General features: G+C 42.1%; 3 protein-coding genes across 4 annotated transcripts; all 3 read left to right on the plus strand.

Annotated features, from left to right (window-relative positions):
* Positions 1–4664: 4664 nt before the first annotated feature.
* Positions 4665–47774, plus strand: LOC114701403 (ovostatin homolog). Its single transcript, XM_028881490.2, has 36 exons — positions 4665–4836; positions 5139–5322; positions 5819–5975; positions 7651–7703; positions 8434–8454; positions 10318–10486; positions 10963–11047; positions 12616–12733; positions 13774–13885; positions 14168–14277; positions 14610–14768; positions 15657–15884; positions 16894–16948; positions 18110–18255; positions 18794–18943; positions 23829–23999; positions 24756–24903; positions 26477–26579; positions 27058–27286; positions 27942–28071; positions 30800–30918; positions 31604–31655; positions 33012–33095; positions 34027–34203; positions 35768–35849; positions 36460–36616; positions 39208–39282; positions 40536–40701; positions 41431–41642; positions 42691–42900; positions 43909–44033; positions 44643–44733; positions 45213–45281; positions 46586–46685; positions 47337–47412; positions 47622–47774. Exons 1-35 carry the CDS (start codon positions 4733–4735, stop codon positions 47387–47389), a joined length of 4404 nt encoding a protein of 1467 aa, XP_028737323.2. The 5' UTR covers positions 4665–4732; the 3' UTR covers positions 47390–47412; positions 47622–47774.
* Positions 29949–30558, plus strand: LOC114701404 (mitochondrial pyruvate carrier-like protein). Its single transcript, XM_028881491.2, has one exon. It carries the CDS (start codon positions 30029–30031, stop codon positions 30380–30382), a length of 354 nt encoding a protein of 117 aa, XP_028737324.1. The 5' UTR covers positions 29949–30028; the 3' UTR covers positions 30383–30558.
* Positions 47775–58799: 11025 nt separating the features above from the next.
* On the plus strand, positions 58800–103899 carry LOC114701425 (pregnancy zone protein-like). Of its 2 annotated transcripts, none has more exons than XM_028881511.2 (36): positions 58800–58953; positions 61828–62011; positions 62830–62983; positions 63123–63175; positions 64519–64539; positions 65454–65622; positions 66471–66555; positions 68079–68202; positions 70007–70121; positions 70772–70881; positions 73836–73997; positions 75670–75897; positions 76683–76743; positions 80661–80803; positions 84578–84727; positions 85831–85995; positions 87576–87672; positions 90138–90297; positions 90666–90894; positions 91458–91584; positions 92010–92131; positions 92336–92387; positions 95623–95706; positions 96194–96370; positions 96609–96696; positions 97194–97350; positions 97995–98069; positions 98349–98526; positions 99049–99272; positions 100094–100312; positions 100487–100608; positions 100992–101082; positions 101600–101668; positions 102051–102153; positions 102913–102954; positions 103729–103899. In XM_028881511.2, the coding sequence occupies exons 1-36, from the start codon at positions 58868–58870 to the stop codon at positions 103749–103751; spliced, it is 4449 nt and encodes a 1482-aa protein (XP_028737344.1). In that variant the 5' UTR covers positions 58800–58867; the 3' UTR covers positions 103752–103899. The 2 variants fall into 2 exon arrangements, with proteins under 2 accessions (XP_028737344.1, XP_037059998.1); XM_037204103.1 differs by having other exon boundaries at positions 90168–90297.
* The last annotated feature ends 40280 nt before the right edge of the window (positions 103900–144179 follow it).

Genomic DNA, 144179 nt, shown 5'->3' on the forward strand with positions numbered 1-144179 from the left:
AATGAATGACAGATTATTGTACAGGAATTCTCCTGCTAGGTTTTATCCTTGCCCGGTTAATTATCTGAAGGGCTTTCAAAGTAATATTTACGTGGTAGGCATTGACAAGAAGCCAAAGATAAGAGGAATTAGTGACTTTGTGTTATCAGAACTTAACGTCAGCAACAAAAGGATTGTAGAGCCATTGAAACCGATTGTAAATGATATCGTATCTTATACAACAACAGTCATAGCAGTTTGGCTGAACATACCTGATATTTACTGTTGCAGGAATAAGTCAGAATCGGTGGAAATTAGAACCGGCCGGAGGCAAACTCAGACTGAGCAAGAGAGTGTGTCCCCCTTAAACATATTATCACTGTGCCACAGTGATATGATACAGAGTGGTGGAAAGATTGGTGTGTTCAACACAAGTCACAGTTAAAGGTAACCTTTCAAATATCACCACAGAAACCGCAGTGAATTTAGCATTGAGCTTGGAATGGTACAGGGTCCCATTCCAAGCTCAGTGGCCCGAGGAGCATGGCTTGAAGAGTGATCGGGCTTGTTTGAGATTGCCCAGACCCACCCAGCTGCGAATATTTCAATTTATTTTATTTTAGTTTTTTTTCCATGTAGCAAGAAATAGAAAAGATAAACAGGAAATAGGACACAGCTTCTCAGTAGCTCTCCTGTCCTTCAAAGTATTAAAACTCAGTTTTATAATCTGGGAATTGATATGGAAAGAGTCTTACTCAGGGAACTCACTTTCATCTTATAAACAGAGAGAAAGGGTCACACCTTTTCCTTCAAATTAACACACAGACTCTGAGTTCAGCTTGTTTGTGGCCTATGAGCTTCATTATATTACTTTCCTTATTTCTACCCAATCTCAACTTCTGAAATTCATATCTCAATGTGTCTTTGAGCCAACAAATAAGTCTGTGTTGAGAGGGCGGTGTTAGCTGAACGTGAGTGTTTTGCTGAGTCTGTGTTTCTGTCAATCAAATTTGCAGCTTCCTGCGGAAGGATGGGGATTTGGAAGATGAACTGCATGTTATAAATGATTCCTTATGATTTTAGGATTCACACACATCATGTCTCCAACTTGTGTATCCACTGCTCCAAGCTCTTGGTATTTTCTCTAGTGTAAAACTGAAGTTAGAGATTCAACGTGTCTTCACTGATGTATTGTTGGGCATCTTTAATAAGGTTCCATTTCATATTTGTCGGTCTGCCTGGGTGGAGTGATACTTTGGATTAGGGGATGCTTGGCAAATGGAAGGGTTAAAAACTTGAGCTTTGTTTATGAACTTGGAAAGCACTTGGTTCTGCACAAGCAGCCAGGTGGATGTACTGACTTGGCCCGCCTCGGAAGCACCTGTTTCTCCCCCAGTTACCTCTCTTCAATCACTTGTCCACAGTTGCACGTCATGCCCGGAAATTTCTTGTCAACAATGATGAAGTGATGTGAGAGTTAAGCATCTGGGAACAAAGGGGCACCTCGACTTGTAAAACAGCTTATTGTTCAAGAAGGAAAGGACTAGCTCCCTTTCAAAGGATTGCCACATGAGGAACTGAATAGTTTTGTTTAGTTTGAAGCATAATTAGCTGCCTATAGGTTACTGGTCTTGGGTAATACTGCAGTTGTGTTGACTTTACCATTTCATAAAGGGGAACTTGAAATTCAATGTTCTCAGGAATGCCAGGATAAACATCTATTTTCACTCTTAAAATGGACTGTGATTAATTATGCTGCTGGGAACACCAACAAAAGTTTTAAAGCAGGTAATTCCAGGACCACTTTGTGGTGCCTTGCTCACATTCACAGTGGCCAGGGAAACACACACATGCTCCCCTAGGCCTGCAGCTCTGACCAGCCAACTGATGATGCAGACTTCCCCATTCTCTATTCCTTTTCTAAATGGATGCATTATGCAATTATATCATTGCCCATGATGCTAATATCACCCACATGTTATAACGATTCCTGAATTTCTGTCTACATCTCTGTTCCCACTCACGCGTCTTGTTATGCATGTGGCCTACTGGCGATAAATTCACCTCCTACTTTCTGTGGACCCTAAATCCTCCTTGTCTATTTTGGTCCTTGTCTTGCTGCACTAAGTGCAGCAACATTCACCTCGGTGCCTGCTTGACTTCCTCCCCTCTTCAATCCCTATCAGAACAGCTTCAATTCTAAGAAGTAGGATGAAAACCGAAGAGCAATTGCCCATGTTGAGGCCCTTGATGTTGCCAGCCAGGATTGTCTTTGAGCAGTTTCTGTGGTTTGAGGTTCCCCACCACCACCATTCTAAGTCTACCTTCCTGTTTTCTGTGGAATATAGGAATTATTATACTCATGACCTTTTTTTTTTTCTTAATAACATGGTCTTACTGTGTATCCTGGATTGGTCTTGATTTTCTTTCCTACCTGCAAAATTTCTAATCATTCCAACATTTCCAATCCCCAAACACCTCCTTATTAAACTCTTCAGTAATGTTCTCATTCATACGGTTAATATGATTCCACAGAACACTGATTATAGTTCCAAAACAAATTATTGTTTGTATCAATTGGCATTGACATCCTTTGTTTGCATATTCCTCTGAAGAGCCAGCGAGTTATTCTTGGTACTGCTCATGGGGTTGTCACAACAACTTGGTACAGCCCAAAAACCCTCACAACATGCATTCTCTCATACCCTGGAGTTATTTTTCTGCTACATCACTTATACTGGTTACAACAGTTACCTGTGTGCTTAGCTATTAAATCTTTGTCTTTCTGGTAAGATGATCGCTTCAGCCATTTATATTTCCCTATTCATATCTACCACCTACCATAGCACTAGTAGATTAGTAGATTAGTGTGCATTCAATAAAAAGCACCCTGAGTAAGTACAGCCGTGGAACACATTGACCCCTGTGGTATTGAATCTCTCAGGTGATTATAGGGACAGAAATTTGTACTACTGTCCTCACTGACCATAGAGTCACAGTTGACACTTCTAAAACAAAAGACAGGCTGAGAAGAAACAGACGTGCTGAACAACGTTATATATGACATGAGCGAGCTCGGAGGTTGAGACCCAAAGGCCCTGAACTGCCCCTTTTAATGCTTAGATATGATGAGCGATGAACACAGAAATGGGACTGGACCAAATGTATGTGACCTCATGCTAACAGAGGAGATAACACAGCAAAGCCTGTGTGTGGTTCTCCTTTGTCTCTTTGTGTGATATAACTGGCTCCTAAGAACAAAGCAAGACTCCTAGAATGAGATCCTTAGGTCTACTATCCGTTGAGGTGAATCACAGGATTTTTTTTTTATAGCCAATGGTTAGTCAGCTTTGCATCACTACCAAAAATACCCGAGGCAGCGAATTTTATAAAGAAAAGGGGTTTATTTAGTTCTTAAGAGCCTCAAAGTTCATTGGTTTGACCATTGGTGATGACAGCACTGGATATTCACCACACCAAGGCTGAGGTGCTTGTGTGTGGAAGATCTTAGATTTCCAAACAGGAAATCCCTTCTAAGGGGTATCTCCAAAACATAAGGACCTCCCACTGGGCCTTACCCAGCAAAGGTCCACCATCTCCCAACAGCACCACCTTGTGGGCCAAGTATTAGTTATAATGGACCCTTGGGGGACTGCTCACATTCAAACCAAAGCAGCCAGCCCTGAAGGCTTCAGGGCTGCCTTTTCGGAAGAGGGGCTCTCATTTCTATGACTCCTTTCAAGAGACAAGAGGCCTTAGATTGTATGGCCCTCTTTGGTGAGAAAAGGGAGCAAGAAAATGGAAGACAGCATCTTCGGGCCTGTGCTGTCCAGAGTGCGGTCATTCGGGACAGATTGCTGAGACTCAGTGTGACAGGGTGTATCTGACTTTGTTCTTTTTCTTGTACATCCTTAGGCTCAACAGAACCCACTGAGAATACAAGCATGTGGCATAGTGCCCTTTCCTATGTTTATTTTAGGTATCATAGGTACTTTATTTTATGTTAACTGAAAGTAAGTTTGCATTCACCCCCTGATATCTTGATGTAGCATAAAGGCCATTAACTCAAGAATCTATTCCTGAATGAAACACCTCCCTACCTCCCTCTTCTTCCGTTCATTCCTTCCTTATCCTCTTTCTTATTTCTTTCCACCTTCTCTTCTTTTCTCCACTCTTTCCTTCCTTCTTTCTGTGTTTATTTCTTTCTTAGTATTTGATTCATCATGCCTTTAAATACAGAAAATTGAGCCCTGTTTATAAATGATTTTCTTTTACGTTATGAGATTATAAAAGAATAACTTGGCACATTCAGTTACCCATAAAGTGAGTCTGTATGAAGATGTGTGATCCTGAACACATTTTCCCTTTGAGAATCGTATTAGGACAATGTTTTGCCGAGATATTTTCTTCCAAGTGTTCCTCCCTCGGTAGTGCTGCATTGCAGCTGCTGTCAGCCCCACGTGGAGGATTAAAACAGTATGAACTCCTGCGTGTCACACAGCTGCTTTCTTTGTTTTTCTCTTCTTCCTGTCCAACTTGCACAACTGACTCCACGCAGGCCAGCATCCAGCGAACTTTAGCCGGAAATTACCCCTGGCGAGGTAACAGGAGAGGCAATGTAAAGTGATCAGTCTCCAAAAGGTAATTGATCTTCTATTCTATGAGACTATAAAAGCAATGACAGAGTTAGCACAAAAGGAAGGAAGGAAAGCGGAGCACCTAGGTAGCTGACTTCTGGTGAAAGGAGGAGAGAATGCTTCGTTCAGAGTTACCCGTGAGGCGCTGGGACAAAATGGTGCCTACCATTTTGCTCAGTGCCCTTCTGCTTCATCTCGCTGATGCTGTGGCTTCAGAACCGTAAGGGAATTCTAAACTCTCTGTATCCAAGTACTGGCAATGCCGTCTCATTAAATAGATTCCATGTTAAAATCTGGTTGGTTCATTATTCTAATTCAACTTCAGTGAGTGTGGGTTTGCCCTCCAAGTGTTGAGCAAAAACCAAGTGCTGAGAATGGATGCCCTTAAGACACCATTGTGAGCATCCGTTTTATCATAATCCTGCCTGTGAAAACTGTACAGTTTGGGAAATCCTTCCGTAGCTCAAGTTGCTGTTTGTGGACGGTCGACTTGACCAAGTGCTGACTGTTCTCTTTGTGCAGGCAATACATCCTGTGGGTTTCTTCTGTGGTACAGCGTTTTTCCCCAGAAAAAGCCTGCCTTCATCTTTTGAACCTCAACGAGTCTGTGTCCTTGAGCGTCATCCTAGAATATGATGGATCCACTACTACTATTTTTGACCAGTTCGTGGAAGCGGGGAACTTCTATGCTTGCACAAATTTCAAAGTGAGGCACCAAATTTAATGCAGCAGGAGTGCAAGTGGGAATGTGAACTTACTCTCTTAAAGTTGCTTTTCAATAACAAATCTTAATTTGGAGTGATTTGCAAAATCTAGGGGGGAAATGTGAAATTTTCAAAAGAAGCAAAAAAAAAGGAAAAATTTTAATGTGCAGCATATATTGCTGCTGTTGTTGACAATTTTCTATTATAGGAAATGATAAGGTGATTGCCATTTTAGAGAATGAATGTGTTTCATGGAGTCTAAAAGGAAAATGAAGGTTAAGGGTGAAGGGCTTTGGCTCGGGACAACATGAAAAGAAATAGACAGCAAGAAGACAGGAACCTGGATTTATTTTAAAAGACCCTTATACCGAGTTAATAATTTCAACAGGTGACCAGTGAGGTTTTTGTTAGGAAGTAAGGAGTTTATAAGGCTTGGACTGTCTGACCATCTAAATTAAGACACGCAATCTTCCCATCTCTGCTCTTCTACATAAACAGGTGTCTCAGACATCCTCGGAGCAGTTGGCCTTTGTGACATTACTTGCTCAGGGAAACACTCTTAAAATCTCAGAAAGGAGAGCTGTAGCAATCGCTGCTGAGGAGAACGCAACTTTTGTGCAGACAGACACACCCATCTACAAACCTGGAGACACCGGTAATTCCCTTTAAAAATAAATTCTCCAAATCAACATATAAAATTTAGTAAAGCTCATCTTTGATGCCGTTGACTGCTGTCCTCCCGTCATCTCTGGTTATAAGATGGTGTCCTTAGACCAGGAGCTGATGTTCATAAATTGTATACAGATCCTACTGACAGGACTTCATGGCACAGTGGTTCCCAGCACAGAAGGCAGGGTGTAATTGTTTCATCTAAACCACTGGTCCATAACATGCCTATTTGACAAGCTCATTTGTTTTCTTTTTCAAGCCAATTATTTCATCTTTGGAGTAGAGATAATGAAAGTTTCTCGGGACTTTCAGGGAAGAAATGAGAGTCGTTGTACGAACAGTGCCTATCACAACAAAGCTGTCACCAGCAACATTTATGGGTTCTATTGTTCTATTTTTATATTCATGATATAACACGTGAAAGTCAGACAGAGCCTTTCTGCTTTCTTTACAATTGTTCCAAGCTATAATTCAAAGCAGCTTGCTTCAAATTTTGGCTCTGTTAATCAATGATTGACTTTTGACAAGTAAATTCTAATCTTTGAGATTTAATTTCTTCATTTGTAAAATTAAGGGTTTAGAGATGAAACCACCTGTGCATTCTGTCCTGATTTTTAAAAATAGCTGAAAATAGACTTTATTTTTGCTTAAACAACAAACATTTATTATTTATGGCAGTTGTAGAACCTGCTGATGCCACTGTGTGTGTCAGAAGTGGTTTCCTCCAAGGAGTCTCTCCTGTGCTGTGACTGACATGACTGTGTCTGGGGCAGGGGAGTTCCTACAAAGAGTCTCTACTGTGCTCTGACTGACATGGCCATGTCTGGGGCAGGGGAGTTCCTCCAAGAAGTCTCTACTGTGCTCTGACTGACATGGCCATGTCTGGGGCAGGGGAATTCCTCCAAGAAGTCTCTACTGTGCTCTGACTGACATGATAGTGTCTGGGGCAGGGGAATTCCTACAAAGAGTCTCTACTGTGCTCTGACTGACATGGCCATGTCTGGGGCAGGGGAGTTCCTCCAAGGAGTCTCTACTGTGCTCTGAATGGCCAGCTTATGCAGACTTCTTTCACTTTTCTTTTATAATTAAAGTCAGCACACAAGACAGTGAATTTCATTTTGACATTTTCACATATAATATGGCAAAGATAATCCTTAAAGAGAGATGTTCACTTCCTGGTATCCTCTTTACTGCTCTTATTAAAATATTAGAATGAGTGGTACATTCACAAGAGCCAACATCTTTCATTTGTAGTTCTGTTAAAGTAACTTAATTTTGCTAGCATCACTTTCAAGGAAAAATATACTTATCCCCTCCCATAAACGTTTCATAGTTGTGCTTCTGTGGATAATTCTGTCATTAAGTCTGTTCCAAGATATCCCAGTCTTATGTCTTATGGCCAATAGGGTAAAAGTTTCTAACGGTAGCTGGTGTCAGCATTGGAGACAACAGGAATCATTAACAAAGGGACAATAAATACAATAAGAGATTTTCCCCCATGGACTCCTGACATCAAAGGGTCAAATGAGAGCTAGGGGGAAGGGGATGCAGTATGCTGTGATGGAAAAGCAATTAATTAAGTACGTATTTAAAAGCAATCATGGCTGTAAGGTGGGAATCACAAGAAGAACACTTTATGGCCTTGCCTTCTCTCCTTTTAGTTCACTTTCGCATTGTGACACTGAACACCTGGCTCAAACCTGTTGACGACGTGGTGAGTCCATGATTTCTGATGGTACAGTGAAATTCAAATCTACTAATCAAATCCATTGCTATACAAAGCACCATTCGGGAATGTAAGTCAGCGTACTTCAGATGCCTACACATCCGTGCTTGTTTCTGTATTATTCATGATAGCCAAGGTACGGAACCAGCCTAGATGTCCATCAGCATATGGGTGGATAAAGCTGATGTGGTGTATGTACATGATGGAATTTTATTCAGCCATAAAGAATGGAATTAGTCATTTACAGAAAAATGAATGGAACTAGAGTTCATTGTGTTAGGTCAAATTAGCCAGACTCAAAAGATAAATACCATGTTTTCTTTCATATGCAGAGTTATATCCAAACACACACACACACACACACACACACACACACACACACACACAGGAGACATGAAACAAGATATCATGAAGGTAGAGAAACGGTTCTAAAGGGAGAAGGGACAGAGAGAGTAGGGGAGAGAGAAGGAGAAAATACCATGATTTCTCTCATAAGGGAATCTAGACTTAGCTATTTATTCACACACACACACACACACACACACACACACACACACACACACACACAAGCGAAGGGGGAGGTGGGCAGACAGGAGAGGGTAAAATGAAGTGGACCCAAGCATGATACAATGATATACATGTGTGAAAACTTGGGGGCAATACTATTTGGCAAAAGAATATCTCACTAAAGTGTTAATCTGTGTTTTTTTTCTTTCAGTACCCTTTAATCACCCTTCAGGTAAGACATCTACTTTCCATATCCAGTTTAAACCATCCAGATTAGGAATGGTGTGCTTCCAGTTTTTAGTTTTATATAACTAAAAATTAAGATGACTGAAACAAATGGTTAGAAGTAGGTTTAAAATATAATTTAAAAAATTCTGAAGATACCTAGGAATACTTATTTCTTGTCCACGAATCCTGAAGAGTAATGTGCCGGGAATTTGAAAACAGAAACTTGTTTATTTTTCCCCAGTGTATGTTATGGTTCTAAATCATATCACCATTGATGAATAAACATATTTTATTGATTTTTATTAGATGTCTTGCACTTATTATTTAATTGGTTGTGCTTATAGCTTGCTTGTAAATAGCAACCAATCCCTGTATTTTTTTTTCTCTGCATACAGTATGTATTGCCATTATTAGTGAACTGGAGGTTAATATGGAATCTAGGCTCATAATTCACAGTAATGTGGGCAAACACAGATACTCACAAACGCCCAAGTGACCTGTCTGATATTTGGATGCCTTAAGCTTTTCATATTGGTAACATCCTTAAAATGACATGAATCCCAGGTCAGCCAGTCTCCTGTTCTCTGCATTACTCAATAGTTTGCTTTCGCACCTGATCCGGCTACCGCCGTGTTCTGTCGAAAGAAACACAAAGCTCGATTAATGTTGACTTAGATGAGTAAAAGTTCACCATTCACAAGTCACAACGTGTCCGTGTGGGCACTCAGAGCAGCACCGTGTTACCCAGTGTGGTGGAGTGTGGTGTTTTAGCCTCAATGCACATGAAGTCTGGTAGTTTAGAAGTAATTTATTCTTCTCTGTGACATCCACTCACATCTAAGCCAGTGTGGGGTCTCGTGGGCAGCCCTGAAGGAAAAGAGGTCTAGGATATTGAATATTCCAAACTCTAAAGCGGAGGGAACAATTCATCAAAACGTTTGAAATAGTCTGTGACAGTTTTGTTTCCTTACATAATCTGTTAAACACGATCTCTTTAAAGAAAACTTTTGAACATGATCTCTTTAATCAGAGTTGGAAAATGCAAAATATTTTTGGAAGTAAACTTGTGTATGGCAAGGTGCTCACAGCAAATAAAGAAGATTGCATTCTAATAACTGTCCCTGCTTTTTAAAATCATAGAAATTCTACATGGTTGTTATTAGATAATCCAGACCAGGTAGAAATTCCTGACAAAAATAATTTTCAATTTTATCTTTAATTAATTAAAAAATAATATTTTAATCAAGTTAATTAAAATTGGTGGCTAATAAAATTAATAATTAATAATATATTGATTTAACTACATGGGTATTTTGCTGGCATGTATGTATTTGCACTACATGCATGCAATACCTGTAGACGCCAAAAGGTGGCGTCCGATTCCCTAGAACTGGAGTTACAGATGGTTATGAGCCACCACGAAGGTGCTGGTAATAGAACCTAGTCTAGAAGAGAACTAGTGCTCTTAACCACTGAGCCATCTCTCCAGCCCCTGTGAGAGTCATCTGAAATGTTTGTTAGGATTGGTGTCCCCTATATACTCATTGATTATGAGTCCACTCTGCTTTGGGAAGCACTATTCCGGACTAAGTGTGTTGAATTTTTAATTTCTTGATTATACTACTCTGCTTTGGAAACATAAAAATCATAGGTGTCAGTTATAAATTATTTTTCATATGAATTTTAGTTTTATGAGAAACATCAATTGAATTTGAATATGTTGGAGTAGTTATATGGATTTGAGGTCATTAATTAAGCATTATAGTAGTTCATTCCTTACTTCCAATAACTATGAAGAACATTCACAATAAGAAAAGCATAATTTTCACACGCAACCTCTGATTGTCCTTTATTCACTGTTTTCAAGGATCCCGAAAACAACGTGATTTTTCAGTGGAAAAATGTGACCACTCTCAGAAACATCACTCAGCTCTCTTTCCATCTGAGTCCAGAGCCAATGTTTGGGGATTACACAATTGTCATAAGAAAGCAATCAGGAATGACAGTGGCGCATCAATTCACCGTTAATCAAGATGGTAACCGAGTACTGCTTCTGATTCTCCTACAGACGAGTTCAAAGCAACAGAACAAAACTTTTTGGACTCGGGCAAAAGTACCTGAAGTCACATTGGGTCTCGGCTGCTTGCTTTTCTGTCGCATCCGGAGTCCTTTCTTTGCCCAGGTCTTGACTCGAATCCTTGCCCAACTCTCCCCTCACCTAAGAAATATCTCATTTTTTGAGATTCAGATACTCTCCTAGAAAAGATGGAAGAGCTAAAATATAAAAAAGAGTGCATTTTTGAGGCTAGCCAAAATAAACAAAAATAAACAAGCCACCACCAAAAACAAACAAAACCCACAGAATAATTGATCTTTAATGAGGTACCATCACAGACCCCAGTGCACCTCAGGGCTCTTGAAGGAAAGCAGCATGCATAAAAACAGTTTGCTCTAGATGCAGGAGCTTTACTGTCCAGGGATTGTCAGCTGAAGTGTGTTTCTTTGTTTTCAGTATTGCCCAAATTTGAAGTTGAGGTCAGTGCACCAGGGACAATAACTATTGCGGACGATCAATTTCAAGTGACTGCATGTGCAAAGTAAGTGTTCACTCAGATTTATCCCCACAGGGTAAACTAATGTAAGTTTAATCATGAAATGCTAGTTATACACTTTTAGTAAACTTATTGTAGAAAATTTTAAATGTTTGATAAATATAAAGAAAAGCATAAAAACAAACTACAGTATATTCTACCAATCATATTATAGCTGACTTTCCTCTAATACTTTGTGAAAATTTCCCCCAGTTATATTTATTCTTTTCTTTCAAATTTATCTAATATTTACAAAACACATGTCTCCACGTTTTGCTAGTCTTTCTATCTATTCCAGTTCCTTACCTTGTAAGCATATCTTCGTATGCGAATGGCAATTTTACTTAATTATTGTTCTACTGTATAACATGTAATCTGTTACATTGTACTTTCTAGTAATTAAAACATTGGTAGTAAGTATCTTCTGAAAAACTGTGTAATAGCCTGATTTAGAACTGAAAATTGTTTACTTAAGAAGGATTTCACTAAAGGTCAAAATGTATACTATTCTTTTAGTCTTTTAAATGTCATGTTGCTTACCTAACTCCAGCTACTGGTATGAAAGAACGTACTGGCTTCACTGAATCTTTACTGTCATTGAGTGTTCTCATTTTTAAAAAGGAAGGGAGGGAGGAAGGAAAGAAAATTAGCTATCAAAATATCATAGAAATAAAGAAGTTTATAATTTAGTTTGAATTTGAGTTCCCTAACATAAAAACATTTTATCTGCTCTTGGGAACATTTATCTTCTATTTGGGAAATTATTTCTGACACTCTTTATCCTTTCTGTGATATCTTTTTTTTTTAAATTGAACAATAATGTAAAACAGCTAATATTCATTAGATGTCAGCTACAAAAATTATTCCCACAATGTCATGAGATGGGGGTTGTCATCAACTCATTTTTATAGTGAAAGATAAGCCATGAGTATTGGGGTAACATCAACGTTGTGAATTTTCTGATGACGGATAGTTACACCTGGGCAGTTTAGCTTCACAGTTATTCTGTCGACTGATAACTGTGCCATCCTATGAACAATCACCCGATGAGAGCTGTTGAATGCTTCAACAGGAGACAGAGAAATACTAACCTTTGGATATTTTTGAATGTTGAAGCTGCAGTCTGGAAAGGGCTACCTGGTGAACACATGAGGGGGTTCTTCATAATCTCCCCCAAGGAATCTTGGAATCAGGTCTGTCTCTCTCAAAGAAGGATCATGACATTTCTGAGTTTCAGTGCAGTGTTCCAGAAAGCTCATTTTCCAATACTTCTGACAGATTACATATATTTTAAATTTTTACTCATTAAGTTTTTCTTCACTAATATTTTAAATCATCTAAAACTGAATGTAACTGTGAACTTGGTTTTGTTTGTTTGTTTGTTTTGAAAATCAGTCGTGTCCTCTTCATAAATCAAATGCCCAAATTTGCCTAAATTCTGTGGAGAAAATAGCCTCATAGCTGATTAGATGGAAGCACTCAGTTCAAGGCTTCATGTTTGATTTCTGATGAAGTCCATACATGTCACTATGATTCTGCCCATTTGTGATCATGGATACACATTTTCTCACTAGGTACACCTATGGCCAGTCTGTGCAGGGGAAAGCCCAGATCCGAGTGTGCAGAGAATTTTCCTCCTCTGGGTATTGTGAGAGTGATAATAAGGAAATATGTGAGCAGTTCACTGCACAGGTACAGTCCATGGGCTTGCTCCACAGGGATGTTCTCACTCCGCTTCTCAGAGTGATTTTATTCCTCTTACAAAAAGATTCACAGCACTTTCCTTGTGTGGCTCCAGAGGTTAGAGCTAAGTGAGGTGAAGAACATGGAGATAACACGATGTTTAAAATAATGCCTTGGCTTCTAGGTGCTTTTTCCTGTAGGTTTTTAGACCTACAAAGGAGCTCGTTGGTTTCCTTATGTTCTGTACTATCTGGATGGTCTCCACAATCTTTCCTTGGAGGATCCTTTCTCAGGCATTTCATTTGGAAACAGCTGCAATCCAGAGTGTTCTGTGTGCATAGACCTCTGTTCTCCTCCATTCTAAATCCTGTTTATGAAAATCTCACCTATTCTCCCAGGTTTTATCATCATTAATATATTTTTGTCTATAAGTCATTGATCTTAATTTTCATCTTTTTAATTCCTTTTTAAAATATATTTTTATCCATGTGCAAGCATATGTCTACATGATGGATGTAATAATACTGCCTAGACCAAGTGATAGTTTTGAGGGTCAAATGAGTTAGTGTACCCTTCTCATGTCTAAACTAAAAAAGTTAGTTTTTAAAAAAATAATTAAATTTACATTTTTTAAATTATTGTTGTTAGTAGTGAAAAAGTACATTTCCCCTATTTCAAATAATAGACCTTAACAAGTATTGATGTCCTTCATTTAAAGGGTGTTGGTCCATCTGCTGTTAGTGTTTCTTCTGGGGGTAGGGGCTTCTTAATTCTTAGGATATGGTTAGCTTTATTCTCCTCCTTTAATTGTTTCATGCCTACGTTACTTTGAGAAGAATGTCCTTGAGTCTGTAAAGTATGGATATCTCCCTCCTCTTGATGTACATCTTCTCCCACTCCATCTTCCTGCTTTAACTCTTTTTTTTTATTGGTTCAGTAACTTACTGAGGGAGACCTGGGTGTGCAGGGATGGGATGTACCCGTGCTGAAATTCCATGAGACTCTTGGATCCCTAACTTTTTTCATTATTCCTCTGTTTGTTTTTTCAGCTGAAAGATGGCTGTATTTCTCAAACTGTCAATACAAAAGTCTTCCAACTATACCGCTCTGGATTTTTCATGGCATTTAATGTTAATGTAATGGTTACAGAACTTGGAACAGGTAATGATAGTATTTTATGGACAACTTGGGAATACATGGTGGCCCACGAGAAAAAAAATGGAGTTAGTAACATCATTTATTAATTATGAATTAATTACTGCTCAAAATGGTAAAAAGAAGCATCTTTAAAGGTGGCTTTGTGGGGAATGGAACCACTGAATCCATAGCCTCACATCTGCTTAGGCAACAAGCATTCTACCACTAAGATACATGCCCTGCCCTGATGGAGTTTGTGCAAATGATTAATTCCTTCCTGACACTATGTTTCATAATTTCTTACAGGTGTGCAGATCAGTAAAACACACCCTGTTTTTATTACGTCAGTGCTTGGCAGAGTGAGCTTTGAGAACATGGACTTTTTCTACAGGAGAGGGATCACTTATTTTGGAACCGTAGGTTTGACTAGACTTTTAAGAGGACCTTGTTTTGTTTTCTTTGTCGACAGATTATCCCTTGAAATTTTCTAGACACTCTTTTCTAGGTTCACAGTCCACTTTTAACATTACTATGTCTGGTATGTTTGGAAAGTTCTAGGCTAAAAGAAAGCCGTGTATAAAATGGCAGCCTCTCCCGTTTCATATGTAAACACATCTATACCGTTAGTTGATGGATATTTCTAGTCACTGTAACTTCTGTTGAGTGATCACTATCATGAAATGAAATTTTCCTGTAGAAATGAGAAGTTTTGTGTCATAAGAGCGTTAACATTTCTGCTTTTGTACAGCTTAGATTTTCTGGCCCTGATGATACACCGATGGGAAGCAAGCTTTTGCAGCTGGAGCTCAATGGCCAATTTCTAGGAAATTATACCACAGATGGGAACGGGGAAGCTCGATTTTCCATTAACACTTCAGAGATAGTCGATGCACAGATCAGCCTGAAAGTAAGACACCCAAGGGTGGGCAGAGACTGTGAGGGATCCCGCAGAGGCCCAGTGCTGGGGACTCAGGGCATGAGAAGGCTCTTTCTTAGAGGGTAGGGTATTTTCTGTAACTTGCCTGTCCCTTACTGAAGGGACTCGCTCAGAGCAGAGTTCAGACAATGAGATACTAGTGTTCTCTTACAGTGACTCTATCATGACCAACATTTCTGCTGTGGAAGTAGAAGCAGCATGTAAGAAGATCTGTTCTCTTCCCGGACATAATTCTGTGCATAGATGGGAGATGCTATGAGACCTCCTTCCTGTTAAACAGTTAAACAGTTTGTCATGGCTCATGTACAGGTGGAGGACATAGAACTTATATCCAGTTCTCTGACTAATTAAAAGTAAAAAGCCAGAACATAGTAGTGATGCCTGTAATTAAAGGTAAAAAGCCAGAATGTGGTAGTGATGCCTGTAGCTCTAGCACCCAAGATGCTGAGACAGGAGAATCTTGAGTTGCAGGCCACACTGGGCTACATAGTCAATCATGCCCCAACCCTCCAGCATACGTACTTACAAAATAAAAAACCTAACAGTTCACTGTTGGTCCAATTAGACAGTCACATATCCATGGTCATTTTTTATATACAAGAAAGAGAGAATGGCATCATTATCTTACTTTGCATGAGTCAGTCCTCTCCTTCCACCACAATGGCCCCACAAATCAAGCTTGGATGGTCAGGCTTGGTAGCAAGTGCCCTTGCATGCTGAGCCATCATCCAGCCTCCCAGATAACAGCTGTGAGCCAGGTTCCTCCCTACTGACGAGAAGCCTTGCTTGCTCAAGTATACCCCTATCTTTGGAAGTGTCCGTCATTCTAAAGTCTTTCCTTTGTTCCTGTCATGTCAGGCGGTGTATGTCCGACCTGGAACCTGCCATCGTCCCAGCTGGCTGAACCCTCAGTATTTGGATGGCTACTTCTCGGTCTCCCGCTTCTACTCCCAAACCAACAGCTTCCTGAAGATCGTTGCTGAGTCCAAGCAGCTCCCGTGTGATCGAGAGAAGATGGTTTCCGTGCTTTACTCCCTAAACCCTGAGGCCTACAAGGATGACTCAGGTGTAAGCTTCTTCTATTTGGTAAGTCTCGACTGGTGGATCTGTCTACTCAGCACAATCTGGTTGAGGAGGTGAAATCTCAGGTCTTGTTAATCTGAGTGAGCTCTATCTACCCACTTTGCTGTTGAATACTCCCGGCTCCAAGAACACAGGAACAGGCTTGCAAAATGGTCCCAGGCAATCTGGGACTCATATTGCAGCACTTGCTTCTTCGGCCAGTCCGTTATACTTCACATCAGTTATTTATGAGCATGTGTGAGGGTGAGTAACATGGAAAGTTCAAAATGATGAACAGTAAAGGAGGCTGTTCTCATTTCCTCTCATCAAGGCTTCCCGGAGAGAGAAACCAGACTTGGAAATTAAGACATTCCTACTTCCATCCCCCACTCTCTCCTAGCTGTCAAGCACGTGTGTCCACCTTGGACACGTTGTACAGACTCTCTAAGACCTGGCGTTCTCAGCTGTATATTCCTAACTGGAAACAATAGTGGAATCAATTACTCACCAACTGGAGTAGCAGGCTTGAGGCACTGTTAAAGAGTTTCATGTGTATCAAGTCACCTGGTCAGCCTTATGGGCATTCCTTCACATCCTGGAACAGAGGCAAATGGATAGACAATGGGCAGGCTAAATCACCAGCTTGCATGTGCATTAGATGGCTTCACAAAGTTTCTGGTATTTTCCCTGTTCCAGCCCAAGATGTGTGAAGTTCCCTTTTAATATTTGTTAGTGTAAGCTGCCTTGTTACAGGACAGAACAGTCACTAGATCAGTCCATGATGACATGACATGATGTTAGCTGAAATATTCACCCAGGGTCAGTCCACGATGACATGGTATGATATTAGCAGCAATACTCACACAGGGTTAGTCCATGATGATGTGATATAATGTTAGTGACATACTCACACAGGGTCAGTCCACGATGACATACATGATATTAGCAGCAATACTCACACAGGGTCAGTCCACAATGACATGATATGATATTAGCAGCAATACTCACAGAGGGTTTTCTTTGTCTGGTACAGGTGATGGCGAGAGGAAGCATCTTCCTCAGTGGACAGAAAGAAGTCAGAAGCCAAGGTAGATACGATGTACTTGCTTTGAAATATGCATCTTATCTTCATGCTTTTTTCTAGAAGTTAGGAAGGGCACTTATTTCCACTTGCAGTTGGAGGGTAGTAGATAGCATGGCTTGAGATAACATACGGAATAGTTTGAACAAGGAGATTGCTACCTTTCTATCATATCATCTTGTTCTAGTTTGCTTGCTGTTGCTGTATAAAACACTGACCAAAAGAAACCTGGAAAGGAAAGGGTTATTCATCTTATATGTCCATCATGGAGGGAATTGGGGGCAGGAACTCAAGGCAGGAACCTGGGGCAGGAATTGGAGCAGAGATCATGGAAGAACACTGCTTACCGACTTGCCCAGCCTGCTTTCTTATACCTCCCAACTCTATCTACATCCTACTTCACAAATGAGTCTGTCAGATACGCTAAGCCTATAGGCTGAAGATGATGCCTCAACTCTGTGGAGAAACCTCAGGTGACTGTCCAAGCAGCTGGCTGTTTCTGTCAATTCACAATTGTTTGGAAGTTGCTTTCATGTACTTCCTGTTTTTAATTTTGTTAGCTAATATTATTTCCTTCTTGGATCTCTGAGGGAGTTGAAGATTAGTTAGTTATAGTTGAAGATTAATTAGGATAGAATATGAATTAGATACAATAGGCTAGATAATGGAATTATTTTCTCTGATTTGTCAAATACAAATGAACTAGACATTGTTTAGGTATTTATTACTTGTATATATTGTATATAGTTACTGTACTTTTGTATATAGTTTTTCTTATGTTAGTTATCAGAACTGGCACAAACTGGAGTGGACTGGGCCCTCCCACATCAATCATTAGTCAAGAAAATGTTCCTATAGATATGCCCACAGGCCAGTCAGATGAAGGCAATTGGCTTCCTCTTCCCAGGTGACTCTAGTTTGTGTCAAGTTGACAAGAATTAGCTGGTACCATTTCTACCAGTTAATCCTGTATATTATAGAGTGATGTCTAAGACATTCCTATTGTAATATCGTCTTCGTCTGCATATAAGTCCCCACATCTTATTTGCATTTAAAGAAGGCCCAGTTTACTTTTTCTGTCCACAAACCATTCTCTTTCATCTAAGCAAACTCGGAGATATAAGTTAAAGCCAACACCATGTCGTATGTGAATTGCCTGTTTCCACAGCCTGGAGTGGAAACTTCTCTTTCCCAATCAGCATCAGTGCTGATCTGGCACCAGAGGCTGTCCTCTTCGTCTACACCCTCCACCCCGGTGGGGAAATCGTTGCCGATAGTGTCAGACTCCACATTGACAAGTGCTTTAAAAACAAGGTGATGCTTCTTATATCAGCAGGGTGAGCATTTTGCTTCCTGCCACCTCCTTTGTAACATTGGTCTTTACATTCGCTTATTGAGTGTGTATGTGTGTGTGTGTGTGTGTGTGTGTGTGCATGCACACATGCATGCATGCCCATGAAGTGAGCGTGTGGAGATCAGGGGACAGTTTGCAGGACTCCGTTCTCTCCTTCCCCTGTGTGGCTTCCAGAGATCGACCTCAAGCTACTAATAGTGCTTGGTAGCAAGCACTCTTACCTACTGAGCCATTTTGACAGCCCTGTCTCTGTCTGACCACCTCATAATCTTTACATAGTAATCTCATGGTTAAATTACTAAAGGATGGGCGTCGTGAATAGTTATCTTGAAGATGCCTGATCATGAGAAGCTGGGGCATGGTGGAAGGAGATATTCCTACAGGGAACTGAGAATGGACAGGAGAATATCATGATTTGTTTGGAAACGACAAGATTTATTCGCATTTTCTTCGTGTGTAATGATCTCTATCCTCATCGCTTTCCTTCCTCTACCCCAGGTTAGCATAAAATTCTCAAAGGAGCAGGACCTGCCTGGCTCCACCACCCGTCTACGTCTTCAAGCAGCTCCTGACTCCTTCTGTGCCCTGCGAGCAGTGGACAAAAGTGTCCTTCTGCTGAAACCTGAACAAGAATTGTCACCCGACATGGTAAACACCCTTGTTCCTCCGTGTCCCCGAGCTGGGTGGATGCACGCCTTGCCCTTCGCAGGATACCTTTACTTGTGATGGGACTTCTTGAAAGCATCAGTCTTTGCCTCTGTGCTCCTTCCTCAGTTACTAGCATAGGTCATTAACTACGCGAGTTTCCTGTCTAGCATTCACAGTAATGCAGAACACTATAGATGATTATAACAGGTTAAGAGCTCTAAAACAATGCGGTATTTTAAAATCGCAGTGAGAGAGTTTTTCAGTTGTCTCTGTGCACTTTGACAATGTCAGATTATAATATAAGTATATTACAATATACTTATATTAGATTATAAGTATATTATAATCTGACAATGTCAGATTATATTCTCAGCTATCACTAACTTCCTGGCCCAGGATGACCCGGGCCTATATTTATCTTCTTTGTACCAGCCTTAAAAACGGTTTTTTGTTTTTTTTTTCTGGGAGCCCTGGTTCCTTGAATATGAAATATTTGTCTAGTTCATCTTTTTTTAGGTAAAATACATCCAGTTGACATGTCATCTCTGCTCAAGTGACAGGAGACACGGCCCTGGACTGCATTTCTATTTATTATGTTTATTTCTCAGTTTTACATTCCATTCCACTGGATTTTCCTTTCCTATGTCAGTCCCACAGCTCTAATGATAAAGATTAATTTTTCAGTAGGAATCAACTCCTTTGGCCAGGGAACTCCAAGCTTCTTAATTCCAGGCCACCCCTTGCTCTTCTAGTTGATTTTTAATATCAACTTACTTCTAACTTCTTTGGCTCAAGGAGGGAATGTTGATGGGTATTTTCCTGTGATTGCCTGGGATTTACAAATTAACTTTAGCATTGCCCCCTGATGGGGGAATAGTCTAACTCAGAATTTGGCTTTTTATTTTTCCAAGTATGGTTTTTTCTGTCACTTATGAACTAAAGTGTAAATAGTTTTCATATGTAAATTCTTTGTTTATTCATAAGGGTGTCACATAAGGGTGTCATAACAATTCTGCTGCTGTTGTAAAAAAAAAAAAAAAGGTTTTCTCCTACATATTCTATTGTTACTTATGTGCCCAGCAGCTGTTCTGAATAATAATTTACATTTTGCTAAATTGCTAAATTCCTTTATTAATTGAATTATATTTTCATTGGTTCTCTGTTTCTGTATATTACATTGCCATCAAGTAGAAAGTTTTCTTTTTCTCACACTCCCTCCCTTTTCCTTCTTTCCTCCCTCCCTCCCTCCCTCCCTCCCTCTCTCCCTCTCTCCCTCCTTCCCATGCCTCCTTGCATGATTCCAGCACAGTATTCCATCATGGGGACAGCAGCATCCTCTCCTCATTCTTACCTAAGTAGAAACCACAGTGGAACTTGAGCTCCTAGTGACTTAGGTAGGACAGTCTCTTCACAACTTTCCATGCTTGTTTTATAAAAGTTGGTTTTGTGGAAAACGAAGGAAGTCTTTATGACTTAAGAAATATGTTCTCTGTATCAACAGTTATGTTCCTTTATGTTTAATTATATTTTTATACTTTTTTCCTTATTAGTTACCGGCTGGCCCATTATTTGCTGAGCTATCAGCTACATGTAAAGTGGATTTTGTAGGGGGTTGGTTTGGTTTGGGTTTTGATGCTCTGCCACATTATTCTTACTTATATTTTGTTGTTGCTGTTTTTACCAGGATTTTAAAAATCGGTCGCTTACATCAGTGTAGTAAAGCAGGTTAGATGTCTAAACCTTTTTCTCCGCTGTCACTGTCTGTCTGTTGTTTGCTGTGGTGGTGGACTGGAGCCAGAATGGGTGCATGCAGAGCAAGGACTTCATCGCTAAACTTTGTTCCCAGCCCTGCTCCCCACCTTCAACCCCCTGTAGCCCCCAATGTGTAGTGATTTCTCCATTTTCGTTTTTCAGAAATTTCTTCTTCTTCTGTTTACAGTTACCCTTTTGTGCCAAAAATTCACATACTGGAACTTTTGTAATTACATGTAAAAGACAATTTATCATGGATTACTCTGTTATTTTAGGTTATACTGCTTCATGTTCAGTAATATTTCTAATTTATAAAACCCTCCAGTGTATTGCTCTGCTCAGATATGAGTTTTGAAATGTTTATGTGTGTTAAGAAGATGTCATTCACGCCGGGCAGTGGTGGCGAACACCTTTAATCCCAGCACTCGGGAGGCAGAGGTAGGCGGATTTCTGTGAGTTCGAGGCCAGCCTGGTCTCCAAAGCGAGTTCCAGGAAAGGAGCAAAGCTACACAGAGAAACCCTGTCTCGAAAACAAACAAACAAACAAAAAAAGATGCCATTCCTATTATCAGCTTATTTTATACCTATGAATATATGTGTGTGTGTGTGTGTGTGTGTGTGTGTGTGTGTGTGAGAGAGAGAGAGAGAGAGAGAGAGAGAGAGAGAGAGAGAGAGAGAGAGAGAGACTCACTATGTAGCTCTGGCTATCCTAAAACTGGCTATGTAGACCAGGCTGGCCTCAAACTCACAGAGAGCCACCTGCCTCTGCCTCTGAGTGCTGGGATTAGAGGTGTGCACGATCATACCCAGCTTTGAAATTTTATTGTAACAACTTTCTCAAGAATAGTATGACTTCACTTTTTTCTTGTTTAACCTTGAAACCCAGGCAGTCATTCCAAGTAACAGCCGCTGACTCCCCCAGTGACCAGCTCAACCATCAATAGTCTTGACAGCTTCCTTCTTTCCTTTTCTCACATCTTAAAGTTGTATCTTTCCTTCCTTGGAGAACGTATCATGCTTAGAACTTTGTTTCTCTCTTGTTCCCTGAGCTATCCCAATTTCCAAGTCATCTTTTGGTTACCTAAATCATATTCTCTGCTAGCTTCCTCAGAAGGGCACATGAATTCTGTGACACTTTCATCCTCAGAATCATTCTTCTAAAGCCTTGACATAGAAGATGGGCATGGTGGTGGACATCTGTGACCTCAGCACTTGGGAGGTAGAGGAAGGAGGATCAGGAGATGAGGGCCAACCTCAGCTACTTGAGGCCTGTCTCAAAAAAACAAAACAAACAGAAACTTTTAAAAATAAAGCACAATGCCTTACTATGTGAAAGACAGGTTAAGGGACGATGTGCTTTTCTTTAGGGTTCCTGAGAACCCTGCCCCGCCATACCTCACCGTGAACATTGTTTTAAGGAACTGTGCCGTCAGACTAACTTATTTTCTGTGCTAGGTTATTTGATCTTTTTGCCTGGGGGCCTTGGAGGGTTCCCCCGCCCCTTCATAAATTTTAGTAAAATATCACTGAGGATTTATTGTGTGAGGAAAATTCAAAGCTTAGCCTGAGTTATGACTTTAAAATTAAGCATTTTTTCATTCTTCCCTGTCTTGAAATGTTTCACTCATGTGTTGGCTCTTTTTGATGTGCTCTCATGCTCTTGTGCTGGCCTGTGACCTGCTTTGATTCTCTCTTTTTTCCTTTGTTTCCTATCTCTCTTCTATCAGCTTGGTGTGCTGGGTGTGGTGGTGTGCATCTGTATCCTCTTTACTTGGCAGGCAGACACAGGAGTTCACGGCCACTCAGAAAACAGAAGCAAATAAACAATGGATGGTTTCTGTCAGTCGTTTTTTTCTTGGGGTCTTTATCTTTAGAGTTCATGTCTGATGTTTTTGTCATTTCTATTTCTTCCTTGCTTTTGCCCATTTTTACCCTTTTTTTGTTGAATTTCAGATTCGTGGTTTTTTAAAATACCTTGCGTGTCAATTTGGGAATATTTCCTTTATTCTGAAATACCTGAGGAATGCTTGTCTCTATTTGATAATCATTTGGGCTGAGAAGTTTCATTAGCTACGGTGTGTCCTCTGTTTTATCCTGTTGCATCCTCCCTTCCCTTCAGCACCAGCTCTGAGGGCCAGTGCTCTCCTCTGCTCACACCACTGTTCTCCATCAGTTATACCCACCTGATAAACACCCCCCCCCCCGTCAGTCATGCATTTCAGTGAATGGAAGCGGCCCCTTCACTCCAGGTCCTTCCCATTTCCTGGGAGCTATTGTGTCCAGGGAAGATGGTTCATGTTGTGACACAAGCTGTTCGAGTGTTTGTTGTTGTTGTTGTTGTTGTTGTTGTTGTTGTTGTTGTTGTTTTCAGAGCTGAGGACCGAGCCCAGGGCCTTGTGCTTGCTAGGCAAGTGCTCTACCACTGAGCTAAATCCCCAACCCCGAGTATTTTTTAACCAGAGTTAATTTGATATGTGTTTCTTCTCATTTCTTTGTGTCATTCTCCCTTTGTGCATGTAGTGTCTTACACTTTCCTCCAGTTTTACATACCCTCGATTTTTTTCAGTCTTTCAGAACATGGCATGCATAATTCTACCAACAACTAGAAGATTACAGGGATAGTCACCATCCCTCACAATGGCGAAAGTATAAGTCATTGATCTCACTCCTTGTTCACTTTTTTATTGGTGCATATTTGTTGCACATAGCACCAGGCTTCATAAGAATATTTTCATACTGGTATATAAAGTGCTTTGATTGCTTGTTCATTCCTTTCATTCCTTGATGCTGATTTTAGCTGGATGGTTTTAATATGTTAATACTTGGATTCAAGCAGCTGACATCACCCTCCAGGTCTGAGAGCTCAACTATTACAACTTCGGGTAGTTATCTGTGTGCTAGGCTTTGGAACAACCAAGAGTTCTCCAAGACCTCATGCTTATTTGCTATCCCAAATCCTGCACCATCAGCCAGAAAAGCTTGCAAATAGCATGGACTAAAACAAAATTAGTCTCCTCATTTAAATTTTTGGAAAGTTGACTCAGAAATAAACCATTATGACACAAATTTTTCCAATCTTATAATTATGCGAGGGATGCTTAAAATCACCAAGGACCATATCTTCCTCTCCTAGGTATACAACCTGCTCCCAAATATCTATCAATATGGTTATTTCTACCACGGTCTCAACCTGGATGATGATAAAGTAGGCCCCTGCATCCCTCAGAAGGAATTGTTCCACAATGGACTGTATTATACACCTGCAAGCAATGTTCGGGATGGAGACATTGCTAATCTTCTCAGGGTAAGATCACACAGATAAGTCTGCAGAACATCCCTATGGTAGCTTTAGTGGTCAGGCCCCCATCCCATGTCTCTCTCACTGTGCAGATTCTTTCTATACTGTGCTGACAGAGTACTCATAAAAAAAGGCATGCTAATCCCGTTGGCTTTTTTCTGTTTGCTGGAAAGAAATTACGTGGCAAAAATCATGGAACCCAAGATGAGAAGCAATGAGATGGTGTTCAATGTATTGCAATACCTCTCATGCATCAATAGTTAAAACAAGAAGATAACTCACAGTCTGTATTCCACATAAACAGAGGCTGTCAGCTACATGTGCTCAGGGGTCATCCAAGATCTTTATGATCAGAATCCTAGGGTTTAAGAAGAGGACACTGAGTCAGACAAGCTTTAGTTCAAGTCCCAACTCTGCTGTTTACTGTGTGTGCACTGTGTGTATACATGCATGTGCATGTATACATGCATGTTTGCTGTTAATTAAGACAGTAGTGGTGCTGATTTCTTGTATTCCCTTAAGCATAAGTGGAGAAAAATGAAAATATTAGCACATTAATAATAATAAAAATAATAGTGATTATTGGTTTTCTTCCAAATTATGAATTTTTTTGTAAGTCAAATTAAGGAGACTTATTTCTATGGCACTGGATCATGGCTAACACAGAAAATATTATATTTATTGTCTGTTTACTGTGACTGTAGGCCTTTCATGGTTTTCTCAGGAAAGTAATGTAAAACTTTTCATTTCTTTCTCTGAAAGGACATAGGTCTGAAAATCTTTACTAATTTCCATTACCGGAAACCGGAACTGTGTTCATCCCAGGAAAACCTGCACTTGCTGAGGACATTTGATGACCCAAGAGAACCAGTGATGATGTACGGCGGGGGCGCTCTGGCTGCTTCTGCCTGTGGGTAATCTAGAATTTCCTGTTAGAGTAACATTCAGTAGAATTCTTTGGATTGGGTCTATATAAGATAAAACCATGTCAAACACAGATATTGTAGATGATTTATGATGGTTTGGAGTAGGAACTAGAATAACCACTGTTCAACAAGACAGGCTGGAAATAGCTTTGACCATAAAGAATAATTAGCTTCTGACAGAAGAAAGAAGAAGAAGAAGAAGAAGAAGAAGAAGAAGAAGAAGAAGAAGAAGAAGAAGAAGAAGAAGAAAAGAGTTTCTGCCCTTTTTTTTTTTTTTTTTTTTTTTTTTCGAGACAGGGTTTCTCTTTGTAGCCCTGGCTATCCTAGAACTCGCTCTGTAGATGAGACTGGGCTCGAACTCGCAGATATCTGCCTGCCTCTGCCTCCTGAGTGCTGGGATTAAAGGCGTGTGCCATTGCCGCCCAGCCCATTATCTTTTTAAATTTTTGTTTGTTTGTTTCTTAAGATAGGGTCTTTCTCTGTAGCCCAGGCTGGCCTCAAAATAGACATGAAGACAACTATACAGGATAACGCAAGCAGCAACTAGACATGGTGTAAGACAGCTCAACAACACTTACTTGTTTGTGTTGAGAAAGGATCTCACATAGCCCAGGCTGCCCTCAAACTTGTTATGTAGTCAAGGATGACCTTGAACCTCTGATTATCCTGACTCAAATGCTGGGGTTTGCAAGCATACACCACCACGTCCAGCTCTATAGCGGCTATTTTGATGTAAAACACTGACTAAGTGCATCACACGCAGCCTACAGGCCACTCTTGTAAAGGAAAATGTTCTGGAGAATTAAAACTATTAATACCACTGAAATTTTCCACAAAAATAATGCCAGTGGGCAGAGTTGGCAGGTACGGGCATGTCAGCCAGGAGTCAGGGCAGAGATTTAATTCATCCAGATTTGGCTGTAGGTGATTTGTTGTTTGGTGTTGCTTTTAAACAAATACAGAAATTTGACCATCAAAATAGCTGATATTTGATTTTATCAGTATTAAGCCCTAGGAGCAAATTTCTGTATCACCTCATGCTATGACATACTAGGCCTGATCTAGTTAAGAGCTCAACTCCAGGGCCTGGGAGATGGCTCAGCAGGTAAAGTACCTGCTGTGCAGTCCTGAGGACCTGAGTTCAATCCCTCACACCCACCTAAATGCCAGCCATTCCAGTGCATATCTGTCAGTCACCCTACTGCTCCAGTGCACATCTGTCTGTCACCCTAGTGCTCCAGTGCACATCTGTCTGTCAACCTAGTGCTCAGGAGCAGAGATGGGCAGTCTTCGAGGATTATTGGCCAGCCAGTCGAGCTGACACTCTAAGTGCAGGTTCAGTGAGACCCTGCCTCAGAAGTCAAGAGAGAAAAGCAAGTGAGGAAATCAACCTGTCCACTGGCACCTTCACAGGTGGTCATACTGCACACACATACACACACACACACACACACACACACACACACACACACAGCTTAACTAGGCATGAGGCACTGAAGTCCAGCACATAGTTTTGCTCTTTCTACAGAGGTCATTTCTTTGCATCTCTCGTTTTAGTTCGTGATGCCGTAGACAGCATCAACCACGCAGAACTGGCCATCAAAGAGACAGTCAGGACACACTTCCCCAAGACCTGGATATGGGACCTCGTCAGTGTAGAGTGAGTTTTATTGTTCTGTTACTTCTTAGTGTTTTTATTAAACAGATTTCTCCCCTGTATGCCTCTATCTCTGTTTTTCTTCTCTTGATTTGATAACTTTTAGTCCTGGGCAATAAAGTAGTGAGGTATTTATTTAAAAAAAAAAAAAAAAAGTCCTTCAGATGTACATCCTGATCACATGTTTGATGGTTTGATTGCTAATTTGTTCTGTAAACTTTACTTTCCCACCAAACCTTCACTCCTATAAATTTCATGCAGGTAGATATATGCTACCTCAAATTTTTAAAAAAGATATTTATAGAAACATGACTTGTCTAAGGTTCTGTTCTACAGACACTTCAACTAGGGCTCTGTAACAGTGCCTTACCTAAACACCTGAAGTCTTTTCCAAACCTTCAGTCACTGTGTTTGTGTGTGTCCTGCATAAACTCGGGTTGTCACTTAGAGGACATGTGTCATCCACAGCCTATCTTTTCAGTTCCTCAGGTTCAGCAAATGTCTCATTCCTTGTCCCCGATACTATAACCCAATGGGAGGCCAGCGCCTTCTGTGTGAACGGTGATGCTGGCTTTGGCATCTCACCCAAAGCATATCTACAGATCTCCCAGCCCTTCTTCGTTGAAATCTCCTCACCCTTTTCTGTCGTTCAAAATGAACAGAGTGACGTGGTAGTCACTGTCTTCAGCTACCTGACCACATGTGTAGAGGTAAGTCACCTCCTTTAATCTGGAGACAAACATCCAGCAGGCTAAATTATTCACTATTTTTTTCATTAAATATCACCACAGTCTATTAACAACTGAAAATTCATACTATAAGGAAGTCATTTCTTTCTATAATCTTTAGAAATAATTATTTAAATTTCTAATTTTATTTTCTGAATATGATTGTTGTGCCTACATGTATGCACATGCACCATGTGCATTTCTGGTGCCCACAGAGCTCAGAAAAGGACATCAGATCCCCTCAAATTGACCTTATTGGTTGTTGTGAGCTGCCACATGATGATGCTGAGAACTGAACCCATGTCCTTTGCAAAAGCAACAAGTGCTCTCTCTCACCTTCTGAGTGAACTCTGCAGCCCCAGAAATAATGGTTTTAAATCACACACAACAATGACTTGAAATTTTAGTAAGAATGACACTTTGTGATGACCCACATTCTACTATTTTGTGAACTTGTGAATGAATCCTTGGGCATCTTTTCATTTTGCTAAGTTAAAATAAAAAAAAACCTTAAGATGAAAAATGTCAGGTTCTTTGAAGATGTTGAAGAAACCATTGTGTGATTAACTATAGAATTTCAGGCAAAGGAGAGAGAAAGCTTAAAGTTCTACCCTTGTGGTCATTATTCTGTTTTCAGATTTCTGTTCGGCTAGAAGCATCTGAGGATTATGAAGCAAATAGCAACACCCTGAGTACCAATGGCAGTGATGTTCTCCAGGCTGGAGAACAGAAAACATATGTCTGGACCATTATACCAAAAACACTGGGTAAGCAGCAGTCCTTCATGGATTGACCCACATTGTATCAACCTATGTTTTTCTTAGATTTTCTGAAGAAACATGATTTCCTTCAGCATCGTATTTTTAATTTTCTTTATTCATTTCTCTATATTCAAAATTCGTATAATTTCTTTGTTTAAAAGTATTTTTCATTTTCTGTGTGTATACATGTGCCTGCATGTATGTATGTGTGCCATGTACATGTGGGTGCCTAGCGAATCAGGAACAGGGTGTTCCATTAGAACTTGATGGCTGTGAGTTGCCTTATGTGAGTACTGGGAACAAACCCAGGTCCTCTGCAAGAGCAGCAAGTGCCCTTAAACCCGGAACCCTCTCTCCAGCCCCATAGCTCCGCATTGCTACTACTCTGTGGAACAAAACTCCATTCATTCACATAAAAAGTATAATACGATTAAAATATGGCACAAATGCTAATTTGTGTGATTTATCAAATCCACCTATCATATTCCCAAATAAAGACCATATCTCTTTAAAGCTACCCTGATTCTGGCATTTGCTGCTTTTCCTAACAATCACATAAAATGCCACTTTTACAAAAAATTTCTCCTCAGCCACCATCATCAATTATGAGAGCCACTGGGTTGTTGTTTTGTTTTTTTTTTAACTAAATGTACTAAATAGGTCACCAACTACTAAAATCCAACCATTGGATCAAATATTGAGAACTTTGCTCTTGTGCCTGGCAGTTTAGGAAAGTAACTTTAGAAGTCTCTTACTGGTGACACTGGAGAAGAAGGAAGTTAAAAGTCTAGTGAACCAGAAATACAAAATGTAGATGATCCTTAGTCTGAGAAGACTTTTAAAAATTATGTCATTAAATTTCTTTTATTCATTTTCTTGTATTCATTGTATTATTACATCAGTGGAGAATATAAGATGTTTTTAAATTCAGCTGTGATGTTGATTCACCTCAGACCACTTTTTTATTAGACTTAAACTTCAACTCTTATGCTATGTAAGATTTTCAAATATTTTGCTCTGGAAAGTGAGACAGAACAGTGCACTCACTACTACATCTTTGTGGTGCTCAACAGCTGTGCAAAGCAAAAAAAAAAATGAGCAGAACTCACAACAAAGAAACAGAAACAATATGTTGGTTATGTTTATAGCACACAGGCAATATTAAGCCTTGTGAGTAGCTTTCCCAATCCTCCAATTTCTATAAACAGGGAAACTGGAGATCAGTTTTGATTACATACTGATACCACAGAAATTAAAATCAACGGATTTCTTGCCAGCATTCAGTTTATATCTGGTGGTCCTTGTGCTGTATCATATTTTACTGTTTTTCTTTGATCTTAGAAAGCATTAGAAACCCCAGTTATTACCAGGTGTGGTGGTATGTTTCTTTGATCCTGGGAAATATTAGAGGCCCTAGTTATTGCCAGGAGTGGTGGTGCAGGCCTCTAGTCCCAGCCCTAGGAAGGAAGAGGTGGGCAGATCTCTGTGAATTCTAGGCTTGGTCAATGTAGTGAGCTCCAGGTCAGCCAGGACTACACGGTGAGAACCTATCTCAAAAAAGAAAGAGGAAGGGAAAGGAGGGGAAGGGAGGGAGAGGGAGAGGGAGCAGGAGAGAGAAAGGAGGGGAGGGAGGGAGGGAAGGAGGGAGGGAGAGGAGAGGAGAGAGAGAGAGAGAGAGAGAGAGAGAGAGAGAGAGAGAGAGAGAGAGAGAGAGAGAGAGAAGAAAGTAAAGTAAAAAAGAAAGAAAGAGAGGATGCCCAGGTATCTGATGTTACATTGTCCAATGTCATCTTTATAAACAATATCAAGGTGCTGGCACGGGTTCATAGAACGTGACCTTTCTTACAACTTTGTAAGTTGGCGACTGGCTGTTGCTGCGTCAGGGTCAGCTGTGAGGTCGGCATTCGGCGCTCTACTGTTGGCTGGCAGCTTGGCCGTTGGCACTCCTCCGTCTGGGGCGGCCATGGCAGGGCTTGGAGGGCTAGTGCGGAAAGCTCATGAATATTTAAAAACCAAGGAGTTCCGGGATTACTTAATGAGCACCCACTTCTGGGGTCCGGTGGCCAACTGGGGCCTTCCACTGGCCGCCTTCAAGGATATGAAGGCGCCTCCCGACATCATCAGCGGCCGCATGACGACGGCGCTCGTCTTCTACTCCATGGCTTTCATGCGCTTTGCCTACCGGGTCCAGCCTCGAAATTACCTGCTGTTGGCATGCCATCTCACCAACGTGGTGGCGCAGACCATTCAGGGCTGCCGTTGCGTGAAGCATTACTACTTTGGTGGGGCCAAGGCCAGCAAACCTTTGGCCAAATAAGCTTGATGACTGGGGGATGGGAGGAGTAGCCTAAGCCAGACTTTTAAGCACTGGACTCTATTCCTCCTAAAGAAAATACCAAGGAAAACGTTGGTTTGGACTCTAAAACAGTGCAACCCCAATTGAAACCTGAAGTTTGATTAATTAATAAAAAAAAAAAAAAAAAAAAAAAAAAACTTTTCTAAGTTCTAAGGGAGTAAATGAGTGACTTACTATAGGGAATCTTGAAATAAGTAGAACAAGACATATTTATTGCCTTATCTCCAGGCAGGAGGAAAAGTGGGTAGTTTGATCTAAACTTCAGTGTGATGGTAGAGTTTGGTATAATCCATTCAAGACAAGATTGACAGACCTGAAGCATCTCCCATTGGAGAAAGTGTCAGTATTCTTTATCTCATGCTTGGCAATGTTTTCCAGGCAAAGTGAATATTACCATAGTGGCTACATCCAAACAAAGCAGTGGCTGCCCAAATGATGCCAGTAAGCAGCAAGACGTCAACTGGAAAGACACTGTGGTCAAAGGTTTACTGGTAGAGGTATGTACATATGAAATACCAAGTTCCTCCTGATGGGAAATGATGTCTAAGAGATAAAGTAGGACATTCTTCTTGCAAATGCTTAACTGACCAGTTTGTTTTGACACAGACCTTCTGCTTTGAACAAATTACAGTATTATACATCCATCAGTACCTCAGGCCTTCCCATAGGCCTCAATGAGAAAATATTCACCTAACTGTGCAAGGCCCTGGGTTCTATTCTCAACAGCTCTTAACCCAACCAACCAACCAGAGCCTCACCAAAGAGGATGAGCTCCCTTGAAACATGCTTTATGCTTTCTGGACACCCTTCTTGATGTGAAGCAGCCTACAGATCTCCTGCCCACCCCTCTTTTCAACTGATCCCAAAGTTCAAGAGTCAAATCCATTTGCTCTGTGCTCATGAGCAGTTCCTGTTATCGTCAATAAAAAATAAATAACAATAGAGCGATTGAAAGTGTCAATGACACAGGGTTATCTTTGCACAAGCTATGGGAGCCGAGGGCTTGAAGGGGTGTTGGTACTGTACAGAGACTTCCACACAGTAAGGACAGGGACAATGATTGGTTCCAAGAAAAACCCTGAGCCAGCCATGCCTCTGGTAACTGAGGTTTGGTCTCTTTTCCTTCATAGAAAAATGATCCAACTTATTATTCTGTTCTTGGTTTTGTTTATGCTCTAACAGCCTGAAGGTATTGAAAAAGAAACAAGCCAGAGTTTCCTTATCTGCACAAAAGGTAAGAGGGCTCTCCACGGGGTCAGTTGGTCCTAGAGAAATCTGTAAGTATGGCAGATTTACTTCCTTGGCCTATGACAAGCCACGAGCCCACTTGCCATGTGGATGCATTTTGAGTTCCTCTTGGTGGTTTTACTTTATTTCATGTTTTATCTTCATTGATATATAATTTTTAGCAAACAAATGTATATTAATGAATTACATTTATTTATTTGTCCAATAAGATTAGTCTACCTTTGCCTATTTCCTCCATCTTGTATATTTTGGTTTCTTTGTTCATAAGACTGCCTCACGATCTTGATCAATGGAAAACTCGGGATTTTTCAAATTAACACTAGCATATTGGTTGCTTTTATATTCTTGGTACGAAATAGTCTCTGAGGTGCCCCCATGGTACTAGATCAGGCCCTCTGGATAAGTGAGACAGTTGATTAGCTTGAACTGTTTGGGAGGCCCCCAGGCAGTGGAGCCAGGACCTGTCCTTAGTGCAGGAGCTGGCTTTTTGGAACCTAGGGCCTATGCTGAGACACTTTGCTCAGCCTTGGTGCAGGGAGGAGGGGCTTGGACCTGCCTCAACTGAATGTACCAGGCTGTGCTGACTCCCCAGAGGAGACCCTGCCTTGGAGGAGGTGGGAATGCGGGGGTGGGTTGGGGGAAAGGCTGGGAGGTGGGAGGAGGGAGGACGGGGACTCTGTGGTTGATATATAAAATGAATAGAAAATCTCTTAATAAAAGAATATAAAAAAAATTAGTCTCAGTTACCTGATTTGTAGTCATCATGAGTATTGTTTTAGCCGGTTACTGGTAATCTGATTTTAATGTTTACTCAGTCAATTCAATTACATAGAAGTCAATTCCTTCTGTGAACTATGAGTCATATCTTCCATTTTTTTCATACACAATTTAAGTACTGGACTGATAGAAAATGAAGATCACTGTCAAAGACAAAGTATACATCATTCTCTGAATGGATTGTTATTCTAAATTAGCTCAAATTCTCAGTTTATTTTAAAAACTTTTATTGCATTTATTTGTGTGTGTGTGCGCGCGCACACATGTGTGTATAAGAGTGTGCATTGCATGTCATGGGGGTTGTAAAAGTCGGAGGACAGCCTGCAGGAGTTCCTTCTCTCCTCCTACCCTGTGGGTCCCAGGCATTGGACTCAGATCATCAGGTTTGGTGGCACATGTCATTACCCTCTGAACCATCTCACTGTCCCCATTTCACAATTTCATTTTGTCCAATAGGCAAAACTAACCAATGGCCTTTTCTCCTTAATACAGCTGTTCCAAAACTCTGCATCTGTGACTTGTAGAGGGAAGTCTTTGCATTATCTGTATGGGTGTTTTCTTTCAGGTACCAAAGCCTCAAAGCAAATACTTTTGGAATTGCCAAGCGATGTAGTGGAAGGGTCAGCCAGATCCTTTGTCACCGTTGTAGGTGAGTTTATCAAATTCTGTGTCATGGTGATTTGAAAATCTTGATTGAGGTTGTCTACAAAAAGTCCTAAAATAACCGAATGGAGCTATTTTCTTAAGCTATCGGGGCAGGAAGTGTGTTCAGACCACCTTTTCTGCCTGTTTCCATGTGGGATCTGGCGGCGTGGGAGTTTCCAGACCTGAATCTCTATGAGGCACTCACACTGGTGGGTAACGGTAGATGCTCAGGAAATGGGAGACCCTGTTATGACCTGTAGATATGAATGCTAAATTAGCCTCTTGGAGATTATGATATATTGTGATACTGGGAATTTTCTTGGTTTAAAAAAAAAAAAAAGAGGTATGTTTCCTAAAGTAAAGTCATTCATCTATCATCAACTTTCAAGCCTGAGGCAGAGGGATGGGTTATAGCTTGTATATCATTGGGTCAGTATCTAAAACCACAGAGTAGAAGCAAGCCAGTAAGCAGCACACTTCCCAAGCATCCACCTTGCTGTGGGATGAAACTTTCAGGAACATTTCATACTCGAAGGTCCTCTAACGCCACACTTAAGAACCACCTGCCTTGGATTCTCTCTAGGAAACTTGGACTTGTTTACGGATTTATATATTTAATTTTAAATTATGTGTATAGGGGGCAGTATGTGCACATAAGTGCAGTGCCCAAAGAGGCTAGAGGCATTGACTCCCCTGGAAGTGAAGTTAGAGACAGAGGTGAGCCACCTGATCTGGGTGCTGGAAACTGAATTCAGGCCTGCTTCCAGAGCAGCATGGGCTCTTAACCCCCGAGCCACCTCTCCAGCCTCCTGCTTATACTTTTTAGCGCCAACTTTAAATGTGTTCTGCCCCACCATACATTAACGACCACAGGTGATAATGCCGAGGCAGCTCAGCATGAGCGTGAGCGTTTGACTCCCCTTTTCTGTCTTTAGGAGACGTTCTCGGAGTTGCAATGCAGAATCTAGACAGCCTTCTCCATACGCCCTATGGGTGTGGCGAGCAGAACATAGCTCAACTAGCGTCTGACACTTACATACTCGACTACCTGAGCGCTACCCAACAGCTGACAGAAGAAGTCAAATCCAAGGCTCTACTGCTCTTAACTAATGGTGAGCGGGGATAAGGAGTTTCCGCCAACAGAGATGAAATCAATTGCAACTGATGTCACACATGGTCAGCCTTACCCTGTGGTCCCCTGGTGAGACAAAAGTGAACCTTTTAGGTACTCTGGGTCCTAGCTATATGCTCCTTTTTAACTTTAAAATCTGTGTCCGCTGGGCAGTGGTGGCGCACGCCTTTAATCCCAGCCCTCGGGAGGCAGAGGCAGGCGGATCGCTGTGAGTTCAAGGTCAGCCTGGTCTACAGAGTGAGTTCCAGGACAGCCAGGACTGTAACACAGAAACCCTGTTGTGAAAATAAATAATAATATCTGTGTCCATCATTTAACCTTATGATATAGAACTGTTGCTTCAAATTGTGAACTCATCTTTATTTTAAATTTTCTTTATTCATACAAGCATACAACAAAATACGGTCATATCCACCCCTGCATCTCCCCTTCAACTCCCACCCCACCCTCCCCAACATGCTGCCTCTCATCTTCGTGTCTTTTTTTTTATATATATAACCCTCCAAGTCCAGTTAGCACAGCCCATATGTGCATGGGCGTAGGGCCCTCCCCTGGAACAGGAGACACCTACCAGTGGCCACACCCTCAATAAAGAACGAGTCTCCCACCTGCAGCAGCTACTCACTGCCAGTAGCCCCTTAGTATAGAACCGAGTCTGGAGATCACGTACCCCATCTATGCCAGGATTGGCTTGATCTGACATAGCTCTTGTACAGTTAACCACAGCTGATGTGAGCTCACAGTTGTAATAGCTGCGTCATGCTCTGAAGACAGCACTCCACAGCGCTCCTCCCCACCCTCTGGCTCTTACTTTTTTTGTTTGTTTGTTTGTTTTTGTTTTTGTTTTTTGTTTTTTGTTTTGTTTCGAGATAGGGTTTCTCTGTGTAGCTTTGCGCCTTTCCTGGAACTCATTTTGGAGACCAGGCTGGCCTCGAATTCACAAAGATCCACCTGTCTCTGCCTCCCAAGTGCTGGGATTAAAGGCGTGCGCCACCACTGCCCAGGTGGCTCTTGCATTCTTTCTGCCTCCTCCTCCAAGATGCTCCCTGGACCTTGGTGGTAATGGAGTTAGCATCAGTAAACTCATTTGTGAATTCGTCATAGTTACCATAATATCTTATTTGTTTTGGTTGTGAATAGCGGCTGATTCATTTGTCAGGCCCTAGACCTGCTTGCTCAGCTGTGTTCCAATGCAGGGAGGTGATTGGATCTGAATGTTGAAAGAGAGTATACAAGCAACATAAAAATGTGATACTGAGCACAGGTCCAGGAGGTAATGCAATTTGGATTTTCTTCTTAGGAAGGTAAAACTAAGTGAAGTAAAATAACCTTAAGGGAAAAGTACTGATTGGTAAGTGCAGTACTGAGCCAGCTTTTAAATAAGGCATTCTCTGTCTACACAGAGGTAGACAACCTGAAGTTACAGGAACCAAAATTGAAGTGATCACATTAGCACATCCCAGGGCTTACATTCACCCAGTCTACGTCATTCTTTTCCTTCTCTCTCAGGCTAAAAATCAGCTTCCTCCTGTGTTGTGCTTTAGGTTACCAGAAGCACTTGTCTTTCAAAAACTACGATGGTTCATACAGCATGTTCTGCCAGAGCAATCAGAAAGGAAGCGTATGGTGAGAGATACAAACTTCCTTTTCAGTAGCATAGGGTTTTTTTCTAAGCATGACTTGCAAGAAGGTGAGAGCAGCTAGTGCTCAGCGGGGGATTCCCAGCCAAGGGAGTTTCAAAGTGGATTTACAGAGACTAAAGCAAAACCCCAAAATGTGTTATTTGCAACAGTATCCCCATAGTCTCATGCAACTTGCTCAGCTGTGTGATCATTTAGTGATGGCACTCTGTGATGTCACAGCTCATCAGCTCCATGACAAGTGTCACATCTTATCTGTACCTCTCAGTCTCATTTAGATGCCAGGAAGGGAAGCTAGAAGGCCCCATAGCGTCGGGTTATAGATCATGCCAGTCCTGTTTCTGGGTATGTGTCAAATGGACTATACAGCCAGAACTTCGGGTGGCAAAAATCCACCTGCTCTAACTTCTACAAATTTGCTGTCCATCGTATTTTACTGACCCCAACGAAAGGGCTACTGCCAATCAAGACTAGTAACTGTCGACACTGGACAAATTGTATGAACGCATTACCCAAACGGAACGTCACCGACGAACCCGTTGGGCAGCCGACATCATCTTTCCCCCTAACTTCTGCTTTGATGATCCCCATTACAGGCTTAGTGCCCTTACTTTCAAGACATTTGAGAGAATGAAGGAATATATTTTCATTGAAGAGTCGGTCCCCAAACAGACCTTAATCTGGCTTTCAAGCAAACAGAGAACAAATGGATGCTTCAGAAGGGACGACAAGCCTGTCGACAACACTGGGGAGGTGAGGGGCTGACAATGAACCGTTCTTTCCATTTCTCTGTGGCATCTGTCTCCATTGCCCTCCCTCATCTGGGGCGCTTCATCCTTGTGAATGTCGTGCCTTTTGAGTCTGCTCTAGTCACAGGTCCCCTGCATCCTCTCCATGAGTATCAGTCCTGCCTCATGAATGTTTAACCAGACCTAGGCATAACCCTACGTGAGTCTTTTGTTTGCCTTCTTCAGCCTTTAGTCTTTCTACAGAGCCAGGCTTCTGCAATCATTAAACCAGGAAGAGGAGGAAAAAACAGCATCAGCCGAGACAGCTTCTGGGAATTTGGAGTCAGACGGGAGGGGTCTTGAGTGTGTGAGGAGTTCCTTTCTGTGCCTTAGTCCTAAGGTTTTTAAATCCCAGTCTCAGGGTAGGAATGCAGCTAGCTCGGTTGGTAGAGTGTGTCAACACAAAAACACAGCTCTCACCTCAAAGAGAATGAGAGAGAGTTTATTCTGAAGCCCAGCGTGAGTGACCATGGTCCAGGAACACAGACTGAGGTCACTCCAACTTCCATCCTCCAACTCTAACAATTTGATTTAGTTTTTAAGTAACAGAGCGAAGGAAGCCATAACTCAGAGAACTTTTCAAATACATCAGTGGGAACACTGACTAGGTAGTCACAGCAAAGCAGGGAGAACTCGGTGACCCCAGGACTCAGATGCTGTCTGATGGCACTCTTAGCTGTTTGTTGGTGGAAGCTATGGATTTGTTAAGTTAACATAGTCCAAACAGTTTTTATCTGTTAGTCACAGGGTGTTAGGTCAGACACAGAGGTGCGCAAGGAATGGCTATTTAGGAGGTTAAAGAAAGCTGAACGGGGTTCTGGAACTGCTACATTCCAACCTCTCCACAACCACTGATGTTCTAATCAGTTAATTAGCCTTTTAGAAATTAGCCTTTTAGTTCATTGGCAAATACTTGCCAGACTTCCTTCTGGGGACTTTGTTCACAAACGCTTGCAGTGTGCATGAAGCCCTGGATTCAACCCCTAGTCCCACACAGATCCTACCAGGCATATACCAGATTTGGTGGCACATCCCTGTAATCACAGCATTTGAGAATTAGGAGAGACAGGAGGGGCAGAAGTTCAAGGTTATCCTCAACTAGCAAGTAGACTACCTGAGAGTCTGTCTCAAAAAAATAAAAGTGAGGCATGGTGGCCCACACCTTAAATACCAACACTGAAGAGGCAGAGGCAGGCAGATCTCTGTGAGATTGAGGCCAGCCTTATCTGCTAGGGAGCTCCTGGCCAGCCAAGGCTACATAGCAAGACCCTGTCTAAAAAAATAACACAGCCAAAACAAAACCCAACCAAACTGCAACAACAAAAACATCAAAGTCATGGTTTGTTTAATGCTGGTTTTCTCCAGGGCTTTTTATGCATGATCAGTGAACAATTCATGCATTTTTAATTCTTTTCTAATTTGCACTATACTCATATATGAGTCCTAATAACCTGTACTGGCTAGTTTTATGCCAACTTGACACAAGCTAGAGTCGTTTGGGAAGAAGGAACCTCAACTGAGGAAATGTCCCCACCAGAGTGGCCTGTGGGCAAGTCTAGTGATTGATGTGGGAGAGCCCAGACCTTTGTGACTGATGCCGGCAGGCCGGGCAAGTTTGGGGGAATAAGCTAGTGAGCAGCATTCCTCCATGGCCTCTGCTTCAGCCTGGAGTTTCTGCCCTAACTTGTGGGACTACAGTCTCTGTGAGGTAAAATAAGCCCTTTCCTCCCCAGGCTGCTCTTGGTCATTGTCATGTCTTAGTTCCTATTGCTATAAAGACACACCTTGACCACGGCAACTCTTATTGAAGGAAAATATTTCATTGGGGTGGCAGCTTACAGTTTCAGAGGTTCTGTCCATTATCATCATGGCAGGCAGTGCAGAAGCAGACATGGTGCTGGAGAAAGAGCTGAGAGTTCTGTATCTTGATCCACAGACAACGGGAAGTGAACTGTCTACACTGAGCGTAGCTTGAACATAGGAGACCTCAAAGCCCACCCCCACAGTGGCACGCTTCCTCCAACAAGGCCATACCTACTCCAACAAAGCCACCTAATACTACCATCCCCTATGGGCTTATGGAGGCCAATTACATGCGAATTACAGCAGTCATGGTGTTGATCACAGCAGTAGAGCCCCAGGAAGATGCTATTGTAACTGCCACTTTGGCAGGAGTTTCCACGAAGTCTTTCATCTCCTTTCTGTCCAACCGCATCAGCAAAATGTTTCTTTGCTTTCCTCAAATTAATACCAAAAAAGCCATGTGAGCTGCTCAAAATTCAGGCCAAACACCAGGCCACATAATACCATATACTTATGCACAGTTCACATATGTTTAACATTCTTATGTTTTATTTAATTGCTCCATTGAGTGTTAATGGAATCTCACTCAGATAGCATGACTACGATTTATCTAACTTAAAAACTATGTGTTAAAGTGTTTTTGTGAATAACAATGTTTGGTCAAGCATTTTTTCCTAGTTAGTCTCAATTCGGAAACAGCTGTTCTTTTGTGTTCTGCTATCCTAATATGGCTCACTGTTTCTTTGTTTTCAGGGCAGCGATGAAGAGGATGTTGTGCTCACTGCATATGTCGTCGGGGCATTCCTTGAAGTTGGATTCGATTCCAGTGTATGAATTCCCATCATTTCTGGCTTCACTTAGCTGAACGCACGTTATTAGACAGACCCTGGATTCAGAATGACTTGAAATTTGTAGACAGGATAAGATACCAAGACAATATGTAATCCATTACCATCCTTTAAACTGATGATATTCAAAATTCTTCTGGTGTACTGATAGGATTGAGGTTTCTCCCAGCTTGGATACAGTCATGAAAAAAAATACTTTTTTGTAAGGTCTCAGGTATTTATATGTTCCCTGAACTGCAGCCATGGACTTCAGATTATGAACCTCTCCTGTGGAAGCCATGAGGGCACACACCAGTCAGTGTTCAGTGGTAACTCCAGTGTTGCATAAAATCAAGGCAAAAGGATCATGATGTTTGAGGCCAGTCTAGCCTATACAGCAAGACCCAGAATCAAAAACAAAGGCAACTATCAATGAAAAAGAATGTCTGCTCTCAGAAAATCCATGGTCTAGAAGTCTGTTTTCAAGTCACAGAAGCATTTTCAATATGGTTTCAGTCCACAGACTATCCATTTACAAAATCTGTTCCTAAAAGAGATACTATGTTTTCAGGGTTGTTAGTGTATCTTGAAATACAAACCTCTAAAGGATGAAAGTAAAACATTTTAGGTCTAAAAGAACTGTGTGTGATCTGGGGAGATCACTCAGTAAAGTACTTGGCTCACATGCATGAGGAAGACCTGAGCTCTGTTCCTAGAATCTGTGTACAAATGCAGGTTAATATGGGGACACATGCCTGTAATCCTATTTCTGATGAGACAGAGAATGGAGGAGATCCTTGGGACTCTCTAGCCATTGTCTCAAACGAGGTAATTGGTGGTCTTCAGGTTGGCACCCAAATCCATCCTCTGACCACCATGACACATACACAACATAGATACGCACACACATACAGTTGTATGTTTTGAGACATGAAAGAAGTTTATATTATAGGTAAAACATTGCTGATCTAATACCAAAACTCACTTTACCCCTTAAATTTTGTTTCCCCCTACTAACAATAGTCCAAATTTATTTTTCTGATGCTTAATAAAGCTAGATCATGTGAATACATGATAGTTTTGTAAGTAAAAATAGAGTATGTGAATAGATGTGATAGGTTTGTATATAAAATGTGCTTCGGGGATATATTATGTACATTGTAAACTGCATTATAAGCAGGGGTTAGCCTAAGTATTCAGCAAACTCATGAAATGTTCAGGTGTCACTTACGAGCATCTCTTCCCCTCCACCAGTTTCCCGCCCTCCGCAATGGTCTCTATTGCCTGGAGGAGGCATTTTCAAATGGTGTCACCAATGGCGACACACAAGCTGTTCTGGCTTACGTGTTTGCCCTGGCTGGAAAAGAGCAGCAAGTGAAATCCTTACTCCAGAGCCTGGATCAATCTGCTACGAAAATCAGTAAGTCTTAGTCCATGTGGCTTTGCAGGGGAGAAACTACTGAAAAGGAAGCGAGGCTCTGGCTGAGGGCTCACATCAGAGCCCCCCCTCCCCCAAGGGGCCTCTGCTTCTCCTCCAGAGCGCGTCAGCAGCACCGTGTCTTCAAAGACTGTCAGATAGTTAATTTCTCTCTTTCTCTTTTCCACCATTTTTTTTCTCAAACGGATGAAGTAAAGGAAATTAAGCATGCTGCAGACAATAATTACTTCTGAAACCACTTATGACCCTAAGGAGACACCGTACTTATTCCCAGAGTCTGTATGGAAAAATACCACAGCCTGGCTAACTTAAACCTCAGAATGCTTTTTCTCTCTTAGAGGGTAAAAGTCTAAGATCCGAATAGCAGGAAGTGTGGGGACTTTGCCCTTTGCCCTGGTGTGGTGTTTCCTCTGTATGTTGACAGCCTTAGCACCCTTTTGTATGTCCATATTTCCTCTTCTCATAATCACCATCAAGCCGGACCGTGTAGCACCTTAGAAAACTCATTCTAACTTTATCATCTCTTTAAAATCCTATCCCGAAGTCCAGTCACATTCTGAGGTTAAGACTTCAGTATATGAATTTAAAATTCAGGCCACAACAAGAATCCAAAGACTAGAACCTGTCCCCTCTGAATGGGTAAGTTATAGCAGCTTGTTTTAAGGACTGTGAAAATTCTTTTTATAGAGACCCATTTCTCCGTTTTCTCAGATAATATGATACACTGGGAGAAAGAAGAGAAACACAAAACAGAAGGCTCCCCATCATTCATTCCTTCGGCACTTTCTGGTGAGACAGAGAAGACCTGCTATGTGCTGTTGGCTGTCGTTTCTCAGGTCACTCAGGACCTTGATTATGCTAGTAAGATTGTTCAGTGGCTTGCCCAGCGGATGAACTCCCACGGAGGCTTCTCTGCCATACAGGTGATTAGCCTGATACGAGGTGAATGTGTTTAATGCGGAAGATGCCACTCTAGATGACAACAATAACGGTCATGCAAACATAGATTCTGGGATGATGAATGTTTGATATTCTCTGTAAAGATTTTTTTTTTTTGCTTTATGTGTATGAATGTTTTCTATGCATGTGTGTGCACCACATACATGCCTGCTATATTACCTTGATCTGGAGTTGGTTGTGAGCCATGATGTGGGTCCTGGGAATCAAACCTAGGTCCTCTGCGAGAGCCACAGTGCTCTTAACCTCTGAGCCATCTCTCCAGCCCCCACACTTGATATTCTGAATCCTGTTTTATTTAGTCATGTGCTAGTCATTGTGTTTCAGACACTCTTTTGGGGAGATTCTATTTCAGATGATGCGTGAGACCCTCCCTTTAAGGAATTCAGGCTATCTGTCTCTCCACTGAGCAGTGGAATGTTAGTCTAGAAGCGTTTTCTGTGTAAGAACAGAGTCTTGGTACAGCTGATATCTGATGGCACAAAGGTCAAACCACATGCCAGTTAGGAATAAAGATCTCTCCTGCCTCTTCTGTGGTCCCCACATCAGAAAAAGAAAAGAGAGGGAACGGGAAACAAGAAAATGAATGGCCATGAAGCAGTGGATTTTCCCTAACAGGGAAAATTGAAAGTCGGGGAGTTGCAGGTTCGTTGCAGGAGTTTCCCTTCTCTCTCCTTTAAGGCTGAGTCCCCATGAGATGGCAGGCTGAGGAATTTCCAAAGACCTCTTCTGACTTTGGTCCCTCTTTAAGTCATCCTATTGCACCACACCTTCACTCTCTGAGTACACGTGATGTGATTTTTCCCCAGTGGGGATGGTTATTTATCTTTAGAAAACTAAAATCAAATTAAGTTTTGCTAAAGAAAATGAATTGGCAGCGTCTCACACATGTAAACATTCTCTGTTGTTCGGGGCATCGTTTCTTGTCCTGTCTCCAGCTTCAGGAATGTTCGTAGGAACTGGCTGGGAGTCCATGGTCAACCATGACTGACCTTGCACCACTGTTCCACGCAGGACACCACGGTGTGCCTTCTCGCCCTAACCCGATACATGAAGTTAACTGGCTCTAACTCACAGAACACCGTCACCTTGAACACTGAGGAATCTGAGGAGGTTTTCACTGTCAACAATGATAACCGCCTTGTGGTACAGCGCTCAAAACCGTCCAAAGGGCACGGACAGTACACAGTGGCTGTAGAAGGAGAAGGCTGTGCCTTTATCCAGGTAATGGAGGCCCTCCTCAGAGGGAGAACTGAGCTTGCCTGCAAGAATTCAGATCCCTGTTCAGTTACACGTGAAGTGTTTTGTCATTTTGACTCTTCCTGTAATTATCTCTACTTCCCTCACATTTTTATAACCAATAGCAGAAAATACAAGCTATGTTATGTAGAATTTATTCCCATTTTTTATTCATTTTAAAGTTAACACACAGAGGGACTAGAGGATGACTCAGTGATTGAGAAGAGCACTGGCTACTCTTGTAGAGGACACTGAGTTTGATTCTCAGCACCTACATTGCAGTTACAACTCCTGTTCCAGGAGATCTGATGCCCTCTGCTGGCCTCCTTGGGCACTGCACACAAGTGGTACATAGATGCAGGCAAAACACCCATACACATGAAATAAAATAAGTCTTTAAAAAATAATAAAGTTGGCATGCAGAGTAATAGGCTTCATGATAGCATTCTCATGCATGTTTTGTTCTTATTTTTCTTCTCTTTTATGTCATATGCACTCCATTATCCCCTCCCAAACAAGAGCTCTTCTCTCCATTTCATGATCCTCTTTCTTGTCTCCTCTCTCCCTCTGTCTTTCTCTCTCTCCATACACATATACACTCACATAAGCACAGATATGCAAATTAAATATTTTCATGGTCCTCTTCCTGATTTTTTTCTCTCTCTCCCCCTCCCTCTCTCCCTCCCTCTCTCTCTCCATACACATATACACTCACATAAGCACAGATATGCAAATTAAACATTTTTATGAATTAAATTCATTCTTAGACAGTTTTGCATAAGCACAGCTAACTAACAAGTTTCTTGAGGAATACTGTAGAAGTATTCCATCCTCATCAAATTACATCATCATGCTGTGTCTCATGAAAACTACATTTAGTTTATCCTGGTCCCCTGATGATAGCGATGTAAGGCACATTAGTAATGGAGTTAGATATTCAACAGGTCCTTCAGTTCTTACTACAGATTTTTTGTAAAATGTTATCCTTTCCAGGCCACCCTCAGGTACAATGTGCCACTTCCTAAGAAGGCATCAGGATTTTCCCTTTCCTTGAAAATGGAGGAAAGCAACCCTTCAGATGTATTCCAGATTAAGTTTGACCTCACAGTGACCCTCGAGTAAGTATAACATCTTGATATCCACTTCTAGGTTAAAGAATTACATCAAAGAATTATTTCAAGTAGGACTGAATAAAAACAAGTTTGAATGATGGTGACTATGGTGAGTCATGTGTTGACGGGTGATATTCTACACCACAGTTACTTCACTCCTGGCTCAGTAGCAGATCTTGAGCAAGGTCCATCTATGCGTGTGTGGTTCACACTCCTCAGCTACAACCTGGGAGCTGTTGCCTTGCTGACAGATCAACAGTGTGGAAGATCTCCTCTGGTGTTGGGCAAATCTAAAGCTGACAGGAACCTACATAACATAAACACGGAAATTTTGTCTGTAAATTCTGACTTGGGGAGATTGAGGAAACTTTGCGTCCACAGACTTCACCATCTGTACCAGCTAATGTCAGGTCATACAGTTGTCATCTCGTCCACTGTGACGCAGCTGTGATGATTCTTTGACATTGGAGAAGGAAGTTTTCCAGTTCTTCCCTTGCAACCTTTGCCAGCTCTCCAGACGCCATGCTTATTGGTGTATCTGTCTGCCTGCCACCCTCACTGAGAGAGCTCATGTTTCTAAATCCATGTAGAAATGTGTTTGCTTTTTCATGCCAGGTATACGGGAACTCATGAAAGCTCCGATATGGTCCTTGTGGATGTGAAGATGCTCTCTGGGTTCACTCTTGTCCTCTCATCCATCCAGGAGGTAAATATGAGTGTCCCTGTTCACTAGCACAGAGAAAATGGGAATACGTAAGAAAAAAAAAATCAAACTAAATAATGGAATCCTTCATCCAAGCATACGTCTTCAGATTTCACATGTGTCTTTTGTCTGTACTGGAAGAGGAGAAACTATATTCTTTTTTTTTTTTCCAAGACAGGGTTTCTCTGTGTAGCTTTGCACCTTTCCTGGAACTCACTTTGTAGACCAGGCTAGCCTGGCTCTGACTCCCGAGTGCTGGGATTAAAGGCGTGCGAACTATATTCTTATTCTGCAGTAATGCACAGTCATTATGCCCATGGTTCATCGTGTATTTCCTTACCCAGTTCCCTCATATACTCACAGAAACACTGAGGTGCCAAGGGACATTTCCCTAAATAGAAGGCACAGTGTTCATTTCTAGAGGGGGACTCTCGGGTATTCTAATGCCTGATCCTCATCCCTTCCTGTCAATCTCTTCAAAGCTTAAACACAACGACCAAGTAACGAAGACAGACATAAAGAAAGGCCACGTTCTTCTCTACTTGAAAGATGTAAGTTCAGCAGCAATAGTTTTTTTCTTTCATGCTTTGTCTCTGAGTTTTATTTCATGGCTTTGTCTTCTGAAGGGTGTTTGAAAACTTCTATTTATCATAGATGTGTGTGAAAGAGTGTATTGTTTAATGAGACACTGAGTATAGTCAGTGTTCTGTCTCACTAATCATATCCTTTGTATTAACCAGTTATTTCATGTAAGCATGGTTGCCTGACTAGATAGTTCTCATATTTAGAGGCATCTTTATTCCTTACAGAATGTAATGGAGTCATTTACAGAGACAAATAATTAATTCTTCTACAGCTTGAACTCCAATGAAGGATAACATGATTTTTTTTATTGTTTAAACTGTGTATATTTAAAATGTATCCTGTGACATTTTGATATACATATGCATTTCAGATTAATTATTATAAACAAGCAAACAACCCTTTCTTCATATAATTAGATATTTAGTATAATACTTTAAAATTTATTCTTACTGAGTTTCATACACATATACAACATATTTTAATCATAGTCACTCTTTATTCCCCACACCACCTCCCAGGAAACTTACACACACACACACACACACACACACACACACACACACACACACACTCCCTCCAAACTTCATGTCCTTTTTTTAATAACCCATGGGTCTAATTAATGCTACTCATATGCACATGGGTATGGAACATGCATACTGTAGCATAGTCAACCTACCAGAGACCACACCACTAAAAAAAACTGACTCTCCCTGCCCCAGCAGACTTCCTTTGTCAATAGTGAAAGGTGTTCTTCTTCTAACATGCCAAATAATTTCCTATTGTACACGTACCACAGTTTCTATATCCACCAGTCTGTTGATAGACAGACACGGGTTATTTCAGGTTATTTCTATACCTTGGCAATTGTGGCCAATGTTGAAGTGAGCATGGCAGTGCCTTTTCAAGATAATAATCTAATTTATCTTGGATGCACCCTCACAAATAGGCTTTCTGAGTCATATAGTAATTCTATTTTTGTTTTGGGGGTTGAGGAACTCCAAACCATGATGTGAATTTTAGAGCCTTCCTTTCTAGGCACACATCATTCCTACTCACACAAACCGACAATTCTCTAACATGTTCACCTAGGCAGTGTGACTTAAATGTTTGCGTGATTTAATGTCAACTGACTCGCTGTTTTGCTATTTTATAAGACAGTGATGGGATTTCGGGTTTTAATTAGGTAGGTCATGAGCTTGTGGAGTAAGTTTCTCAATGACTTTGTTTTTTCAGACCTACTAGGACTTGCTTATCATTCGTGTCTTTTTAGGTTCCCAGGACACCATCCAGCTTCACCTTCTCTGTCGAGCAAACCAACATTGTGTCCAACATCCAGCCAGCCCCAGTCATGGTCCACAGTTACGAGAAAGGTAAGCAACCACATCACAGCTGTCAGACATGTCCGTAGCTCACACTCTGAGCCGCTACATTCCCCAAATCATCACTGTCTGTCTTTAAAAAGTGAGTAAGTGATGGTTTTCTGTTGTGTAACATTTTTTTAATTCCATGGTGTGGATTCTGACTGTGCCAGTTCCCAAGGTATCCCTAACACTTGGCATCTCTTTGATGAATTGTGAAGACTCGCCCTTCACTTGGAATATAAACGATGCTAACCTTCCAAGCCTTTCTCTGTTGTCTTTACTGGATCAAAGGTTGACTATTGCATGTGGCTTCTCTGGTTTTGACTTAAGAATGGAAGTGAAAACCTTGATGGAAAAAATATAATGGATTATGTTTCAAAACACTTAGTGTGTTGTGGAGACCATGGCACATCCCCTGGAAGGTCAGCTCGGAAAAAATCTGTCAAGGAGTAGATAGCACACTCTGTCCTTGCTAACTTAATGGATTCCATCACAGAACTTACCTTAGGAGAATATTTAAGGATTGACAAATGCATGCGGGATTACTTCTCTTGAAAAAGTATTGGAAAGATACAATTTAATGTCTTTGTATGGCCTGCCACAGTCTAGTTACACACAGTTGGAGACTTGATAAAGATAGATGCTCTTCTTATTTTTCAGATGAATATGCCTTTGATTCTTACAGCTTCGATAACATTTCGGATTCCCAATAAGACAAAGCAGAGCATAGAGAAAAGTAAGGATATTGTGTTGAAGCCTTCACAGCAATGCATGTGCTTCTTACAAATCTCTCATTTTTATGAATTATTTGACAGGTCATAAATATATATGTACACATACTTATATATCAGCATGCATGTTATATTTATAGATTCATATATATGTATGTACATATAGAGACATATACATTTGTGTATTTATTGTTAAAACTGTCTTAAATTCCAGGTAGGAAACTATTTCTTTGAATAAACTATTCTCCTGGTCACCATCCTGAAAGAGAGCCACGACCAAGCACCTCATATCCTGAAGAGTCTTCAATCACAGTTGACTTCCTTACAGCTTCAGTTCTTTTCTTCCCATTAAATGACATCATTTCAAGTCTGGGGCCATTGTTTTCTGTTCTTCCTACTTTTCATTATGGAAATCTCAGGGCTTTGTGAGTGCCACTGAATAATCTGCTTCCTTTTTTTTTTTTTTTTTTTCAACTTTAAACTCAAGTTTGGGCACTTAACCTATACAGAAAGACTCCTCAAAACCCAAAGAGGGAGTGTACTAGGTAGAAGTGGAGGTGGGGAGATTCGGTTAAAGTTTAAAAAGGACTCTGTCAGCTCGACACAGAAACACACACAATAAAACATTCTCCGGGAACGATCAGAAATCGGGGCAGGTGGGAAGCAGAGAAGAGTCCCAAATTAAGTGATGTATTGAGTACAGGATTGAGAGGCTAACTGCAAGGCATTTGTCATTTTAAAAACTGTTGTATGGCTTCAAGCGTAACACTTGTACCAAGAAAGCGATACTGTACGTCTACTCTTGGTCTGACTTAGTATTTCTGCTGTGGTAATGGATTTCAGGTGAGGACAAAAAGGTGGGAAGAAGCTGGAGAAAATGCTAGAAACGAAAAGTTTCTGTATCAACTTTAACATGGGTTTCTGGATTCACTAAGATTCTTTACAGACAAGAATAAGCTACCAAGTTCTGCGGTTGTGCAGTTAAAGAATTTGGAACCAAGATCTCCTAGAGCAGTGGTTCTCAACCTTCCCAATGCTGCGACCCTTTAATACAGTTCCTCATGCTGTGGTGACCTCCCAACCATAAAATCATTTTTGTTGCTACTTTATAACATAATAGTTTGCTACTGTCATCAATCGTAATGTAAATATCTGTGTTTTCTTATTTTTTTTAAAGATTCCCTTTTTGTTTGTCATTTTTCGAGACAGGGTTTCTCTGTGTAACAGCCCTGGCTGTCCTGGAACTCACTCTGTAGACCAGGCTGGCCTCTTACCTCTGCCTCCCAAGTGCTGTGACTAAATGTGTGCACCACCATGCCCAGCTAATATCTGTGTTTTCTGATAGGCTTGGGCCACCCCTGTGAAAGGGTGGCTTGACACCCTCCAGGACACCATGACCCACAGGTTGAGAACAACTGTCCTAGACTACCAGGATACAACAAAATTTGAAGATATAAAGCATTAGGTGGTTAGCTGTGCTTCCTCATGTAGTTCCTCCGCTCGGGGTATCATGGTCACAGTACCTACACACATTTAACCATATGCCCGTTGACTGGCATCGCAGTGAGCACTTGCCCCCAACTGTGTACGAGATTAAGCTTATTCCACTTAGTTAAGATTCGGTTCTTCTACGTTATCAAACATAGCAAGTCTAGCATGTAAACAGGCCATCAGCACTCATAAAAATATCAAAGCAAATAAACACAGTCTGCCTGAATACTCAAAGATTCCACTCAGGGAAAAATATACCTCTTATAGCATAACATTTCCAAGAAAATTGAGGCATTTTACTTTTTGTTGTTTTGATAGGTTGATTTGTTGACCATGTCATGCTGACCTAGTTAAAGAGTCCTAGTCTTGAGTGTTGACAATGGATGAACACTCCCTTGATGTAACATAAATTGCTAAAAGGTCTTATTAACAAAAAAAAAAAATCCAGTGTAGCTAGAGTTTTCCTGCCTGGCCCACAGTCAGGACAAATCTCTGTCACCCGCCAGTCCCACAGCTGCTCAAACCCAACCAAGTAAACACAGACTTATATTGCTTACAAACTGTATGGCCATGGCAGGCTTCTTGCTAACTGTTCTTATAGCTTAAATTAATCCATTTCCATAAATCTATACCTTGCCACGTGGCTTGTGGCTTACCGGTGTCTTCACATGGTGCTTGTCATGGTGGCTGCTGGCAGTGACTCCTTCTGCCTTCCTGTTCTTTCTTTTCTCCTCTCTGTTAGTCCCACCTATACTTCCTGCCTAGCCACTGGCCAATCAGTGTTTTATTTATTAACCAGTCAGAGCAACAGATTTGATATACAGACCATCCCACAGCAATCCAGAGCCAGATATTGGGGTTAAAACCCGAGAGATCAGAGGAATAGGAAAAGCCACGCCAACCTCACCTTACCAGCCCTCAGTCTCCAAAGAGACCTGCTTCCTGTCTACCCATGCCTGTATGCCTTTCTGTTCTGCCATCTCATTTCCTCTCTTTGCTCAGCTACATCACTTCCTCTTTCTGCCCAGCTCTGTCACCTTGAAGTGTGACAGTCAATGAAAGCATAGGAACAGCCACCCCTGTAGTCTTACCTTCTGATGGGAAAGATAAACAGTATGTTTATAATGTAATCAAACAATGCACACAGACATAATGGACAAACATAATAGAGATATGAGAAAGTGATAAATGTTGTGGGAGATGTAAAGAGTCAGAGGATCCAGAACAGGGAGCTGGGGACAGAAAGACTGGGATTTAGGGATAAACATTTGAGACACGACTTTGGGGATAATCTCATGCAGCAATGACATTCAAGCAAGGACCTGGAGTAGAAAAGGGACCTCAAGACCTAGATATCTCAGGAAAGATTATTCCTGGTTATAAGATTCCAGGAAAAGAAACAGACTCACAAGGTAGGGATGTGCTCTGTGGTCAAGGAAGAGCAACTAAGTGTGAACAGACCAACAGAAGAAATCAAGGATGGGCACCAGACGCCAGGCCACTTAGGGGACTGAGGGTCATCGCTAAGACCTTAGCTTTCTCTCTGTAAAAAGCTGTAACTCGTTGCAGGTTTTTTGGGAGAAGAGGTACCTGACTGGTTGTTCTAATATGATCACCTCACTACAGTTATTGAGGACAACCTGTAGAACCACAACAATTTGGAGGGAATGTTACTTACACATTGTGTGTGTAGTGTGTGTGTGTGTGTGTGTGTGTGTGTGTGTGTGTGTGTGTGTGTATGTATTCAGTAGATACATATATACATCTATATGTATACATATGAACACATCTAAAGAGTGTGAAAGACATGTACAATGGAAACTTTAAGACAGTGTATTACATGGTATTTTCCTTCTCCAAATTGAAACAGTCCTTCCAGTATAGAAAGGAAGGCTCATGAGCCTCAGGAGGGAAACAAAAGTTCACATATCCAAGAAAGCAAAAACTTAAAAGATTTTTGAGGCTCCTACCTAGCAATGCAAAATGAATAAAAAATTTCTGGGGGGTGGAAACTCCACCAGCTGTGGAAAGAAACGATTGTGGTGGTATTTTGTGTATGCTCTAATAAATAAAGCTTGCCTGAAGATCAGAGGGCAAAACCAGCCACTAGTTAGCCATAGAGGCCAGGCAGTGGTGGTACACACCTGTAATCCCAGCACTTGAGAGGAAGAAGCAGAAAGATCAGGAGTTCAAGGCCACTCTGAACTACACAAGATTGATCCAGTCTGAAAGAGAAACAGAGCCAGGCAGTGGAGGATCACACCTTTAATCCCAGCACTAAGGATCCCATGCCTTTGCTCCCAGTTCTTGGAAAGCACACATGCTTTTAATCCCAGCACTAAGGAGGTTGAAACAGGAAGTGATGAGGCTGGGTGGAGAAAAGGAATGTAAGCAGGGAGGAGACAGGCGCTCAGTCTCTTTTTGGCTGAGGAGTTGGTGAGGTGAGAGGTGGCTGTGGCTTGTTCCTCTGATCTTTCAGCATTTACCCTGATATCAGGCCCTGGGTTTTTATTATGACCGATTAGGATTTGTGCTACAAAAGATGCTAAGCCCTGTGCCTGTGGCTGTGTAAAGAGCCCCAGGGATGCAGTTTTTAAGAGCTGTCACCATGAGGGTGGCCTTTCTAGAGAGACAGCTACTTTTGAATTATCCCTCTCCCTGGAAGCAACCCCTCACCTATATTCCTGTTAGTAACCCCAATAAAAAAAACTCATTTGTGGCGATTTAAATAAGAATACCCCCTACAGGCTCATATAAAAAGCTTTGTCACCAGGGAGTGGAACTCTTCCATAGAATTAAAAGGATTAAGATGTATGGCCTTTGTTGGAGGAAGTGTGTCAGGGAGTGGTCCTTAAGGTTTTTAAAAGCCCATGCCCCACCCAGCTAAATATCTCTCTCTCTCTCTCTCTCTCTCTCTCTCTCTCTCTCTCTCTCTCTCTCTCTCTCCCTCCCTCCCTCCCTCCCTCCCTCTCCTCCCTCCCTCCCTCTCCCTCCCTCCCTCCTTCCCTCTCCCTCCCCTCTCTTCTCTCTCCTCTCTCTCTCCCTCCCTCCCTCCCTCTCCCTCTCCCTCTCCCTCTCCCTCTCCCTCTCCTCCCTCCCTCTCCCTCCTTCCCTCCTTCCCTCTCCCTCCCTCCCCTCTCTCCTCTCTCCTCTCTCCTCTCTCCTCTCTCCTCTCTCTCTCTCCTCTCTCCTCCGATGATAATGAACTAAACCTCTGAAACTGTAAGCAAGCCCCCCAGTTAAATGCTTTCTTTTATAAGAACTAAACTAGTGACTAAGAGTTTGGAACCAGGGACCGGGGTATTGCTGTGACAGGCCTGCCCCTGCTGTTTGCTGGAGGAATGTGGAAGACTGTGGGGCTCACTAGTGAACTAGAAAAGTGCTTGGAAGCCTTAAGTGGGCCTTAATGGGCCTTCCTAGTAAGAGCATGGGAGACAGTGCAGAGGGTAATTTGAACTGTGCAGGCCCAGCTCAAGAGGTTTCACAGGGAAAGAATATTAGTAAGTGACCTAGAGACTGTTCTTGTGATATTTTGGTGAAATGTGGCTGTTTTCTTCCCCTGCCCAAAAAAAATCTGCCTGAGGTTCAATTGGAGAGTTTTAGATTAGTGATAGGGCAAAGGAAATTTGAGGACAATCAGATATTGACTGTGTTGTGTGGTTATTAGTGATCGCTTCCATGCTGATCTATAATAATGAAAAGGAGCAAGTTGGACAAAGAGAAATACAAGCTGTACAATTTGAGAAGAAACAGAGCACCAGGAAGTGCAATAAAGCTAAGTCCAGTGCTCAAGAAGATGAAAATTTTCAAGAAAAACCTGATGCTAAACGGAATAAAGGGAGTGATGACCTCCAAGCAAGAGCAAGCTAAGCTTCCAACTTGTGAAAGCAAACTAAAGAAAGACTTGAGCAATGAAGGAAACCACTGTCTTAGTTAGGGTTAGTTACTATTGCTGTGATGAAACACCATGACCAAAGCAACTTAGGGAGAAAAGAGTTTATTTGGCTTACACTTCCACAGCACTTGTTTCTCATTGAAGGAAGTCAGGACAGGAACTCAAACAGGACAGGAACCTAGAGGCAGGAGCTGATGCAGAGGCAATGGAGGGGTGCTGCTTACTGGCTTGCTCATCCTGGCTTGTTCAGCCTGCTTTCTTATAGAACTCAGGACCACCAGCCCAAGGACGGCACCACCTGCAATGAACTGGGCCCTTCCCCCATCAATCACTAATTAAGAAAATGCCCTGTAGTGATATCTTATGGAGGTATTTGCTCAATTGAGGTTCCCTCCTTTCAGATAACTCTAGCTTGTGTTAAGTTGACATAAAACTAGTCAGTACAGCCATCACCAACAAGATCTGGTGTAAATGTAATTAAAGGAGGGGACCATGTTCCAGCCCCAGCAAGCAGCTGCACTTGGTAGTTCAGGCTACTGAGTTTGGCCAAAGTGGTTGGCTTTAGAGTCAATGATACAAGAAAGGGATTGTGGAATCTCCCTCCTCAGCTAAGGAAAGCCACTGAGGTCAGGCATGTGTCAGGGCTGTCCCATCATGAAGCCCCAGAGGGAACATTTTGTGAAGCTGTGAAGATGAAGCCTGGACTTCGTTGAAGACCCCAAGATGTTGGAGATGCCAGTGCCATATGATACCTGCCAAGAGGAGTTACAGGGTGTGGAACCAGCCCAAGATCAAGAAGTGTGTTGCAGTCAACAAAGCTGAAAGGAGTTGGACATCTGAAGAGTGCTTTTACATCAGACATGGAGATGCAGAATTTGGAGTTTGTCCTACTGGTTTTAGGTCTTGCCTTGGCCCAATGTTTCCTCACTATGTTCTCTTTTCTTCCTTTTGGAATGGTAATATGTATCCTGTGCCACTGTATGTTAGAAGCATGTGATCTGCTTTTTTATTTCATTTTACAGAGGGTTACAGTTAAGAGATTGCCATGAATCTCAGAGACTATGAGCTTTGGACTTTTAAACAGTGTTGAGACTGTGATAGATGATGGGGACTTTTGAAATTGGAATGAATGCACTTTTGCATTAATTATATGGCTACAAACCTACAGGAGCCAGGGAGTAGAATACGGTGGTTAGGATAAGAATGGCCCCCACAAGATCATATGTTTGAATGCTTACTCACCAGGGAGGGGAACTCTTTGATAAAATTAGAAGGATTAGGAGATGTGGCCTTGTTGGAGGAAGTGTGTCACTAGGTGTGGACTTCGAGGTATCAAAAGGCCATGGTAGGCCCAGTCTATGTCTCTGCCTACAGATCATGTTGTAGCTCTCAATTACTTCTTCAGCACCCTGCCTGCCATGGCTGCTGCCATGTTTCCTGCCATGATAATGGACTAACCTTCTGAAACTATAAGCAAGTCCCCAATTAAATGCTTACTTTTGTAAGAGTTACCTTGGTTGTGGTGATGTCATGCCCAGATCACAGAGACCCTCAAAAGACCACCACAGAGACTGAATCCCATATGTAAAAGCAAAGAACCTTTATTTTTCAAGCTCTGAGCTTGATCTCTCTGTCTGATGCAGAGAGCCCTGAGCTCAGGTGGGGTGGGTTTTTTTTCATAGCAGAGGTTGGAGTGAGGAGATTTCCAGGGTTCAGGACCCTGATTGGCTGACATTTGTCTAGGGTATATGTAATGTTTGGAATGTCAGGTGTTTCCCCTTAGGTGTAGGCTCCACTGGGTGGGGTCAGCTTAAGGCTTTTCCTGGGTCCAGGTGTTGCCTGCCAGAAGCTGTGTCTGGTCCTCTAAGCCTGTCTTGGCAGCTGTGTGGTCAAGCTGTTTTGGGGCCCCCCACATTGTCCCTTCACAGCAATAGAAGAGTGACTAAGACATCATTGGTTCACCGAATTAGACATTGCTGCACTCATTACTTTGGTCTGTCACAGGCTCCTTTCTGGGATGAGAAGATATGTGTTTATTGTGTCTCCCCAAAAGTATGTCATACAACACAATGCAAAAAGTAATTGAAGAAAATATCAGAAGAAAGAAAGACCTCCCATGATCACAGATCAGCAGAGTTAATATTGTGAAAATGGCCATCCCACCAAAGCAACCTACAGATTAAGTGCAATCCCCATCAAAATTCCAACACAACTCTTCACAGAAAGTTCTTTAAAAATCTTAAATTTAATATGGAAGCACAAAAACCCCGGAGAGTCTAAACAACCCTGAACAACAAAGCTGGTGAAGATTCCACCATCCTAGATTTTAAGTTATACTACAGAGCTGAAGTAATTAAGACAGCATAAAAATGGACACATGACCGGACGTGGTGTCTCACACCTTTAATTCCAGCACTCCAGAGGCAGGGGCAGGTGGATTTCTGTGAGTTCAGGGCCAGCCTGTTCTATAGAGTGAGTTCCAGCCAAAGCTATATAAAAAAGCCTGCCTCCAAAAAAAATGGACACATTAATCAATGGAATAAAATTGCAAACCCAAATATAAGCACACACTTCTACAGCCACCCTATTTTTATCAGAGGCCAACAGCACACATTGAAGGAAGGACACCACCTTCAACAAATCATACTGATCAAACTGGATGACTATGTATAGAAAAATGAAACTAGATCTTTATGTCCTACCCTGCACAAAACTCAATGGACCAAGAACCTCAACATAAGACCTGGAACCCCAATCCTAATTAACATAGGAGAAAACAGGAGATATACACAAACTCATTGGTACAAGAAAGGACTTCCTGAATAAGACCCTGGCATTAAAACCAATAACTGATAGATGGGACCTAATGAAACTAAAAAGTTTCTGAATAGAAAAGGATACCATTATTTGAGTGAATCAGCAACCTACTGAATGGGAAAAAATTTTTACCAGCTTTATATCTGATGGGGAGTTACTATCTAGAACATGCAAAGGACTCAGAAAACTAAACACCAAGAAAACAACAACCCAATTTAAAATTGTGGTGTGGAACTAAACATAAAGTCCTCAAAAATGAAATAAAAATAGCTGAGAAACATTTTTTTCCTGTTCAACAGCTTTAGCCATCAGAGAAATTCAGACTAAACTACTTTTGAGATTTCATCTTACCCCAGTCAGAAGATTAATTTTCTACAAGGGCATTTTCATCATGTGTATAGGGGGTGGGGAATGTCATTGAAGTCTTGCAAAAAGACAGAACGGATGAGTCCTGTCTCCCTTGACAATCCCAAGCTGATCTCTGAATGCTGACACTGTGTGACACAAAGCATGTGTCTTTGCAAAATTAAAATAGCACATTGTTCACGTCCCGTTTGTCTTTCTTCCTCCCTCCCAGATTCCGCTCAGGAGCACCCACTGAGGGCTGCAAGGTGGAAATACATTGTGTAATCCTCTCACTTTCCCGCTCCGTCCTCTGCCAGAGCAAGACTCACAACAGGAGAAAACACACCAAGTTATGGTGCTGGATGAGTTGTGGCAATGATTATTCCCCCTTCTGTTTTTTCCTTAGAACCCATGTCTGTAACGCTGTGTACTCATATGAGCTTCCGTTTATGTCTCCAAATGCCAGTAATTCCAAAGGCAGCTCCCCCAGTGTACACTGACAGGGGAGGACACCTGCACTCTCAGCCCACTCACAGTTACCCAACACTGCAAACACACGTCTCAGGAAGTGACATTGGGTTAGGACTATGTCCAAAGGTGATGATGTTTTCCACAGGTTTTTTTTTTTTAAGTAGTTTTACTCTGATGGTTTAAAATATTCGTTGTTTAATTAACATACCCAACTTATCAGCAATGAAGACATCAACTCCTGTAACCCTTGTTGCTATAAATATTTAATGGTATAATTCAGACACAGTTTTGCATTTTATTCACAAAAGCAACTTGTCATTGCCGTTAAAACTTTGGTGGTTAGTAGAATATGAATTTGCTCATCTTGATGAATGTGTAAGAGTTGTTGGAATGCCACAGGATTTATCATCTACACACTGATTTGTTTATCTAGTGGGGTCGGACACATGCCACAGCGCACAGGCAGAGGCCAGAGCACAGCGTCAAGGATTACTTATCTCTTGCCGTGTGGGTCCTGAAGCTCAAACTCAGGTTGTCAGGTTCGGACACAGGTGCCTTGACCTGCCCAGCCATCTCATGGGCTCCTCAAGGTTTGTGTTTGACATCTGGTAAAAATCTGCCATTCAGAGTCAACTTTGGCCTCAGTCTATTTCAACATCATTTTTGGAATCCTTGAAATTATGTGTGACCGCTAATCTTATGATTGTGCAGCCATCACTGTCCTACAGTTGACCCTCGACACGACTTGCGAGTTATTTTAGTGTGTGAAGACCCTCTTCCCAGCAGTGTCGCATGTATTTTAGATGTGCCCTGGAGAGAAGACCTTCCTTCTAGTTTCTTACAAAAAAGACAACTTAAAACATCAATATTTAAGCCGGGCGGTGGTGGTGCATGCCTTTAATCCCAGCACTCGGGAGGCAGAGGCAGATGGATCTTTGTGAGTTCGAGGCCAGCCTGGGCTACCAAGTGAGTTCCAGGAAAGGCGCAAAACTACACAGAGAAACCCTGTCTCAAAAAACCAAAAAAAAAAAAAAAAAAAAAAAAAATCAATATTTGTGTAAACTCTTATAATCAAGGAATCTTCAGCTCGTCTTAAGCTTCAAACACCCATTTCACTCAAATTTATTGCTGGTATGAGAAAATAATGACATTAGAAATTAGTTCTTCTTGTTCAATCTGGGATTTGCTATACTCATGTATAAATGATCATTTTTGCTTAAAAACACTCTTTTACCTTTTCTAGTTGCTATCTACTTTGTGCTGAGAACAGGACAGTAGTAAATGAGCATGGGAAAAACTGAAGGTGAGGATGTCTTACATTTAGACAGTAGCTCTCCAACCTGATTGCTTAGCCTGGAACTGAGAAGTACAAGAATTACCTTAAATACAGGAGTTCATTAAAAGACAAACTAATTTAACAACAAGTACTGAACTGCAATCTAGGTTATTAGCAGATGTGGTTTGTGTATATAATGGGCTAAGTGTAGACCATGGTTCTGGTCAACTAAAAGTTGGAGTGCTATATTAGCAAAAGTCTGTGTTCATTTGCATAAAAGGCCAGCCATGGAGGTATTCACCTGTGCTCATTCACATAAAAGGCCAGGTGTGGAAACGTGCACCTGTGGTCCCAGGCCCATGAGGCAGAGATGGGAAGATCACAGCAGCTCTCTGGCCAGCCAGTCTAGCCAATGGGTAAGCTCTAGGACAAGTGAGAGATGACTACCTCAAAAATAAAATGGGGAGCAATAGGGAAGTTTCCAAATGACAGCCTCTGACCTCCACACTTGCATGCATCCTCAGACACGCACACCCCTGTAGTGTCAGAATTTTCCCTGGGGAGGCCTGACACAAACGTCTATTCACCTCAGATAAGGAAACAATGACAGGCCAAAGTCATGATTAAACTACCAAAGTTGAACTTGGCTTTATTTTTTTTTTTCAATTTCTTAAAAAAGACTATGAAGCACATACCTCCAAACTTACCTTATCTGACATTCTAAGGTAAATTTCATTTATGTCATTGAGTAAAGGCAATGCTCCATGAATTACCAAGAGGAGATATTATATATTTGCATTTATTGTCCTTTTTTAAAAAATGTCAAGCATATTGATAGATTTCATCAAACCATGTGATTTATTTTATTTTTCTTTAAAAATTGTTTAAAGTGCTAAGCATTAACCTGAGTTAGTGGCAGCTTCTAAGCACCATTTTTAAACATTTGGGTAACTTCAAAAAGTTGGTAAAAGAATAGAGACAGTCCTAGAAATTATCTGGAATTGATTTTTTAATAGTGAAGTAGTTAATATGTTACAAAAATAAATGGTTGGCAGTTTACTCTCACTGGCCATCAGGTAAAATAAAAACCAGTGGACCTGGACAACGATCAGAGTTCAAGGGGCTGAGGGCTCAGACCCACTGTTCTTTCCTGGCCCTCTCCACCATGAGGGGAAACGAGCAGCCCACACTGGTCTCACTTTTACTGTTTCTGCTTCTTCTTCCCAGAGATGCCACAGCTACTGCAAAACCGTAAGCAATTCTTACTTCAGAAAATTCTGTTGTGTCCTTCCTTCCTTCCCTGGTGTCTCCTTCCTGGTTTCCTATGCAGTTATCTGTTATCAAAGAACTTGGAAGGCCCAGTAAGTTGTTATGGCTCATGTAGAAGATATACTCCTGTTCTAGAGACCTCTGAGATATATAGGGAAGTAATCTTGTCAAACAGTACCAGATAAGAATATAGAATTCCTACCAAGAAAAAAAAAGGATAAACTGTTTATCATAACGGTTCTCAATTTTCCTAATACTTCGACCCTTTAATAGAGTTCTTCATGTTGTAGTGACCCCCAACCATAAAATTATTTTCATTGCTACTTCATAACTGAAATATTGCTACTGTTATGAATTATAATGTAAATATCTGTTATGTAAGATGTATGATATGTAATCCTTGTGAAATGGTCATTCAACCCCCTCCCCAAAGAGGTCACAACCCACAGGTTGAGAACCACTGGTTTACCGATTCATAAACGCCCTGCAGTGTCCTGGTGTTGGGAAGTAACTCAGTCTCTGTTTCCCTAAGTTGAGGGGCACCCAAGACAAATGGGTGAGAGACTTTGTGAGTCTCTTTGCTGAAGCCTTCAGAAAACATTTAGGGGCTGCTAGTAGATTTTAAAAAACATGTTAACAAAATTCAGACCCTTCCTGAAATATCTCACAATATGGAAAAAAAAAGAGATATGGTGCACACAAAAAAGAGAGAAAGAAGTAAAGATAGAGAGCCTTCAGATAGAAACAGCCATTGCAGAGGCCTCTGAGAACACCCACCAAGAAAGCCTTAGACTTCATAGGACCTGATATAGGGAAGGATCTTGTCAAGTTTGACAAGGTCTTTTGAAATAGGTTTTTTTGTTTTGTTTTGTTTTGTTTTGAGACAGGGTTTCTCTGTGTAGCTTTGCGCCTTTCCTGGATCTCACTCTGTAGACCAGGCTGGCCTCGAACTCACAGAGATCCGCCTGGCTCTGCCTCCCAAGTGCTGGGAATTAAAGGCATGCGCCACCACCACCCGGCTTAGAAATAGGTTTTATGAGATAAAAATTTTCAGGACAGAAAGACACTTTGGAGGTGAGAAGCAATGTGAAACACACAACCTTGCAGAGGGCTACACGTTTGGGTGCCTGACGGTGAACAGCAAGGATGTGCCCGGAAAGGTGTGTTCTCCTCTTGGCAGTGTAGGGGGATGTCTGCTGATTAACCTAGCTTGGCTTGGCCTGCATCACCAGACAGTAAGAGGAAGAAGAGAGCTGAGGTTGCTTCTTAAACTGGATTGAAAAGCAATCAGCTTCTCCCCATGTGTTACATGTTAGTGTCCAGCGTTTCCTGGATGAAAGAGCTGTGGTATTTGTATGGAAGCTGAGGTCATGTGCAGTCGGGTTTTTAAGGCTTCCAGTGATGAACCACTAACTCGTTCATGGCTTGGAAATTTGGAGTTTCTAAATATATAGTAGTTGTCACATCAGATGGTGTGTGTGTGTGTGTGTGTGTGTGTGTGTGTGTGTGTGTGCCTGGCATAAACGTCTACCCACCCCAGATAGGGAACCAACAATAGACCAAAATAGTGATTCTTCCAAAGTCCAACTTGATGAACTAATGTGTTTATTGGAGTTACCTAGAAACAAAGTGCTAAAGAGACCCACAGAAATCCACAAAGATACCCCCACAATAGACTGCTGGCAATGGTGGAGAGACAGCCAGAACTGACCTACTCTGGTGATGGGATGGCCAAACGCCAAATAGTTGTGCCAGAAACCCCATCCAAGGACTGAGGAATCTGGATGCAGACATCCACGGTTAGGCCCCGGGTGGAGCCCTGGGAGTCTAATTAGTGAGAAAGAGGAGGGTTTATATGAGTGAGAATTGTTGAAACCAAGGTTGGATAAAGCACAGGGACAAATAGCCAAACGAATGGAAACACATGAACTATGAACCAAAGGCTGAGGGGCCCCCAACTGGATCAGGCCCTCTGAATAGGTGAGACAGTTGATTGGCTTGATCTGTTTGGGAGGCATCTAGGCAGTGGTACCTGGTCCTGTGCTCATTGCATGAGTTAGCTGTTTGAAACCTGGGACTATGTGGGGACGCTTGGCTCAATCTGGGAGGAGGGGACTGGACCTGCCTGGACTGAGTCTACCAGGTCGATCTCAGTCCTCGGGGGAGGCTTTGCCCTGGAAGAGGTGGGAACGGGGGAGGGGTTCAGGAGGGGGGAGAACAAGGGAATCCGTGGCTGATATGTAGAATGGAATGGTATTGTAAAATAAAATAAAAGGAAAAAAAAAGAATATGAGTCAGGGATTGCTTACAGGAGCATGAATAATTCAAAGACAACTACATAACCAAAAGTCTCCCCTCTGTCTGGGTGAAAGCTGCATCCTTGGAGCTCTCTACATGACTTACAGGTAGTTCTGCTGGTAGCGGCAACCCTTTGTGCTCTCCTCTCCTACTGCTTCTGTCACCATGGAGAGACCTCATCAATTCTGTTAGCCTCAGCTCCCCTGAACTCCTAAGATTTACTTCCTAAGTCTTGTGTACTTCCCTCCTCCCTCCAAGAAGGAATGTTTGTTTCAATTTGGAGGAAATTGCTACACAGCAATAACTTTTTTTCATTTTGGAGGAAATTGCTACACAACAATAACTTGAATTGATTGCCCAAGGTCTCTAATATCCTGTGGGTGAACATTTACAGAACACCAGAGCATCACATCAGTGTTTAATCTGGGGTTTTATGGTGACCTCTGGGGAACCCAATCTTGCTGAAACCGATGGCTAATGGCAATATAAAATACACTAGGAAAAAGCCACAGTAATGATGTCTTTTGAATCCTTCACGGTTGATCCTCTTCTCCACAGACAATATGTGGTGCTGGTCCCATCACAGCTCTATGCAGGAGTTTCTGAAAAGGCCTGTGTCAACCTCCACCACCTGAATGAGACTGTGACACTCAACATAATTCTGGAGTATGAAACCCAGATCACAAGCCTCCTCACAGGCCAGGCGGTGGAGAAGGATTCCTTCTACTGTCGCCCTTTCACGGTCAGCGTCCTTCCTGGGATGTGTGGTACTGGTAGAGAGAGAGTAATCAAGTTGAACTTTATGTTCTCATCCATCAAAAAAAAAAAATCTTAAGGAAAAACCGAGTACAAAGTAAACTTAAAATTTCTTTTTATGATACTTACAACTAGATCTAACGGCGTGCTTGAAAGTTTACCAAAGCTGTAGGAAAGATTTAATTTTACCTTAAAATGAACTTCTAAGGTAAATACTATTTATACTTTTACAGATATAAGTATTGAGATTCTTTTTTAAGATTTATTTTCACTTTATGTGTCTCTGTGTATGTGCACATGAGTGCAGGTAACCACTGAGGACAGAAGAGGGCACCCTTGAGCTAGAGCTGTGGACAGTTGTGAGCCTCCTGACATGGATGTGGGACCATAATTCCTCTGCAAGAGCAGTGTGTGCTCTTAACTGCAGAGTCATCTCTCCAGCCCTTGAACACAGATTCTTAAAAGTCAAGTTACTCATGTAAGACAGATGGTTGATGCTGGCCTTGGAAGGTGGAATATGATATTATTTTTAATACCAAGACTTTGCTGTGAAAATGTAAAGACACCATCTCATTCACTGTCCTGACTGCACTGAAGAATGGTCCATTGTCTTCACCCTCAATCTCAGTGTGAATTGTTAACATCACATAACACAATCATAGTAGTCTATGGATGTAACAGGAAACTGAGTCCTTGACATTCCCTTGCCAGCTCTCAAGGATTCACAAAGAGACCAGACACCTGTAAAAGCTGAGCACTCGGAAGTGGGCCTGAGCATACTCTTCCCACGCTTCTGTCTTGCAGATCTCAGGTTTGCCATCATCCTCAGCATTCATTACGGTGCAGATACAGGGGCCAACCCAGAACTTCACAAAGAGGAAGCCAATGCAGATAACAAAAGCAGACAGCCTAGTCTTTGTCCAGACAGACAAACCCATATACAAACCAGGACAAACAGGTATAAGGAACTAACTGAGCAAGGACAGCTGTGGGGCTGCTGGTGGGTGGTATTCTTTATGACTGAACTGCAGTCATGGGGTCTCTGGCCCTGGGTTCCCACTTGGGGGCATCTCACAGAAAAAAAATCTCTGTTTCAGTGAAATTCCGTGTTGTCTCTGTGGACATCAGTTTTCGCCCATTGAATGAAACGGTGAGTCTCCTTTCAGTGGGTGAATTCAAATAAGCAAACATTTAAGTCTGATTCATTTTTTAAAAAAAAAACCCTGAAACTCATGAAAGAAATGCCTAAATCTACTACAGGAGACTGCCCGAGAGTATCCATGCCAGAAGCATATGCAGTAGTAGCATTCAGGCAGTTCACCAACTGCATTCTTTTTTTTTTTTTTTTTTTTTTTGGTTTTTCGAGACAGGGTTTCTCTGTGTAGCTTTGCGCCTTTCCTAGAACTCACTTGGTAGCCCAGGCTGGCCTCGAACTCACGGAGATCCGCCTGCCTCTGCCTCCCGAGTGCTGGGATTAAAGGCGTGCGCCACCACCGCCCGGCTACACCAACTGCATTCTTAAAGTAGATAAAGCATTCAAAATCAAGCGGGTCCTGGTGATGCATGCTTCTAATCTCAGAATATAGGAAGCTGAGTTGAAGGATCTCAAGGCCCTTGCCTGCCTGGACCACACAGTAAGATACTGTCTAAAAAATAACAACAAAAAGATATTCAGTTGAAAATGTTCTCTTAAAAGATTTCAGCCACTTCCAGGAATGTATTTTGTTTCTCTTAAGCAAATATCATTTGCGAAATAATAATATATTTATTATTCAGATCTTTCATCCACATAGATTTCCTCAGATGTATGCTAGTCATAAAAGGAAATCTGTGACTTCTTAAGAGATTTATGTCCCACACTCAGGAGGCAGAGGCAGGTGGATTTCTGTGAGTTCCAGGCCAGCCTGGTCTACAGAGTGAGTTCCAGGACAGCCAGGGCTATACGTAGAAACCTGTCTTGGAAAAAACGAGAGAGAGAGAGAGAGAGAGAGAGAGAGAGAGAGAGAGAGAGAGAGAGAGAGAGAGAGAAGAGAGAGAAGAGAGAGAGAGAGAAGAGAGAGATTTATGTCCCAAACTAAACATGTAAAAAGCTATGGATCGAACAGGGGACCTCTCCTAGTTTAGATGAGAAAAACAGAGACTTTGTTTCTCTGTGCTATAGGCTTTATCTCCTGATGTCATGATTGTCTCTGACGCCCATGAATATGTGGAACTTGATGGGTGAAAAAGAAAAGGAAGGCATGAAGTTGGGTGGGTAGAGAAGAGGATATGGATCTGGGAGGAGTGTGGGAGGGGTAAATATGCTCAAAACTCATGGTACAAAATTCTCAAAGAACTAATTAAAAAAGAAGATGGTATGGAACAAGGAAATAAATCATGGATGGTATGAAAAGAGAAGCAATTAAGTTCAGCAAAATCTTTAGACTGTAATTTTAAAAAGATGATCTCTTTCTAAATTCCAACACACACTCATACTATTTTTTTTCTTTTCAGTTCCCTGTCATTTATATTGAGGTAAGTAACAAACTGTACATCTGAGTTAGAATGAGGGCACCCTACAAGTCACGTCAAATTTCTTTTCTCCTTTTACATGCCACCTCGACTAAACAAATTTTTGTTTTTTTGTTTTGTTTTGTTTTTTTGACTAACTCAAGTTCTTTGGAAAAGTAAAACTTAAACAAAGGATTGCAGTTCTTTAGGGTGGTGTAGCTAGAGTTTTCCTGCCTTGCCCACAGTCAGGACAAATCTTTGTCACCCACCAGTCCCACAGCCACTCAGACCCAACCAAGTAAACACAGAGACTTATATTGCTTACAAACTGTATGGCCGGGGCAGGCTTCTTGCTAACTGTCCTTATATCTTAAATTAATCCATTTCCATAAAGCTATACCTTGCCACGTGGCTGGTGGCTTACCGGTGTCTTCACATGCTGCTGGTCATGGCGGCAGCTGGCAGTGTCTCTCTGCCTCAGCCTTCCGCTTCCCAGAATTCTCCTCTCTCCTTGTCCCACCTACTTCCTGCCTGGCCACTGGTCAATCAGTGTTTTATTTATTGACCAATCAGAGCAATTTGACATACAGACCATCCCACAGCAGGGTGGTGTGATTTCATGACTCTTCAAATATAGCCAAGATAAACATATATATCAAAAAGATGTTTATTTTGACACACATAGGCAGGGTCTCCCTTCTAACCTGCTTGGCTTCCAATATCAGACAAGATCGAAGCATCTGGGATGCCATGGCTATAAGATTGATAGGATCCCACAGCTAGGAACCACACTGTCTAGTATTCAGTCCGGAATTCTTTTTAAAAGTGGGTTAACAATTTTAGCACTAATTCAACAACCACTTATTCAACTCCCAGTGATATTATTAACTGAAAAGCTGACCTCTAATCAAACTGTCTGTTTCAATTGTTTACTGTAGAACCCCAAGAGGAACCGAATTTTTCAATGGCAAAATATCGATCTACTGGTAGGACTCCACCAGCTCTCTTTCCCACTGTCAGATGAGCCAGCTCTAGGTAACTACAAGGTTGTAGTACAGAAGGACTCGGGCAAGAAAATAAATCACTCCTTTAAAGTGGATGAATACGGTAAGAATTCTCCAAGTGTCAGGCACTTAGGACAGTGGAATCTTTTAGGTTACTTTTGTGTATATATGTGAGGTGTATGCATATATGTGCATGTTGAGGGTGGTATGTTCTCACTCTGTGTGTGCATATGTGGATGGTAAAAGTCAATATCAGAAAGCCAAACAAACAAACAAAAAAAAAACATCACTCTCAAAGCTCCTCGGAGCTGCTCTGACAATCACATAATAAGGTAAATGGCAAATCATAGAACATGACTAACAAGTTCTGAAGTGGGCATGGGTTAGTCAGAGCATTAAGGGAGTTGGGGTGGGGGAAGGTGAACATCTTCAGCTGCCAGAGTGGAAGACTCATGGGAGCCAGTGGAAGATTGCAGAAAGCTGTCATCTCTGATGTTTCTCCATTAAGTAGATCTACAGCTAGGTGTCTGGTGGGGAACTGGGGGTGTCTGGCACAATGGCTAGCATTTGGTAAAAATGAGAGAGGGGGGAGGGAGAGAAAGGGAAAGGAGGAGGAGGAGGGAGGGGAAGGAGAGAGAGAGAACACTTGAACCCACTGGCCCTCTGTTCCTCCATCTAACTGTGGTAGTCTTCAGACTCAGGGACGATCCACCTGCCTTTGAAATCTTGCACAAAAACAGAGAAGAGGAGTCTGGGAAGAACAGTCCCGACTTCACCAAGTTAGCACTCTACAAACTGCTCACAGTAATGAATGACAGCATCTCTTTCCTTGTGTCGACACTGGTGTTCCTCCAGTGACTCTGTGTCATAGATTCCTCTAAGGAATCCATTGGTAATATTTATGAGGTCTCCTACCTACTCTCACCTGCTTTTTTCCTCTATTCAAAACAGTTTTACCCAAATTTGAGGTGCAAGTAAAAATGCCCAAGACCATTGCTTTCCTGGAAAAGGAATTTGTTGTATCTGCCTGCGGCGCGTGAGTTACATTGTTTTCATCTTATTGTGATGTCCGTATTCTATTTGAGAGGATGTATTCTAAATAATATTTAGAGATACATTACTTCTCAGCACATGCAAACGTCAGAGGAGGTATGCAAGATGGAAGCTGTGGCCATGAGGCTAAACCTCACCAACCTCACAGCTAGCCTAGGGGGAGATTTTCAGGCATTGTTCTACATCAGCTGTATGGGAGACACTTAATTAAAATTAGAATCCCTGACCCCTACGTGCAGAAATTCTAGCTACAAATCTAAGGCAAGAGTTAAGAATCCTCCACCACAACATGAGTCACAGGTCGTTCTAAAACAGCAAACTAATTCCAGCCTGGCATGATGCCCTCCCATCATACACAGCTGAAACAAACTGGGTCATCGGGGTATTATAATAATACCCTGTTTTTATTTTGTAGCCACTGCTTTCCCAAATAATCTTCTCACTATTTTAAAATACTTAGAAATATAGTCTTTATAAATATTTTTCTCTCATTTTTTTTCTACCTAAAATAATTTTGGTAATCTGACAGCAGAGACAGTCAGGTTTTAATTATTATGTGGGTATGTGGATATGTGCTGTGCACGTGGGCAGGTGTGGGGATGTGGGGATATGCCATATACATGGGCAGGTGCCTAAGAAGGCCAGAGGTATCAGATCCACTGAAGCACTGAAGCTGGAGTTGCAGAGAGTTGTGAGGCACCCGACATGGGTGCTGGGAACAGAACTCAAGTCCTCTGGAAGGGCAGGAAGCACTCTTTTTTATGTGTAGGGGGTTTTGCCCAGAGATATGTCAATCAATGTACATGCTTGCCTGATGCCTGCAAAAGCCAGAAAGGGGCATCAGATTCCTGGGAACTAGAGCTACAGACAGTTCTGGACCACCAGGTGGATGCTGGAAATCAAACCTGGGTGCTCTAGTAGAGCAATAGACGCTCTTAACTGCTGAGCCATCTCTCCAGTGCACAGGACAGTCTGAATAGTAAAACCTCAACTGAAAGGAGAGAAAAGGCTGGGTGTGGTGGCCTTTAATCCCAGCCCTCAGGAGACAGAGGCAGGCAGATCTCTGAGTTAACACCAGCCTGATCTACACAGTGAGTTCCAAGCCATCCAGGGCTACATAATGAGACCCTGTCTCAAAAAAACAAAGAAAAGAAAGAAGGAAAGAGGAAGGAGAAAGTAAGGGGGAGGGAGGCAGGGAGGGGGGGAGGCAAGGAAGGAGGGAGGGAGGAAGAGAATCTTAGAAAAATACTAAATCAGTATCTTTCCACTTAGAGGCATTTTCAAACGGTTCATAGGCTCCTTTGTCTTAGAACTATAGGTATACTTCCATCCCCACTTAGATGTCAGGATACAGCCTGCTATCACAAGCTGTTCTAGAGTGTAGACACCAGGGACATAAAATAGGTGCCTTAGGTGAATGCAATGGACCAGTGAATGGGTTGGGTGAAGAGTCATCTGTATCATTCACACTCAATGGCATTTGGAATGATCATTTTATTGTTCTAGATACACATATGGAAAGCCCGTTCCCGGTCTGGTGACAATTAGCGTGTGCAGAATGTATTCACAATACCGCTCTAACTGCCATGGCCGAAATTCACAAAGTATCTGTGAAGAATTCAGCAAACAAGTATGTATGAACTAGTTCTTACTTTCTCCTGAGCTACAGTGCTAAATCCAACACTACTAGGGATACATTTGAAATGTTGGGGTAGGGGAAGAAATGTGAGAATAGCTGATTGTGGTAGGAGCCCAGGTGGAGATGGAGCTTATGAATCTGTGATTGCATGCATTTGGCCAATTCTGTGATTTTTCTTGCCAATAGCAATCAACATGCCAAGTTCTAAAAGAATAAAGAAGTGTTCAAAGCTGGCTTTTGTCACAGAATAGGTCAGGTGTTAAGAGCTGGGATAGCGTGAGGATCCAGTAGCATGTCATTTCCAAATGGTAAAGGGAAAATAATGAACAGTGAATGAACATCTGGCCCAGAAGGGGAAGACCTAGAAAATAGCAATTAGAGGACCTATTATGTCACAGAAGAGGGTTAATAAGAACAATTAAGGAAAACAATTGAGAGTAGAATATGTCGCATTGAGAACATTTGATGTAGCTGAGTGTGGAGGCTCACACCTGTAATCCTAATAATTGAGAATCAATGGCAAGAACAGGAGTTCAAGGTCAACTTTGGCTATATAATGAAGTCGAAGCCAGTGTGGGCTGAAAGAGTATCTCTCTCAAAAAATACTGGTGGGCCTAGAGAGATGGCTCAGTGGTTAAGAGCACTGGCTGCTCTTGCTGAGGATCTAGGTTCAATTCCCAACACCCACGTGGCAGCTCACGACTGTAAGTCTGTAACTCTCATTCCAGGAGTATCCAACACCCTCTTCTGAAAATGTCCTGACAAAACCCACTACCATATACAATGAATATCGACTAGTATATATAAATATATTATATTAAAAAACACACATCCCATAGTCAATGTTGAGCTACAGGTAGCTATGGAAGCCTCTTAGAAAATGTTATGCCTGAGATGAGTTTTGAGAAGCAAGAACTGTTGGCCAAGGGAAGAATGGAGAGTAGAATATTATCATTTGAGGAGCAACATATGCAAAGAGCTATAATTACAAAATATGATGGCACACTTGGAAACTCTAGGACAGTTGATGTAGTAGAAAGAGGATCCATTTTTGGAAGAGAGGGGAGGCAAAGGCTGGCTATAAATAACCCAGAAATTAACAAACCATTCATCCTTGGAGTTGGGAAAGGATACACATCAAATTGTTGTGGAATATTAGTTTAAGATGTGTTACATTCATTTGTGCTGTGGAATATTTGTTTAATGATGCAAAGATATGTTGCATTCTTTTATGTTGCATTTGTTTAACTCTGTAAAGCTGTGTTACTTTGCCTGCCTAAAACACCTAATAAAGAGCTGATGTCCAATAGCCAGGCAGGAGAAAGAAATATGTGGGGCTGGTGGGCAGAGGGAATAAATAGAAGGAGAAATCTAGGGAAGAGAGGAGGAAGGAGTGAAAAAAGGAGAGGAGAACACCAGGGACCAACCACACAGACACAGCCACACAGCCACACAGCCACACAGCCACACAGCCAGACATGGAGTAAGAAGAAAAGAAAGATATATAGAATAAAGAAAGATTAAAAGCCCAGATGCAAAACATAGTTAAAGAGAAGTGGGATAATTTAAGTTAAATTAGAAAAGCTCACTAGAAACAAGCCAAGCTAAGGCCGGGCATTCATAAGTAAGAATAAGTCTCCCTGTGTTTACTGGGGAGCTGGGTGGTGGGCCCCCAGAGTAAAAAAGCCAACTCCGCCAAATAGGTATGTGAATGCTTAAAGTGTTTTTGTAAACTTATAACTGGCATTTTGATGGCAAATCAGAGAACTTGGGAACTCTCTCCCCTTCTCTTCAGGCAGATGATAAAGGATGTTTCAGACAAGTTGTAAAAACCAAAGTATTTCAGCCAAGACAGAAGGGCTATGACATGACATTAGAAGTGGAAGCCAAAGTCAAAGAGGAGGGAACAGGTCTGTATGGCTCTTAATAAATTTCAATTAAGTGGGAAAGTATCAGACTTCCATTCCTTTTGGGATACTTTATAGATTCTGCATATTATGAAAATAACAGGTCACTGATCTCATAAATTTAATATGTGTGTTTGTGTGCATGTGTAGAGCTGTGATCTAATTCCCATAAGGAATGTGGAATGTAAGGGAAAAGTGGATCTGAAGAGAAGTAGTTAATTCTAATGCAGACAGAAGAGGGCTTTTAAAGTCGAATTTGATGAACTTTGTGGAGGATGAGCAACATTTTGAAAGATTAACAATGAGCAGGAAAGCACACCAGCACACTTATTCTCAGAATGGAGGGAATTGAGCCAGACAATGAGGAGCTTACACTTGGTTCTGAAAATCTTGGTTAGCTTCAGATATATTTGATAATGGCCTAAATAAACTGATTTTTTTAAATAAGGCTAACAGAAGATACAGGATAAATAAAAACATATTGGATGCGATACCTCATAAAATTATTCAAAGATTACTGTGGCATCCTGTAATAATGGAAGAAAGCTGAGGTGGAGGTAGAAGGTGAGTTTGGGATACACAAAACTGAATTCTCTCTCTCTCTCTCTCTCTCTCTCTCTCTCTCTCTCTCTCTCTCTCTCTCTCTTTTACAGGAATGGAACTATCTGGTTATGGATCTTGTGCAATAACAAATACCTTAAGCAAACTGACATTTACTAAAGTGGATACACATTACAGACCTGGACTACCTTTCTTTGGGCAGGTAAAATATTTTCCCCCATAATCACACTTAGGGGCATGAAATATTCCTATGTGCATACATTTGCGTGGTGGTGGTGGTACATATAAATGTGTATACATCCTTACATGAGTGTAGGCACACATGTATTATGTGGGTACAGGTGTGCTTGTCATGTACATGTAGGAGGCTCAAGGTTAACATCAGGAGTCTTCCTCAGGCCTTCACCTTATTCATCGAGGCAGGGTCTCTCACTTGACAATTCTGGCAACTCTAGCTAGCCAACCGACTTCAGGCATCTGCTCTCTCAACAGCCCAAGCTCTGGAATCATAGGCAGGCTGTCATGTCACTCAGCATTTATGCTGTGCTGAGAATCTGAACCCTCATGCATGCTTAAGAAGCATTTCATCCACTGAGCCATCTCCCCAACCCAGGCGTAAGACTTCTAAGAAAAAAAAATTTTTGATTGCAAAATCAAAATATATTACAACAATTATTTAGAATAAAGAAATTATATAGGGGAACCCATGGCTGATATGTAGAACTGAATGGTATTGTAAAATAAAAAATATATATCACAAAAAAAAAAAAAAAAAGAAATTATAACAAATTTCACATTTCTCGTGGATAGTGAAATGTTGGAAAACAAAGGGAAAATTTTTTTTTGGTTTTCTTTTGGGTTTTTTGTTTGTTTGTTTTGTTTTTGTTGTTGTTGTTGTTTGTTTTTCGAGACAGGGTTGTTCTGTGTAGCTTTGGAGCCTGTTCTGGAACTCACTCTGTAGACCAAGCTGGCCTTGAACTCACGATCCGCCTGCCCCTTCCTCCCAAGTGCTGGGATTAAAGGCGTGCGTCACCACTGCCTCCCCACTAACAAAGCAAATTTTTAAACAACTTCTAAACAACCTTTCACAAATCTGTAATACATTTTTTTCTGTGTAGTTTGGCTGTGTTCTCTTTGATTCCTTCTTTATAATGGAGGATGTTCTAATGCAGTTTCCCACAGAAATAATTTTCAAAAAGTAATTGTGTTAGTCAGCTTCCCATTACTGTAACAGGATACCTGAGACCATTAACTTATAAAAGTAGAAAGTTTATTTGGACCCAGAATCTTGGAAGTCTCAGTCCATAATGAGTTGTGTCTGTGGTGGCACCACCCATTACAGTGGAAGCATAAAGAAAGACAAATTCTCCCTCTCATGACAGAGAGAGAGTGAGTGAGTGAGAGAGAGAGAGAGAGAGAGAGAGAGAGAGAGAGAGAGAGAGAGAGAGAGAGAGAGAGAGAGCCAAGATCCCAGCCTCCTTTGACAACGAACTCCCAATGACCCAAGGACTTCAAACCCAGCCCCTCCTACCTATAGCACTACACTGGGGTTCAAGACTTCAGGAGACATTTAACATCCAAAAGATATCAACATCTTTTGTCTAGATGATGAAATTTTTAATTACTGAAACTGTTAAAGACTTCTTCTTCCGTGCTAAAGCAATGTTTTGTCACAGCAAGGTTGGTAGACTTTAGGACAGATAACACAATTGCGTAAACTGCTTGTTTCCTTTTATATAAAATAGCTAAGGTTTTAGGCATTTCTCAAATTTGCCTTCACAGCAAATAAAATTTGGACTAGGTTTATGAGCAATTTCCTCATTTATGTTTTGAATTTTATAGCTGGATTTGACTTTTACACTCTCTTTATTCATTTTAATATTTCATATCAAGTTGGAAAAGACACTGATAAGCATATTGTGGTTGGCAAGGCCATCAAAGCTAGAGAGTAAATCATGAGAAAACTGAAACATGTGAGTTCTCTAGAAATTCAAGATAGGAAGGAGGATGGTAGCCGACCAGCTGGGGGAAGTTAGGGCAGGAACTCAAGGCAGGAACCTGGAGGTAAGAACAGAAGCAGAGGCTGTGGAGGAATGCTGCTCACTGGCTTGCTCCTTATGGTTTGATCGGTTTACCTTTTTATGCAACCCAGGACCACCTTCCAGGGGTGGGCCCACTCACAATGGACCAGACCCTCCCACATCATCAGTAAAGAAAATGAACCACAGACTTGCCCACAGGCCAAACCGGTCAGAGCCATTTTCTCAGTTCAGGTTCCCTCTCCTAAAAGGACTCTAGCTTGTGTCACACTGACATAAAACTAACCAGCACATGGAGTTGGGGAGATGGCTCAGTGGTCTTCCTGAGGACCTGAGTTCAATTCCCAGCACCCACATAAGGTAGATTACAACTATCTGTAACTCCAGCCCCAGGGGGATCTGACACCTCTGGCCTCTGAGAACTTGCATTTATGTACATATAACCCCACACACACACACATACACATAATTAAAATAATTTCAAAAAATAAATCTAAAAACAAAAAAACTAACCAGTACAAACGCTATCTTATTTAAAAAAAAAAAAAAGCTCTGATGAATAGGTTCATTAACTAGATATAATCATTCTACATTACATGAAGTTATCAAGACTCAACATCACATTATACTCTAAAATTGTACAGCATTATTGTTTTTCAATTAAAAATAATAAAATAAGGGGCTGGAGAGATATCTCAGTGGCTAAGAACACTAACTGCACTTTGAGAGGACCCAGGTCAATTTCCAGCCCCCACACGGCAACTCACAACTACTATAAACCCAGGGAATCTGATGCCCTCTTCTGAATTCTGAGGGCACTAGGCACACACATGGCACACAGACATCCATGCAGACCAAACACCCATACACATAAAATAAAATGTAAATAAAATCAACTAAAAAATAAAATAAAAATAAACTATCAGTTTTCTATATCATGAGGAATATTTAAAAGAAACATCACAGTTTAAGACTCAGAAAGTGTCTCATTTGCAGATGCAAAGATCTTCAGTAAAGGACAGGGACAGAGCAAGAGACAAAGACATAAACAGAATGGACTGGAAAGATGGGGTGGCTAGCTTGCCTTTGTAACCAGCTATCGCTTTCCTGTTTCTAGCTTCTTCTTGTTGACGAGAAGGATCAGCCAATGCCCAACAAAAACATATCTGTCCGAGTGGATCTAGCTAGGTACCAGTTCACGTTTACTACTGATGAGCATGGCTTGGTCAACATTGTCATTGACACTTCCAACTTCACATCTTCATCCATAGGTTTCTTGGTAAGTGGAAATGGAAATGTGAACCTGAAAAGGCTTAGGTCACTACACAACTTAAGGATGTGTGAGAGGTACATGAACTCTAGGGACAAGAAAATGTGATAGGAACTAATACAAACTGAGCAATGTGGGAACTTCAATCATGAAGGCCAGAAAGTTCTTTGTTAGGGACACTTACAGTATAGTCTGCCTTCAGGAACACTGGAAAGATCACCCTTGTATTGGCTTGAAGTTTTTAATATTTTCATAGTTCTATTACCAGTTGGATTGTCCCTGATTCCTTTAGCATAATAGAATTTTTGTTTGTGCTTGAACAGTCAATCTTAAGCAATAAAACCATAAGAAGACACAGCAGTAGCCACCTACACAAGACTTCTACACAACAGGGCCTATCAACACTTCGTAATAGATGGGGGAGCGGCTCATAAGGCCCCACCCTGCTGGAGGAGCTGATTGTTAAAGGTTTCAGGGTGAGGGGAACCATATTCCTCAGTGAAGTAGCCATTGGTGCATTACCCCCACTCAATCAAATAACCCCCAAATGGGTCACACACAAAAAATTCACAAAAATAGGAGAGAGGCTCGGGAAGAAGAGACTTAGTGGGATGGCTAATGGGATAAGAAAGAATAAGATGGAGGACTTGATCAAAGAATATATGCATGAAATTATAAAAGAATAAATAAGTAAAGGAAAATAATTGCTCTGACATGCAAACAATGAAATAAATCTATACAGAAAAAAATATACATGAGCCTTGCAAGCATAGTGAGCATTTCTTCCTTCCTCCCTCCTTCCCTTCCTTTCTCTCTCCCTCTCTCCCTCCCTTCTTCCTTTCTTTCTTTCTTTTTGGGAGAGGGGGTTTCAAGACAGCCCTGGCTGTCCTGGAACTCTCACTCTGTAGCCCAGGCTGGCCTCAAGCTCACGAAGATCCACCTGCCTCTGCCTCCTGAGTGCTGGGATTAAAGGTGTGCGCCACCACTGCCCGGCTCAGGGTGAGCATTTCTTACTCCCAGCACTCAGGAGACAGAAGTAAGAAGACTGTGAGTATTAAAGCCAACCTGAGATACAAAAGCTTAAATAATCCTTTTTTATGTTAATGTGTATTTTTTTAATTTTTTTAATGCCGAATGCCGTTTATTGAAGGAGGGAGGAGGTCTTAAATATAGGCTTACAGCACAATGGGAGAACCCTGGAGGGCAGAAGCTACAGATGTTTTACAATCTTGCATCTAAGTTGTTAACATCCGTTATGCAGGATACATAGACAAGGAACTTCCCTTAAGCATTCAGGAGGGTGAAACCGGGAGGGAATTAGCTTAGGGAGGATATCAAGGTCAAGGTCAGCAAGCTTAAATAATCTTAAGAGGGAGGTGGGAAAACAGTTATTGAACAGCCTTTTTACAAAATGATAGCATATAGGTAGGTAGGTAGGTGGATGGATGGATGGATGGATGGATGGATGGATGGATGGATGGATGGATAGATGATAGATGATAGATAGATAGATAGATAGATAGATAGATAGATAGATAGATAGATGATAGATAGATTGACTGATTGATAGAAGATAGATAGATGATAGATAGATAGATAGATAGATAGATAGATAGATAGATAGATAGACAGATAGATAGATGGACACTAAATACAAATGTGTAATTTGTTTTCCCTCTAGGCCGTCTACAAGGAAAACAATATGTGTTATGATAACTGGTGGCTTGATGAATATCACACACAAGCACATCATTCTGCAAATCGTATCTTTTCCCCAAGCAAGAGTTATGTCCAACTTGAACTTGTTTTTGGTACTTTGGCCTGTGGGCAAGCTCAGGAGATTCGGACACACTACATCTTGAACAGAGATATCCTGGGGGATGAAAAAGACTTAACCTTTTACTATCTGGTAAGGATGAGAGTCGCTGCATCTCTTCCTAATTGTATAGACTACAAATTTACTAGGTTCCTCTCAGAATAACAGGTTTTATAGAACATCACTGTTAATATTGAAGTTTTTGTTTTTTATATGGGAAGATAAATTGCTTCCTATGAAATTATTTATGCTTTAGCTCATCATTTGTCCTGTTCACCACTGAAATATTGACTCTAACATTTCTTTATTTCTATGAAAAAGTAACAAATTTACAATAGTTATAATTTCCATTTCATCCTTTCATGGTTCTGGGACCTTGGATACTTTACTAGACTTTATCCTCAAAAATGAGTATCAGTTATCTCACCTGAACACTGGAAACAGTAGTCCACATAATTATTATACAAATTGAATTATTCAAATTACTTTATTTCAAAGTCAGGCACACAGAGAATGAGCTTTGTTTATATTAAAATAAAATGCTTTTTGTTTATTTTAAAATAAGAGTACAAACAGAGGATACTCATATTTTACATTTGTCTCCACTGTATACCTCACATACAGTAGGTGCTAAAAATAGATACATATCTACTTTTCACACATTCCTAGGAATAGTAAATACTGAACAAAATAAAACTCAAAATTATACGCTTGTTATTCAAAACATCTATATGTACATATAGGAAATGGCAGGAGCAAAAAATAGTGATAAAAATAACTTCTGAGTTGCATTAACATGTAGTTATATATCATGAGTCTGTTGAAGATGGGCAGACAGACCTTCCAATGGTAATGAGTGAGTTTCCTTCTGCCTTTAGATCAAAGCAAGGGGAAGCATCTTCAGCTCAGGAAGCCACGTGTTGTCACTTGAACAAGGAGGTAAGCATCTTCCCCTTTCTGATGTTCTCTCATCTGGCCAAATCCTCAACCACCGGGCAAGCTAGAGCATCTCTCACATTACAGGAAGTGCATGGCAGCTCTCAGTGAGGAAGCTGTTCTGAACACTTCTACATTTTTAGGCTTTTATTCCTGCAATAAAATATATTAATTTGTAACTATTTTCAAAAAGCAAAAAAATAATCCAAATGTAAAAAAAAAAAAAAATGACCAAGGAAAGCTTTTCTTCATGTCTTTGTGCGTCAGATCCCTATTGCTGCCCTGACAGGTTACCACAGATGTCCCAGCATATAACACATTTCTGTTCAGAAGTCTCACTGGGCTCAAGTCATTGTGTTGGCAGGACTGCCTTAGATCTGCTAGAGAAGACTCAATGTCCTTGCCTCTCCTACATGCCTCTCCTATGCCTTGATTAGTGGTCCCTGCCTTTGCCTTCAAAGCCAGCAGCGCTCCATCTTCAAATCTCATCTGCCTTAGATAAGCTCCCTCTTATATCCATCCTTATAATGACCTTGACTCCACCTGGATAATCCAAACCAATTTCCACATCTCAAGGTCCTGGTTTAGCACCTGCAAAGACTTTACTGCCACTTAAAATAACATACTCAAAGATTTCCAGGATCCGATATCCAGGGTTAAAATTCTGCTTACCACAATCATTCCAAAATCCACAAATACATCCAACAAGTCAAATTCAATCTCTCCATCAACAAATGCCTCAATCCATTTGCAGCCTTTATGTGAGCCCACAAATCTCATATATCTCTTATATCATACACAGCAAAACAGTCCCAAATTGTGTCATCTCAAACCTTCTAAATAAAGCATAAGGTCTTGGATACAATCCATGCCAACAAGAAAAATCATCTGTCTGGAGCAACATTTTTCAACCTTTGGACCACAACCCCTTTGGGAGTCACGTATCAGCTATCCTGCATACCAGATATTTACATTATAATTCATAACAGCAGCAAATTACAGTTATGAAGCAGCAATGAAACAATGTTATAATTGGGGTCACTACAACATGAGAAACTAGATTAAAGGGTCACAGCATCAGAAAGGTTGAGAACTGCCCATCTGCAGAGATATGAAATCCATCCAGACAAACAGCCCCAGATTCCAACACAGACCAGTCCTCTTTGGTTGGCGATGCTGTCCTCTTAACTTGACTCTTAACTTGCAACCAGCCTTTCTTTTCCACCAAGGACAGCATGTGCCTGCACCTGGGACAGCATGTGCCTGCACCTGGGACAGCATGTGCCTGCACCTGGGACAGCATGTGCCTGCACCTGGGACAGCATGTGCCTGCACCTGGGACAGCATGTGCCTGCACCTGGGGCAGCATGTGCCTGCACCTGGTTTGTGTCCTGTATGTAGAGGGACCAAACGCTCTCCTTCCATTTACCCTCTCTGTCCCTTTTATGACAGTGTCTCTTTTTTAGGATAAATCCTTCAGGAATCATGTCATCCTCCTGTGTGCCACAACAATATTATATATCCTGCTAGACAAAAGGTTTCTCCATAGATTTTTCCCTGGATAATTCCACCTCTCATTCTGGCTTTTACTGCTGAGATGAAATGGGGAATCTGTGAGTCATGTATATAATCTCTTCAAAGGAACTTGGAAGAGCTTTGTGACTGAACATGGTGGCATTTCCACTTTTCTATGACGTTAGCAAGAAACTGCCCGTCATGTGGTTTCTCTCTCTCTAGAGGGTAATTTCCAGAAATCGCTCTGTGTTCTTTAGAAGCTGGATAATATGAGAGTTTCCAGAAGTTATTCTTCTTATCAAATCCTGCTTGCTTCATGGCAAACAATCATCTTACCACTTTCCCACCAAATTTTACTGCACACAGCAGGAAGAAGCCAGGTTGGACACCAATGCTTCTCTCTAAACACTTTTCCTTTTTCAATTCTTTCTTTACATTTGTTTTCCACATAACTTCAGGACACAGTTCCGCTAGAATTTCTGCCATTGTACATCAAGAATCCCCTCCTCACTGGCAGCCATCTTTCTAATTCTTTCTTCATTATAGTCATCAGTATTTATTGGTCACACAAAGTAATGGTTTTACAGTGATGTCTCCGTGCCTGTGTGGACCATACTTTGGCCTCCATTCTTTGCCCATACTCCTCTCCCTTTCACCTTCCTGGACTCTTCTTATAGTTTTGAGTCATTGTTTTTCCCCATATAGAGAAACAAACTGCACAATAGTAATCTCTTTATCTGGCTTGTTTTGTTTAACATAATGTCCTCCAGTTCCACCCATTTTCCTGACAATGACATAATTTCATTATTCTTGGTGACTGAATAATATTCTACTCTCTGTATGGACCACATTTTCTTGCCTGTTCATCTGTTGATGGATGTTTAAGTTGACCCCATATACTGGTGATAGTGAACAGAGCTACTGTAAGTGTGGATATTTTGCCGGGTGGTAGTGGCCCACGCCTGTAATCCCAGCACTTGGGAGGTAGAAGCAGGTGGATCTCTGTGAGTTCGAGGCCAGCCTGGTCTACAGAACTAGGCCAGAACAGGCTCCAAAGCTACAGAGAAAGCCTGTCTCAAAAAAAAATGTGTAGATAGTTAGGTGTCTCTTTTGAATGCTGATTTCATGTCCATTTGATAAACACTCAAGAGTGGCACAGCTGGTTCATATGATTATTCTATTTTCAGTTTATTGAGGATCCTACACGCTGTTTACCACAGTGACTACACTAACTTTTGTTTTGTTTTGTTTGTTTTTCGAGACAGGGTTTCTCTGCATAGCTTTGGTGCCTGTCCTAGAATTCACTCTGTAAACCAGGCTGGCCTCGAACTCACAGAGATCCACCTGCCTCTGCCTTCCAAGTGCTGGGATTAAAGGCGTGCACCACCACCACCCTGGACTACACTAACTTAAAGGTTCCTTCTCCTCCACATCTTTGCTGGCATTCTGGTTGTTTATGGGGTTTTTTGTTTGTTTGTTTTGCCATTCTGACTGGAATGAAATGGGATCTCAATGTAAATATGACTTGCATTTCCCTGATGAGTAGGCTGTGTCTTCACTTCTGAACTTAGTATGCTTCTACAGTCTTCCACCTCTGAAAGCAGTTGCTCTCTGATTGATTTGATTTTCCCTATGCTGGAGTAGTGATTGATGGCTGCCTCCAGCACCATCTTGGATCTTCAAACATCCGGCACTACTTTTAATCTCTGTGTTTTTCCTAACCATCTGTTTATACCATGTTACATCTTCGCTAAAATGTCTACTGGACCATGGCTCTCACTCTGCATACTTCCTAGAGGACTTTTAGCATCATAATTCTACCAGTCCAGTAAAGATGCAGCATCCTCTACTCTAAAGCCAGGCTCAGCAAGGGGTCCTCTTAGGTCTATAGCTTCTCTTCTTTCCCTGCAGTCTCACTCTAGTTGGTTTTCAGTGTTTGTGAAATAAACATAAAGGGCTGAAGAGATGGAACAGTGGCTACTCTCCCAGAGGTCCCAGGTTCAATTCCTAGCACCCACATGGTGGGCTCAAAACCATCTGTAACTCCAGTTCCAAGGAAATCTGATACCTTCTTCTGGTCTTTGTGGTTACTACACACATATGCTGCACAGACATGCATGAAGGCAAAACACTCATACACATAAAATAAAATATAAAAACCTTTAGAAACAGAGCCATAGACTAAATGGGTTTTCCTACTTAACTGGGGACAGAATTAAAGCTGTAACTGTGAAATATCATTTGTTCAGCATGTATTTAACAAGCAGCACTCTGTGCAAAGTGGTAAAAGTGCAAATCCTTCTTACTGATCCAAACACGAATTCTTAACTATTTTAAGAACTGTTCTGATACAAAATTAAGACTCCACTCCTAATCCATAATCTTGAATCTTCTTCATTCTCCAGCCAAAGGGGTGTTTTCCTTCCCAATTCAAGTGGAGCCAGGCATGGCTCCCGTGGCTCAGCTGCTCATTTATGCGATTTTGCCTGATGGGGAAATTGTTGTCGATACTCAGAAACTCCAAATCGAAAACTGCTTTGCCAATAAGGTGGGTGGTTATGCCTAAGCCTGATCCTTTTGTTCTATCCTTTATAAGTGTGGACAATAAATAAGTAATATCTGTTTTAATTTTTTTTTTAAGACAGGGCCTCTCGATGTAGCCCTAGATGTTCAGGAACTTACTAGGTAGATCAGGTTGACCTTGAACTCACAGAGATCCACCTGTGTTGGGATTAAAATGGCTTAATATCTACTTTAAAGCCATCATGGGGGGCTCTTAAACTTGCCCCCCAGGAATCTCTCAAGTTAGTAAGAGAAATCACACCTTAACTGTCTAGCGGCACTGCCCAAAGCAGGTGGTCACAAGCAGAATTTTTTTGATGTAAAAGACTCAAGTGAATTTCAAGAATCTATTCTATAGCAAACTTTTAAAAAATATTTATGTATGCATATATATTGTTGTTTTATTTTATGCTTATGGTGTCTTGCCCAGATGTATGTCTGTGCACCATGTGCGTGCTTGTTACCTCTGAAGGCCAAAAGAGGCCATGGGATCTCCTGGAACTGAAGTTACAGGTAGCTGTGAGTGGTCATATGGGTGCTGGGAAATAAACCCAGGTCCTCTGGAAAAGCTGCCAATGCTCTTAACTGTTGAGTCATATCTCCAGGCCCCATCTCAAACTTTTAAATTATTTTGAAATATTTTGTTACCAATTTTCCATTGAAAATGCTGTTCCACCAAGCTGTGTAATGCCTTGTCCCACTGGCCCTCCGGCATGCCTCCATCCCATTCCCTGCAGAAGAGTGTGTGTTTTGACTTAACGTGAGCACCTCAATATAGACAGGAAAGTATACAGAGTTAAAAATATTTAAAAAAAATTTAGCTTGTCAATGAGATCTTCTATTATTTTTAAAAATTACAAAGCTGTAGTGTGAGTCCCACTATGCTATAAGTAAGTTTTATCTGAGCAGAATTGGCACTGGTTATCTGGTAGTGTAGTCTTTAAATTATTGACCAGAAGGGCTCTGTCAGCTTCAGCCACTTTTTGTTTTTTTTTTTCAAAACCATAACTAGGAAGATAATGTCTATTTACAGCAAGTGGACATTCTGTTGTGGCAACTGTATTCACATTACATACATACATACATACATACATGCATGCATACATACATACATGCATGCATACATACATACATTACATATGCAGTGATCTAAGCAAAAGACAGTGTGGATTGCTATACAAATCTTCACTTCCATCTAAGGAACGCTGTTAAAGCTGGGCATTGTGTCAGAGCATAGTGTCGGTTCTGTTTGGGTCTTCTGTGAATTTCGTATCCAGTGAGCCTCCTGCATCAGCCTCTAGGGTCTTCTGCTGTGAGCTGTGTGCAGTTGCACGAGAAGTCTTGGGAGAGCTAAGCTTTGGCTCACCCCTCTTGAGCAGTGGGCAACAGTCGCTAGCCCATGAGTCAGTCTTATCTCTTCACACTCCAGACTTGAAACTATCTGACAGCATATAACTGACAGGAAAAAAAAAAATTACTTTCTACTCAGAACCAAATCTGGAAAATGCCTCTGATTCTGCAAAGCACTGGAAAATCTCTGTGTAATACCAGTTACAGTCACTTCAGATCAAATGCCTTTTCACGTACCGTTGATCAAAGACGAAAGAAACCACACACACAGAAATCACGCACAATCACACAAAGACTCGTGCAGCACCCACAAGAATGCTGACTGCCACAAAAATGCCAGAACGGGTCTAGTAGAGTTACCAGTTTAGGCCCCAGACGGGATGGTGAGCAAGGAGAGGCCTTGAGGGAGTGAGAAAGGCCCTGGAGTCAAACCAGTGTGTTTTTTCAAGTCTTTTATTGGACAGAGAAAAACTGTTTTCTATTTAAAACGTCTTCCCTTTAAAGCAGTGTGTACACATTAAATATGTATTAGTTTAAATTGTTTTTCTGGCAGCCAGCCCTGCAAATGTTTGCCCATAGTGGAGAGATAAATAAGAGGAAACACCACAGGTCAGGCGCGGTGGACGCGTGCCTCTGATCCCAGCACTTGGGGGCTCCAGCAGGATCCTTGGGGTACATAGTGAGTTCAAAGCCAACCTGGGATATGTGCAAGATCCTTTCTCAAATTAATTATTTAAAAATAAGTCAAATGAAAAAAGAAAAATGGTTTTGAGTCCAGCACTGGAAACAGCTCAGTCCCTGGAATGAACAGCGGCGATGTTAGTTTTCTTCTTCCTCTACTACGAAGTCACATACCCCACGGGAGATGGTTTTCCATGTGGCTCAGGTGGAATGGGAGGGGTACATGAGGTTTTCAGTTCAGATGTGATGGCCCTGTGGTCTAATCTGCATCCATGCAAGTCCTTTCTCCTAAAAAACACAAAGCGAAAGTTCTTGTGTGTCACATCATCAGGCTTTGGAGCATTTTGCACCATATAATTCTATTATAACCAAGGTATAGATCATTCTTTTCCTTTGAGACCTCACCTCAAATTTTTTTTTTTTTTTTTTTTTTTTTGGTTTTTCGAGACAGGGTTTCTCTGTGTAGCTTTGCGCCTTTCCTGGAGCTCACTTGGTAGCCCAGGCTGGCCTCGAACTCACAGAGATCCACCTGGCTCTGCCTCCCGAGTGCTGGGATTAAAGGCGTGCGCCACCACGCTGGGCTCTCAAATTTTTGACTATTAATCTCAACTAGATGTAACTATTCATTAAGAACAACACTAATTATCGTACCTAGTACAGCTTCCTTCAAGACATGCATTAAGTTTCTCTTCTGGTTCTTGTATCAGTAAGCAATTTTGCAATTTCCTAACATGCCCATTTCTTGGCAAATAATATTTACATTTAGTCATAATCTCAAATAACTAACTTGTTCATCTGATATAGACATGAACTTATTTTAATGAACTTAAATTTTCTAAGAAAATAAAAAGATGCTCGGAAGTCTCCACAAGTGATGTTTTCATGACAGGTTGATTTTGAGATATGCAGATGTTTGCCTCATGACAGCATGATTTCAAACCACTCCTTTGTTGCAGGGAAATTCACTGACCGGAGTAATTTCACTGAGCATACTAACATTTGAGTTAGAAAACAAACAGGCTTCTGAGGGAAAATAATAAAATAAAGCAAAAACTAACACACTACAATAAGCCAAAACAAAGAAGCAGGAGGAAAAGAAATTTAAGAAATATCTTCATCAATGGAAGAAACCAACAACTCCCTCACCCATGACTCTCTATTAGCTTAAGCACAATCAAAACTCTTAACAAAATTCTGTACAATTTCCCATTGTTCTGCTCTTCTGTGCTAAGCCTTCAGATGCTTTTTAATTTTTATAAACTTGCTAATTTCCCAACATATATCTTAAAATACATATTGGCTATTTTTTTTTTTTTTTGGATATTTAATTTTTGATGGCCCAGTAAATCCCGGGTGGCCACCAGCACTGCCCTATTTGAGAATATCACGTGACCATGACTGGAGGAAGTTAGGTGTTTCTTCTCACACAGATAGGTCAGCCACCAAAGGCGTGTGTCTTCCTTCTCAATGCCACACTGGATTCTATTTCAGTGGGCTCAACATCAACTTTCTACCAGTTACGGAAAGAAAGAAAATCAAGTAAACCCGAGCCACACTTCCATGCTGAATGGAGAGTTCCTAGAAAAGTCCCTGCTGTAAACATGCTCTAAGATGGAGGAAGAAAGAGGAAGTGAAAAACTCAGCATGGGCTGGAGCTGAGAGTCAAGACTGTAATGCTCTGGGTTTTGTGTTTGTTTAAGATATTGCTATAATCATATGCTCTTTGCAGGTGAATCTGAGTTTCTCACCAGCGCGGAGCCTCCCAGCCTCTGATGCCCACCTGAAGGTCACAGCCACGCCCCTGTCCCTCTGCGCCCTTCGTGCGGTAGATCAGAGCGTGCTGCTCCTCAAGCCGGAAGCCGAGCTCTCACCTCAGACCGTGAGTCCCACTGCGGTCTTGGGCGGCACAGAATGCTGATGTGATAAGATAAACCGTAACCACAAAGGATAAGATCCTCAGAGTGATAAGTGTGATGTAACTCCCTGACAGTCTCTGAGCAAAGTGCTTTACAGAATCGTCTCATTTCACCCTGGTATTTCTTAAGTGAATAATAATTTGGGATAGGTCTTATAACTTCATGTTATGAATAATAAAACACAAGTAGGAATGTGTTAATTATGGAGAGAGCATGCTACGATACGTTTTAGAGAAATTAAATTTCTTCCAATCCACTTGCTAACCTGTCACAACTCAAGGATTATGTAACATGCCACACTTTTCTGCTTTCCCTGAAATCATGCACTTACTGATCTTAAGAGAGGACAAAAACAGTTTCTTTTCAAACGTGTCTTTAAAACATCTTTGCATTTTCAAAGAAGCATCCCTGCTTACTGGCTTTGTGGTGTCTTTACCAGTTTTACAGTTATCCTCTGTTTCTTGCCGGGTCCAGCACTATTGAGACCAGGATAACTGGTCAGAAGTGATCTGGTTGTCTCTGTGTGCCCATTATCCTCCCTCTGTACCATTAACCAGAAAACTGACAGCCTCTAGCCCTCTTCTTCATATTCTTCTACATCAGATCAGTTTTAATAAATTCACTTCATTTTTTTTTTAGAAAGAGTCTCATATGTCCCAGAATGACATTGAACTCATAAGACAACTAAGGATGACCTTGAGTTTTTGATCCTCATACCTCCACCTCCAAAGTGCTGAGATTACAAGCCTGCACCAGCATGCCTGGTTTATGCAGTGCTGGGGAGGAAATCCAAGGCTTCATGCCTGTTAGTTACACAAGCATTCTACCAATTGAGCTATATCTCCATCCTTTCATCCCTTTAAATACTGTATTTGTGCACAAGAGGATTAAAATCTTTGACGTTCAGTCTCTTTCTATGATTCTCTGCCTCTCCCCTTATGTCATACATATAGCAAGGGTAAATAAGATCACAGTGGTTAAATTCCATATTGAGCATTATCACATTTAAAATTCTTTAAACAGTAGAACAAGAAACAGTGTCCCTTTGTTCTCCTCCAATGTGCAGGTCTATAATTTGCTGCCAGTGAAGTCTCCCCAGGGTGCTCAGTACGGTGGCCCAATGTACGGGCACAGTGAAAACTGCATCAAAGCACCCGAAATCACTCACAATGGGATCGTGTATATACCGAAGCAGGACCCGAGCGATGACGACGCCAACAGCATTTTTGAGGTAATCCCTCCTGAAACTCACCAGAGCTGATTTATAAGTCTGTGTTGAGATGTAAAATCCAGGAGCTTCTAAACACTGCAATCTGATCCTTCCTTCTCTAACAAAACAATGATCAACAGAAAAGAATCTCAAAGGCATGGGCTTGAGATTTGTACACATATATATCTACCAGGATTTCTCTAGCACCTTAAGTAACAAGTGGTTTACTGTTTCTCTCTATGTCTGTGTATGTAGATATGTAGATATCTATGTATGTAGATATGCGTGTATATATATATATATAGAGAGAGAGAGGGATTAATAGATGAGTACTTTCTTGACAATAGAAGTCATTTGCACAATAAATTCTTTAGAGTTTCTAAAGTATCTGTGTATACGTTGTTGGTTGATCATATTCCCCAAGTATTGCTTCACCCTCCCTTTCCTCACCCCTCCCCCACTTCCCATGAGTCCCCTTTGTCCCCCAGGCCATTTTGCTTCTACTTTCATTAACATATGTAGACAGAACTTTATGTATCTTTATAAAGTCTAGGATCCACAAATGAAAGAGAACACAGTCATTATAAACATGTAATTTTTTTTCTGAGACTGGTTTAGCTCACTTAATGTGATTATCTCCAGTTGCATATATTTTCCTGCAACTCACATGGCTTCATTGTTCTTTTTGGCTAAAAAATTCGTGTGTGTGTGTGTGTGTGTGTGTGTGTGTGTGTGTGTGTGTGTGTTTCCTTATCCGCCTCTGTTTTTGGACACCTAAGTTGGTTCTATAAATTAGCTATTACAAGCAGTGATTAAAAACACTGAAATGCAAGTGTCTCTGGGATTAGGCTGGTTTGCAGAGCTTTGGGTAAAGGGGTAGTGCAGTCATATGGAACGTCTAGCTCCTTTTAGTCTATTGAGAAGCCTCCAGACTTCCACCATGGCTGGACTAGATAACCCTCCACCAGCAGTGTATAAGGGATTCCTGGTGACCTTTTCCTCATCAGTATTTGCTGCCGTGACTGCCATTCTGACTGGACTAATATGGAATCTCAATATGGTTTTGATTTCTATTTCTCTAATGGCTAGGGAAGTTGAACATGTTTCATATGTTTATTGACCACTTATATGTCATCTCTTGAGAACTGTCTGTTTGTTCATTTTATTAACCTGTTTCCTTATTGGGTTGATTTCTTATGGTCTAGGGTTTTTTTGTTATTTGTATATTATAGATATTAATCCTCTGTCAGCTGTACAGTTAGCGAAGATTTTCTCCCCTTCTGTAGACAGTGCCTACATGATCAAGTGACTGGTTCCTTTGGTTTGCAAAGCTTTTTAATCTCACAACGTCCCATTTGTCAATGGTTGGTCTTATTAATAAAATCCATTTTAGAAGTATCAGCCTGCTTTGAATGTGTTTTTTAAGATTAACTACAGATAAGCTGAGCTATGAGAATTAGGTATATCCAGATTGTGAATTAGATTTTTATCTTACCAAAATATATAATTCTTCCTATAGAGGTCTGCAGCTTAGCTGAGAATAATTTAAATCCCCTCTCTGGAGTTTCCAATATGCTTTAACATGTAATATTTCTTTCCAGTCTGTAGGATTAAATATTTTTACCAACTCCAAAATCCACAAACCACACTTTTGCTATTTGCCTCAAGCCTATCCGGGAGTGCCTGTGGCCTATGGAGGTAAAGATGTGATTTCTTTGTCTGCTAGAATAATAGGAGCAAAATGATGCTTTGCCGGGTTAGTGTAGAAATGTAAAGACTGTTTTTATACATACTGACTTAGACATATATGTACATATACATCATATACATATACATCTTAGGCTCCACCCAACTCAGTTGGCAATATATTCACAAGTCACATCTTCTGCCAAAAATAGAATTCAGATGAGATTACTGTTCCTCTCCCTCCCATGTCCTCTCCCCTCCCTATTTCTCTCTTCCCCCTTCCCTCTCCTCTCCCTTCTCTTGTCAAAACTGGCTTTTTTATCCTAGATGTCAATCATCTCACTTCTTCATATCCCCTCTGTCGTCTGTAGACACCGCACCCAAGTCAGTCATGACAGCCTCTGAGGCGTGAGTCCACAGCCAGCACTCCATCTCAGTGGCTGAGCTTCACCTTGCTCATCTTTAGGCTCACACAGAAGCTGTTTGTGAGTCTATTTCTTTTGTCTCACTGAGTCTTACCTTAAAAGACATTTTTATCCTAACTTCCATGGTGTTTTATTCTATACTTACACTTATGATTTGCTTGACTATGATAAGCATGCTCTTGAAATATACATTCTACCCTAGAGGGACTTTTCATTAACCTCTGAAAGTGCCTTCCCACCTTTGTGAATACATTTGCACAGCTGTTTCCCCGGAATTCTCTCCCTTTCCTTGGCTTCCCATCAACTAATGACCACCTTAAGTTCCACATGGTGAAGTCTTGAGAACCAGCTGTAGTGAAGATTATAGCTGATCCCCATGGCGTGTAATGAACTTGTTAACTTTGTGCACTTGTAACCTCTTTTCAAATGTAACCCTGGCATGTAGCTGTATCAAATAGCTTTGAATATAAAATGTTTAATTGTAGACAGAAGTTTCTGTGGCCGGTCCTGCGGCCATTCAGTCCCAAATAAACACACAGAGGCTTATATTAGTCCTAAACTGTTTGGCCTATTTCTCAGGCTTATAACTAACTAGCTATTACACTTAAATTAACCCATAATTCTTGTCTATGTCTAGGCACCTAGCTTGGTACCTTTTCTCAGTCCAACATTCTCATCTCACTTCCTCTGTGTCTGGCTGGTGACTCCATCTGTACCTCTTCTCTTCCCAGCCTTTCCTAGTCTGGTCACCCAGCCTATGCTTCCTGCCTGGCTATTGGCCAATCAGCATTTTATTAAACCAACAGGAGTGACAAATCTTTACAGTGTACAAGAGCATTATCACACAGCACTTAATGACAGTGAATGATAAAGAAATTTATTTTAAAGCAATTCTTTGGTATACCTATGCATTCACCATTTACTAAAAACAAAAGCAAATTTGCATGCTAATGAGATGATTATGCTTGTCTATCTTGCATAAAGAATTAAATTATGGATGCATATTAGATACTATAAGATCTAAAGCATCTTCAGTGTTTTTCAGCCTTAGTTGATATATTGACTTTATACTCATCAGTGCTGAAAATGGCACTTCACATAAATACACAATAAAAATAGTAGATGCATGTTTGTGGCCATTTCAGAAATTATTGGAAGTTCTGCGTGAATTCCACACTAAAATTCACTGAACCATTTTTATCAAACTCAAGTCAACTCAAACAGCAGCAGTTTTTAAAACTCGGACGTTCTAAATGATTAAGCTGATGCCTATATGCTAGAAGGAAAATATTATAACTCTTTATTTTTGTAATTAAGCCATTATGGTTCTATGAGAGCAGAAATCTTTATGTGGAGAATAAAACTGCTGCAGTTCATAGCACACAACAGTCAGGAATCTGAGCCAGGGCATTTCAAGCAGTGATGGGCAGTGCAAAGTGCACATGTTGTATGCTCAGATCCAAGGTTACATCGAAATCGATGATGCAAACTGAGAGAACACCTCAGATTCGTTGTACCTTTGATTGTGGGTTAGTTTTTGCTTGTGACATGTTCAGAGACCTTTTTACTGTTGCCAATGTTTTTCCAACCTTGATTTCCAATCCATACTTGATTACACAGCCCCATATGGAGCTGTGATCCCTTTCCAAGGCTAGGGTATGTAGCACACACATTCTAGGATCCTACTGTTTACGGCTTGTGTCTCTGTCTCATTCACTGGTAAATGAGTCATATTTCTGAAATCTTACTACAGCTAATTTCCTTTCTTGACCTTTGGTATTCACTGCCAGTGCCGGTGGGAGACATGACTATCATTTCAGGAAACCAGCCATCTTAGAGAAAGCTCCATTGGCTTTAGAAAGAAAAATATATTCACCTCTATGCCATGAAGCAATAGAACAAATGTATAAAATATATGAAGTAATAAACAAATAAATAAAAAATATATAAAAAATGACTACTGGCGAGATGGTCCTCTTCTACTTAAGAAACAAACAACCATTCAAAATCAGTTGTGAGAACATGGGGCTCATATGTTATCTCCTCACATAGTACAAGCCTTACCTATGGCGTCCGTGGCAGGAGCAGGCTTCAGGACAATGAGCTACTCAGTCCCACTCGGCATGAGTGAAGATCTTCAAGAGGCGCAAGTCAGAGACACAGTGCGGAAGTTTTTCCCAGAAACCTGGATCTGGGACATGGTGCCACTGGAGTGAGTTGAATACTCCCTGGGGCTCAGCGTAGGTGAGGGTGTGAGTCCAGCTCTGGGACTTCAGTGTCGTCCATTCACGATCCTTCCAGTTCTGATTCACTTATCTCACAGCAAACACTTTTCTCCCCCTCACGTGGTTCCCAGTTCACAGAAGTGACAGGAAACTGGAAGCTGTCTTCTTCCCCAAAGGGGTGGGGGGTTGAGTAAATCCAAAGAGAATGGGGAGAGGAAACAGAGGGAAGGGGAGGGAAGGGGAGGACTTCCAGAGACCCCCAACAGAGGCATCAAATATTTAGCCCCACATCTGCAGCACTTGGTTTCTGAGTTACCACATTCCGTTTTTGTCCTCTCCTTCCTCTCCACACCAGCGTATCGGGCGGCAGTGAGCTGGCAGTGAAGGTCCCTGACTCCATCACTGAGTGGAAGGCCAGCGCATTCTGCTTGTCTGGAACTACCGGCCTTGGTCTCTCGCCCACCATCTCTCTTCAAGTCTTCCAGCCCTTCTTCCTGGAACTCACCCTCCCCTACTCTGTGGTGCGGGGAGAAGCCTTCACCCTCAAAGCCACAGTGTTCAATTACATGTCTCACTGCATTCGGGTAAGGGCACTTCTCTGGAAGTGAGTGTGAACCCCATCACCCCCGTTACCTAGGGCTCCTCAGACCCCTTCTAGAGCTGTGTGTGCTGTGCCCTGGTTTCAGAAAGGAACAAGTACTCAGAGAAAAGCTCTGAGGTGACACGCTGTTTTCATTCACTACTCTTTGTAAATGTTCCTACATTCAGATATGGTTTCTACATGACTACTCTTTCCATTTTTGGATTTTTTTTTTTTTAAGACAGATCGTCTCACTGTGCACAAGGCCCAGGCTGACCTAAAAATTCCCACCTTCCTGCCTCAACCAGCAATGTGCTGGAATTACAGGAACATGCCACCATGCCCAACTAAATTACTTTGTATTTAAAGTCTGTCTAAAGAAACATCTCTTTCTCCATTAGCACAGAGAAATAAATCCCAGGCATTTACACCATCCCTATGTTGCAAACATCTAAACTTCAAAGCACGTGCTAGGATTTACCCATTCCGACACATCTCAGATCCTCTGGCTTCTCAGCTTCTCGTCATTCCTCCTGACTCTCTCTGCCTGTCTGGGTTTGGGAACAGATCCATGTGGACCTGGAGATCTCTCCTGACTTCCTGGCAGTCCCAGTAGGGGACCACAAAGACTCCCACTGCATCTGTGGAAATGGAAGGAAAACTGTGTCCTGGGCTGTGACCCCAAAGTCGCTGGGTGAGTGGCAAAGCTGTTGGCTGATGCCAGACTTTGTGTCGCAACGGTTTGCTCTGGCTGTGAGCCGGGTGCGTGCTTTTCCTCCTCTTGAATTTAAAACTGATCACCCAAGCAGAAAAGCACTGTGTACTCTGGGGGAAAGCATGTAACACAGTATAACGGTGTTTTTCTGAATTTTCAAATATGTTTATTTGCTCTGTGTGTGTGTGTGTGTGTGTGTGTGTGTGTGTGTGTGTGTGTATGTGTGTACCACGATGCACATGTGGAGGTCAGAACGTGTGGGGAGTTGGTTCTCTGTTTCTACCATGTGGGTCCCAGGGATCAAACCCGGGCTGTCAAGTCTTGGCACCAAGCATCTTCAGCTGCCTGGTCATCTCACTGGCCCAAGTATAACCATTTAAAGCCTTCGAAACTGTATCTCCCAGGGGAGGTGAACTTCACAGCTACCGCAGAAGCTCTGCAGTCTCCAGAACTGTGTGGCAACAAGGTGGCAGAAGTACCAGACCTTGTACGGAAGGACACTGTGGTCAAGCCCTTAATAGTCGAGGTGTGTGAGTACCGAGGGTCTGACGTGTGGCATTGTGTTTGTAATCTGGGCGACGGTATCTCATTTCCAGATTGTGCATGGGTCTACAGCTCAATTTTTTCCTAATACTTCAAAGTGATTGGTTTGGGGTTTTGTTTGTTTGTTTCTTTTGTTTTGTATTTGTTATGTCATGTATCATTTTACCTTTTTTTTTTCAATGCTAAGCCTGAAGGAATTGAGAAGGAGCAGACGTTCAACACACTGTTATGTGCATCAGGTATGTGTAACAAAGCACAAAATTCTCAAGCTAAGCCGTTTAGTAGAATTTATAGCTGTGGAAAAACCATCTCAGAGATATGGCTTACTCTGAAGAAAAAAATAAAACAAAAACTTGTATGCTCTTTCCATGGAAACCTAAAGACATTTCATGAAGAGAAGCCCTTTCTTTCTTTTTCTTTTTTTTTTTTTCTTCCTTTTATTTTATTTTACAATACCATTCAGTTCTACATATCAGCCACGGGTTCCCCTGTTCTCCCCCCTCCCATCTCCTCCCCTGAGAAGGCCTTTCTTGATGAAGATCTCTCAAAATATGCTCAATTTCCCCAGGGGACTAAAGGATGAATACTATTGAGGATATTATCATTACTATTATAATTATTGTCATATTTTAAGGATAAAGAAGAGGCGTAGTGAAAAAGTTGCCAGAAAGCTCCTGGTTAGTGATAAAAACTAAAAGCCTTGACCTGGGGCAGGATTCTTTCTAATACATCTACTCCTGTAAAACTTCTCCTCAGACTATGTTGAGGACATTGAGGGATCCATGTGGCATTGTTCGGGTGTACTGTTACATTAGTAATTTAAATATATCCATGCTTGTGCTTTGATTGACAGTATCTCTAGTGCGCTGACATAGATCCCAAAACATTATTTGACTGATACTGTTAGTATGATCATATAAAGATCTCCATCAAAAAAGTTGTGTGCCATCTAGAGTGTTTCTCAAGGTGAGGCTTTACCTACATGCCCATTCCCTATAGAGATGCCCTTCAACTTACAAAGGGGTTGCAACCTATTAAGTCCATCACAAATTGAAAATACTGTGAGTCAAAAATCCATTTAATATGCCTAACCTATGGGACATCGTAGATTAGCAACACAATTGTTTGCTCTTATAGTCCCACCCTGGCTTAAAGCAGAGGACCGCTGCTGCCCAGCATCACTAGAGAGTGTTGCATTCCATATCACTGGTCCAGGAAAAGGGTGATGTTCAGAATTCAAGATGCTTCTGGTTTCTACTGACTATGCATCACGTTCACACTATAATGACTGGAACCATCATAAGTTAGAGACCATTCATCTAAATATCTTTGATAGTCTCATCTACATACTATCTCTGTGTGTGTGTGTGTGTGTGTGTGTGTGTGTGTGTGTGTTCCTGTGGAGGATATATGCATATAGGTGACAAAGGTCAACCTTAGGCATTGTTCCTTGGGTGCTATCCACCTTATATTTGTAAAACAAGGTCTCTCACTAACCTAGCAAGTAAGGTAAACCAGCTAGCCAGCAAACCCAAAGGCCCTCCCGGTCTCTACCTCCCCAGAGCTAAGATTACAAATACACACTACCATGTCTGGCTTTTTCTTCCCACACAGGTTCTGGGTATCAAACTCAGGTCCTCGTGTTACAAGGCAAACATTTCACTGACTAAGCCACCTCCCCAGACCTAGGCACATAACTTTAATAACAATCAAGTACCAGAGCCCACAAATTTACATGCATCATTGGTGCATGTCTCCTTTTCGAACTCAGATTCCTGTATTTAGCCATCATCTGTGTTTACAGGCTTGTAGGTCTAACTGGTACCTCAGAACTACCCTGCCAGCAAAGGGAAGCCCTGCTGGCCCCACAGACCTGCTCCTCCCGACTTCCTTCATCTCATGCTGTGGTCGTTTCATTCTTCCACATGCCAGGCAGAGAACATTTGAATCTGCCTTTACCGTGTTATTTCTCTTCTCCTCCACCCCGATCCATTCACAAATGTAGCTGACTCCACTCTCGAGTTATATCAGAACTCACCCGCTTCTCACCATATCTACTTCTACTGTAGCCCCTTCTCTGGCTGGCCTGTTTCAATGACTTCCTAACTGAGCAGCACGTGGTAGCACATGCTGGAAACTCTAGCCAGTAGGAAAATGAGACAGGAACAACACAAGTTCAAGGCCAAGCTAGGCTAGACAGTAAGACCATGTCTCAAAAAAAAAAAAAAAAATGCCTTCAGCAGTTTTCTAACTGACCTCCTGACCATCCCCTCTTGTCCCTGTACAGCAAGAGGGTTCCTTCAAGAACGTGTCAAATCAGTCAGAACATGTCCTTCCTCTGCTCACACCTTTCACAGCTTTCCTGCATTCCACAGTACTAAAACCCTTACCCTCAAGCCCTCCCTGCCCCTAAGCATCATGGCTGCTGCTCTGTCTCTCACTCGTTGAGAGCCAGCCACCCCAGCCTTCTTCCTCTTGGAGCATGTTTACCACACTTCAGTCTCTAAAGTCTTTTTACTTTGGGTTCATTTTTCCTTGGAGTATCTTTCTGACAGTATCTGTACATTTTACTCCATGACTTACTGATGGTCTCTGAACACGGATGACTTTATTGATGACTCTTTCCACGGTGGGTCACCTCCCCAGCCTCCCACTTTACTAGTTCAGCCCATAAACAGCCTCTTTCAATTTTCTCCATTACCCACCAATGTCAGGATCACTAAACACACCTTCACTTGTTTGCCTAACACTTCTAATAAAAGTAAGAGCTCTAAAACGTCAGGAAATGAGTTTTGAAAGTCACCACCCACAGCACAGAAGACAGAACTCAGCACATACCACATATTTAATGCATATGCGTGGGGTAAATGCCTGTGCAAAAACATTAGCAATGATGGGAATTGTAGCTAGGGAGATGGCTGAGTAGGGAGGTAAAGTGCTTGCTGGGCAAGCATGAGGACCTGAATTTGGAACCACAGCCATCATATAAAAACTGAGCAAGATAGTGTACACCTGTAATCCCAGGCAGCACCAGGGGACTGAGGAACAGGGGCAAGAGACCACCAGAGGACCACTGGCCAGCCAGTCTAGCCGAAACAGCAAGTTCTAGATTAAGTGAGAGATCCTGCCTCATGGGTGCATACACACACACACACACACACACACACACACACACACACACAGAATCAATATAATCCATGAGGAAAAAGAAGGAAGTCTTTGTAACATGTATGCTGATAAGGAAAGCTATAGACAGTACAAATACATAACAAATATGAACTTTGCCATGAGATGAGTGGTGGCTTTGGGAGAAACTGAACTGCACCAAGAAACTGCTTAAGGGTCCAAGAGAGACAAAAAGGTTGCATCTACACGATGTTGAGGAAAAATATTTACGCCAAACATGGAGCATTGCTTTCTTCCCCTCCCCCCACACCATAATTGTCTAACGTCTAGTTTATCTCCTTTCATTAGATGCTGAATTACTTAACCGGTGGTCGCTGGACCTCCCACCCAATGTGGTTGAAGGATCTGCCAGGGCTACATACTCTGTTTTGGGTAAGTCTCTCAGCACCAGCCATAACAGCTGTTCCTCCCTGTGGTCCCTTGTACACATGGGACTCACCATGCAAGGCTAAGGAAGTCACTGAGCACCGGATGCTGGACTGAGAAAGGAGCCACAAGCCCAGGGCTGCCCTGTGCAAGAGAGAGAAAGCAAGTTTACCAGATGCTGTTCTACACAGTACGCTTCGATTAACTCTGACAGTTAATAAGAGCTGTGTCCTCCTCTTCAAGAGGTACACTGGGTGACAGCGTATCCTGGCAGATATAAAAATGATAGTTCCGTTTTCCCAGACATTATGGCCCATCAGAAAAGATGTTATCTCTTGTCATTCAGGTTCTTCCCTGCTTCCTGTTTTTCTCATTTTCTTGTATAATTTTTGTCTTTCATTCCATTAATAATGTGACCTCTGGGCTATATTTTCCGACTCCATACAAACCTTCTCTATTTTCCTCTAATTTGCAATAACCTTTCACTCCTCAGGCGATATCCTAGGCTCTGCAATGCAAAACCTCCAAAATCTTCTCCAGATGCCCTACGGCTGTGGAGAACAAAACATGGTCCTTTTTGTCCCTAACATCTACGTTCTAAACTATCTGAACGAGACACAGCAGTTGACGGAGACCATCCAGTCCAAAGCCATTAGCTACCTCATCAGTGGTGAGCAATTTTACCTGAACGCCTTAACGCCCTCTGTTTGGATAAGACTTGGTAATCGTGATTGCTGTGATTCCCAATCAAATGCCCTTCTGTAGACTAATGACTCCCAGTAGTGTCAACACTCTTAGAAACGTGAGTAAAAAAAATGCTTACTCAATGATTCTTTGATAGGGTTAAAATAAATGAATAATAACAATTGTCTCAGGTCGCTCATACATTACTGAATTTCCCTCTCCAGGGTATCAGAGGCAGCTGAACTATCAGCACAGTGATGGCTCATACAGCACATTTGGGGGTCATGGTGGCAACAGCCAGGGAAATACTTGGTAAGATGAAACTGTGTCTTCATGCTCCACTAATCTGAGGCATTTCAGGAAATTGCTGTTCTCTGACACCTGGGATTCTTTTCCAGAAGGTTTATTTATTCTTAAAATTCCAAATGTCATCCCTACTGACCTCTAAAAATCTATCCGCTCCACCAGCACTGCTGATAATAGAGAAACAAAGAAATAGAGGTGGAAGGCAAGACGTGCAGTCGTCCACAGTGATAGGGAAAGTTTCCCGCTGCTCTTTAGAAGAGGCAAGGTAGAGAGCAGAGAAAGTGATGTGCAATTGGAAGTCATTTGGGAAATGCAGTTTTGATGCGAGGGTGCTGTGACAGTTCAAATGAGATATATTTTATAAGACCAAAGACTGCAAACTATCAGCTAAGACCCTCCAAAATGACCTCCACTGACCTATGAAGATCAGTGTCTGCAGGCAACACATGATGAGCTTTAAAAGTGAGGCAGCCCTGCTTCTCGGTCTCTTTTCTGCTGAACAGGCTCACTGCATTTGTGCTCAAGGCCTTTGCCCAAGCTCAGTCACACATCTTTATAGAGAAGACACACATCACGAAAGCCCTCAACTGGCTCTCGGGGAAACAAAAGGAAACCGGTTGTTTCCAGCAGTCCGGATCCCTGCTCAACAACGCTATGAAGGTAATGCCCTGACTCTCCTCTAGACTCTGAAGGCTGTGGTTTGTAGGAGAGAAGGCTTCTGTAAGAGTTCTCCAGTCCTTGGGCATGGAGCGATGACTCCGTGATTAAGAAGAGTGTTTAGTGCTATTGCAGAGGACCAGTTTGGTTCCCAGCATCCGCAATCAGTTCACAACTGCCTGTAACTACAGCTCCAGATGACCCAATGCCCTCTTCGGGCCTCCATGGGTACTGCACTCACGCACAAACTGAACATAAATGCAATGTATATACCAATGATTTTTAAAATCTTTAAAAAAGAAAAAAAGAGGGGCTGGAGAGATGGCTCAGAGGTTAAGAGCACCGGCTGCTCTTCCAGAGGTCCTGAGTTCAATTCCCAGCACCCACATGGTGGCTCACAACCATCTGTAATGAGATCTGGCACCCTCTTCTGTGTACATAATAAATAAATATTTGAAAGAAAGAGAGAGAGAGAGAGAAAGAGAGAAAGAAAGAAAGAAAGAAAGAAAGAAAGAAAGAAAGAAAGAAAGAAAGAAAGAAAGAAAGAGAGAAAGAGAGAAAGAGTTCTCCAGTCCGGCATAACTAGGGGAGTCTCAATGTTCCAGTGAATGCTGGAGTGTGTAAGAGTTCTCCCTCTGTCCTTCCAGGGTGGCGTGGATGATGAGGTGACACTCTCTGCCTACATCACCATTGCTCTGCTGGAGATTCCACTGGCTGTCAGTGTATGTACATCGCCATAACTCCTTCACAAATGGGAGGCACAAAAAAAAAATCACAGCCCTAGAATCCCCTGAGGAAAACTCCAATTTGTGTAGCCTTTGATTTTGGTACATTTCACTGTGACATGAATAAGGCCTTTTTAAAAGAAAGGAAACTCCTCCCTGGTATAAACTCTAATGCTGACTTTGTCACAGTGTGGCTCTCAACCTGGGGTTAGCCTGGGGGGTAGTTCCTTAGCCTGGTTCTGTTATTTTGAAATTGGCTTTCATTTTCTTTTATAGCACAGCATGGTCCGCAATGCTCTATTTTGCCTGGAAACAGCCTGGGCCTCCATCTCAGAGAGCCAGGGAAGTCATATCTATACCAAGGCATTGTTGGCCTATGCCTTCGCACTGGCAGGAAACCAAGCCAAGCGAAGCGAGCTGCTTGAATCACTAAACAGAGAGGCTGTGAAAGAAGGTAGGAACTTCTATTGCAAAGAGTATCTAAGTAGAAGTCACTCGTGATGCAAAGGCAGAATCACCTTTGTCCTACCTTAACTAGAAAGACAGCAAGAGGAACTGTCATTGACCCAATGCTTATGTGACAGGAACCATTTTATTGACACACACATTACTGATGTTATAAGATCCAACCGCTGGTGCTACACAAGTATGTAAAGGGACCCAAAGATCACCAGGGAGCTTGATGTGCTTTTTGGTAAAGATTTGCTTGTTACTAAGCAGGGTGGCTCATGCCTTAATCCCAGCACTTAGGAGGCAGAGACAGGTGGATCTCTGAGTTGGAGTTCAAGGCCAGCCTGGTCTAGATAGTGAGAACCTATCTCAAAAAAAATAAATAAATAAAAGTCTGCTTGTGATTGTTCTAAAGCATCCATTCATTTCATGTGTTCCAATTCATTAGCTGAACTAATCATCACTTACGGGCTAGATTTTAAAAACTATGTTTTAAGCTTAAAATTTTATCCTTTCCTTTTGAAAGAGGATTCAATCCACTGGCGACGTCCTGGGAATGTTCAGGAAGTGAAGACACCCTACTATCAGCCGCGGGCCCCTTCTGCTGAAGTGGAAATGACAGCTTACGTGCTTCTTGCCTATCTTACGGCTTTGCCTTCCCCGTCTTCAGCGGACCTGTCTTCAGCATCCCAAATTGTGAAATGGATCATCAGGCAACAGAACTCCCATGGGGGTTTCTCCTCCACTCAGGTCTGTGGAGAGACCCTACGAGGGAAAGATAAATCAACTAATCCATATATGAACACAAACGTACTCTAGGGATTAGACAGCTGCATTTCTAATGCATACTTTCTCTGTTCCTCCATCACCAAGTCCCAGCCTAATTCACACATGGACCACCGCTCTGTCCTCTTTCCATTCTCATTCTCCTCTCCTTGAAGCAGGTCCTCAGCATCGCCAGGGGTCGGTTTCCCAAAGCAATATTTTTGTGGAATTACTTCCATGAGAAAATAAACCTTATTTTCATCCACAGACTAAAATTCTCTAATTCTGCCTGAGCCATTTCCTGGCTGCAGTCAATGTGTGTGCACCCAGCTGATTAAGCAAGTCCTTATGATGGTTCTGGAATGGACTTGCTGCTATTTCTGGGACCACTAAAAGCATCCCAGCTCTTCCATAATGCTCCTCTCCCCTCTCCATAAACACTTTTCATTATTCAAAAATTATCTGATTTCTCATCTTTAGTCTTCTTTTTATATCTTAGCCTACGTTTTCTTCCCCACTTCAAGTTTCTACAACAAATATTGCTATACAATTTATAAATTACTAGTAATATATGTTCAGTTCATATTTCCATATATATTGTAGTCTGTGTAAATGATAAATCCTATTCCCCCTGAAATACATAGACTGGGTCACCATCAGTAAGCAGGAATGAACTGTACTGAAATTACACTAATGAGCTGTGGTTTTGACTAAATAATCCTGAAGGGAAGCAGTGTTGGCGTTGTGCACTCAGTGCGGCCTGCTATTGCTGCATCCACTGCATTTCTGTACCTTTTTTCCCTCAGGATACAGTGGTGGCTCTCCAGGCCCTCTCCAAATATGGAGCAGCCACTTTCACAAGAAGTCAGAAAGAAGCGTTGGTCACCATCAAGTCTTCAGGGACCTTCTCTCAGGAGTTCCATGTTCGCAATACCAACCGCCTGCTGCTGCAGGAAGTCAGGCTGCCAGATCTTCCAGGAAGTTATGCCACCAAAGTGTCAGGGTCAGGATGTGTGTACCTCCAGGTGAGGCCGCCAGGGCCCAGAGAATGGGCACACGGGAGAGAACGTCTCAAAGGTTACATTTTTTTCATTGCAAAATCAAAAAGGAAATCTGTGTTAAGTGAAGAGCTGAGTTACTTAGAAGAGGCTGTGAGCTGCTTTCAGCACTGAGACAAAGAATTTTGCTCCTGTTTTCAGACATCTCTAAAATACAACATCCTTCCAAAGACAGACGGGAAAGCACCCTTCAGTCTTCATGTTGATACTCTCCCCCTAAACGCTGATGATCACAGAACATTCCAGATTCACATTAACTTAAGGTAAATCCTAAGTGGCAACCAGTCTGCTTATAGGACATGGGGGAAAATGTGTTAATGTCTGTGAAAGAAATGTATTGTGCAAAGTTAATCTTATCAAAAATGGGATCTTGTATTTGTAAACCAGGACTTTTTCTTAACTCTTACTGAAAGGCCTTAGCATTGAGAATATATCATCTCAGGAATATATATATACATACATACATATACATATAAATACATACATACGTAATCTACCTGAAGAGAGGGGAGGAAAATGGTGAGATTTCCAAACAACTACACAGATATGGTAGATAGAGAAACTGAGTAGAAGGTTAGACTTCTGGCTTCAGTCAATCCCATGGAACCTTGTCAGAAGGACTAATTTCTGTGTGTTCCCTTCACAGTTATACTGGAGAACGCCCCAGCTCCAACATGGTCATTGCTGATGTGAAGATGGTATCAGGCTTCATACCTGTGAAGTCATCCGTGAAAAAGGTAAACCCTACGCCATCAGCAGAAAAGGCTAAACACTAAACCGTTGGTGGAAACGGTTACCACCAGCTCTTGCAGGTGGCAGAGCAATACTGTTTGTCTACTTGATTTTATTGATGTAGTTTTCAAAAGGCTTACTCCTGCAAATCTGCCTCTCCAGAGCATAGTTTCATCATTTATTACTGTTTATACTGGCTATAGTGTGTTGGGTATGAGGCCTAAGTTCTAGCCTATACCCAGTTCTAGCAAGTCATTAGCTCTCAGGTTTGTGGACACACTTTCAGAACCTGTATATATGCATATATATATATATCCTTATAAATTTCTAGTATATGTATCTATATACATACATATGAATAGAAAGAATTCAATAAATATTGTCATTATGACTAGTGTTCCTAAAGAAATAAAAAATCAGTAGTTTAGATTCTCCAGAGAAACCTTTTATATGAAAAAAAAATGCCTGAAAACTGCTCCTAGCATAAACCTTCCTCACTCCATAATTCTGGGTTATCAACAGCTCCAAACCCAGCCTAACATTCAGAGGACTGAAGTGAACACCAACCATGTTCTAGTCTACATTGAAAAGGTAAGACTTTGTGACTCTGGGGTCTGTAAGAATTGCTGCAGTGTTTAACCAGACCATCAAGATTCCAAAGACCAGTATCTACCACCCCTTTATCATACACACACACAACACACACACACACACACACACACGGACAAATAGCTACAAAAAAAATGGGACCAGGACTGGTCAGCAAAGCTGTTTATGACACTTGACCATCCACAGAACTTTTGTTCTTTCATCTTTTGATAATTATGTTATAGAGAACAAAACGTCCCAATCTCTTCTAGGCTGTGAGACAGGAGACAGCACACTCCTACAGCTTAGCATAGCTTAAGAAAACAAAATGGTGAGCAACGACCAAGTTAATCATTGAGTCCAATCTGTTCTCTCATCTCTGCAGCTAACCAACCAAACCCTGAGTTTCTCCTTCTTAGTGGAACAAGACATCCCAGTAAAGAACTTAAAACCAGCGCCAATAAAAGTCTACGATTATTATGAGACAGGTAAGTGGAACCCAGATACGCCGAGCTTTGATAGGCAATGATGCCTAGTCTAATTAAAGGTTATTTTAAAGAAAACAAAACTCCACAATCTCTTACTGAAGGAAAAAGTGAGTTTATGGTCACTTATAATTATGTTTTTGTTTATTAATCTCTTGGGTGCACTTACACAAGCCTTAAGTCCACTCTAATGGAGACATCATGAAACAATTGGTCAAGAGTTCTACCTAAATTTCCCTTTAAAGGTGCTTGCTCTAGGCTGGATTATTCTGGAAAGGTAAGAATAGCAATTTTTTTTAAATCACATCTTGCTACTGATGTGTGACATAGAACCTACCATTTGATATATATTTTTTTTAATATAAACCCCACAAAATGGCAAGAGACTAGATAGAGCAGGAAATTCTTCCATTTGTTCCCGACTTTGAACTTGAAACTTGCCGGCATACCACGTTAACAGAATGAAACGATGTCTCCTCGTTAAATTCAGGAAAGGTGCAGAGAGGAAGGCACAATGCCAGCAGGGAATCACAGCCACGGGAAGGGACTTTCTGAGTCTTGTGGGTACACACAGGCACAGCAAGCCTGTAGCCCACCCCTCCGTTCTGTTCCAGAGCCCTGGTTCTCTTAGTCTCCAGCCCCAATCAAAATAACTCAGTATACAATTTATTTTCATTGATTCTGTGACTTATGCTTTCATTCTTCGCTTACAGGGTTTACTCACAATTAACTGCTTTCTGCCCAATTATTTCTGTGTTCTAGATGAATTCGCCATTGAAGAATACAGTGCCCCTTTCAGCACTGGTACGGTATAAATAGTCAAATCTAATACCAATCTAAAGAAAATAAATGAGCACCCGCTTGAGTTCTCCATACTAGAATGGTTTTTTAATATAACATTTTATATTATATAAAATCTAATGTATCATCCATTAATTGGACTGTATCAGACACATTGTAGACTTTTTAATAGAAATATGCTGGTGAAATATAATTACTAGTACCTGGGAGTGACTTATTTTTAACTAAATTTAAGAATTAGAGAGAGAGAGAGAGAGAAAGAGAGAGAGAGAGAGAGAGAGAGAGGAGGAGGAGGAGAACATGAAGTTGGGTAGGGAGGAAGATCTGGGAGGAGTTGGGGGAGGGGAAATAATATGATCGAAATACATATAATTCCTCAAATTAAAAATATATATAAAAGAATATTTAAGGCATAAAAATTAAATCAACTGATGTTTACATTCTATACCCAGTGGCCACCCACATTTTTAGGACATTTTTAAATGTGTGGTGGTTAAATTCAGTGTCCCTGCAATTAGCCATAGAGCACAGCGTGAGAGAGCTCATCTAGAAGACATTCCTTTAGGTTGATTCACAGGGTTGGTCTTTCACAATGAATCACTTTCTATGGCACCTTTGGCTCTGTTTTTAAACTTGGAAGGAAATCTGAGAGCAGTTTCCTCGTTAAAGATAATTAAATTTAAAGATTTAGAATTGAATATTAAATTAGTTCTTTTAGTAGGTTGTTTTTTTTTTTTTTTTTTTTACTTCCTTTGATATTTCTGTTCTTCTGTTTAGACTCTGAACAAGGAAATGCTTAAAACTGGGAACCTGTAGATCTCATCATTGGACTTCTCCAGACATGAAGAACCAAGAGCTGTTAGAAGAAAAGGCAGTGAAATAAATGGAAGGGAACTAGAGACACATAAAATTTATATATTGAATAAAATTATGACATTTATAACTACATTTTCTTTTCTTTGTGTACTTTTATCATTATATTTATTTTCTGAAATATGTTTTGTTTTTTTCCTCCACGGCACTTTAACAGTACCTAAAGAAGTTACAAAAAGAGATATGCTAGAAAACACTATGATGTGGAATTGTTTTAAAGTGTTTGGTTAGCCCACAAGAACACGCCCCCCCCCTCCCTGCACGCCTTTAATCCCAGCACTCGGGAGGCAGAGCCAGGTGGATCTCTGTGAGTTCGAGGCCAGCCTGGACTACAGAGTGAGATCCAGGAAAGGCGCAAAGCTACGCAGAGAAACCCTGTCTCGATAAACCAAAAAAAAAAAAGAAAAGAACACGGGGGAAATGAACCCGTGGTTCCTAACATTGGAAAACAGCCCAAATGCTCAATAAGCCAATGACGGTCTAACAAAGTGTGTTCACACCAGGGGTGCCATTGCACAATATTACATGCTGCACACCTGCCCAAGTGTGTCTGTAAGTAAACTAAAAGAATTCCAGATAAAGGGAGAAAGGGGTGATGTCAGGAGTGAGAGTAACTAGGTTGGTCTTTCTTTTCCAGTTTATTCTAAAGACTTTCTAACTTCAATATGTAATTTCATTTGATCTATCTCGTAAGAACACTTAACGTGCTTACAAATGAAAACAACCAACAGGCCTCCATTTTATTTGCATATTTTTATGTTGAATTTGTTCCCATGCCATAAGTTGTGTCTTGGTTTCTTCTGGAATATCTTTTTTTTTCCCCACAGCCTCCTCCTCTGGCTTTGGAACAACTTGTTCATTTTCAGTGAGGATCATCTCAGTGTGGCGGGGCAGGGGAGCTCATTTGTGGGTTAAGGACACACCTTGGGTGCTTTGTGTTCAGTGACTAGAGAATCTACATCTAAACCCTTGAGTTCTGTGTTGCTCTCTGCATTTCTTGCTGGGATTAAAGGCGTGCGCCACCACCGCCCGGCCAAGTTTATTCTTAATAGAAGCAAAGCATAAAAGATTCCCCATGAAAGTTTTGATAAGAATGTCTCTAGAGACGGAGAGACTATCTGGGAAATGTTAAAATTGTATCTTCACCAGGATCTGTAAGAGGCACCAGGGAGAAATCATTACTATGTTAAGATATGATAACCTAATTCCTAAATTCAACAAAATGCTGATGTTATAATCCAAAGAATTAGATACAACTGAACACTAGAAAGCACCTCTTAAATAAGCCCTCATGTTTCACAGCATTGAATTTTCTTGAGTGTGTGTGTGTGTGTGTGTGTGTGTGTGTGTGTTTTGCATACATGTGACTATAAAGTTGTGGGTGTGCAATCACACAAGCAGAGGCCTGAGGAAGACATTGGTATCCTCTTCTGTTAGTCTCTATCTGACTCCCTTGTGACAGGATCCCTCAGTGAACCAGGAGCTGGCTATGTAGGCTGGCCAACGAGCTCCTAGGAGCCACCTGTCTCCTCATTCCAACAGCAGGGTTACAGGCACATGCAGCCATGCTCAGCTTTTTTATGTGCATGCTGGGAATTCAAACCCAGGTCCTCACGCTTGCATAGCAAGTGCTTTTTCCCACTGAGCCATCTTCACAGATTCAGATACTATATTTTTTAATTATAGGTTGGCTCAACTACCTTTACAATGCTGGGTATTGAACCCAGGGTCTCAGAAAGACCAGGAGAGCACTCAACACTGACCCACACCCCAGCTATGAAACCGAAGTGTTTTGTGAAGTAGGTAGACACTTAACAGGAATAAAGGCACAGGCCGTAATAGGAAGAAACACAAATAGAGTTAAGAGGTCACCTGACAGTCTGTGCTGCCTGGTGGGTAAGTAGGGCAGATGGAGCAGGGCCCAATGTCTCATTGAAGGGTTCTTGCTGTGGCTAGACTATTTCAGGAAATCTACTCTCAAGAAAGAAAGGAAGAGAGAGAGAAAGAGAGAGAGAGAGAGAGAGAGAGGGAAGGAAGGAAGGAAGGAAGGAAGGAAGGAAGGAAGGAAGGAAGGAAAGAAAGAAAGAAAGAAAGAAAGAAAGAAAGAAAGAAAGAAAGAAAGAAAGAAAGAAAGGAGTAAGCAGAATGGACCCTGCTATGTTTATTCTCTAACCACATTGGAACCCTGCTTTGCTGTATCGTCTCGGGTCATGGACAGCTGAAGCACATCCATTTGCCCAATATTGACTTTCTGATTTAGAGTCATTTCTGGGAAGTGTGGACAGCTGGGTGTTTTCGTGGAGCAATCTGGGTGGTGCTCTCGGGCGCCACCCAGTGGCAGTGTCTGGAAGGACAGGAAAGCTGGGCACTGCCGCTCAGGTGGTGTGTGGGTTCTGTCTTAGCCTGAATGTGCTTTGCCGCCACGAGGACTCTGATAGCAGCAGAGGTAGGATGCTCAGATAACAACTGACAGGGAAGGATGTGGGGGCGAAAGGCCAGAGCCCACAGAGCCCTCCTTTCTCGACTTCTTGTTGGCCTTGGAGGGGCCTGAAGGAGGTGCAGAGACCAGGAGAGAAGCTATATACTGTATCCTAGAGTCTTGGAGTGAGTGAGGGGTGTGGGGACTGCCCTCAAATGTCAGGGGTCATGGACACTTGAGAACTAGGAAGAACAGAGTCCAGCTATGGTCCTGGAAGAGATTCAGACGCCTGTATCAGGCTCTCCACTACCCCACGGTCTTCAGACACCACACTGAGCCCTAGGCACCTGCCAGCCCCCAAGAATGCTTTTCCTTGGCCGTTATCAGCTGCCACCTTCTACCTAACTGAGGGTACAGGAGTGTGGTGCTGCAAAGTTCCAGGTCCTCTGTGTCCACAAACCAACACGTTGACGTTCCTGTGCCATTCACTGTCTGAAAATGAACTGACTCAGTGAAGTCCCCTACAGGGAATAGACCGCAGAGGAAACCTGTTCAAATGCCCCGTTGTAACTGCCTCGGTCTCTATAAAGAAGGCGTGTATTGAAAAGGAAAATAATTCTTGCCTTGGGGTCCCAGGCCTCTGTGTAACATGGCTGGTAGACTGTCCCCGTGGCTCCACAGTGTAATATGCCATCTTTGAGATCCCAGTGGGAAGCTGGACCTGTTTCTCGAAACCCCCAGAGACCACCAAGGAGCCGGTTTCCGATGCAAGCACAAAAGGGTCCTTTTATTCAGGTTCAATCTGGGCCACCGCACGGCAGATGGAAGGAAACGTGGCAGCGGCCACGAGCCCAGGTGTAGAGAGTTTTTAATAGAGAAAAACCACAAGCCGGGAATTGGCAACTTGGGGTTGAGCAGAAGGGACATGGGGCAAGGTGATTTTTTGAAACTATTGGTCTAGACTTTGGGCGCAAAAGCACATTTGAAACCATTTGGGTTAGACTTTTGTCGGGGAACCACAACCCGCTGAACAGGATTATCTGGATTGCCCAACAGGATTATCTAGATATCTTCAAGGGCCATAAACCGCAGACAGGATGTCTGCAGGAGGATACTGCTCTGTGTCCATTCCAGTTGTCATGGCACATTCCTGAGGTCCTTCCTGGAACTGAGTACAGCAGGTGGTCTCAGATGGTGGCCCTTTCCCTAAGATGGAGCCTGTACAGTCAAGTCTAGACCTTCACACCGTTAGCCACGGTGCCTAAGATCAGCTAGGCCAGTCTCACCCAGGCTCTGTCCACACAGCTGCCTCCTTTCCGCAGCTCTCTCCTGCTCAACTCTGAAGTCCGATAAACCCACAGGAACACGAGACCGACTGACCGTGTCTCTGATAAAGACCAACGCAGCGGTTCACAGCTACGAGGGGCCTGCTCTGTCCAGTGGGGAAAGCTTGTCTGAAGGGGTCAGAGCGAACAAGGGCTGGGGGCGGGAAGAAGACATGGTCACCAGCACCCCCTGCTGGCTGAGTGGCCCTGCCCCACGGCATGTGTTGCTACAGCCGGTGACGAAAGCCTGTGCTCTTCGGTCCTGCGGGTGCGTCCACAGGGACAGCTTCTCCGCTGCCACTGACTTTTCACGTAAAGGGATGATGGAGCCACAGGTGCCTGTCATCCAGAATGCCAGAAACACCCAAGAGGCTGCAGCTCCTGTGGGCGAGAGACCTGGCCCGCCTGCCATCCTGCTGTGCTTGCTAGCACAGGTGCTGGCCCACTGCGGCCCACTGGAGGCCTGCCCATCCGTGAGCCCTGAAGGCCTGTAGATAAGATGGGGGGTAAAACTTTGAAGGGACCCTCCCCCACATCGTGTTTCCATTGTTTGTCCTGGAGGAACCGCAAGACCGAGAAACATTCTTCTAGCGGCACCCCTGCTGTGGGCCTTGCCGGCCATCCAAGCGGGCAGCCAGCAGAGGGCGCAAGAGCCATTCTGTTTTCTCGTCCCTGGCTCCCTCCCCCTCCACCAGGAGGAAATCGGCCGCAGGGGAGAGCTGCGGGAGAATGCTGTCCTCAGCGCAGTCTCTTTGCTGGAAATTCCACTCAGATCGGAAAAACAGGGCCCTGAAAAACATCATACACGAGTACTTCCTTCACTGACTTCCCAGCCCTGAGCTGATCTTTATTTCACCGAAGGTCTAGGAGTCCGGAGGGGTCGACATAAAAGCCACACTGGAGTCTTTGGGCTCCTTTTCCTTAAAACATGTTTCCCTTTTGTAAACCCCCTGCCCACCCCGCGGCCGCTGCCGCCCTCTCTTATCTCACTTTCCCTTTAAGGAAGCTGGTTCTGGAAAAGAAAATAAACAAAGATAAGACGATCAAAAACACCAGAATGTTTGATAATCCACTCTCTGGGATTCTTTTTCAAAAAGGGTGGGTGGAGCTATGGATGAGGAGGGATGTTTCGGCCTGATAGCTGTAGCTGAACTTGGGGTACTGGGGCATTCCCCAGGATCTTCTGTGTTCACGTGTTTGCATAAAATGCCTTTATTAGAATCAAAAAGCAATAACCCAGGTCATCAGGAAGTATTGTCTGCGCTGAAGTATCTTTGATGTAGGCTGTAATTTCAAATAAAGCCTCCAATAAAAGAGATTCAAAGCGGAGAGACAGATGACTTTGGGTGTCTCTAGTCCCTCATTTGCCAGCTCCCCTTACCCACACTCTGGGCAAAATCATATGAGAATCAAGTCAGTGTGTCTCAGCTGCTTCAGGTACAAGCAGGGAGCAGGCCCCTTGGTACACTGACCTTAAGCCAAGGGAAGGACAGTCTCTGAAGATGTGCCTATCACCTGAGTCAGGGGACAGCGGAGACCCAGAGTCAAGGACAGATTCTCAGACACGGTGTGGAGAACGAACCCCACCCCACCCCACCCCACCCCATCCCACCCCATCCCAGAAAGCATTGCTCAGCCACCTCCTGCTTCACTAAGTGAACACCTTGGGAATTTCCAAGTCACACTGAGGCCTCACCTCAGGTAGAGTCACCCTGAGGAGAGTGAGTCTGGTGGCCTAGGCCCCTCCATCGTCCAGGCGCCTCTGATCAATTACTCAGTTTTGTAAATGATTTTGTATTTACGCTTTTTGTATCTCTTTTCTATACATGATCCCCCAAATTGAGTAAACATCCCTTCCTCAAAACATTACTGTTTGGTTTAGGCTGGGAAAGGAAACAGGGTTCGAGAGAGATTAGCTGCGTCAGATCGTCCTTTAGCCAACAGCTGTACCAGCAACAACAGGCCGTACGGCAGGGGCCCTGACTACCACCAGGCATCCAAAGCAAGGTGTCTACTGTTGACACAGGGGAGGGGCTGGCATCAAGGGAAACAGGCCCGGTTAATATGTGACCTATGCTACAGACCAAGGTAGGGGGATGGGGCATCCTCGGGTCACATGACAGGGGTCGCTCTGTCTGGGGAAGGGAATAGGGTCTGGTTAATGTGTGAGCCGCATTACGTGACAGTAGGCAGGCTGCCTCTGATCCCTGAGCAGCAGGGGTGGGAGCCTAGGTGTGTTCATGCTCTCTTGTAGCCCTCTCTGCTTATGACCTGGTAACCTGGAGGACTCGGGTTCTCTAACATTCTCAGATATATATATATATATATAATTTTATAGAAATGGTGAGATCCTAAAGATTATCGAGCATGCGAGTTACGAAGCGGTCTGCTTCCTGCTGAAGTGGGGCAGCATTGCATTAGAAGGGCTCCTTGTTTGGTGGTGGGTAGCCAGGAGAGGGTCCTTGGATCAGAGACTGGCATCTGCATTCACACATCAGGAGGACATAGTCACATGTGAAACCATTGGGAGTTGGATTTGTTGGACTCTGGAAGAAATGAACGGCAGGAGTTTATGGGGGAAGGTCAAGGATAAGGACAGGAGCTACCAACCAAACGGGAACCATCAGTGTCCACAACACCTCCAAGTTTTTACTCAGCTTCCTGAAAGATGTATTTGTCATTTTGTTGGACTTTTCTGATTTGTTCAAAAGAGTGAGTCAGACTGTTTGTAAGGTGAGTTTGAGGAGTTTGTGGGAAGACAACACAGAGAAAAGGTAGGGTTTTTATGGGTTTTCATCGTTGTCTGCAACAGTGATTAGGCAGCCTTTGAGTCTGAACCAGGAAAACAGATTGGCAGGGATTAGCAGTTCAAGTCTTGAGCTGATAGCCACCAAGACAGAGGACCAGAAAAACTAGTCTTGTGCACTTCTCTGGAAGGAGGAGTTTGCCAAAGTCCAACATTGTATTTCCCAGAGGTTTGAACTCCCCCAGTCTCCACCTCCTAAGGATAACAGGCACAGGACATCACTCCCACCTTGTGATTTTCAGCATCCCGGCTCCCAAAGGTATAATAGGCACAAGTGAGCAATGTGGCTTCTCGAACCTGAGTGACAGTTAATCTTTATAATCAGTTTAACTGGATTTAGAGTCACCTAGGAGATACACTCGGGTGGGATTGAGAGTGTTCCAGTGGGAAGTAATGGAGGAGGGAAGACCTCCCCAAATGTGGACAGCCCCAAACCATAAATCCCAGACTGGATAAAAAAAAAAGGGAAGAAAGGGACCAGTTGTATCTTGTTTTGTCATGTTTGGTTGCTGTCTCTTGGAAGCCTGCTCCTTTCTGAAGAGAAAGATGTTGGGAGTGGATCTGGGAGAGAGGGGAGATAAAGGAGAAGTGGGAGGAATAGAGGGAAACTGAGGTAGGGATGTACTGTATGAGAGAAGAATCCATCTCCAATTAAAAAGAGAAAAAGAAGAAACTGTAAATATTTTCATGTCAGACTCTCGCTGTGGCATAGATAGCCATCTGTGCCTACCAGCTACTCTGTGACGGCAGCAACATTTTCACTCTCTGTACAACAGCAGGAAAAGGCTTTATAAATAAAACCTGAACATGTTGAGCCTCTTTAAAAAAAAAAAAAATTAAAGGTCAATTGAATGCAAGCATTCATCTCTGTCTGCTTCATGGTCTATGCAGATGAGCAGTGTCCCAGCCACACACTCTGGCCACTAGGAATTCTCCCAGGCCGTCGCCACCATGATGGACCACATCCCTCAAACCATGAGCCAAAATGGGCCTCTCCTTCATTTTATCAAAGCAACAGAGAAAAGGAACACTTTGTGAGAAGAAAAATAATAATGTGCCTGAGGAAACATTCCATGTGGATTTGTGAATAAAATGCCATTGGGTAAAAAGAAAAAAAGAAAAAGGTCATTCTAAACCATTATCTTGGAAAACATGCCTATTTTTGAAACAGCTCCCACAGAAAGACAGATCAAACAACTCACACTCAACTCTGCAAAGAACTTCCCACGAATATCTAAGTGTAGCCTACTTAATGTCCTTTTAATGACCTTGACAGGAAGGACAGGAGAGGTCTGGAGCAGAACAGTTACCAGAGCACACCTCTCCTGCATTTCAGGACCCTGAGAACTGCAGCACTGCCGGCCACTGGGAAACACTCTGTGTCTTACCAGGGGCTGGAGCTTCTTGCTTAACAACCCTCCACCTAAGCTCCTGGGGGGAGCATTACTAAGGAGTGGAAAATATCCCAGAAGCTTAATTCAGTTCCTCAACTGGATGACAGCTCATACTCAGGTTGGGATCCCAGGATTCTGCTGTGAGGTTATCTGGCCCCGGAAGGAACATTTTTATCTCAAAATCCAAAAGAAGGAATTTTCTGGCTCGTTGTCCACCGTGGAAACAGCACCTCACCTCAGCACCTTGAAACATGCTTTTTCTCCTACCCCAGAAGCTCCTCCCAGGTTTCTCAAGACAGCTTCCTTCACTTGCTGTCTGTGTGCTCAGCAGCATGAAGTTCAGCAACACCCCAAACTAAGGGACCAGGCACACAAGGGCTGCACTCCAGGGCCCTGACCACTACCTCTCACATCTCCAGGGCTTAAGAGATGGACCACATTTTAGAACTGTGCTCCACCTCAATAATGAGAAGCATTAAGTGCCGTGGATATCGGTCTGTATAAATAAACACTGATTGGCCAGTGGCCAGGCAGGAAGTATAGGCGGGACAAGGAGAGAGGAGAATTCTGGGAAGTGGAAGGCTGAGTGGGAGAGACCTTCCAGCCACCGCAATGACAAGCAAGATGTAAGATACCGGTAAGCCACGAGCCATGTGGCAACTTATAGATTAATAGAAATGGGTTAATTTAAGATAGAAGAAGTAGATAACAAGAAGCCTGCCACAGCCATACATACAGTTTATAAGTAATATAAGCGTCTGAGTGATTATTTTATACGTGGGTTGTGGGACTGCGGGGCTTGGTGGGACCTGGAGAGAAGCTCTCCAGCTATAATTAAGCTTTCTAAAGTTTAGTGGAAGAAATAAATAGCATCATTAAGAACCTTTCAGAATCTGAATTCACTAGGCTGGATGTACGTCAAGAGAGAACAGGAAAAGGCTGTGGGGAGCCAAGTGTGAACAAGGCTGTGGCCACTTGGTTCACTGTGGGCTTTGATGTGGTCACAAGGCTGTGGCCACTTGGTTCACTGTGGGCTTTGATGTGGTCACACCTCAATTGCATCACCTCTTGGGTTCTTCTGTTCATGTCTCATGTGGACAGGGCCTGTGGTCACAGAGACACAGACATGGCCAGAGCCTTGCCCTGTCCCCAGGATTATAAACAAGAATTCCTGTGGCCAGGTTAGCCTAGGCTCAGGCTGGATGTGACCTCTGTCTCCATCTTTTGTGTTCATTTCTCATCCCTCAGTTTGTATAGATTAAGCCTTGTCTTGTTCTTGCAAGGGATGCTGGTCTCATTCTGCTTTGGGAGTCCCCCAGATGTGACAGCTGTAATGTTTTCCCCTGCCTTTATCTCTGCAAGACCCAAACAATGCCCCTACATCCAGAAGAAAGTGAAGAGATGAATGATGACTCCTTTGGGGGCTGTTTCCTGGATTTGATTTACTTTTTCCTAGTATCTCAAGGTCTAGCTCCTGATGATAGGATTTGTAGGGAGGAATGATGTCATAGTGTCTTCTCTTAGGCCAGGTCCTTTTAGAATTGTGTTGCACTCTGCTTGGCCCCTCCCTCTCCTCCCTCCCTCCCTCTGCTAATCCTAGTGAATGGAAACAGATTTCCTAGGGAAAATAACAGCAGTGATTGTTCCTCAGATAACTGTGTGTCAAATGAGTGGCATGCTTTCGTTGCTTCTAGGACACACCATAAAGTAACCAAAACTATTGCAGGCCTCATGGAGCATGCATTGTAGTGGGAGCATGCATATGATACACTCTAACCAGAAGAAAAAAGGAACCATTGTTTCAGAAGGTAGCAGACATTATAGAGAAGGTGTTCCAGGAAGCAGGTGCTTTAATACGGTGGCCCGTGTGCAACATGATCGTCAGGAAAAAAAAAAATTAAGACAGGAGAAATCTCCCTGAGAATGTCCAAGCCATGATTTCTCCAGGCTGTGGATCCTGCAGCACAGATGCACTGTGACAGAAGCATGTCTGTACGTTGTGGATAAATAAGGAAGCTAACTACTAGAACAGAGGCATGCCAGACCTTTTCTCAATGTGACAGAACCAGAAGACAGCTGCCTCCAGGGAAGTGGGACGGGACTGTTTCCCCTTTCAGAGAAAATGTCCTCACAGTATCTGGGAAGAATGTTGCCTTTCGCTGAGATTTGGGCATTGAGGAAAACTGACTTTGTGCATTATATGCCAGAAAGGAAAGCCACAAAACCGAGAGGCTAAGGGCCACTGCCGGTCTTCTTAGGGCCCAGATGTCTCAGATCTACCAAACCAAATCATGCTGGATCTCTATCCTTGAAGTCCCAGGCTTCTAGTCAGGCCTACCTGGTGAAGGAGCATCGTCCTGACGTATTCTCCAACTCCACACAGAGCGGAGAAGCAAATGAGGTTGACCAGAGGTGAATTTTTAACTGAAACAACCACTCTTCACAAGACACAAAGCACACAGGAGACCAAGCGGACAAGAAGCACTCGGCTCTCGTCACCCTTTCCCTCAAAGCTCCTGCTTCCCTTGCCTCATCATCAGGGCAGGTACTGGGTGCTGATTCCCACAGGTCTGTTGTTCCAGCTTCTGTTTAACCAGAGAAGGGAAGCTTGAGGTCCTGGATTCTCCTAGGGCCAGTTAACATTTCTCCTGGGATCCAATAAACAACCGAGGAGAGATGGGCTGGCCATCACTGGCCAAAACAGAGATTTAAAGGAACATCGCATCTGAAGAACCGCTTGCTAGCTGTCTCCCTCACCGTGGATCCCTTCCGGGATCACCAACCCCCCTGCACACAGATATGCTAATAAGTCAGAGAAGAAGAGCTCTGGCCACACCCAGTCCTCCAGCCAGGACTGAGCCTGCTGTGGGCTGTTTGCATGTGCACTGCAGGGATTCAGAAGAAAGGTGCCCCTCAAATCTGACCAGAGAAGGTCTCCCAGTGAGCCACTCTTGGCTTTGGTCCCCATCGCAGCAGCAGCAGCAGCAGCAGCAGCAGCAGCAGCAGCAGCAGCAGCAGAGTCTGCTCCTCTGCCTGGACAGTGCCGCCCCCCACCGCCGTCTGCTGGTCGGCAGCTCCATTGTCTGCTCACGGTACTCCTGCCCTTGGCTTGAGCCCCTGACCCTCTACCCTGGTCCTGCTGCTGGACCCAGCCCTTTTAGAGCTCTTAAGCCTCTTGGCCAAGCCTGGCTTTCTCATATCTCACTCACCATTTAAATTACTTTGCTATGCAGCTTTCCAAATGCAAATCCTCCAGTGGTGTGATCTTTTTCAGTTAAATCCTCATCCCAACTTCTCCTTTAAACCACACCAGTTCCCAATATCCCTAATCACTCAAAACCTGTTTTTCCTCTGTTCCTGAGATAGTCTGGGTATGTCCTTCTGCTCTGATATCCACAAAATCTTCTTCTTTGCCAGTCTCCTGACACAGGCATCTTCTCCTGGCTTTGTTTCACATTACTTCACTCCTATGTGATTTCCCCTGTCTCCTCTGTCTTGGTTACCTTACTCTATCTGTGGAGAGACCCCATGACCAAGGCAGTTTATAAAAGAAAGCGTTTCCTTGTAGGCTTGCTTACAGTTTCAGAGGGTGAGTCCGTGCCCACCATGGCAGAGAGCGTGACGGCAGGCAGGCTGGCACAACATTTAAGCAATAGCTGAGGGCTTACGTGTTGAGACAACAACCATCAGGCAGAGGTGGGGGAAGGAGGGAGGGAGGGAGAGAGAGAGAGAGAGAGAGAGAGAGAGAGAGAGAGAGAGAGAGAGAGAGGGAGAGGGAGAGGGAGAGGGAGAGGGAGAGGGAGAGGGAGAGGGAGAGAGAGAGAGCTAACTGGGAGATGGAATGTGCTTTTGAAACTTCAAAGCCCACCCCAGTGACACACTTCCTAATCCTTTCAAAACAGTTCCACTGACTAAGGACCAAGATTTCAAATATACGAGCCTATGGAGGCCACTATCATTCAGGTCATCACATCCTTACACACATTTGCCCCTTCCCTATTGAGTCTCCTGCTCAGGACACCCTTGCAGAGGACAGAGGGGATGTGTACTGAAAGAGGACTCCAACAACAGCGCGACTCCTCAGGGGTCGCTCCTTCTCCTTGATAACAGCCCCAGGTGCCACGGGCCGCTGGTGAGAGACTGGGGCTCAGTTGGCAGAAGTCATGGCAGCCTCAGACAGACGGCTCCTGCCCGCCCCGCCTGAGCCAGAGTCGCTTCAGCACCACGGACAGTTCCTAGGATGCCCCGAAGCACAAACCCCCAAGGAGACAGCTTGCACCTCTAGCCTCTTCTACCTATCGCCCACTTGTCTGTTGGGACAACATGCAACAGAAATCAACGGGCAAGAAGAAAATGCCTGAGAATCAAAGCAGAGCCTCCGGGCAAGCCCAGTGGCCAAGAGGAAGAAGAGAGATGTTGAAAGACGAAGCAGAAATAGAAAGGGAAGGCAGAGGAGTTCCAAAATGTCACAAATTCTTTTTCCTATGTCCAGCCATCTCAAAAGCTGAAGCTCATCTTCAAGACTTTCTGATGAGGGACCACACCTGCCTCTTTGGTACCCAGCAATCTGCATTTCTGGGGATGCTCTGGAGCACAGAATCATGGGCCATCAGAGCCTCTGGAAAGCACTTGAGGAACTAAATCTAGTAGGTCTCTGTGGCTGATGCTTTCAGACCCTTCTGGAGTGACCATTCTGCTTGACATTTAAGGAAACATGTGCAATTAGTAAACACTGGATTCAATTTGAGACCCCAAACCAAGAGAATAGAGCCATCTAGTTTTAGAATGTCTTCCCACCTCAATTAACCCAATTAAGATAACCCCTCAAAAGCATAGCCAAAGGCTTGTTTCCCAGATGACAAGGATTCTGTCAGATCAACAATTAACACTCTCACAGTATGCTGTGATGTGTGTGTGTGTGTGTGTTCATGTATGTGTGAACATACATATGCTCGTCTGTGTATATGCATTATAGGCCATAGGTCTAGTCAAGTATCTTTATCGCTCTCCACCTTATTTTTTGAGATGAGATCTCTCACTGAGCCTGGAGTTCTCTGATTAGGCAAGACTAGCTGGCAGATGAGCCCCAAGGAGCCTCCTGTCTCCACATCCCCAGCTGAGGATTACAGACGTTTGATACCACATCTGGGTTTGGGGTGGGTACTGAAAATCTGAACTCAGGTACTCATGATTGTGCAGCAAGTACTTTACTGAACCATCTTCCCAGGACTATTTTTGGGAGCCATGCAGCCTAGCTTTGGAGCAGTATATGAGTGTGTGTCCAATGGGTCTCCAGATGAGGCAAGAGCCCATGGGGACAGTTGAAGCATGAACCTACTTAGTCTTATCAATAAAAACCAGGAATCAAATACTGGGGTAATAATCTGAAAGATCAGAGAAGCAGAGGAGTAGCCACCAGTAACTTCTCCCCGGATCCCCCAACACAAAGGGCCAAGATCCTGTCTCTACCCCCTTTATCACTTCCTCTTTCTGTCTCTTGAGTGCTGGGATTAAAGGTGTGAGCCACCACCGCCTGGCCTCTACAGTTAACTAGTGGCTAGCTCCACCCTCTGATCTCCAGGCAAGCTTTATTTGTCAGAACACAAACGAAATATCACACAACAGTCTCACTCCGCAAGAACCAGTGGACTTGGGGACAGAGCACAATACTGCTGGGACCGCGTGGCCTGCACGCTCTCTTCTCTCTCATTGATGATTCTCCTGGCAGTTTAGTGTCATTTTGTCAATCATGCATGGGACAGGTGTGATCATTCCTGGAAATCGCAATTTTCTAGAATATTTTCTCCTAAAATACTTTGGGAGCTGATGCTTCTCAGGTTTCTTGTCTGGGGATGGCAGCTGTCACTTCAGACCCGGGAGCTGTCCTGATTCAGTGCTGACAAGATTGGAGGCAGATCGTCCCGATTTCTGTAAATGTGTTTTGTTAAGTTTTGAACGGTATTGCTATTCTTGAAAACGTGTGCCTATGTCAATCACCTTTTAGTTTTGTAAAGATGGGATGTACCTGGCTTGATATTTGGCTAAGCTAGCAAAATGATAAATGTTGTTTTTGGTTTAAAGATGTTTTGATGTAAAAGTTGGGAGAAAACATATTTGACATATTTGATTTTGACATAAGTTAATGTTGGAGGATGGGGAAACCTTGTTTGTTAGGATGGAAAAACATGCTTGTTTTTTATGTATAAATAAAGGTGGCTAGAGCTATTTGGGGCCCGGCCACTTATGTGAAATTCATCTGGTGGTCAAACAATTCATTTCTTCATGCTGATAACCCTTCCCCGTCTCAGGACCTGAACCCAGGCTGCAGCAGGACCATGGCAGCCTATGAACGTTATTTAGAAGACAGGTGTTTTCATTTGATTATTTAAGCTACTTCTACACCTCGGCTGTGCCGCATTCATCACTTGCCACACTTGATAATCAACCTGCATTGATTGCATTGCATTGGCAGCCGAGGTGTGGAAAGACCCAATGATTAGTTTCTGGAATACAATGGCAAGCACAGCCTTGTTACCCTCTTTTAATTTTACAATTTTTAAAGAATGTTAAATCGGCCTGGAGAGATGGCTCAGCAGTTAAGAGCACTGGCTGTTCTTCCAGAGGTCCTGAGTTCAATTCCCAGCAACCACATGGTGGCTCACAACCATCTGTAATGAGATCTGGTGCCCTCTTCTGGCATGCAGGCATATATGCAGGCAGAACACTGTATATATAATGAATAAACAAATTTTTAAAAAAAACTATTTAAAAAATGTTAAATCAGTGAAGTTTATTACTTAGATATGTTCATTTCCTACTGTTGTGGTATTGTGTTCCCCCAAAATATTGTGCACCCTAATAAACTTATCTGGAGTCAGAGAACAGAACAGCCACTAGATATAGAGGCCAGAAAATAGTGGCACACATGCCTTTAATCCTAGCCTTCTGGAGGCAGAGATCCACTAGGATCTCTGTGAGTTCAAGGCCACACTGGAAACAGCCAGGCATGGTGACTCACACCTTTAATCCCAAGAAGTGAGCCTTTAATCCCAGGAAGTGAGGGCAGAAAGCAGAAAGGTATATAAGGCGTGAAGACAGGAACTAGGTTGGTTAAGTTTTTAGGCTTTTGAGCAGCACAGTTCAGCTGAGAGGCATCCAGTCTGAGGAAACAGGATCACCTGAGAAATGGGTGAGGCGAGGTAACTGTGACTTGTTCTGCTTCTCTGATCTTCCAGCATTCACCCCAATACCGGGCTTTAGGTTTGATTTTATTAATAAAACTCTTTAAGATTCATGCTACATCCTGCATTAATGATCATAAACTTAGGACCTGCTTTATGACTTTAATACTCTGAATATCTGAATGGGGTGGTGATGATTAAGATTATATAAGAAATTTGTTGAACTGTGGTGGTGTCATAAAATTATATGGAGACTTTTGCTTGTTTGCTTTCACTAGTGTTTGTACAGTTTTTAAATTTTAGATTTATTTAGTTTATGTGTATGAATATTTTGCCTGAGTGTATGTCTGTGTGCCATGTGTATGGCTGGTACCCACAGGGGTCAGAACAGAGTGTCCAGTCCCCTGGAACTGGAGCTATGGATGGCTGTGAACCGCCATGTTGGTGCTGGGAACCGAGCCTACATCCTCTGCCAGAGCAACAAGTGTTCTTCACTGCTCCAGCCCCAGTACTTGTGTATTTAATGTGTAGCCCAAGACAATGCTTCTTTATCCAATGTGGCTCAAAGAAGCCAAACTGTTGAGTACCCCTAGTGGATGATGCCGCCAGGTGGCCTCTGTGCCTGGGCATTGTTTGAAGCAGGGAACCTACCTTCAGAAAGCATTCTCAGCTTAGGCTCTCTTCTTTCAGACGAATTTGCATTTCCCCAACACAGAGGCTTTGGTGGATGTCTTCTTGTTCTTGGAGCATCTTTCCCACCTTCCCAGCACAGACTAAGAGGTTTTCATTAATGGTACTACTCTCTTTCCCCATTGTAACTACTACTTCAGCCTCCTTGTCTGCAATTCTGCACTCATTTATATCCACACCAAGTGGACCCATGTTCATCTCTTCCTAATGCAGTTGGTGCTCTCACTCACTATATCTGGATAATAATGAGAAGTAACGATGCCACGCCCTGGATGGAATCTTCTCTGGAAAGTTCCTTTGTCAGACAAAGCAATCCATTACTTTTGAGTTCAGCCTCACATGAGTTCTCAGGACAGAATACATCAGATCCTTTGCCAGAATACTGAACAAATGTTTTCTAGCCCGAGAGCCCTTGTTTCCCTCTGATATCTCATGAGCCATACCTCCATTGTCTGCATCTCTCTCAACATGCTTGTTTTCCAAACTCACAGGGGAATGGGCCATTAAACTATGTTTATAATGATCAAGGGCTTTTCTAGCCCAGAGTTCCAAATTCTTCCACATCCGTCCACAAACCAGTTCCTAAGCACCATGCGGCTCCACTTCTCCAGAAGTTCTCCAGTTTTCTGGAGTACTTTACTTTCATTGCTGTAGCAGAACACCTGACAGAACTGACTGAAGAAGAGTTTATTTGGGCTCACAATTTGTGGAGACAGTCCATCACAGCAGAGAAGCCATGTCAACAGGAATATGAGAGAGGCTGGTCACACTGGGTCCACAGTCATGAATCAAAGAGAAATAAATGCTGCTTCTCCACTTGATTTCTTGTAATGAGTCTTTCTCTGTCCCTCTAGCCAGCTCTGAAGTAATAACATGAAGACTTATTAATTATGAAAGATTGGCCTATAGCTTAGGCTTGTTCCTAACTAGTTCTTATAACTTAACCCATTTATATTAATCTATGTTCTATCATGTGGCGTGGCCTCTCTTCCATCTTGCACCTCCTGTTTCCTCTCAGTGTCTTCTGGCATCTCCCACATGCCTAAATTCCTTCTCCTCTTCCTTTCTCTCCCAGGAAATCTCACTTTTACCTCCTGCCTAGCTATAGGCCATTCAGCTTTTTATTACACCAATCACAGCAACACACCTTCACACAGTGTACAAATACCCCACAACATTTCTCCCTTTTTATCTAAATAAAAAAAGGTTTTAACTCTAACATAGTAAAGCTATATACAATAAGAACAATTGTGAAGTAAGAATTACATTCACAATTTTTAGTCCATATGCATTTGTCAAATTCAGAGAAAGTACTATATTATCTGTCCTATCCTAGTGAGCCCAAAGTTTTATACCTAAACCATTTTCTATCATAACTTGTATTACCACCCTAAAAATATCTTCTTAGATAAACAATTTATGCTTTTATGTCTCTCAACCTTATATATATTACACCTCTTTTGTGAGTTTTTTTTTTTAATTTGGTAACAAAGAAAATTGTATACTATCTAGTCTTCAACTCCATCACAGACCCAAGAAAGATATAATATTACCTTAGTAAACAGAAGTGCAGAGCAATCAACTTCTAAAACTATAGAAATGACAGAAACAGCTGGCTGCCTGGACAGTCACCCAAGGTTTCTCTGCAACTTTGGGACATCCATCTTCAGCCTAAAGGCCAAGAATATCTGACAGACTTTTCTGTGGAGCAGGAAATTTTGAAGGACTGTCCTACCTTGTCTTTGGCAGTCACCTTCTTTTGCATCCTGCTTGTCCAATTTGGACAGCATACTATCACAGTTGAGGCAAGGGCAGTTTCTTGCCCAAATGGCTAGCTTTACCACATTGAAAGCAAACTCATATGGAGATTCTCTGATGCTCATTATCCTTTTTTGAAGTAAATTGGTGCTGCCAGGAGCAGATGTATCTTACTATCACGTAAAGCCTTGTGTTATTCACACATTTTGTACAGCATAGAAATCTCTAAGACATACACCAGGAACTGCACTTTTTGGACAAACTGCATGTTATTTAAGTCATCATAATTGCAGATCATAATGCACTTTAGGTGTTGTTTTTCAATAATTATAACATTTTCACTTACAAAAACAATTAAACAACTAATTAAACAATTAAAGTTCCTGGTACTTTTTAGAGTATGGTACTACATAAAACAGTTTCCTCTCTGAAGAGGGACCAAACAAAATGTACATAAGTATCTAGATTCATTCCTTTCTCCCTGGGTGGCACAAACTCTGCAGGCTCTCGTAGGAAACGTTTTCTTTCCACTCGCTGGAATACACAGGTTCATGCTGCTTCATATCACCTGAAAACCATTCGGGTGGATCTTTATGAGGTGCTCTCCTTGCAACCCCGGGGAAGAGTTGGACAGATTTGTCTCTGGTTCTGGAGATTTGTCATCTGTTATCCAGTCTCTCCCCACTGATTGCAGAAACTGTTCATACTTCATTTTTGCCTGTGGATTGAGGATGCTATACATTCTAAATGAACTGAAAAGTCTACAGTTTATAAGGAACAGCACTATTATTTTTGTCCATTTTATCGTTTTCCTTGGAATGGAACAACATGAAAGGAGTTGATCTGCATGCCAATGCCTTTCATTTGGGCACTGTATTCCTTGAAGTGGATGGGTTTTACAATATCCTCTCCTGTTTTTCTATTTTTTTTCCTATTGTCAAGACAGAAATGTCATGGATCATTGATAACATTCAGACAACCCACTTGTCTTTCCAAGCTAGGAGAAGAATATCATCTTTTCTGGAAAATATTATGTCAACTTTCTTCATTCTTAATGTTTTCACTTTCAGATTTGGTGGTAAACCTCTGCTCGCTCTAACAGTCGCACGGACTCTGGTTTTGTTCCATAGCAGCCATTCAGCAGCAGATGTAGCACTGTAATAATTATCCTGGTAAATATGGTGCCATTTGCCAAGATAGGGCCCAAGGACCCAGTTTCTTGCCATTCTTTCCTTCGGCAGTGTATAACCCCATATTGCAGACACAGCTGCTGTCACTCTTGCACACCATCTGAACAAACACCATATTTTGCTATTTTCACTGGGTTGTATGCGCAAAATTTTCAAATGTCATCTCCATGGAATTATTCCCTCAACCAAAGACAACTGTTGCTTTGGTTTGTATATTGTTCAAAATTTATGGAGGAAGTAATCCAGCACAGGCTGGATCTTGAAAAGTCTTCCCAAGTGACTGTCCATTTTGGTGTTATCATTGAAATGCCAGAATGTCCATATTTGCTCAAATATATGGTGACTCATTGTCTGTGGAAACATAGGGGTACATATCAAAAGATCTGTTGACCAATAGTCTTTCAAGCTACCTTTTCTTGTTTGATCCATCAGAATAATTAGGCCAAGAAGTTTCTTGATGCCCTTGTGTGTAACCAGAGACCACTTCAGTGTTCTAGACGGTGTTTGGCATTTCACTGTGGTTTGATCATGATGGTTGGACAGCTCTTTGCATGTCTCAAATAATTCATCACAAAAAAAGAGATTGGTCACAGAGGGTACAGAGTCACACTGAGAAATGTAGTGACCCCAGAATGACCTTCAAACATTGTAAGCATGGTGCTGTGTCAATTTCAGACCAACAATTATCAGTAGCTTCATCAATGTGAGAATCACTTGAAAGCACCGCCACCTTGTACTTCCTTACAAGTCTAATAATTTCACTGTCAGGAGACTTGGTGGAATCATCTCTGGAATCGTCAAAACAGTCATCTGCATCTTCAATCTAAGAATATCTGATAAATTATCATTAAATATTTCCAGAAGTGTATCAGTTCCATTGGTTTCCCTCCTTTTTCTGAGTGACAACATTTCTAAAAGAGCCAGGAACTTTAAGACAAAGACTATTTGAATGACCAAAATACAATGTAACTGCAATGCTTTATGGGTTCATGCAATTAAACAGTTTTTTGTAGATTAATATGCATGGTTTCCACCAATGAGATCACTTCATTTAATGTGGACAAGACAGTGTATTGACATCTAAGGTCCATAACAGATGGGCGTGTGAAAATGAGAAAACTCGTGAGCAGTACAAAATGTGTTAAAAACATCTTAAATGCCATATTCTGTAGGTCTCTGAAGTGTATGAAGACCTTTTATCTGTCTAAAATATATCTCTGTAAGGCCTTGAAAGCATACCTAATTGTTGTGGAATATTAATTTAAGATGTGTTACATTCATTTATGCTGTGGAATATTTGTTAAATGATACAAAGATGTATTACATTTGTTTGATTAAATAAATTAACCTGAGGTCAGGAGGCTGAGTCGGCAACTAGCTGACAGGAAGTGGTAGGGAGGAACCATGTGCACCTAGGGTTCTTAATTGGGGGAGGAGCAGAAGAACGCCCTGTTTTGGGGAAGACACAAGCTAGGAGAGAAGGTTAGCTACTTGCTATTCAGTCTCTGAGTGAGCAAAATTTCACCTCAACCTTGGAATTATGAGATCTATAAGGAATAGAGATCTAGATAAACTTCCCTTTAGTGGCTGTGACAGAGCTGGTGCTTGAGGGAACAGAATTCCTGCCCGTCTATGGCCAGTGAGGCCAACCCTCTACTGGTAACTCTGGAGTTGCAATTGCTGATTAGGACAGCAGTTGCTTCAGGGCCAGCTACTGGATTTAATGAAAAACAGCACCTAAGATAACTGTAAGTTTGATTGTTATAGAAACTAACTACTAACCTACTGTTTTTATTTGTTTTGAGACAGGGTTTCTCTGTGAAACAGTCCTGGCTGTCTGGGAACTTGCTCTGTAGACCAAGCTGGTCTCAAACTCACAGAGATTCACCTGCCCCTGCCTCCCAAGTGCTGGGGTTAAGGGCATGCGCCACCACTGTCCGACCTAACCTGCATTTCTTAATTGTCCTAAATAGTTTATAATAATAGCTTTCAAGGACTAGAACTTTACATTTTAAATGAGCTGCATATGTATGATACCATAAACACATACCTTTTTTTTAGTAGGTCTCCCCAATCAAATCTGATCTTCATTAATTTTGAAAAGAATCATAACTTTTGTTTCCTATGGAAACAAAGGCATAACCTCTACCCCAAAGCAACATATTTTTTACTTCCATTCTGAAGTGAAGATGTTCTTTTTTTAAAAGATTTATTTATTATGTATATAGTGTTTTGCCTGCATGTATGCATATATACACACACACACATATATATATATATATATACACACATATATATATATATATTATACAGTGTGTTCTAACAAAAATAACCTTAAATTTGTATCAATATATAAAAATCCATATCAATGTAAAATATTTGACACTAAGTGGTTATTCAAAAGTAGACTCAACAATCGACCCTTTTATCCCATCATTTATATACTATATCCTGCCTTTTTCCATTCAGAAGGAGATCCCTGATTCTAACCTCCTATGTTCAGTTTTTTTCCTGACCATGATCACTAACAACTTGTAACTAACCCCCTTAAATGATGATAAACATCTATAATCCATTGAACAACCAAAACCACCCACCCCACATCTTGGGAATGTGGGTGCTGTGTTCTCTAGACTGCTTCCTGTTGTCTGGGAGTGATGGCATCTCTAGGGGACACTAAGAAAATTGGGATAATGACCAAGTCCTGGGAGACCTAGCTGTATCATTCATTGTCCAGTCTCTGTGTAATGGGAAAGTGCAGGGCTTATCTGAAGTCCTGGCTAGAGTAGTCTGTGAGGCTGGACCATCTCAGCTAGCAGCTTTGAAGTTGTTCTGGCTGTAGAATTTTGAGAAAACTGCAACAGAGGCATTCTGAGAGGCTAGATAACCTGGGATACTTGTCTTTATTGGTGTTTGGGTTTTTTCTGCAAACATGTAAACTTTTGAAGGTAACATATATATCTGTATTAATATAAGTATGGAATGTTCAATGTGCACAAGTCAGTTAAAAATGATTCTTTGCTTTATGTTTGATCAGGTAAAAGGCATTTATTAACTTTATAAGCTTGTTTGGACTGTATAACCAAGCCTCTATCTATGCCATATGAAGGGATTGTATATAATATTAAGTCATGAGGATTCCATAGCCAATAAGATTTACCATGTTTCAGTCAGTCTCAGAACTGATCCCACAGTAGAGGAATCAGCATATACACCACCTGTCCTGTAGTATTTCTTGGTTTCATTTTTCATATCTATAGTCATGATTTTCAGGAGGTCTCCCCCAATAAAATCTGATCTTCATTAATTTTTAAAAGAATTATAACTTTTTGTTTCCTATGGAAATAAAGGCATAACCTCCCCCCCACCCCAAAGCAACATACATTTTTTACCTCCATTCTGAAGTGAAGATATTCTTTTTTTAAGATTTATTTATTATGTATATAGTGTTTTGCCTGCATGTATGTCTGTATACCAGAAGAGGACACCAGATCTCATTATAGATGGTTGTGAGCCACCATATGGTTTCTGGGAATTGAACTCAGGACCTCTGGAAGAGCAGCCAGTGCTTTTAACCTCTGAGCCATCTCTCCAGCCCCATGAATACATTTTTAAAATACCTAGGTTGGTTTAATTTAGCAGTTCCCATAATCTAATGTCTCTCAGCAGCCATTGTTTTTTGTACATTAACATTTAAAAATTCGAGAGGCAGGCAGGTGCCTCGGCGGGTGGCGCCGAAACACAGTTGCAATAAAGACCAGAAACTGAGCTATTACCCACTGAAGAGTTAGTGAAAAGAAGCTCTTAATCAAGAGCTTGGAACAGGGAGGCCTTTAATCCCAATACCTGGGGAAGGAGCCATCTCCGTGGGACGGAACCAGAATGGATCTGAACACTCTGTCTGAGACCAACCAGGGCCCAGCTGCTGATCCTGCGAAACCCAACAACTTGGAGGTGTTGGTGAGACTACCCTGCTCAGCTGAAATCCATCTGGGAGAGGATTCAGAACCCTACAGTTTGAAGTCTGAGGAAACAAGATCAGCTGAGGAGTTGACAATGAACAAAATGTGACCTGAGAACACAGAAGAAGGTGCCACCCAGCCACCGAACCAGATCACCAGAATCATAAGTATACACTTCACCGACTGAGAACAGGTAAGCTCCCATCTCCAGACCGACAGATCAGGTCCCTAGCCCCTAGGCCCTACCCATTGAAGTCCCAAAGACCAGACAGCTGCCTTTCCCTGCTCCCACACACACACAAAAAAACACCCCCCCCCAAAAAAAAAAACTAACCCCTACGAGCCTAACAACCACTGAAACCATAAGCACACCCTGCACCAACTGGGAACAACTGCTCCCAAAGACAGAACCCATTAATACTGATTTGACTAAGCTACTCCCGAAGAAACAGAGCCCAATAGCACCAATTTAACCAAGAACTCCAAGTGAACCAAGACTAAAAATTAGAACGAGAGGCACCTTCAGACACAGACACTGCCTGCACCGAGCAGAGGAAGAGATGAGTAGACGCCAGTGCAAAAATACAGGCAACAACATAAAGACCTATATGACAACATCAGAACCTAGTGATTCTACACCTGCAAGACCTGAACATACCGAGACAGAAGAAACAGATGAAATCAATCCTAAAAATGACTTTAAGAAGATGATAGAGGCCCTTAAAGAAGAAATAAAACATTCCCTTAAAAAGGAAATAAAAAATTCCCTTAAAGAGGAAATGAAAAACTTCATTAAAGAGGAAATAAAAAATTCCCTTAAAGAGGAAATGAAAAACTCCCTTAAAGAGGAAATAAAAAATTCCCTTAAAGAAATGGAAGAAATCAAAGAAAGCCAAGAAAAAGCAATTAAACAGATGAAGGAAACAATTCAAGATCTGAAAGTTGAAATTGAGACAATAAAGAAAACACAAACTGAGGGAATGCTGGAAATAGAAATCCTGACTAAACAAACAGGAACTACAGAAACAAGCATAACCAACCGAATGCCAGAGATGGAACAGAGAATCTCTGACACTGAAGACACAATAGAGAAAATATTCGTCAGTCAAAGAAAACACTAAAAACAAAGTCATAACACAAAACGTCCAGGAAATTTGGGATACCATGAAAAGACCAAACCTAAAAATTATAGGGATAGAAGAAGAAGAAGAATACCAACTCAAAGGCACAGAAAATATATTCAACGAAATCATAGAAGAAAACTTTCCTAACCTAAAGAAATACCTATGAATATACAAGAAGCTTACAGAACACCGAATAGGCTGGATCCAAAAAAAAAGTCCCCTCGCCACATAATAATCAAAACACTAAACACACAGAACAAAGAAAAAACATTAAGAGCCGCAAAGGAAAAAGACCAAGTAACATATAAAGGCAAACCCATCAGAATAACACCAGACTTCTCAATAGAGACTATGAAAGCTAGAAGGCCCTGGACAAATGTTATGCAGACACTAACAGACCACGGATGCCAACCCAGACTATCATACCCGCAAAACTCTCAATCGCCATAGGCGGAATAAACAAAATATTCCATGCTAAAACCAGATTTAGTCAATACCTGTCCACAAACCCAGCCCTACAGAAAGCACTAGAAGGGAAAATCCAACCCAAAGAAGCTAAACACATCCATGAAAACTCAGGCAATACATAATCCCACACCAACAAACACCAAAGAAGGACAACACAACCACAAAAAATAACAGGAATTAACAATCACTGGTCATTAATATCCATCAATATCAATGGTCTCAACTCACCTATAAAAAGACACAGACTAACAGAATGGATAAGAAAACAGGATCCATCCATCTGCTGCATACAAGAAACACACCTTAACTTCAAAGACAGACACTACCTCCGAGTAAAGGGCTGGGGAAAGACTTTCCAAGCAAATGGACCTAAGAAATAAGCTGGTGTATCTATCCTAATATCTAATAAAATAGACTTCAAACTAAAATCAATCAAAAGAGATCAGGATGGACATTACATATTTATCACAGGAAAAATCCACCAAGATGAAGTCTCGATTCTGAACATTTATGCCCCAAATACAAAAGCACCCACATTTATAAAAGAAACATTACTAAAACTTAAAAACGCACATCAAACCCCACACATTAGTAGTAGGAGATCTCAACACACCACTCTAACCAAAAGACAGATCTACCAGACTTAAACTTAACAAAGAAATAAAGGACCTAACAGATGTTATGACTCAAATGGACCTAATAGATATCTACAGAACATTCCATCCTAACTAACACAAAAGAATATACCTTCTTCTCAGCACCCCATGGAACCTTCTCAAAAATTGACCACATGCTTGGTCACAAAACAAATCTCAACAGATACAAAAAAAATTGAAATAACCTCCTGTATCTTATCAGACCACCATGCCTTAAAGTTAGACCTCAACAACAACAAAAATTCTAGAAAACCCACAAACTCATGGAAACTGAATAATGCCCACCTGAAACATCAATGGGTCAATGAAGAAATAAAGAAATTAAAGATTTATTAGAATTCAATGAAAATGAAAGTACAACATACCCAAACTTATAGGACACTAAGAAAGCAGTGCTAAGAGGAAAATCCATAGCTCTAAATGCACACATAAAGAAGATGGAGCAATCCCATACCATTGAATTAACAGCACAACTGACAGCTCTAGAACAAAAAGAAACAAACTCACCCAGGAGAAATAGACGCCAGGAAATAATCAAATTGAGGGCTGAAATCAATGAAATAGAAACCAAGAGAACAATACAAAAAATTAATGAAACAAAGAGTTGGTTCTTTGAAAAAATCAAGATAGACAAACCCCTAGTCAAATTAACCAAAAGGCAAAGAGAGCACCCAAATTAACAAAAACATTTAAAAATTCAAAGTCAACAAAGCACCATACAGGATCCAGATATCCTGTGTACTTCCCATCCTTAAATGGCTTATTCTTTTTATTACTTTATTCTCTCTTTAAACACTTTACTGTTTTTAAACTTTATTTTTTTTATGACTGTCTATATCCATTTCTTACTGTATCTGTTTTAAAGGTTTTCTCAGTCTGGACCACTTTACTGCATGCCTGCAGTATTCTCTGACCATGATACAAACCTTAAACAGCCAGGCCAGTGCTGTGCAGTTCTGGCAGTTGGCTCCGCCCACTTCAGTTCCCTGAGAGTCTAGCCTCATGTCCATGTGTTTACTGCCCTAGTCTGGGAAGCTGCTGTGTCCACCATGCAGCAGGCATTTTGACCTAGCAGGCGGGCTGCTCAAGTGCTCTGTTGCACAGCAGGGCCTCTTAAAAGAGCCACACCTCTATGTGCCAAGCCTACCCAAGAGACCACTTTCTCAGGCCCTATGTGGATATTCAAGGTCCACATTGGGCGCCATATGTAATGAGTCCTTCTCTGTCCTGCCAGCCAGCTCCCAAATAATGACACAGAGACTTCTTTTTTTTTTTTTTTTTTTTTTTGGTTTTTCGAGACAGGGTTTCTCTGTGTAGCTTTGCGCCTTTCCTGGGACTCACTTGGTAGCCCAGGCTGGCCTCGAACTCACAGAGATCCGCCTGGCTCTGCCTCCCGAGTGCTGGGATTAAAGGCGTGCGCCACCAACGCCCGGCTTGACACAGAGACTTCTTATTATGAAAGCTCAGCCTATAACTTGGGCTTGCTCCTAATTTGCTCTTATAACTTAAATTAACCTATTTATATTAATCTATGTTCTATCACATGGTGTTGCCTCTCTTCCATTTTGCATTTCCTGTTTCCTCTCAGTGTCTTCTGGCTTCTCCTGCATGCCTAGATTCCTCCTCTTCTTCCTTTCTCTCACAGGAAATCCTGCCTCTACCTCAAGCCTACCTATTGGCTGTTCAGCTTTTAATTACACCAATCACAGCAATACACCCTCACACAGTGTACAAATATCCCACAACAGTTTCTTCTGTTTAATTAGCACAGAATTGTGCTGCCCATATTTAGGTTGTATCTTCCCATCTCAGTTAACTTAATCTAGAACTCACTCAGAGACATGTCCAGTGGTTTGTCTCCTAGATATTCTAGATGCTGCCAAGTGGATAACATTAACCACCACAGACACTATCATTTACATGTTTTTTTTTTTTATTTAACAACCCTGGGGATGGAACCCATAGACCTTGTAGCAGGGTCCTTGCTGTTGTTCCCTTTGGGGGTGGGGGCCAAGTAGGGGCAGAGTCAAACCACACAGACTCTGGGAGAATGTCGAAACAAGCTCAGTTTATTCAGGAAGAGGCAAGCCTTATATACCCTCCACCCTACCCTGGGGGGAGGTCTGATGAATATTCATCAGCTGGTGTGACATGGCTGCCTCTCATTGTTCCGGGTCAGTTTCAGCTGCTGTTGCTAAGACCATCAGGCAGACCCAGGCTGGCTCTCAGAAAGTATCTTTTTTACTGTTTGGGCCGTCTCGCCCTCAAGCCCGTTAGGGATGAGTCATCCCACAGGACCCATATGTTCTAAGCAAGATCTCAATCACTAAGCGTCATCTTCATCCCAGCACATAGCTTTTGAGTCCCAAGGAAGTAGCAGTTAATCCAGGGAAGACAACTGGTGTGCAAGACTGATGGAGCTGGATCTCAAGGCCTCAGCCAAGTGTACAGATTTGACTCTGGCCTCTGATAAGAAGTGGGGAGCCCTTGAGGAGCAGTCTCAGGTTGGGCTTGGGAATTCCCCTACTGAGTCATGCTGTGAGTGTTGGCTCCACAGATGTTGGCTCTCTCTGCCTTTCTCTGTCCTATATTACAAGATCCCTTTCAGCAGCCCAGTTCCTCTCTTGTTGAATAGTTAGTCGTTGAGTTGGTTGCAAAGTCAATGGACCACTTGTTTCTCCTACATACTACCATGCTTTCTTCCTGATGTTTCCACTCTGTCTAAAGTGTTCTTTCTCACCCTGAATCCCTGAATGTCTATTTTCTTCTCCCATATAATTTTTGTAGTATCTTCTTGTACTCCTCCATGATTTTCACTGCTTTTAAAAATATTGGTTATTTGGAGAACTCTTCTCCACCCCCATATTAATTGCTCTTTTGTTGCTGTAGTGAAATACCATGGCCAAAAGCAACTAACAGAAGAAAGAGCTTATTTTGATTTATGGTTCCAGATGGAGAGTCCATAACCGTAGGGGAAACACAGCAGCAAGCAGCCAGAACAGGAAACTGAGCAATCACACATAAGAAGTAGAAAGTGAACAGGAAGTGGAGTGAGGCTATAAACTCTCAAAGCCCACCCCCAGTGACATGCTTCCTCCAGCAAAGTTCTTTCCTAAAAGTTCCATAGCCTTCCCAAACAGCACACCAACTGGTGAGCAAGTGTTTAAATACCTGAACATATGGGGTGTATTCCTTATTCTAACTACCACAACTTCTTAGACTATAAACTCATGAATGCTGTATGAATTGGAGTTCCCTCTCATTACTCCAGAATACACCAAACTCAAGACCTTGAGCACAATAAGGGTTCAAACACTGTGTTCAATAAAAGAAGACAGAGGACAAGAAGCAATTGTACTTGATTGTAGAGAAGAATGGCATTTTATTGCTGCTATGTGCTGTGGATATCACTCTGTATAAATAAAATGCTGATTGGCCAGTAGCCAAGCAGGAAGTATAGGCGGGACAAGCAGAGAAGTAAATTCTGGGGACAGGAAGGCTGAGTCAGAGAGACACTGCCAGCCGCCCCATGAGAAGATGTTAAGATACCAGTAAGCCATGAGCCACATGGCAACTTATAGATTAATAGAAATGGGTTAATTTAAGATATAAGAACTAGATAACAAGAAGCCTGCCACGGCCATACAGTTTGTAAGCAATATAAGTCTCTGTGTTTACTTGGTTGGGTCTGAGTGGCTGTGGGACTGGCAGGTGAGAGAGATTTGTCCTGACTTTGGGCCAGGCAGGAAAACTCTAGCTACAGCTATGGGATGGTCTTCCTGTGTGGTATGAATGTTTTGCTCTTGTTGGTTGGTAAATAAAGCTGTTTTGGCCAATAACCAGGTGGAATAAGGTTAGGCAGTATAATCAAACAAGAGATAAAGAAAGAAGTTGCAGCAGACTTGAGCCAGCAGCTGAGGAAGCAAGACATATAGAAAATGAGGTAACAGGGCTGGAGAGATGGCTCAGAGGTTAAGAGCACTAGCTACTCTTCCAGAGGTCCTGAGTTCAATTCCCAGCAACCACATGGTGGCTCATAATCATCTGTAATGAGATCTGGTGCCCTCTTCTGGCTTGCAGGCATACATGCAGGTAGAACACTCCATACATAATAAATAAATCAATCTTTGGAAGGAAGGAAGGAAGGAGGGAGGGAGGGAGAGAGGGAGGGAGAGAGGGAGGGAGGGAGGGAGGAAAGGGGAGGAAGGAAGGAAGGAAGGAAGGAAGGAAGGAAGGAAGGAAGGAAGGAAGAAAAGAAAATGAGGTAACAAGCATGAACCACGCGGCAAAGCAGATAAGAAATATGGGTTAATTTAGATGTAAGAGATAGCTAGTAATAAGCTTGAGCCATCAGAGGCTTATAATTAATATAAGCCTCTGAGTGATTATTTAGAAATGGCTTTGAGACAAGGCAGAACAGAGAAAAGCCTCCATTTACATATCCCTGTATGTCTCACTTCCAAAATGGCATGGTAAAGGTTGGGAGTGTAGCTAAGTGGTATAATGCTTTGCCTATCATGTATAAAGCCTCTGACCCCCAAATGGTAAAAAAAAAAAAAAAAAAAAAAAAAAAAAAAAAAAAAAAAAAAAAAACCCTGTCTCGAAAGAAAAAAAAAAAAAAAAGAATAACAAAATTAAATGACATGGCACTATATTTAGATAAATCGTGTGCATATATACATGTATGTATTTATATATGTCTGCATTATGCATGTAGATACATATGCTATAATGTATTTTCATGTGTATATAGTTGAAGATAAAATATCTTAAAATTTAGATTTCTAGAAAAAAAAGTTACTATGATTTGGCTTAGAAATCTTCCTCACAGGCTTGTGGTTGTTTGTTTGTTTGAAACAGGGTTTCTCTGTGTAGCTTTGGCTGTCCTGGAACTAGCTCTGTAGACCAGGCTAGCTCACAGAGATCCACCTGCCCCTGCCTCCCAAGTGCTGGAATCAAAGGTGTGCACCACCACTGCCTGGCCAGACTTGTGCATTTTAAGACCTGGTCTCCAGTTGGTGGCACTGTTCTGGAGAGTTGGAAGACATGGCTGGGGCAGGTGGATTACTGTCAGTCACTTTGAAGGTCATAGTCCTGCCTTGCTTCTGGTCCTTTTCTCTCTGCTTCCAAGTCAGCACCATGCAAAAAGTCACTGCTCTAAGCCGCCATTGCTATGTATTGGCCCACTCCAGATGTTACGTGTTCCCTGCCCCACCAGGATGGACTGTGTCACCTGAACAACAAACCAAAATAAAGCTCTCCTCCTCAAGTTGTTTCTGGTTAGGTATTTGACCATATCGATGTGAAAAGTAACTAATACAGAAGTCATTTCTAGGCTTCCTCTTAGTTGTGGCATATACATGTTTTAAAAAGTAATTCTAGGGTAACTGATAGAATATGCAGATATTGATGAGGACTTTAGATGCCGAAGACTACCTACAGGAATAGCAAAGCCTCTGGTTTTTCTGTCCGGGGCACAAGCTGAATGCATCCCCATTACCATTTTCTATCTGTGTGGCATTTGGAACATTATTTGGGGTGCAGAAATTCACTTCATTTCTGTCCTCAGGTCCTGGTCAGATATCTCTCTAGCTAGACATGTGGGGGGGTGGCGGAGGAGGGGGAACTACTGTGGAAGAGGCAGAAACAACATCAGCTTCTGCCCAGAAGATTCGCTGGATTCTGGACAAGTGGGGATCATTTTTGTAGGGAGTGAGTAGGGGTATTTTATTCGGTATTTTAAGAGCACATCTGCACATCTTGTAGAAAGAAACCAGCATAGGCACACTATGAACAGTCCAGTTCATATAGGATCTATATGTATATATATATCTATATATCTATATCTGCAGCAGCTTGTTTGTGGTGAGTTGACCTTTAACCTAGATGTAACCCAGATGCCTCAGGGGGAATGTAATACTCAGTGGCCTTGGGAGTATGCAAACCCCCACTACACAGAAAGATGGGGATGGGGGACGTGCAGGGGATGATAAGGAGAAAGTGTTAAGACCATGAATCCGAAGAGACAAGGCTGACCACCTGACCAGAGCAACAAGACTAAACTTTGGGATGATTCAGTGCCCTTGTTCTGATCTTCTAAAATATAAGAAACAAGGCTGGCCACCTGACCAGAGGGACAAGATTAAACTTTGGAATGATTCAGTGCCTTTGTTCTAACTCTCTATAAATATGAAAGACAAGGCTGACCATATGACCAGAGGAACAAGATTAAACTTTGGGATGATTGAGTGCTTTTGTTCTGACTCTCTATAAAGTCTGCTAGCTGGAGACAGGAGGGAGAGGCAGGATTTGGATGTCAATCCTCTGGCTTTTCAGACTGATGGCTCTGTAAATAAAACACATCTTGAAGGTTCAAGCCCTGTCTTTGCCCACTGGCATTTGCAGTGCAGAGCAGCAAAAAACATAAGCATTTCAATTACAATTCCTTCCATCCAATGCCTCTGACCCGAATACCAGCTTAAACTATGTTCTCACCCTTCTGCCACCACACAGATGAGAATTTCTGGATCATGCTTCTTGTGCATTCTGTTAGGAGAGTTGAAATGAACCAGATTGTCATCCTCAGAGAAATAAAGCTGAGATAAGCCTAGAACTGTTTGCTGAATCTCTATTCATGTTAGTGAGGTGGTCTGAGCCAACACCTGTATCCTAAGTCATGTTTTAAAGATCTCTGGGATGTGACTTCCTTGACTATAAAACGGGCATAGTAACTGTGTTCACATCATAGGAAGTTACAAGGATAAATCAACTATTCATGCGAAGCATGACCATGAATAACATTTGATTCAGGCGAGCATAAACATGGCATATATTGTTACCAATCCTGATGTTCAAAAGTGATAAATGAGGCTCAGCAACTATATTATATATCTTGTCTCATTGTTATGACAAAAAAATACCTGACAAGAAGCAATTTAAGGAAGGAAACGTGTTGTTGTTTTTGTTGTTGTTGTTGTTGTGGTTTGGTTTGGTTCACAATTCCAGGTATCAGGAAAAGACAGGATCACGGCGGCAGCAGCAGGAGCCTAAAGCAGCTGCTCACCCGACACGAGTGCTCAGATCCTTCCAGTTCCACTAAGTCTAAATAATCCCTTCACAGACTTTCTGAGTGACTCTAGATCCTGTGGAGTAGTGGTGGTGGTGCACATCTTTAACCTCAGCACTCACAGTCGGGAGGCAGAGGAGGTGGATCTCCAGAGTGAGTTCCAGGACAGTCAGGGCTGTTACACAGAGAAACCCTGTCTCGAAAAACAAAACAAAACAAAAAGAAATCATCACACGCTGGATGGTTTATAAACAACAGAACATTAAGTTTCTTTTCTTTTCTTTTTAAAGATGTATTTATTTATTTATTTATTTATTTATTTATTTATTTATTTATTTATTATACAGTGTAAAGTCTGCATGTATCCTTGCAGGCCAGAAGAGGGCACCAGATCTCATTACAGATGGTTGTGAGCCACCATGTGGTTGCTGGGAATTGAATTCAGGACCTCTGGAAGAACAGCCAGTGTTCTTAACCGCTGAGCCATCTCTCCAGCCCGAACATTAAGTTTCACAGGTCTCGAGTCCAAAATCAAAACAGATTTGCTGCCCATTCATAAGTGCTCTGCCTTCCAAATAATCACCACCTAAAGGTTCCAGATCTTAATCCCATTACCTTGGAACTTGTTTTTAAATTATTTTTGTTTCACATGCATTGGTGTTTTGTCTGCCTGTGTGCCTACTTGAGGGTGTCAGATCCCATGGAGTTACAGACAGTTGTAAGCCACCTTGTGGTTGGGTGCTGGAAATTGAACCCAGGTCCTCTGGAAGAGTGGCCACTGCTCTTAACCACTGAGCCATCACTCCAGCCCCAGTCCCATTACCTTGGATGTTAGGAATTCTACCAGTAATTTGTGAGGTCATAAACATTCAGACTATCATACCACATGCATTAGTCTGGCTACTCCAGGGAAACAGAAGCAGGAATGAGAGAGAGAAAGAGACATAGAGAGGGAGAGACAGAGACAGAGAGACAGAGAGAGAGTCGAATGACTTATTTCTCACGTGACTGTGTAGTCTAACTCCTTCAGGTGAGGCTATCAGGCTGGAGACCACAGAGGGGCTGACTTGTGTAGCAGGAATCTTAAAAGTTCTTATTAATAAAATCAAACCCGAGGCAAGTTATTGGGGTCCATGCTGGTAGATCAGAGAGACAGAGCAAGCCACAGCTATCTCACCTTGCCGGATCCTCAGCTGGTTTTTTCTCCTCAGACTGGAGGCCTCTGAGTCCTCATCCGAAATGGGTCTCAGCTGAATTACTGCTCAAAAGTCTGAATGCTTAACCAGCCCCATGCTGAACCAGCCAAATGCTTAACCAGCCAAATGCTTAACCAGCCAAAACCCTCTAGTTTCTGGTTCTCACGCCTTATATATTGTTGCTGGAGGGCTTCTCTCCAGGTTCCCCAAGCCCCGCAGTCCCACAATCCACTTATAAAATAATCACTCAGACGCTTATATCACTTATAAACTGTATGGCCGTGGCAGGCTTCTTGCTAACTGTTCTTTTATCTTAAATTAACCCATTTCTATAAATCTATACCTTGCCACATGGCTGGTGGCTTACCAGAGTCTACATGTTGCTTCTCCTGGCGGTGGCTGCAGTGTCTCTCCTCCAGCCTTCCGCTTCCCAGAATTCTCCTCTCTCCTTGTCCCACCTACCTCCTGCCTGGTCATTGGCCATCAGTGTTTTATTTATATAAAACAATATCCACAGCACTTCCCCTTTTTTCTTTTTTTTTTAAAAAGGAAGGTTTTAACTTTAACATGGTAAAATTCCTTATAACAAAACAATTACCGAGCAAGAATTATAGTTACAATATTAAAGAAGATGTCCTATCTATCTTATATTTGTGAGTTTAAGGTTTTATATCTAACTTATCTTTTATCATAACTGAGGAAATTACAACTATCTAGTTTTCAACCACATCAAAGACCTGAGAAGGAACATAATGGTACCTGAGAAATGGTAGACGGATGCAAGCAACTTCGGGAATCTTGCAAGAGTAGACCAAGACAGCTGGCAGCCTGGACAGTCACCTGATGTTTCTCAGCATTGTTGGTGCATTCAAATTGGCTACAGGCCTAGAGTATCTGACAGACCATTTTCAGAAGCAGGAATTCTGAGAGACCATCTTACCCTGTCTTGGCAGAGTACAGTGGTCGCTTTCCTTGTGTCCCGCTTGTCCAGAAAGGACAGCATTGCATTTGTACTGTCAGCCGTCAAGGCAAGGGCAGTTCTTTGCCCAGTAGGCCATTTTGTGCCAAAAAGACAAACTTCCAAATGGAAATGTCTTAGAAGCCCAACATTCTCTCGGGATCAATTGGTGCAGCCAGGAGCAATTGTGTCTCACATCAACAGAATTTTAAGTTATTTAAATGCCATATTCTCTAGGTCTATGAAGTGTTTGAAGATTACCTATCTATCTGAAATATATCTATGTATACCTAGAAGACCTAACTAACATGGCTACAAATATGATTATCATAGATGACTGATTATTAATCTATTTTTAATCATCCATTACAATTTTAAATGAGTTAAACATAATACCTCAAACAAGAATAGAAATATATATATACAGTATAACAAAATTAACTTTAAGTTTGTATTAATAAACTAAAATTTTTACCAATGTAAAACATTTTAAACAAGTTGTTCTTTAAAAGTAGGTTCATTAATCTACCCTTTTATCTTATCATCTCCATATCCTGCTATATATCTATATTATATCCCTTTTCTTTTTTAGAAAGAGATCACATTTATAATCAACCTGTTTTAAATAAAAATATTGGTTTCTCTCTGTCCCACACCAGAGGGCTCTTCTGATTTGGGACACAAGAATCTCTTAACCATTTTTTTTTTTAAAGCAATATGTCTGGGTTTAGAGGGGGAGTGAGCCAATTCCACCTCTAAAGCCAGCTTGGTATATTTGGGAATTTGGGCGTAGCATGTCTTACTACTTCCTGCTGGAGGGGGGCGCTGTATCTTATGGGGATGCAAAGAAAATTTTAGACCTATGGGGTAGTCCGTGAGGCTGTATTGTGTGAACCAGTTGCCTTGAAACCGATCTGGATGTTGGATCATCTGGGCCATGGTGCCATCGGAGTCCTTTCAGGGGGTCTTGGCTGGTGAAACCTGATGTATCTTAATCTGGAACAAGTCCACAGCCTCTGGCTTTCTGTGGAAACAAAAGCAGAACCTCTTTTCCAAAGTAACATATCCTTAAATCCAAATTTTGAAGTCAAGTTACCTTTAAAATATACATATTGGTTTAATTCAACATCTTTTTTGATCAAATGTTTTTTTGCAGTTAAAAATCCCAAAGACAACACAATCCAGATTGTCTGTGTAATATTCATCTTTACGTGTCTTTTTACATTAATTTTTTGTCTCTTTAAGCCTACGTATATTTTACACACATTGTAAACGATGTTATCTGAATCAGTCTTTTTGTGAGCCTATTGCTTTAAACTGCATCCTTCTAAGCCTGAAACAGCGCTGTGGCTGCTGGCTCCGCCCACTTCAGCTTCCCAACATGGCAGTGGTACGTTTTCCGCCAGCTCTGGGAGTCATCAAGTCTCAGAAATAGTGGGTCTAAGCTTTTATCAAAGCAGCGTGTAGCCCAGAAACCTTTTTTTTAAAAAAAATACTAGTAAAGACTAAATCTACTACACAGCATAATGTGCCTCTGGCAGACCCCTCATTCCCGCCATACTGCCGGTCAAACGCACTCGCCAGGAACCCGCCAGTGTTCAAACCTGCGTTTTGCGGCGTCTAGCTGCTCATATGAGACAAGAAGCAGGAACCTGGTTTTGGCTCTGTTTAGAATTGGTTATTAAATATTCTCAGGTTTAAGGTGGAAACTCGAGCCGTTGGGCGCCATTTGTTGCTGGAGGGCTTCTCTCCAGGTTCCCCAAGCCCCGCAGTCCCACAATCCACTTATAAAATAATCACTCAGACGCTTATATCACTTATAAACTGTATGGCCGTGGCAGGCTTCTTGCTAACTGTTCTTTTATCTTAAATTAACCCATTTCTATAAATCTATACCTTGCCACATGGCTGGTGGCTTACCAGAGTCTCTACATGCTGCTTCTTCTGGCGGTGGCTGCAGTGTCTCTCCTCCAGCCTTCCGCTTCCCAGAATTCTCCTCTCTCCTTGTCCCACCTACCTCCTGCCTGGTCATTGGCCATCAGTGTTTTATTTATATAGAACAATATCCACAGCAATATATCTTTCTACTTTCTACCACCACTCCCTGGGATTAAAGGCTGGCTTTCTGGGATTAAAGGCGTGTCACCATGCTTGGCTGTTTCCAATGTGGCCTTGAACTCACAGAGATCCAGAGGGATTTCTATCTCTGGAATGCTAGGATTAAAGGTGTGAGTGCCACCATTTTCTAGCCTTTGTATCTAGTGGCTGTCTGTTCTCTGACCCCAGATAAATTTATTAGAATACACAATATTTTGGGGGACACAATACCCCCACAGACTTGTAGTTCACAAATGATCCTGCCATTGACTTCTCCATCAGAGTCTTTGTCCTATTCAATGTCCACCTTCATTTGCTTTACTTAAAATCTGCCAGTTTTAATGTTAAGCTCATCCAAAAACACCTTCCAAGAAACAATCAGGAAAAAATATCTGACCCAATATAAGGGCACTGTGGCTCTGCCTCGTCGTTGACGCACAACTTTAACAACCATGCCAACAACAGCTTCATCCCTGTATTAAGCACATATACTCCCACTACACTACCATTTCAATTAATCTTGTAAACCCTATAAAGTAAGTAAATTCTCTCTCTCTCTCTTTTTTTTTTTTTTTTTTTTTTTTTTTTTTTTTTTTTTTTTTTTTTTTTTTTTTTTGGTTTTTCGAGACAGGGTTTCTCTGTGTAGCTTTGTGCCTTTCCTGGAACTCATTCTGTAGACCAGGCTGGCCTCGAACTCGCAGAGATCCACCTAGCTCTGCCTCCCAAGTGCTGGGATTAAAGGTGTGCGCCACCACTGCCCGGCTAAATATTCTCATTTTTAACTATGCAGAACCTAAGCCCCGGGATGATTTAACCTGAAAATGCACATAATTTAGAATCTTGGCCCAGGCATGGTGACACATGCCTTTAAGTCCAGGACTTGAGAGACAGAGGCAGGTGCATTTCTGTAAGTTCAAGGCCATCCTGGTCTACATAATGAGTTCAAGGCCACCCAGGGTTACAGAGTAAGACCTTGTCTGGGGGAAAAAAAAAACATCACTGCCAGCTTCAATGAAATAATGAAGTCAGTTCTAACCAAGTAGAAACCAATTTCCCCATCTTCCTGAATTTTTCAAGGTGCTCACAACCAAGCCAGGCATGCGGCACACTCCTATAAACTCAGCTACTGCAGACACTAAAGCCAAGGGAATCCTGTGAGCTCTCAAGCTCAAGATCATCCTGGAGAAACAGGCAAATGACAGCTTTAAAAACAAAATAGTAAGATTCCATTCTCAAAACAATAGATTAGAAGCCAGATGTGGTGGTGCACATCTGTAATCCCTGAACTTGATGAAGCTGAGGCAAGAAGGAAGCCATCTTGTACTACAGAAGAAGACTTTTATCTCAAAAAGCAAATCAAATAATTAACGGGAAGGGGGGTAATTCTCATGACCAAGTTCTATTGCCTTAAATGTTTCATTACTTTTTGAAGACTGATCGTTGTCCTCTTCACACTAATCCACTCAGCATTTCATATCACTTGTCTCTACTTTTCACAGCAACTCTGAAAGATGAAGTAAATCCACAGGACTGGCTGTGCCTGTGATGGGAAATTCACATAAACTTCCCACCCCACCCCCAACTCCCTACCCCCCCACCTCCCCCACCCCCCACCCCACCACCACCACCACCACCACCACCACCACCACCACCCCCACCCCCCCACCCCACCCCACCCCCAACTCCCTACCCCCCCCCACCTCCCCCACCCCCCACCCCACCACCACCACCACCACCACCACCACCACCACCACCCCACCCCCACCCCCCCACCCCACCCCACCCCCAACTCCCTACCCCCCCCACCTCCCCACCCCCCACCCCACCCCACCCCACCACCACCACCACCACCACCACCACCCCACCCCCACCCCCACCCCTCAGTCTGAAGACCAGCCAGATAAGCCCGTGGGCAGCACTGCTATCCTAAGTTCCTCTGCCATTTTATTTCTGTCATCTTTTAATTCCCCACTTCCGTTCAGTGGCCTAAGATACCTGTTATTCCTGCAGTCATTGGTTTGCATTCTAGTTGTCAAGATGTTTGGGACAAAGATGGATGTGTTCACATCCTTTAACAGTACTTCCCACACACGTCATCTTGCCTTACACCTACTAATCAAGGTTTGTGTTTGCTGAATGAGGGGGGTGTGGAGGGGGGGTTCCAAACAGCAGTTCTGCTCCCCTTCCTCCATCTCTCTCCCACAGCAGGTTCTGCAGACACCCACTCTGTCTGCAAACATGTTGGTAGGGAATTCTGAGTAGGGTTCAGCCACACCACATTGACACACCCAAAAGCCATGACACACTCCAGATTCCTGGCCCGCAGGAACACTAATAAAATTTTAATCCTTGGTTAAAAGAAACGCCATTAATAACTGGTTTTTTTTTTTCCTCTGTCAAATCTGAGGCTGGAGTCTGCCCCACAGCAGTATCAAAGATGTTTTTGATAAGGAATTCTTCAAACCATTCCAAGATGAGCCTGGCTGGGCTACAAAGGAAAGAAGTAATAAATGCCAGGAAAGCACACACTTGCTAGGGAAGTTCAAGCACAGAGGGGCTGCACAGATCCCGGATGGACAGGAAGAGAAGGGCATTCTGCCTAGTGTAACCACAGCAAGGGAGCTGGGAGTGGAGGTCATAGCAAGGGTTATGGAATCCAGCTCAGGATTAGTGCTCTTTCAGGGTTTTGAGCAACAACCTAAGTGCCTTTATCAGGGCCTGGAATGCTCAAGGCCCCACGTGGAGTCAAGGCTGTCTGGAAACCATGCTGCTTGCTAGATCATAGAACACTCAAGTCATCCAGTGCTCCTTAGTCAGAACAGAGGATAAGTGGGGTAAACCAGGTGACCCTAAAACTATTAATAGGGTAGAGGAAAGTGGGATTCACAGCAAAGTTCTAGAAGGATTCTTTTTCAATATAAGTAACAGCAGGTTATGTAGACAATAATGTTACATATGAGACAATCTGATGTACTGTACTCTCTTGAGTGACAGGAAGGGCATGTGTCTGCTGTGGAATGTCTTTCTGTATGCTGTGAATATGTGTTGTTCTGATTGGTTGATAAATAAAGCTGCATTGGCCTATGGCAGGGCAGGATGGAGAGAGTTGGGAAAATCCAAGGGAGATAGTGAAAGGAGAAAGGAGAGAGAAGAGATGCCATCCTGCCATCCAGGGAGCAGCATGTAATGACACGCAGGTAAAGCCACAGAACATGTGGTGACATATAGATTAATAGAAATGGGCTGAGTTTGGTTATAAGAGCTAGCTAGCAAGAAAATTGAGCCATAGGTCATGGCCATGTGATTTATAATTGATATAAGCCTCCGTGTGTTTATTTGGGTCTGAGCATCTTCAGGACAGGGCAGGACACAGGAAAACTTCTGACTCCATGTGCCAGGCCTAGGAATGTCTATCCAGAATAGGTGGAGGGACGAAAATGGTAACTAAATTCCATGATTGTACCTGTTGTTCCTTTCTGCCACAGAGAACTCAGGCAGCTAAGTCCCAAGCTCTAGGAACTGAGATGGAAGCAAGCTGGCCTTAGGATGAAACAACTTATTGAGAAATGTATGGTAATGGTTGCTTACAATCCCATGAGGAGATAAAGAACAAGAATGTAAATCCCTAAGATGCAAACTGACTCTTTAGTATGACCACAGTAGTCAAACTCAGTGGACAAAAAGTAGGAGTGACTATGGATGGAGCCACTGACTTGTGCCCAAACAGTAGAGATGGCATTGATTAATATCCAGAGAGATCCCCAAGCAGCTGCATTTCATACACTCCACTCCTTTTTGTAATCATCTTCAGTGTTAAGATTTACTTTTAAGTGTGTGACTGTTCTGCCTGCATGTGTGTATGTGTGCCACATTTGTGCAGTGCCCACAGAGATCAGAAGAGGGCATCAGATTCCCACTAGAAATGGAGTTACCGACAATCATGAGCCACCATGTAGGTGATAGGAACCAAACCCAGGTGCTCATAACTGCTGAGCATCATCTTTCCTTTCTAAAGTTTTCAAAACATTTTGTTGTTTGCTGTTGCTGTTGCCACATATTTATTAC

The sequence above is a fragment of the Peromyscus leucopus genome, chromosome 3 (genome assembly GCF_004664715.2).
Source record: "Peromyscus leucopus breed LL Stock chromosome 3, UCI_PerLeu_2.1, whole genome shotgun sequence".
Taxonomy (NCBI): Eukaryota; Metazoa; Chordata; class Mammalia; order Rodentia; family Cricetidae; genus Peromyscus; species Peromyscus leucopus.

Bases quoted from the DNA above. Each gene is read 5' to 3' on its own strand.
- LOC114701403 (XM_028881490.2), top strand. From the start codon at position 4,733: ATGCTTCGTTCAGAGTTACCCGTGAGGCGCTGGGACAAAATGGTGCCT. The intron at 18,944-23,828 runs GTAAACACCCTT...TTCCTCTCCTAG, and splicing joins AAGAATTGTCACCCGACATG to GTATACAACCTGCTCCCAAA. The intron at 31,656-33,011 runs GTAAGAGGGCTC...GTTTTCTTTCAG, and splicing joins TTTCCTTATCTGCACAAAAG to GTACCAAAGCCTCAAAGCAA.
- LOC114701404 (XM_028881491.2), top strand. From the start codon at position 30,029: ATGGCAGGGCTTGGAGGGCTAGTGCGGAAAGCTCATGAATATTTAAAA.
- LOC114701425 (XM_028881511.2), top strand. From the start codon at position 58,868: ATGAGGGGAAACGAGCAGCCCACACTGGTCTCACTTTTACTGTTTCTG. The intron at 73,998-75,669 runs GTAAGTGGAAAT...TTTTCCCTCTAG, and splicing joins CTTCATCCATAGGTTTCTTG to GCCGTCTACAAGGAAAACAA. The intron at 98,070-98,348 runs GTATGTACATCG...TTTCTTTTATAG, and splicing joins AGATTCCACTGGCTGTCAGT to CACAGCATGGTCCGCAATGC.